Below are 109,530 nucleotides of genomic sequence, written 5' to 3'. Positions count from 1 at the left end.
TTATTTTTGTTACAGATGTTTCTCCTATTTTACCCCATTGACACCCTCCTCCCCATGCCCCCCGCCCCGTCCCCGTCTTTGTTGTCCATGTCCATTGGTTATGGGTACATGCATATAAGTTCTGTGGTTCATCTCTTCCCACCCCCCATCACCCCCTCTTCTGAGGGTTGTCAGTCTGTACCCTACTTCTGTGTTTCTGGGTCTACCCTATTCTTCATACTGTTATATTCATTATATTCCATATATAAGTGAGATCATGTGGTATTTGTATTTTTCTGCTTGGCTTGTTTCACTTAGGATAATACTTTCCAGGTCCCTCCATGTCGTTTCAAAGGATAAGAGGTCTTTCTTACAGTTGCATAGTACTCCATTGTGTATGTGTACCACCGCTTTATTTATCCATTCGTCTTCTGATGGACATTTGGGCTGTTTCCAGATCTTAGCTATTGTAAATAGTGCTGCTATGAACATGGGGGTACATATATTCTTTCTGATTGGTGTTTCAGGCTTCTTAGGGTATATTCCTAGAAGCGGGATCACTGGGTCAAATGGAAGTTCAATTTTTAATTTTTTGAGGTAACACCATAGTGTTTTCCATAGTGGCTGCACCAGTCTGCATTCCCATCAGCAGTGCACTAGAGTCCCCTTTTCCAACACTTGTTTGATGATTTGTTGATGGCGGCCATTCTGACAGGTGTGAGGTGACACCTCATTGTTGTTTTAATTTGCATCTCTCTGATGATTAGTGATGTTGAACATTTCTTCATATGCCTCTTGGCCATTTGTATGTCCTGTTTGGAGAGGTGTCTATTCAGCTCCTCTGCCCATTTTTTAATTGGGTTCTTTGTTTTCCTTTTTTGAGTTGTATGAGTGCTCTATATATTTTGGAAATTAACCCCTTATCTGATGTATCATTGGCAATGATGTTCTTTCATACAGTGGGTTGCCTTTCCATTTTGATTGTTGTTTCTTTTGCTGTGCAGAAGCTTTTTAGTTTGATGTAGTCCCATGTGTTCATTTTTTCCTCTGTTTCTATTGCCTTAGGTGATTATCAGTGAAAATTCTGCTGTGTGTGATGTGCAAAATTTTGTTGCCTACATTTTCTTCTAGAATTTTTATGGATTCATGGGTCACATTTAAGTCTTTTATCCATTTTGAGTTTATTTTTGTGTGTGGTGTAAGTTGATGGTTTTGAGTTTATTTTTGTGTATGGTGTAAGTTGATGGTCTAGTTTCATTTTTTTGCATGTAGCTGTCCAATTTTTCCAACACCATTTATTGAAGAGGCTGTCTTTACTCCACTGTATGCTCTTGCCACCTTTGTCAAATATTATTTGAGCATATTGCTTTGGGTCCATTTCTGGGTTCTCTATTCTGTTCTATATGCCTGGTCTGTATGCCTGTTCTTGTGCTAGTACCAGGTTGTTTTGATCAGAACCAAGTTTTAAATTATAGTCTTAAATTTATTGACAGAAATTTCTTGGCATGTCTACCCATTTTGAAAGAGAAATTAATTTGACTTGAGTCAGGACTGTTGATGGTCCAACTTGCCACCTGTTCTCAAACCCCTGCCCTTTACCTGCCTCCATGAGCCCTCCCAGCTTCTCTTGCAGCTCGGGGGCCTTGGGATACAGCTTTGGCTATGGGATGCCTGGGAAGACGTCTGCTTTCCTGATTAACGTGATTGACACAGCCACGGCACCTCTCCCCCTCTTTCTGCCACAACACCAAGGCCAGTGGCTGGAGCAGCAGTAGTCTCTTCAACCAGGAGGTCAGAAATGGCCAGGAGATGCCACCACATGTGGTCAGTTGAGCTGCTGAACCAGCACCAGCCCCTGCCTAGCTCCAGACAGCTTATTATGAAATAAAAAGTTTTGTGTATATTTCTGTCCACTTAACAGCAATTGAAAGCTATTTTGCCAAATAGATTTTTTCAAAGCTTTAGTTTTGCATCTACCCCGACCATTTGATATACAAATAGGTGTAGTTTTTCTTTTCTGGTATGTGCCCCTAGCAGGAACTGAACCTGGGACTCTCTGGTCTACAGGCCAACGCTCCAACCGCTGAGCCAAACCGGCCAGGGCAGTGAAGTTTTCCTTAAATGGAGTTTGCAGCTTGTATATATTTTGTATACTTAATGCTCTGTCCCTGGGTTTGCCTCACAGAAGGCTGAGGCATGCGCTGAGTTCTAAGTTTTTTTGTTTTTTTTTTTATCCTCACCCGAGGACATTTTTCCATTTTTTGTACAGACAGAGTGGGAGGGAGAGAGAGGAAGGGAGAGAGAGGGAAACATCGATGTGAAAGGGACACATCGAGTGGCCGCCACCCGCACGACCAACCAGGGCCGGGGACAAACTGCAACCGAGGCACGCGCCCTTAGCGGGAACCGAACCCGGGTCTCTCTGGACCACAGGCGGACGCTCTAACCGCTGAGCCAAACCGGCCAGGGCTAAGTTTTTTTTTTAATCCTCACTTGAGGATATTTTTACATTTAGCTTCGGATAGAGTGGGAGGGAGGGAGAAAGAGAGAGAGAGGAGAGAGAGAGAGAGAGAGAGAGAGAGAAACATCGATGTGAGAGAGACACATCGACTGGCTGCCCTCCACACCACCCTGACCAGGGCTGGGATGAACTGCAACTGAGGTACATGTCCTTTGGCTGGAATTGAACCTGCAACTCTTTGGTCCGAGGACTGATGCTCCAACCACTGAGCCAAACCGGCCAGGGTGAGCTCAAACTTTTTAACAGGCCTCAACTGTTCATCAGATTGGTAATTTTGAGAATTCGTTTTTGGCAAATTGGATTTTAACAAGTTTTCTTTTAAATTTTGGAAATGGTTTTCTTTCCATTTAGAGTCAAAGAAACACACAACCTGGTTTTGGAGGCCCTCCAGAAAATACTTCCAAAAGTGCTTAGTATTTACTAGTTGCTGGCACTCAGGTTGGCACTGTGCTGGGTATTCCTTCTGGAGTAAGACTTGGTTAGAGGGATGGGCTGGGAGTGGGAGGGACACAGGGGCCTGTGCATCTCAGCAGAGAGCTGCCGGCACCCTGGGTGCCCACCCTGAAGGAACGAGCAGGCCCGAAGGAGTGCAGCAGGAGTGGCGAGACCGTGTGGGCAGGGTGCAGGTAGAGGCAGATGACATTCACAGCACTGACTACACAGGATGAGAATCTGGTGACCTCCTCAGACCTCCCTGCTGCGCCCTCCTATTGCCAGGTCTGTGGCCACCACACAGCCAGGTTGGACTCTGGTTTCTGACTCCCCAGCCACTTCCAGATTGGGGGAAATACTCTATAGACCAGGGGATCTGCCATCCTGAGAGGCCACCGGAGGGGCCAGCTGATGCGCATGCTGCCTTTAGCAGAGCTCAACTGCCAAAACTCGTTCCGTCCTGGTACATTATTTCAATAAAAACACACTGCTATGTACAAATACACATATTTCAATAAAAACACACAAATACACGAATCTCAAAAACATAGACTGTAATAATGTATTATTAGTTTTCTTCCTTGAGACAAAACTGTCAGATTTAGACATTGGATTACTGACACTGACCAGAAGTACAGATGTTCTAACCTGATTAGTAAATTCCTTTTAACATTGGTAAAAGTATTAGCAAAAAAGAAAACATCAGGTTAGATGGTCCTACCTACATCATCTAATGTGAGAGACACATAAGAACTATAAGAAACTAGTTAAGTGTTACAGGTATAGGTAATATAGATTTCTTAAATGTTAAAAATTAATATATAGCCCTAGCCAGTTTGGTTTAGTGGTTGAGCGTCGACCTGTGGACCAGAGAGTCCCAGGTTCGGTTCCCGCTAGGGACACGTGCCACACACACAAAAAAATTAAAATATACTTGATATAAATGTCTTTAAATGTAAAACTGTTCAGTGTGTATATTCATTTCACAGTGACAGTTTTTCAGTGCATTAATCTGATAAATATCTTGAACTGCAATCATCTATAAAGAAATAATGATAGCCCTGGCCAGTTTGGCTCAGCGGTTGAGCGTTGGCCTGCGGACCAGAGAGTCCCGGGTTTGGTTCCTGCTAGGGGCACGTACCACACACACACACACACACACACACACACACAAATTCAATAAAAAAATAAATGTCACCTGAATAAACTACTTTAAAAAAAGAAATAATGATAAATCCTTAAAAGAAACTATTAGTCCCAAATCAAATTATGTTTAAAAGTTAAAGATCTATAGAAAACAAAATGTGAGCAGAAAACAGCTACATGTCCACTTTTATTTGTAAAAGTAATTCCTACATAAACAATAGTATTCTTTTTTTTTTAACAATAGTATTCTTAAGTAAATCAAAATTTAAAAATTGTAGCATTGCCCTGGCTGGTTTGGCTCAGCGGTTAGAGCGTCGGCCTACGGTCCTGAGAGACCCGGGTTCGGTTCCCGCTAAGGGCACGTACCTCGGTTGCAGTTTGTCCCCGGCCCTGGTCAGTCGTGCAGGTGGCAGCCACTCGATGTGTTCCTTTCACATCGATGTTTCTCTCTCTTTCTCTCTGTTCCTCTCTCTCCCTCCCACTCTACCTGAACAAAAAAATGGGAAAATGTCCTCGGGTGAGGATAAAAAAAAAAAAAAAAAAAATTGTAGCATTAATCCCGCAAGTCCAGAATCACTGAACTTGAAAAGTAAAAGCCAATCTTGTCAACTGCACATTAAATTGATAAAATTCATCCAACAAAAACTGATTACTTTCAATATTTATATAAAAACAGCTGTTCTACAGCTTCATCTGTTTAAGAAAGTTGTATGTCAGGCTATCAAGGGAAACCCAACCGTTTCGTAAAATTGCAAGGCAGCCTAGAGTTAGTTACTCACCCCCAATTGATTACATAACCTAGGATAACAGCCCATAAAAATTCCACCAAGGGCACCATAAGCCTTCCACAAATGCGCCATCTGGCAATCTGATGCCATCAGGTCCAGTTAGGAAAACAAACTTTACTACCTATTTAAGGAGATAAAAAAGGTAATGTGGGAAATTGGTTAAAAGGGATTTTTTTTTCCCTTTTCATTTATTTTACAGAGAGAAACATCGATGAGAGAGAACATCGATTGGCTGTCTCCTCCCACTGAGTATCGGGCCCACAACCTGGGCATATGTCCCGACCAGGAATCGAATCAGCGACCTCTTGGTACATGGTGTGCTGACATGTTCATAACCCCATAATTGGTGATTGGTAAATTATTGTGCTGACTTGTTTATAGCTCCATAATTGATGATTGGGAAAGTCACTGTGTACCCTCTAGCTGAACCTGTTTTGTAAAGACCCCCTAAACCAAGAAATTGTTGGGCGCCGGCTACGTGTCTGACAGAGTCCACGGAGCCTGGAGGTTTTGACCCAGAGACTTGACCTCCCCCACAGTCTCAAGAAATTAGGCTTCCATTGTATTTATTTATTTTTATCTTCACCCAAGGACATATTTCCTTTTGTTTGTTTGTTTGTTCAGATAGAATGGGAGGGAGAGAGAGAGAAACATCGATGTGAAAGGGACACATCGAGTGGCTGCTCCCCGCATGACCAGGGGACAAACTGCAACCGAGGTACATGCTTTTAGCAGGAACCGAACCCTGGTCTCTCTGGACTGCAGGCCGATGCTCTCAGGGCTAAGTGTGACCCAATATACCTTGAAATACCTGAGATAACAGACTGGGTGTTCCTGAGTGGGCCAGGGTGTTCCTGTTGTCGCAAGGCAAACTAATTCTATACAGCATTGTTGTAGCCCTGGGCATTTCATCAAGAAGATCCTATTTTCTTACATCATTAAACTTTTGCTGTAAGGTATAAAAGGCATGTAATAAAGCATATCGAGGCTGATCTCCGAAGAGTCTGTCACAGGGGTGTTTGGAAATCAGACGCCGGCCAGCCAATAGAGGGCTCTTATTTGGACTTCAGTTCCCTAGTGGTTTTTCTTTGTCTCTGTCGAGCCACAACAATGGGTTGACGCTCAACCACTGAGCCAGCCACACTGGCCGGGCTGCACCTCATTTTATATATTACAATCAAAAGAGAAGATGCAAGTGAAATCCGCTGGTGCTAGATTAGAGAAGTGGGAGAAAGCAAAGAGAAGGAAACCTTTGGGATTGGATTAAAAGTAAGATGATAGACATATACAGCTTTTACAAAAGTGGGTACAGATAGTTAACAGTTGACAATATGATAACAATTACAATGAGAGGATTTATGGTCTAAACCCTGGTGTACTGGTTGTGCCCTGAGGAGTCTGGAAAAAAAAGTGTTACCCTGACATTCCAAAGGAATGTTGCCCTGAGGAGTCTGGAAAAAGAAGTGTTACCCTGACATTCCAAAGGAATGTTGTAGTAGATACAAAAGACAATATAGACGGGCTCAGTTAAGGTAAAGATTGACCTTTGTCAGGGAAAATTCTAGCCCAGGACATGACCACCTGCCATAAACTGCTTTTAGTTAAAAAGTTTTCATTTCAGCCCAACCTGTGTGGCTCAGTGGTTGAGCATTGACCCTGCACCAAGAGGTTGCCAGTTCGTTTCCTGGTTGGGGCACATGCCCAGAGAGTGGGCCTGATCCCCAGTGGAGGGCATGCAGGAAGCAGCCTATCAATGTTCTCTCATGGATGTTTCCATCCCTTTCCCTCTCTCCCTCCCTCTCTCTAAAGTCAATAAAGAAAAAACGTTTTCATTTCAGACCATCCTTTGTAGTTACCATGCAGACCTTCCGTGAGCTTACCAGGTTAGCATGTGGCCCCTTTCCTTCACATTGCTATCTCACCCTCCTGTGGAGGATGGGGGCTGGAAATCTTATTCCAGTGGTACCCCAAGAATCCCACTTCCACGAGCAACCTGGGGAGACAAGCCCCTTTCCTGTAACACCTGGGTGGAGGGAAGAAAGGGAGGAAGGAAAAGGGGTAAACAGTAATTTGGAGGAGGCCCTGAGGCCAGGGGCTCAGTTCAGGCCCTTGAAGACAAGGCAGTGCCCAGCTGTCACTGGTCCCCTGGAACTCAACAAGTACTGTGGAGTCTGGGTGCAGACCTCTGAGGAGGGGCCTGGCAGCCAGGACATAGAGGTTGACTGGCTGCCTCTGGCTGCGCAGGGGGCGGGCGCAGTGAGGCTGGTTCAATTGTTCAAAGGGCAAGAGACTGAAACCCACTGCTGCCTAATCAGGTTGCAGCTAACGGGGCAAAGGCGCTGGACCGAGTGGGGCTGCGGCCAATGTCTCCCAGCGCTTGCGCAGGAGCTAGTGAATAAAGGGGTCTTCCGCGCCAGTGCCGTGCGGTTGCGTACAAAGGGGTGAGTGTGGCCACCAGAGGCCATAACCAGCAACAGGTGCCTGTTTCTCTAGTGATTCTCAGACCCAAAATCACGAACTACAAGATGCGTAGGTTTCAGATAGACGGCCACATTACCCTCTTTTCTAAAACTGCATGTCACAATACGAAAGGGATCTTTTGGAAGGAATATTGCCTCAAGCACTAGATCTCAAATTTTAACAAGGCCTGGTAATCTTGCTTAAAATGCAGAATCTTATTTAGTAGTTGCGAGTGGGCCTGGCAGCCCGCGTGTCTAACGAACGCCCAGATGATGCTGACGATCGCATTTCAAAAGCTCTACCCCTTTCCACCTGCCCCAGCCTCTGCCGCGTTCGCCACCTTGAGCGAACCCGCCTCCCCACTGAGACCGGAGCCAATCCGGCCTCGGGCGACCGAGGGAGGGGAGGTTCCGCGTGATGGCCCAGGCCTGGCTTCCTATTGGGCAGGGATGGCGTCAGTCAGAGAGGCGTGGCTGTCATTGTGACGCGGCCGGCGTGTAATCTGGGACGCGGCGGGAGGCGGGAGCAGAAGTAGGGTTGCAGGAAGACGGGGTGGGTGGCGGAAAGGGAGGGGCGGGGGACGTTGTGCCGTGGGACCACTTCCGTTGACAGGGCCGGAAGTTGTGGCCCGGCCCCGTCAACCCGGGCGCTGCGGACTGAGTGCGGCTGAGACGAGACCATGGGCGGGAAGAACAAGCAGAGGACCAAGGGGAACCTGAGGGTGAGAGCGGGGGCCGGGCGGGGCGGGCACGCGAGCCGCGAGCGTGGAGCGTGCCCTCCCGTGTGCGTCCTCCCCGGCGGTGGGTCAGCAGGCGGCGGCGCTGGGCGAGGGAAGGGGTTCCGCGCGGGCTGCGCCCCGCACACGCTGTCAGGAGCGCGCGCCTCGGTGCCGGTTGGGAAGGGTCACCTGCCGGGGGAGCCGGCGGCCGCGGACACGGCGTGGGTGGGAGGCAAGCCGCCCGCGGAGCCTGCGGACCAGGGGTCGCGGGCGGGTCCCCGAGCTCCCCGCCCCGGCAGCCCCGCGCTCGGGTCCAGGCCGCAGCCCTCCCGCCGCCGCCTCGTCCTTTCTGCAGCCACACGGACCTTTTTACTTTAAAAATGTTCTCAGTGTTTTGTACTTGAAGTGTTCCAAATGAAAGGAAAATAATATTAGGGGATAATATGCACGACTGTATTTCAGCGACAACCCAAATATTCTGTGGTTAATAGTCGGTCACATTTGCTTTCTAAGTATATGTGTTCTGGTGAACCGTCTGAGAATTACTTGCAGAAATTATGACAACTCCGAAATATTTTATATATGTTCTATAAGTGCCATTCTTCTACATAACCACGAACAGTTGTAAGATGCAGAAAATTTTACTTGAGTATATTACTGTTAGCTAGTAATATACAGCGGCATTGTATTCAGATTTCTGTAGTCATCTCAAGAATGTTCTCTCTAATTTTATTTTCAGATATAGCATTTAAAAGTCATCCAAGATCCAGCCAGGGATCACTCGTTCCCTTTAGTTATTTATATCTTGACAGTTTTCCAGCTTATTTTTTTTTTTGGGGGGGGGTTCTCTTACAGTTTTGAAGAGTCTAGGTTGTTTTAGCTTAAGCAATTAATTTTTTGGTGCGTGCCCCTAGCGGGAACCGAACCCGAGGGTCTGTAGGAGCCTGGTCTGTAGGCTGAGACTCTAACCGCTGAGCCAAACTGGCCAGGGCCGTTTTAGCTTAATTCAGATTTGTCAGATTGTTCCTATGATTAGATTCAGGTTGAACCGAGTGACAGGTATGCTTCCTAGATGAAGCACCGACTTCCTTCCTGCCTCCCAGCAGGGACATTGATGCCTGTTTGTCCCATTACTGGTGGTATTTGTTTCATCACCTGAAGAGAGATTTTTCCCATTAGCTTTTAGAAAATATGTTAATTGGTAGTTTGAGACTGGGAATATTCTCTCTCTGCAAACTGTCATCTAATAAGTTTAGCATTCTTTGATGGTAATTGCTGGAATCAGTTATTCCTATTGTGGTTTATAAACTTAAGTTTAGTCTTGACAACAACCCAAATAATGATTTAGCTACAGTTCTCTCATTTTACAGATGATGGGACCGAGGCTTAAGAAATTAACTTACAGCCCTGGCCAGTTTGGCTCAGCAGTTAGAGCGTCGGCCTGCGGTCCGGAGAGACCCGGGTTCGGTTCCCGCTAAGGGCATGTACTTCGGTTGCAGTTTGTCCCCGGCCCTGGTTGGTCGTGGGGGTGGCAGCCACTCGATGTGTCCCTTCACGTCGATGTTTCTCTCTCTCTCTCTCCCTCCCACTCTATCTGTACAAAAAATGGAAAAATATCCTCGGGTGAGGATAAAAAAAAAAAAAAAAAAAAGAAATTAACTTGCATAAGCTCATTTAACCAGGAAGTTGCACTGTTGGGGTTTGAATGGCAGTTATTGATTCAGCAGAAGACTTTGAATCCTGAATGTCATTTATTCAGAGGTGATAAATAAATGTCCCCTTTTCTTGACGATAGAGACAGATAAGTGTACACATAATTATAATATTAGAGAATTATGACAGTGGTATGAATAGAAAAGAAGTGGGAGAACAGAAAAGAATGTGGATTGATCTGAGGGAGGCAAATATTGAAAACATGACTGTGTTTTGAAGGATGAGTAGGAGTTTGTCAGACAATGAAAAGGATGAAGAGTCTGGCTGGTGTGGCTCAGTGGTTGAGTGTCGACTTCTCCCCTGCACCAAGAGGTCGCGGGTTCTATTCCGGGTCAGGACACATGCCCAGGTTGTGGGCTTGATCCCCAGTGGGGGGCGTGCAGGAGGCAGCCAATCAATGTTTTCTCTCATTGATGTTTCTATCTCTCTCCCTCTCACTTTCTCTAAAATCAGTAAAGGAAAAAAATTTAGAAAAAGGAAGGAGAGGTTTTCAGGTGGGGAGAAAAGATTATGCAAAGACTGAATTGTGGAAGAGCATAGCATATTCAGGGATCCTTGAATTCAGTTTAGGACTGGAACATAAATCGTGGCAGCTCAATTGAGGCAAAGGAAGAAAAAAGTAGCAGAAGAACAGACGGGAAATGGTTGAGGCCAGCTGGTGAACGATTTGTTCTGAGTTTGATATTTAAACTGTAAACACAGCTTGCCACCTCAGAAACCTCTGGAAGACAGGCACAAAAGAATGAAGTAGGTGTAGTATAAGAACATAAACTGCCCGAAATAGAAGCAAGGTTCTTGATTTTTGAACTGTGGGTATAAACATTTAACATGTAGTAGAGTAGATAATAATAAACAGTAACTATATTTTAAACTCAAAGTAGACATTGAATAAAAGGTACTATCAGTACATTTAAAAAATATTTTGTTACTTTTAAATTGGAAACTGGAAATTGGATACTTTTTCTTCTCCCAGTTATCGCTGTCCAGCTGTGATAATTCAGGTCAGTTCAGAATTCAGCCTTGACTCCTTTAGCTTTTAGCAGTAACTAGATTTTTTTATACTACTTCATAATTCTGTTTCATCATAAAGCTGTTCACAAATGGGACTATAGATAAAATTGTGATTTCCTAAGGTCATCACAGTTTTCAGAATTGTAGTTCACTTGGTTTCTTTGTAGCTCTTTGCTCATGTATCAACATTGAGAAAGGCAAATCGAATAATGTTCATTTTAATAAAGTTTTAAGACAGAGAACCTTTTTTGCAATTAGTTTTAAATGCTACTGTTTGGAAAAATGTAATTCAGGCCATCATTTTATTTCTGGTCACTCATTTTAGTGTAGAAAGTAGTCCAGATTATTCTTTGACAAAGAAGTTTTCCATACACAATTTTCCTAGGAATGCGCAAATTAAATCACAGATTTGGATAATGCTTTTTGAGTATTCTTATAGAGAAATAAGAAACAGATAAGTTTAGATGGGTTGTAAGGTCAGCCTGGACTTGAAGTGAGGCATTTTCCTATTAGATGACAGTATGTTAATTTCTTTAAACAGTTCAAATATTTTCTTTCTCTGTCACAAAACAAAGTGATGTATCTTGTGACTATTGTATTGCTTTTTTAAAAAAAAATTTTTTTTTCTTCAGTGATTTTTGGAGAGAGAGGAAGGGAGAGGGAGAGAGAGAGAGAGAAACATCGATGAGAAAGAACATCGATTGGCCACCTCCTGCATGCCCCTCAGTGGGGATCAGGCCCATAACCTGGGCATGTGCCCTGACCGACGACTTCTTGTTTTGTTTTGTTTTTATCCTCACCCGAGGACATTTTTCCAATTTTTGTACAGAGAGAGTGGGAGGGGGAGAGGAAGAGAGAGAGAGAGAGAAACATCGACGTGAAAGGGACACATCGAGTGGCTGCCACCCGCATGACCAACCAGGGCCGGGGACAAACTGCAACTGAAGTACGTGCCCTTAGCGGGAACCGAACCCGGGTCTCTCCGGACCGCAGGCCGACGCTCTAACCGCTAAGCCAAACCGGCCAGGGCCCGACGACTTCTTGATGCAGGGTTGACACTCAACCACTGAGCTAGACCAGCCGAGCCATTGTATTGCTTTTTATATCCGTGATAATGCAATTTGTAACCATTTTAACCCAAAAAGGTTAGGCTGGGCTTTGAGTATATGTCAGTGAAAGTGTCTTCCCTCAAGGAACTCCTAGTCTAGAAGCAGCCATCCTTATACTTGTTCCATGGTGGTTGCTTAGTAAATTATTTGATGAATGAAAAGACGTAATCTATTTATGAGTTAATTTTACATCTTTGCACAGTACACATATGTATATACATACTACTTATACACAGGTTGGAAGTAAAATGTATTATAAAATAGTACTTAGGCTTACCATATGTGATGCATTCACTGATTTTAAATATTTTATTCTATGTCTTTAGTATGCTGTCATGACTCATTAACTTGATATCATGAACTACTAATGGATTGTACCCATTTAAAAAGAAAAACATTTTTCTGATGTTTAAGAAACCAGGAAATGGCTCCTAGGATCATTATTGATAACTTCTTGGTGACGGAAGCATTCATTCACCTTTGGGGAATAATGAAATATTAGGCTAAGAAAAAAAAATGTTCTCAAATAAAAGCTTGTTCATGGGAATTACCAAGGAATTACTCTAAAGGACTAAAAGTTAAAATTTGAACTCTTTCTGGACTCTGATGTTTTCTCTCTCTACGTTCCTGTTAGCCTTCGAACAGTGGCCGAGCTGCAGAACTTCTCGCTAAAGAACAGGGGACCGTGCCTGGATTTATTGGTTTTGGAACATTTCAGAGCGACCTAGGCTATGTTCCTGCTGTTCAAGGAGCCGAAGAAATAGACAGCCTCGTAGATTCTGATTTCCGAATGGTTCTGCGGAAACTGTCCAAGAAAGATGTCACAACAAAGTTAAAAGCAAGTTTTATAGTTTTCATGAAAATGATTAAGATAATCCTTTTATTAAAATACCAGTGGGCTATTTTCTGTAAAGAAAAATGAGTCATTACTACTACTTTTACAGCAATACTTTTTTCTGACACGTGGACTTAGCTTAGCTTGTACTCGCCTTCTAGGTTATAAACTAGTTGTTGCTCTGCACTGTTTTGTACCACTCTGGCTGTATTGTATTTTTCCCATTCGAGAATGTAATTTGATCCTTTGTGTTTTATTTATTTATTTACTTACTTACTTACTTAGTTACTTATTTAATCCTCACCTGAGGACAATCTTCCACCTTTTGTTGAGATAGAGTGGGAGGGAGAGAGAGAGAGGAGGAGAGAGAGAGAGTGAGAAACATCGACGTGAAAGGGACACATCGAGTGGCTGCCACCCGCATGACCAACCAGGTTGGGGACAAACTGCAACAGAGGCACGAGCCCCGCAGCAGTAACCAAACCCGGGTCTCTCTGCACCGCAGGTCGACGCTCCAACCGCTGAGCCAGACCGGCCAGGGCTGTATTTTATTTTTTTTATTATTAAAACTTTTTTGTTAATCTTCATTAATTTCCCACTAATTTTTAGATAGAGTGGAAGGGGAGGGAAGGGGAGAGGAGAGAGAGAGAGAAACATCGATGTGAGAGACAAATCAATCAGCTGCCTCCTCCACACCCCTGACCAGGGCCAGGGATCTAATCTGCAACCCTTGACTGAGAATCGCACCTGAGACCCTTCAGTTGTTGGGCTGGCACTCTGACTGCTGAGCCAAACCAGCCAGGGCTGTATTTTACTTATTTATTTATCCTCACCTGAGGACATTTTTTTCCATTTTTTGTTCAGACAGAGTGGGAAGGGGAGGGAGAGAAACATCGACGTGAAAGGGACACATCAAGTGGCTGCCACCCACACGACCCAACCAGGGCCAGGAACAAACTGTAACCGAGGTACATGCCCTTAGCGGAAACCGAACCCGGGTCTCTCTGGACCGCAGGCTGATGCTCTAACCACTGACAAAAACCGGACAGGGCTGTATTTCATTTTTTTAAAACAACTGAAAAGTTTTTACCATACTAGTCTGTAAAGGACTAGTCCCATATGGCATAAACAGAAACCAGGTATTCTCCTCTAACATAAAGTAGATGAAGCTTCTAGAACAGAATACATATGATCAATAGCCAGTGTTATGGCTCCTGATTCTTAACAATGTTAATTACTTTTAGGCTATGCAAGAATTTGGAACCATGTGTACAGAGAGAGACACAGAAATTGTAAAAGGAGTTCTTCCATACTGGCCAAGAATTTTTTGCAAAATTTCACTTGTAAGTATTAAGACTTACTAGCTTATTTCTGTTGTATTTTTAAAAGTTGATTTCTAGAGAGAGAGAGAGAGGAAGGGGAAAAGAGACAGATGGAGACAGACATTAGTTTCCACTTATTCATGCATTCACTGGTTGATACTTGTGTGTGCTCTGACCGGGGATTGAACCCACAACCATGATGTATCAGGACAATGCTCTAACCAACTCAACTGTCTGGCCAGGGCTGTTGTATATTTTTTACTGACGTTGTGGAGACCGTTCAATTCACGTGACCTTTTGGTGAGGATTATGAAATGCTTCGTCAATCTTGCTCCTCAGATAGATCCTGTTGGGTGTGTGAGGTGTACAGGGAGTCCATGTTTTCAAAAATTAGGTTAGAATTTCCCAGATGCTTTCCAGTCACAATAAATTTAGGCAGTTCAGTTTCTTTGTATATTTGCTACAGAAGAATGAGAATCAATTGCTTAATTGTTTAAGACCTAGCCTTGACGTTATCTTTAATGTACAATTGTTCTTATCTCATTGAGAAAAAGAAAAATAATCAATTACTTTACATAGTTATTGACTTTAGTTTAGCTTCGTATATAGTTGAATTCTTATTAATGGGTCATCATAGTATGTCCAGAATTATCTATATTTGTTTTAATGGGATATAGAGCTAATTTAAACCATATTATACTTTCTATAGGACCATGACCGCCGGGTTCGCGAAGCCACACAGCAAGCTTTTGAAAAACTTATTCTTAAAGTTAAGAAACACTTGGCTCCTTATTTAAAAAGTTTGATGGGCTATTGGCTCATTGCCCAGTGTGACACGTACCCGCCAGCTGCCTCCGCGGCCAAGGACGCCTTTGAGGCGGCTTTCCCCCCCAGCAAGCAGCCTGAAGCCATAGCCTTTTGTAAGGACGAGATCACAGGTGTAAGTGCTTGGAACTGTTCTGTTTTTTCCTTAAGTAGCTAAGGGACAGCAGGCATGTTACAGTGACAGCTCTTTACCTGGCATCATGTGGAGGGAGTGTGAAGTGTTTCCAGTGGGAGGTTGCCTTTTAAAATAGTATTTAACATAACTGTTCATGTTTTATTTTTTTTCTTTACTGATTTTTAGAGATAGAGGAACAGAGAGGGAGAGAGAGACAGAAGCATCAGCGAGAGAGAACATCAATTGGTTGCTTCCAGCATGCCCCCCACTGGGGATTTGGCCCACAACCTGGGCATGTGCCCTGACTGGGAATTGAACCCTTGACCTCTTGGTGCAGGGTCGACACCCAACCACTGAGCTACTCCGGCCGGGCTCTACTTCACTCTTTTTGCTGGCTCTCTGGCATTCCTATGTATGGATATACGGCTGCTTAGTTATCATTTTAAATAAACATTTGTAGTTCTACCCCATTTTTTTAAATGTAGCACATGCCGCTTCCGTGAACATTCTTGAATGGATGTCTTATACCTGTGGGAGTGATAGTGACCAGCACTTTTATCGTCATGTATTGAGTCAAAGGATATGAACATTTAAAATATTTACAGATATTGATAAATTAATTTCCTTTCAAATGGCCATACAGAGCTATGCTCCCAGGGACACATACAAAAGTTTCTTCAACTCTTGGCCAACAGTTTTGCCAAACTGGTGTCAGCTATAACTTTTGTGGCTTTCAGTTTGTCTGCATCTAGTACTGGTTTCTTCATTTTTCCCCTACTTCTTGGTATTCCTGAGATAATGCCTGGAAAACCAGATGACTAAGTTTCTTAATGTTACATGAAATAAAAATAGATGGACTGTGAGTGAGGAGGGAGGTGAGGATTATAAATGGGCACATCCATTCCCTTAGGCAGCACTCCTGGGTTTCCGTCGCCCTGTGTCTGCCCTCACTCCTGTGCTTCCTCTTTCCAGTTAGTCAGCCTTCCCTTGGCTTCCTGTTACCTGGTTATCGTGGACTCCTGGGCTCTTCGTGACCTGGTCCTTTCCCCTCACTCCCCACACGTAGGAGTCTCCTTCCCCATTTAAGTTCTCTGTTCTTTTGTTCTTCATTTCTTAGGTGTGCCAGGCTTGTCTTGCTAGGAACATGATTTGTACCTTTAATCATTTTCTCCAAGGAAATTCTCTAACCCAACTACAGGTTAAGAATCTGGTTTATTTATTTTTTTATTATTATTTATTCTCACCCGAGGACATTTTTCCATTTTTGTTCAGGAAGAGTGGGAGGGAGAGAGGCGAAGAAAGAGAGAGAGAAACATCGACGTGAAAGGGATATATCGAGTGGCTGCCACCCTCATGACCAACTAGGGCCAGGGACAAACTGCAACTGAGGTACATGCCCCTAGCGGGAACTGAACCTGGGTCTCTCCGGACCACAGGCCAACGCTCTAACTGCTGAGCCAAACTGGCAGGGCAAGAATCAGGTTTATTTAAATATAAAGTGGTAACTTATGAAAGTGAAGTGTCAAGAGTTTGGACGTGAAGGGTTTTAGAAAATGTGTTTTGAGACCATTAATTTGCCTGTTCACACAGTTTGTGTTTGATTTTTTTTGTTACTGGCTTTGTTATGGATGGATAACTGGTCACTGAATATGTGGATTATTTCCTCCTTGTTATTTTCCCTTCAGTTGTCTGTGTCACAGTTCATTGCAGATACTGAGTTTGAACTTTTCCAAGTACAAAACCAACTTATAAGACAGGAGTTAGGCAAATGAAGATCAAAATGTCAGACTTACAGAGAGTATATTACATGCATTCTAGTTCCCCATTTAGGTTCTTGGTTGTACTGTCAGTAAGAATATGGGCACATGGGCTCTGGGTGATACCATCGAGTTCCAGGGCCCCTCTGCCATCACTTAGGTGTGTGACCTTGGACATGTTTCTGCACCTCCGTCTCCTCATCTGTTACAGTGGGAACTGACTTGTACTTCACTGCATAGCTGTGAGGATTGAGTTAGGTAAAGCATGAGGTATGCTCAGAGCATTATGTGGGGTGTGCAAACACTCAATAGATGTCAGCTCTTGTTATCGCTGGTAAAGTCAGTACTGGAACAGGATTCTTGCTCGTGCTGTACCCCAGAAGTAGGCGACTGCCCCAGAACTTCAGATGGAGTGCAGGCACTGGTTAGGTGATGGGACAGAGCCCGGCTGTGTTCTTCTCAGTGAGCGAGGGGTGATCACAGAGGGAATAGGGAAGGGGCCTGATTCCTGTTCCAGACTCGCACGACAGTGGGCAAGGCAGGTAGAGAGGCCAGGGGCCAGGAGTGTTTAGGGGACGACTCCTCCTGGTGGAAACTGCAGGTGTTTGGAGTGCCCTATTCTCAACCCCAATAGCAGCCAGTCTTGGGGATGGCAGGGAAAGAAAAATAGGTAAAGTTCAAACCTTTAGTTTTGCTACTTAATTTAGCTTCTTTTATGGGTCAGAGTAAAATTTAGGTAAGGTGAGGTTTATGCTCTATCTGGTCACCGTTGCAATTCAGTAAAATCTCAAGGTCGGATTGTCCCTCTGCAGGTGCTGCAGGACCATCTGATAAAGGAAACACCTGACTCGCTCAGTGACCCACAGTAAGTTGTGTCTCTGAAACTCACTCTGAGGATTTGTTTCACTCCTGGGTCATAAGGTGATCATTGTAATGTGACTTTTTTGTTGTTGTTAATCCTCATCAGATGGTATTTTTTCATTGATTTTTAGAGAGAGTGAAAGGGCGGGAGGGAGAGAGAGAGAGAGAAACATTGATTCAAGAGAGACACATCAATCGGTTTTCTCCCACATGACCCTGACCAGGGCCAGGGATCGAACCTATGACCCTTTGGTTCACAGACCGACATTGAGCCAAACCAGCCAGGGCTTAATGTGACATTTTTAAAGGGTGGGCTAAATGTAGAGATGAAAATATGTAATATAGTGCTGTATGCCAAGTGCTGTTTTTTATTTATTTATTTATTTTTCCATTTATTGATTTTAGAGAGGAAGGGAGAGGGAGAAAGAGATAGAAACATCGATGAGAGAGAACATTGATTGGCCACCTCCTGCATGCCCCCCACTGGGGATCGGGCCCACTACCTGGGCATGTGCCCTGACTGGGAATTGAACTGGCGGTGCAGGGTCGGTGCTCAGCCACTGAGCACACTGCCCAAGTGCTGCTTAGCGCTGCCCCTTGCAGCTGCCTTGCTGTGTGGGCGGGTCATCTGGGAGCACGTGTCTGCTCACTTGCAGAGAGAGGCTTACGCTCTCCCACACTCACCTTCTGCATTCAGGGCAGGGACCATTCTAAGGGCTGGTTGACATGACAGTAGCTGAAGAACTGAGAAGTTCTGCTGAAAGAGTGGTGAAATGTTTCCTTAACTTTTATTATGTTCCAGTCATACGGTTAAGAGTGTGTCAGGGCCCTGGCCAGTTTGGCTCAGCGATTGAGCATTGGCCTGCGGACCAGAGAGTCCCAGGTTCGGTTCTCGCTAGGGGCATGTACCACAAAAAAAAAAAGAGTGCGTCGGGAAAGTAATCTTAGATGCACTGATGCCCGTTCCCGAGGCTCACCCTGCTAACTGCCCTGAGAGCAGGAACGCGCACACTTGCCTCGGGCTGTGGCTTTCCGTGTACTCGCACCTGGTGTCATGTGGAAAATACGTGGTTAGACTTCTGTGAATGTTTGTACAGTATTTTGAGGAAGGGTCAGCACAGGAAGAATTGAATATAGAAATAAAGCGACTTTGGTAGGTATTTAATGATACAATGTTTAAAATAGAAGTGCCAGGTATGTAGTTTGGCTTATACTCAATCTTTATACATATTTGTTTTCTTTTTACAATAAGAACTGTTCCAGAGGAAGAGAGAGAAGCTAAATTCTATCGGGTTGTAACTTGTTCGTTATTGGCATTAAAGAAATTGCTTTGCCTCTTACCTGATAATGAGCTTGATTCTCTGGAGGAGAAATTTAAGTCTCTTCTGTCACAGAACAAATTTTGGAAGTATGGAAAACACAGTATACCTCAGGTATCTCAATCTTTTTATTTTAAGATATTTCTCTGATTTCTTTTTTTGCTCGATCTCGTTAGTTCATGTTTAAAACTCTACAAACACATCTTTGCGGTAGGACTGAGCTACCTCTCTGCCTGGGTGTCTCAGCGTCTTCGCCATGTGGGTGAATGTTCAGACCTCAGACTCAGACTCCTTGTCACGCCTCCATCCCTGGCAGCTTGAAATCATTTCATGTCTTTATTTTTTCCCTTTGCTTCTGTCTCTCCATTCTCCACCTTCACCAGCTGACCATTCTAAGTGTGCTGAGCATATATCTGTATAGTGGATTTGTGTTATTTGTGATAATTATGGTCTATGGAGTCCTCACAAACACTGAATTCGTGATCCTGGAGCATTACTCTTAGGGGAGGGGGAAATGTGGGATTAAGTTCTTGTGAGTCTCTGGGTCTCGCAGCATTTTTGTGTGTTGGTTAATACATAACCTTGTTTTTTATGTCTGTTTAAAGACATCTTTTTTAATATATTGTTGATTCATTAACATGGAACTCTGCCCTGGCTGGTTTGGCTCAGCGGTTAGAGCGTCAGCCCTCGGACCAAAGAATCATGGGTGCAGTTCCAGTCAAGGACATGTATCTCTGTTGTGGTTCAATCCCCAGCCCTGGTTGGGGTCTTGTGGGAGGCAACCAGTCGATGTGTCTGTCTCACATGGATGTTTCTTTGTCACATGGATGTTTCTCTCTCTCTCTCTCTCTTCCCACTCTATCTGAAAATCAAGCAAAAATATCCTTGGGTTGAGGATAAAAAAAAACAAACCAAAATGTAAACTCACTGGATGTCATGCCTGAATAGAGCTTATCTAACACAAATTTTCCCTCTTAGGCATGTTGCAGCCGTCTTTCGTGTTTTTAATTCACATGAGCGGCATTGTGTTATATTACATTCCATTTACTGCTTTTTGCTTAGTGTTTTTTTTTTAAAGTACTATGTTTTAAATTCGTCATGTTTCTATATGTGTATGTGGTCCATGGCTCTAACTGCTGTGTCATATTCAGAAATGTGCCTCCATTCCATCTACCTGCCCATTCCCCCAGGACAAGCACCTGATTTCTCCACTTCCTCACCCTCACCGTTGATGCGGCAGCTGGTGTCTTTGCTCACGTGTCCTCAGATCTGCAAGAATTCCTTTTTCCGAAAATCTCTCAATTGCTGAGTCAAGAGTAAATAAATGCACACGTAATAGATTTTCTGAAGTAGTGCTGGATTGCTCACCTGCATGGCTGGTACTCTAGACCATCAACACATGATGGTCGTGTACAGTCTTACATACTAGCCATGACTAGGCATCATTCAGTGTCCTAATTTTTATCAGTCTAATAGGAATTCAAATGGTATCTAACTTTAGTTATTGTGCTGAGTGACTTAGCATCGCTTTATAAGCTTTTTAGATTTTTTTTCTTTAATCTGTTTATATCTTTTCTTGCTTGTGATGTGATGGATTTTTTGAATCTGTAGATGGTGTATTTCATCAGTTCTTACCAAGTGCTCAGTTCTCTCTTCAAAGATGTTAATTTTCTCATTCCGTCTCCTCTCTCCCTTTGGGATTCTGACGACGTGTGTTAATTTCTCTTTGTCTATGTCTCTCATACTGTCGGTTGTTTTCGTCTTTTTGTGTTTTCATGCTACTTGGTGGACATTTTTTTTAATTGAACTTATTTTTTATTTTTATTTTTTAATATATATTTAAATTTGTTTTTATTGACTTTTTAGAGAGAGAGGAAGGGAGAGAGAGAAACATTTTTTTTCTTTTATTGATTTTAGAGAAAGGGAGGGAGAGGGAGAGAGAGAAAAACATCGATGAGAGAGACCATCAATTGGCCGTCTCCTGCATGCCCCCCACTGGGGATCAGGCCCACAACCTGGGCTTCGAACAGGATACTTCTTGGTGCAGGGTCGATGCTCAACCACTGATGCTCAACACCAACTTGGCTACTTAATTATTTACTTTTAGATTAGGAATTGTTCTTGCTTTTTTTGTTTATTTTTTATTTTTTTTGTTAATCCTTACCTGATGATATATTTTCCATTGATTTTTAAAAGGAGTTGAAAGGGAGGAGGGGAGAAAGAGATAGAAACATTGATGTGAGAAAGACACATTGGTTGCTTGCCTCCCACACTTGCTGTGACCAGGGCCGGGGATTGAATCTGCAACCTAGGTACATGCCCTTGACCGGAGATCGAACCTGTGACCCTTCGGTGTGCGGGCCAATGCTCTGACCTCTGTGCCACACTGGCCAGGGTTGTGCTTGCTTCTTTTCTAGATTTGCTGTGCCTTTTCCAAGATTCTTTTCTCTTAGGTTTCTTTAAACTTTTGTTAAATATAATAAGCATTGTTGATACGGAATTTGTAACTGTTAATTCCAAGTTTTAAAGGCTCAGATTTCTGTTATCTTTGGTTTTTAATAGTGACCACAGTATCTTATAATCCAAGACCCCAAGCAAAGGGTTCTGTACTAGAGAATCTGTGTTTTCTTCAGTTAAAGACACGAGAAGTTGAGTTCTTGCTGTCTTCACTTGTTGCTTGGTGATTCCTAATGTCTTCTTAGTCATTCAGTACTCTTAAAAACATTCTTTAAAGTATTTCTGTAGCTGTTTTTTAGTTATACCAATGGGAGGGTTAGTATGAATAACCTATCTGCCCTTAGCATAAATTAGAGCTTATTATAGTTTTACTTGGCTTTAATTTAATTTGGCTTTTTCCTTTAGATCCGCTCAGCTTATTTTGAGTTAGTTTCTGCTTTGTGCCAGCGTATTCCACAGCTGATGAAAGATGAAGCATCTAAAGTGAGTGCGTCTGTTCTACTCAGCATTGACGACAGTGACCCCGTGGTGTGCCCTGCTCTCTGGGAAGCTGTGCTGTGTACACTTGCAACTGTTGAGGTGTGTGGGAGAGGGATGTTTAGTCCATCCGAGGACACGTGCCTCGGAGCGAGCCTGTTAGGTCATTATATGTAAAATTTACTGGAAGAGTGCTTTCTTGGAAATGAAGTACTTTACCCAGAACTCGGTGTAAATCTAAAATGGACTGGAGTGCAGGGTGTACTTGCTCTCGGCTCGCCCCCGTGCTGTGTGCCTGTGGGAGCGAGCGCACCCGAGCGTGTGGTTGAGGCCGAGTGCTGCTGTCCCTTTCAGGGAGCAGCTGTTGTGCAGATAATTTAATCTGAGTAATTATTCCTGATGGATGTCATCTTGGAAGCATGTGGGATGCATGATTACTGTATGTAATACATTTCTTGTAATTTTAGCGTTTTAGGTTTTAATGGCAGTGAGAGATGTCAGCCTCTTTAGACTTGATTTTTATTTTTGAGACCTATGTACCTTCTCTCTCAATTGGGAAAAGTATGTTTATGATCTGTTATTATAATCTTTTCTTTGGTTAGGACTGTTGGCTTCATGTAAATGCAAAAAAGAGTGTGTTTCCCAAGCTGTCGGCTGTGGTCCGTGAAGGTGGCCGGGGTCTGGCTACTGTCATAGGTCCTTGCCTTCTGCCGCTCATCAGCCGGCTGCCTCAGTCCGTCACAGACCCGAAGCTGGACTTCTTCAGAAACTTCCTCGCCTCTCTAGTTGCAGGGTAAGGAATTTAAATTCTTTTTTAAAATTTATTTATTTTTTTTAAACCCTCACCTAAGGATATTTTTTCCATTGATTTTTTTTAGAGGGAATGGCTGGGGGCAGGGAGAGAGAGAAACATCTCTGTGAAAGAGACACATTGATGGGTTGCCTCCCCCACCCCCCCTGACCGGGGCCAGGGGGTCAGACCTGCAATCTGGGCACATGCCCTTGACTGGGAACCAGACTCACGACCCTCTGTACACAAGCGAACACTCTGACCACTGAGTCACCGGCCAGGGAAAATTCTTGATCTTTTTAAAGCAAGAGGTTTTTATTGTTTTCACAGTTGAATAGAATATCATTCATACACACACACACACACACACACACACACATATACACACACACACACACACACACATATATAATCTTTTTTTTTAAAACTCCTCACCCAAGGTTATTTTTCTACTTATAATCAGATAGAGTGGGAGGGAGAGAGAGAGAGAGACAAAGAGAGACAGAGAAACATCGATGTGATAGAGCCACATTGACTGGTTGCCTCCTGCATGACCCTACCAGGGCCAGGGATGAACCGCAACCAAGGTATGTGTCCTTGACCGGAATCAAACCCGCAACTCGTTGGTCCATGGGCCCATGCTAACAGCTGCGCCAAACCGGCCAGGGCTGTTATTGTCTTTCTTATTTAAATTTCCTCCACATTGTTTAGCTGTTCATGAAACACTTTTCAGTTTTCAGGTACTTAAACTGGAACATTTTCGGGGGGTACTTTCAAGGCTACAGTGGCAGCATACAGCAGAAAATGAGATACATGTGGTAAGACCCTTAGGTGGCAGCAGGCCATTTTTCAAATGAGCCATTGTTTATGTGTTGATAAATACAAATGCCCAAATGCAAAAAATGGACCCGTAAAGTTTCTAAAACTCCATAAACTTATGGAAGTTTAAAGACTCACTTAAAAAATTATTTCAATGGATTTGTTGAACTTAATAAATAAAAGATGCCCAATTTTATTAGTGATAAAGCATTTTTTTTCACACTTTTAAAAAATTGATAATTTGAGAGAAAGGAAGAGAGGGAGAGAGAGAGAATCATCAATGAGAGAGAACATCAATTGGCCACCTCCTGCATGCCCCCCACTGGGGATCAGGGCCATGATCTGGGCATGTGTCCTGACTAGGAATTGAACTGGTGACCTCTTGGGCTGTTCTTATTTTTTTAGTTTAAGAATTTTATTTTTAAAAATTGTCATCTTTTGGTATGATGCCTTTTCCATGATTTTATTTTGGTGTTTCTGAGTTGCATATGTTACTTTTGATGAAGAAGTAAGCCATAGTTATTTATTTTTTCTCAGGCTATCAACAGAGAAAATCAAAACCAGCTTCTCAGAGTGCTCAGCAGTGATATCTGCTTTTTTTGAATGCTTACGTTTTATAATGCAACAAAGCTTAGGCGAGGAAGAGATTGAGGAGATGCTCATCAATGATCAGGTATTTATCAAGCTTATTGTGTCTTGATTGCCATTTTATTAATTAGCCTTCCTTGTAAAGACTTCATATTTGCTTTATATGATAGCATTGTATTGTAGTGCCTGAGGACTAGTGTCTGGTTGTACAAACCCTGACTGTTCTATAGAGTTGATATGCAAAACATAATTTAGAAGGTGATATTTATGATTTTTTGCATTAAGTTTAAATAATGCAGCATTATTACTTCTAAAATACTCAAGCACATGTATGTGTTTGTGAGTAGTTGCGCTTGTTTCGTAGCCAGTGAGGAGAGCGGGTTCTGGGACACGGCTCCTGTTGTAGGGAATTAATGGATGTAATGTAAGTCCAGATCGTAGTTGTTGTTTCAGATAGTTAACTTCTCTTATCTTCATAATTTAATAAAAAGGGTTCTGAATTCTGTGGGTCCTCTGTGTCTTGCATTATTGGCTTAGAAAAAAGGCGAAAAACTTGAATAACTTCGTAAGATGCAGAGAAAACGATATTATTTGTTAATGACCAATAATCTTGGTCAATTGTATCAAAAACAAAGTAATTCAGGGAGAATACAGTAAAATCATTTAGTTCTTTATATGATATGAAAATGATTTACAAGGTAACTTTTCACAGTTCTGTGGGGAATCCATGTTTTTCATTTATTAAAAATGAAATTTATAATGTTTTACAAATTCTTTTATTTCTTCTGAAAACTGAACTTTTCTATTTCACCTTCTTTTTCAGTTAATTCCTGTGATTGACACAGTTCTCAAAGACCCAAGATTGCAAGATGGGCAACTGTTGGACTATTTAGCAGAAACTTTAAGTTCTTGGGAAGCCAAAGCAGATATGGAGAAAGATGATAAAATAGCTCAAAACTTGGAGAAAGTGCTACAGAATTTCTGGGAAAGACTGTCAGAGATTTGTGTTGAGAAAATCAGTGAGCCAGAAGCTGATGTTAAGTCTGTTTTTGGTGTATCTAACCTATTACAGGTCCTTCAGAAGCCGCCGAAAAGCTCACTGAAGTCAAACAAAAGAAAAGTTGGTAAGGTTAGATTTGCGGATGAGACATCTGCTAGTGCCGGAGAGAGCGAGGCATGGGTCTCCTCAGGAGGAGAGAGCAGTGAGGGCCGTGCATCAGTGGCTGAACCTCCTGCCCCCCCTGACTGCTCAGACCTGTCTCCACTAAGGAAGAAGCCTCTGGGAGACCTGGTCTGCAGACTGGCGGAGATGAGTATTAATCACGTCAATGACCAGAAGTCAGAGCAACATCTGAGGTTTCTTTCCACTCTGCTCAACTCCTTCTCCTCAACCCAAGTATTTAAGATGCTACTAGGTGATGAAAAGCACAGGATCATCAAGTCCAAGCCTCTGAAAATAGCTAAACTTGTACAAAAAAATCCCGCAGTGCAGTTTTTATACCAGAAACTAATTGGTTGGCTAAACGAAGACCAAAGGAGGGACACTGGATTCTTGGTGGACATTTTGTACAGTGCCCTTCGTTGCTGTGATGACGATCAGGAAAGAAAAGATGTCCTAGACGATCTAACCGAGGTATTACTGTTGTTCCTCTTTTCACTCCAGTGGTTTACACTGGCACACTGATTGCAGAGAAGCAGAGAGGCCTATGCAGTGATATTTATATTGTTTCTAAAACTAAGCAGTATGCTGACTGATTTGGGGAGTGTGAGACTTCTGGGCAGGTGTTCAGTATCTGTGTGAGCCTGGCAGAGCTTGGAGATGGGAGGGTGAGCACTTCCAGCCCACACAGTGAGGTCGGACGAGCTAAGAAAGTGCTCTTTTTGCAGTGATTACGTGATTGACTTCCTTGTAAATGCTGGCTGTTTCTTCCAGAGATTGTTTCTGACTCTTCTTTTTTTTTCAGGTGGATCTGAAATGGAATTCGGTTCTTCGGGTCATTGAAAAGGTATCTTAGAGATTCTTCTCTTCTTCTTTTCGTATTTATGGGTCTAGAAAAATTAATACCACAGTCATAGTCACACACTAGGTGGCCAGGAGTCTGTGTTAGAGGATGTTCTCATTATCATAACGTCCCACAATCTGAGAAGATATTTGGCGCCTGCCTTCCTGTAGTGTTTGTCCGGGAGGAGTGAGCAAGCTCGGGGGTCCCATGTTTCTTTCCTGCAGGGACCAGAGCCAGGGCTAAACATTTTATTCCTTAAACGAAGGCTTCAGGGTTCTACTCTTATCCATTACTTTGCCTTCTATATAAATGGATTGAGTGGTTCTAGCTTTGGCTAGAACACATCAGGAAATTGTTGGCCCAACTTCCAGCCTTTGATGGCCACCTGACCTAATAAGAAAATTAGTGATGAGAATAATGAAAATAAATCAGTTTGGAAAGTTAAAAAAATAGCTTAAGTAGTCTTTCCTAATGAAGGTGTAATTTCAACCAGGTGTTATAATTAGCTACCTAAAATTTTTTTAGCATTTTTGAATTATTGTAAGTTTCATACAGATAACTCTTTAATTTACAAGTTTTTTTTACTATCGTTTGAAATTATGACATAGCCCTGGCTGGGTAGCTTAGTTGGTTAGAGCATTGTCCTTATGCACCAAGGTTGCAGGTTTGATCCCTGATCAGGGCACATGCAAGGATCTACCAATGAGGACATGAATAAGTGGAACAACACGTCTGTATTTCTCCCTCTTTCTCCGCTCCTCCCTCCCTCTCTCTCTCTCTCTCTCTCTCTCTCTCTCTCAAATCAATAAGAAAACGATAATAAAGTGATGGTATAAACACAAGTAAGATCGACCCTCGCTCGTTTCTGAGTGTGCGTTCCGCAGGGCTGCTCTCACTGCTGTGCGGCCAGGTCCCAGAGCCCTTCCGTCCTGCAAAACGGGACCCTGCGAGTCAACAGCAACTCCTCATATCCCCCAAGAGTTTTTTTTTTTAATCCTCACCCGAGGATATTTTTTATTTATCTTCAGACAGAGTGGGAGTGACGGAGGGAGGGAGGGAGAAGAGAGAGAAGGAAGAGAGACACATCGACTGGTTGCCTCCCGCACAACCCTGGCCAGGGCCAGGGCCAGGGCCAGAACTTCAACTGAGGTACATGCCCCCAACCAGAATTGAACCCGTGACTCTTTGGTCCATGGACTGACCCTCTAACTGCTGAGCCGAATCGACCAGGGCCCAATAGTTTATTTTTACAAAAGAAATACAGACTGTGACTGTTTTTCGATGAGAAATGTAACTTACCAGGCACATCATCTGCATTAGCTTAACCAGTATCTTCTCTCTCTATAGGCAGACTGCATGGAAAGCCAAAGTAACAAAGCTGCTTGATAAGTCTAGAGCCAGAGTAAGGGAGTTAAAGATTTGATAAGAGAAGGATACATTCATTTCGAGCTTAGGAATGTACCGCGTGGAGCTCAGACACACGTCTGGGCAGTGTCTGCCTCCCACGTGTCCACAAGGAACCAGCTGACCATCTTCTCAAAGCTGGTCACATTCCTTCTGCAGCTGTGTGAGAACATTGGGAAGCTGAACGGCATGTCTCACTAACCTGAGACATACTCTTCAGAAGATTATTTTCTGGATTCTGTAGGATTCTATAAAACAGATTGGTTTTGTTTGGTAAACTATATTAGGAAAGCCAGTCTTGTCATTTATAAGCAGAGTCCTAAAGGCACTTTCTTTAAAAACAAACCTGAAGTTTGTATCCAGAAAAAGGACCTTAGAGATTGTCTAGTTTAATCTTCATTTTTAAAATTAGGAAATAGGCCCAGGTTGATTAAGAAATTTGTCCAGTCCTGGCTGGTTTGGCTCAGCTGTTGGAGCATTGGCCTGCAGACCGAAGGGTCTCGGATTCAATCCCTGCTCAAGGGCACATACCTGGGTTGCAGATTCAATCCCAGCCCCAGTCAGGGTCGTGTAGGAGTCAACCAATCCCTGTCTCAAACATCGATGTTTTTCTCTCTCTCTTCCTCCCTCCCTTCCATTCTATCTAAAAATCAATGGAAGAATAGCCTCGGGTGAAGACAACAACAGCCCAAAAAGGTTAAAAAAAATGGTCTGTCCAGTGCCCTGACCTGGTTAGCTCAGTTGTTTGGGAGTGTCTTCCTGATGCACCAGGGATGCACCAGGGCTGTGGGGATGGGTCAGGGCACACACAAGAACCCACCGACGAGTGTATGGATGGGTGGAGCAGCAAGTTGATGTTTCTCTCTCTCTCTCCCCGCCCTTCCTCCCTTTTTTTGGTTCTAAAATCAATTAAAAAAAAAAAAAACCTGGCAGGGTGGCTCCATTGGTTGTAGCACCGTCCCATACATCAAAAGATTTCAAGTTTGATTCCCCATCAAGACACATATCTAGGTTGTGGGTTCAATCCCAGGTCCGGGCATGTACAAGAGGCCACCAGTCAGTGTTTCTCAATGTTTCTCTCCTTTCCTTCCTCTCTCTGAAAAACAAACACACATATCCTCCAACGAGGATTAAACAAGAAATTTGTCCAAGAAAGGTGGTAGAGCTTGGGCTAAAATAAAAGCTCTGGTTACCTACAGTCTTTTAAATAAAAGGATAAGCGGTTTCCAGGCACCGCCTGACCCACACTTGGATTCTTGTTTTCTAGATGGCTTTGAAATGAACCAAGTTGCAAATTCCTTTCTTCTCAGCACTTAAAGCAAAAGAAGCTATGGGAACATGGATCAGCATGCTCTGGGGGTTGATTCACATTTTTTTCTTGCTTCTCCACATCATGAAAATAAACCAGTTGCTGTGAGCTGTCTGTCCCTAGTAACTGTTACAAAGAATTTGTGAAAATAATAAGTCCTATTATTCGTATTGAAGTAATTTACCACTATATATTAATTGCTCTTTAATTTCATAAAATTAATGAACAAAAATTGAGTATCTATAGAGCATTTTTAGAAAGTCTGTCTTCAAAGTTCAGCAGTCGTTACTGAGCATGTCTGTAGTGTTGATGGCAGGTGTCGTGAGGTTAAAGACAGTCTCTTCCCTCAAGGGACTGACAGTCTCATTGGAAACAAGACACACAGAGTAAACTATAAAAAATAACACAACCCAGTAAGTGCTTTAGAAAATCAGAGAAAGCTAGTGATGAATGGCATGGAGAGGATGGGGGAGTTCATAAAGCAGGTGGGGTTATGAGTGGAGAAGGGGGTGCTTGTGGCCGGGGAGATGGATGCGGAGCGCGTGGAGCGTGGGGAGCCAAGCCCGGCACTGAGGAGGCGCAGTGGCGTGGTGCCGTGCGGCCTGCCGGAGGCACCTGATGCGGCGAGTGGTCCATTGGGCAGATCCACTTTTTGATCTTGTTTCTAATCTTTGCTCTACTTGTATGATTTTAGGCATGTTCTAGTTCAGGTAAACATGCTTTAGTAGTTTCTTGGCTGAAAGGAGATGTCCTTGGAGAGAAGTTGGTAACCTTGGCAGATCATCTTTGCAATGAGGACTTGGAATCCACAGTGACTTCTGAACCTTACTTCTCAGAAAGATGGACTCTTTTAAGCTTGGTATTGTCCCAACATATTGAAAATGGTAGGCAAAAATACAGCTTTTGTTTCCAGTGGGGATGATCCTGTCACTTTGGGGGATTGCATGCTGCTAAGTCTAGTTTGCATGTTACTGGCTAAGAACATGATTCACTAGAATGTCTTAATTTTGTAAGCAGCCTAAATGTTCATTAGTCTTTGTGGTATGGCTTGGATGACATTTAATATTTCTGTTTTTTGGATTTTGCAAAGCTGTCTGCCCTAATTTTGTAGAGCATTGCTGTTTAAATTTAATTTAGAGCTGCCTTTTCTGCGTGAGGGCTCTTATGTGTGAGATCAGATTCACTTGATATGATGTTCTTTTGTCTAATACAGAAGCACCTTTTATAACACATAGAAAGATTCAAGTGGTAGTAACCCAAAGTATGGATTCAAAATTATACTGTTAATATTTGTTATTTTTTGTGTTTGATTTTTTCCTCTAGATTATTTGATTGGAGAAGTATATGTTGAACGAGTTCTTGTTAAACTTAATGAAACTTTATCCAAAGTAAAGAAATTGTCAGAAGCTGAAAATAATGATTCTTCAGTGTCTCTTATCTGCAATGTAGCCTATGACTGTTTCAGCTCGGCGACAGGATGCCTGCCAGTGCCGTCCTCTGAAGACTTACTGTTAACTCTCTTTCAGCTTTGTGCTCAGAGCAAAGAAGAAACACATCTGCCAGGTAATAATAGCCCACTGCTCAGTGTTTTGCTGGAATCTCCGGCTCTAACCCTCATAGTGCAAGTGTCCAGGCTTTATTAACTGAATCACAATGTGTTTGAAAGTTGAAATCATTTTGAGTAACGGTCTACAAACCTTAAACACTTTCAGTGTTAAAAATCAAATTAAAGCCCTGGCCGCTTTGGCTCAGCAGTTAGAGCATCAGCCTGCAGACCAGAGAGACCGGGTTCGGTTCATGCTAAGGGCACGTACCTCGGTTACAGTTTGTCCCTGGCCCTGGTTGGGGTCGTGTGGGTGGCAACCACTCGATGTGTCTCTCACATCGATGTTTCGCTCTCTCTTCCTTCCTCTCTCCCTCCTGCTCTATCTGAAGGTAAATGCAAAAATGTCCTCAGGTGAGGATAAAAACAAAAGTCTTACCATTTATACCTTATGTGGCATGAACTAGCTTGTATTGTATTATTGCATGTTTATGACATAATTATTTTGTTTGACATTGAATGGTAATTTTAGTTTTGTTTTATAAATTGTATTTTAACAATCTGAGACCTGCAGTGAGTTCTTTCAGAAATTTTCTAATGATTAGTTACTTCAGTGGGATTACAAGTTACTGTTGACATCTTGGTTTCAGACTTCCTCGTCTGTAAGCTGAAAAAAACGTGGCTGTCTGGCGTGGATCTGCTGGTCCGTCAGGCTGGCCGCGCAGGTCGGCAGAGCGCTTTTCTGCGTTTGTCGGCGCTGTGGCTGAAGGACCAGGTTCAGTCGTCCTCCCTGGACATCAAAAGGTGACCATTTCTGTGTTCAGTTGTACATCATCTCTTCATACTTGATCACTGTCCTTAAATCAGACCACATAATTCGTGTGAGTGTTCATGAAAAATGACTTGTTATATAAGAAATCGATAGGACTCCTAAGAGGATTTTCCCAAAAGTCTTGTTTTAACGGCCATCTGAACTGAAGAGTGGCTGTCAGGGCAGGCCTGCCGCACTCCGTCGTGCTCGGTGACGGGCTGCTGGTGTCGCTCTGCAGCTCTGGTGTGGGCTGTAGCCGCAGCCCCTCCTGGCCCGCTCACTTGATTGTTCATGCTGGTTGTCTTGTTGTGTCTGACAGCCACTGTTCTAAGGTGTTTGGATTGCAGTGTATTTCACATCTCATACCTAAATCCACATGTAAAAGTGAAAACTGAGGAAATGTATCCAGAGGTTTTTGGGGTTGAGTCAAATATTTTTTGTGGAATAGGTAGCTGTATGTCAGGAATATCTGATCAGGTCCCCTTCCTGCTGAGATGGAAGTAGCAGTCAATTCCAAATCATAGATGTGGGGTTACATCCCCAGTTTGACTGTGTGTTGGGAAGGGTGGTATAGAAAGGCCGCCTGCATTATTTTTGTTTTGTCTTTTTTGTTTGGATAAGCTGTTATCTGCCATGGGGTACCGACTGTACCAGGGTGTTCAAATCAGTCACCGCATAACTATAGCAGTTACGTTCTTTGCATTATTTTCAGTCTTCAAGGACTCCTGTCTGCTGTTGATGATTTGCTGAGTAAGCTTTTAGAGAGTGAAGATGCCTCCCTCCTGGGAGTTTATATTGGAAGTGTGATGCCGGACAACAGTGAATGGGAAAAGATGAGGCAGGCTCTTCCTATGCAGGTATGTTTGAAGTTGGAGAGTGCATTTCTCATCCTGAAGTTTGGATGCAAGCTTAAATATTTTTATTTATTTCTTGTGAAGAAAAATAAGTAAATGAAATGAGTGTCTAACTTAGCTCCCATGCCTCTGAGTGCTCGTGTCCCGCACGTCGTGTCTGCAAGAGCCTAGGTGGTGCGCTGGTGCTGGTGCAAGGTGAGTGGGCCCTGGTGACGTCCTCGGGATGCTGCAAGAAATATGCACGTGCGGATTTCCTGTAGCGGGACCAAGCGTTAGGCTTCTGTGGTTCTACTAGTAAACTAATGCCAACTTCATTTTTGAAGTTATTTTATTAACAATTTGAAGATGTTCTAATAACTGTATTTTTGTTCCCTGTCTTAGTTGTATAGTTGGTGGTAAAAAGAATATCTAATGTGTATGATTTATCTTTTTACAGTGGTTGCATAGACCTCTTTTAGAAGGAAGACTGAGTTTGAATTATGAATATTTCAAAACAGATTTTAAAGAACAAGATACAAAGAAACTTCCTAGCCATTTGTGCACCTCAGCATTGTTGAGCAAAATGATATTAGTAGCACTGAAGAAGGAAATAGTCCTAGAAAATAATGAGCTTGAGAAAATAAGTAAGTATATGTGAGCATTCAGGCATAACATAAATATGAATTCTAAAAGAATTGTGAAATAATTTTGATTACACTGCAATTTAAATCTTTAAAGACTCAAGAATCTTCAGCTCCTGTGAACTAGTTAGTGATGGAAACTTGAGGAAGGTTTAAGTGATGAATGTTAAATTGCAGATCAGATGGAATCTGCAGTCTTGGCTGTAGTCTTGCTAGGTGTGAGTGGGTCCTGTGTCATGTGCCCATGGAGAGCACGGTTAAGGACGCTGGTGTTCCATCAGAGTTCCTGAATTCTCAGTTAGGGTTCGGACCACTGTGCCTCTGTCTTCGCTGGGCTGTGATTCTTTCCTGCAAGTGGAAGCTCATATGGTGCAGAACTGCAGGTGGTGGTGCGGCCTGCACAGGACAGTGTTGGAAGTGGAGGTTGTGCACGGTCCCTGTGTCAGAGCCCTGGCTGCCCGTTGCAGGGGAGGAGACTGCCGTGCAGGGTAGAGCACGCTCACTGCTGGCTCCTCATGCTGCTCAGGGCAGGGCAGCCCCGAGTCGTCGCTCCCACAGGGAAACGTTCCATAGCGGAGCTGGGATTAGGGTGTCAGTTCTGTAATTTACTTCTGTTAATTTTGTTACTAATTCCAAACTAAACAGTGTATGTATAATCTTCTCATCAATCCTGTAAGTTAGATAGTATTGTTTTTCTTATCTTGCTTAGAATTACTTAGCTTGTACAGGAGATAGATTTTAAACCAGGTCTCAAGTCTTCTGACTTAAAAATCCAAACCATACATGGATTTCTGAAAGACAGTTTTGACTAGATGTATATTAAGTGGGTCAGTGGTTGAGCATCGACCCATGTACCAAGAGGTCACCAGTTCGATTCCCAGTCAGGGCACGTGCCCAGGTTGTGGGCCTGATCCCCAGTGAGGGGCATGCAGGAGGCGGCCAGTCTATGTTCTCTCTCATCAGTGTTTCTATCTCCCTCTCCCTTTCCCTTCCTCTCTCTCTCAAATCAATAAAGAAAAAATTTTTTTAATAATAAAAAAAATTAAAAGTCTAACCCAGGCCAATTTGGCTCAGTGGTAGAGCATCGGCCTGCGAACCAATGAGTTGCAGGTTTGATCTGGCCAAGGGCACGTACCTTGGTTGCAGTTCATCCCCGGCCCTGGTTGGGGTCGTGTGGAAGGCATCCAGTCAATGTGTCCCTCTCACCTGGATGTTTCTCTCTTTCCCCCTTTCTCTCTCTGTCTCTCCTCCCACTCTATCTGAAGATAAATAGAAAAATATCCTCAGGTGAGAATTAAAAAAAAAAAAAGTCTACACATGCCCTGGTCGGTGTGCTCAGTGGTTAGTGCAGGAGCCTGCACACTGAGGGCCATGTGTTCAGTTCCTGATCAAGAGCATGTGCCTGGGTTACAGGTTCATCCCTGGCCCTGCTTGGATTGTAGCTCCTAGTTGGTAACCTGGTGGATAGCTCATTGGAAGACAGACCCCTGTCACCGAGGCCCCACCCCATGCCCGGTACCTGCTGTCTCCTGATCTTAACACATTGGCTGGAACTTCTCATTTCAGGCCTTGGATCCCTTGGTCATTTGTCCTGCGTGTCCCACATTGCTGGTGATTAAGGTCCCTGTCACATTTCTTAACTAATCAGAAAGGGACCAAGTAAGCTTTGGAGAGGATTGGTTATTTTAGTAAACACATGCTCTCAGTGTTCATTATCTTGAAAAGCCCAAAGCAGATCTTAAATCAGTGCAGAGGTTTTGGAGATGGGCGAATGGAGCGTGCTAGAAAGCGGGGCAGAGACGCGGTGGCGAGCCTGACGCGCGCTCTCTCAGCTGCAGAGCTGCTGTACTCGCTGCAGTGGTGTGAGGAGCTGGACAGCCCGCCGGCCTTCCTGACGGGGTTTTGTGCGATGCTGGAAAAGATGGAGATAACGTTTGATAATTTACGTGGACTTGGTGATACTTCTGGCCTTTTGCACCTGCTATTTAACAGGTAAAAATTGCTTTCAATTTCTGTTTTTTAAATGACCATTTTACTGCTTTATGGCTTTATTTCTGTAAAACATAAGCCCTGTTCATGTTAATTTTTTATATGTTTTTTTTTAGGGAGAGAGGGATAGAAACATCGATTGGCTGCCTCTTGCACGCCCCCCACTGGGGATCAAGCCTACAACCCGGGCCTGTGCCCTGACCGGGAATTGAACCAGGACCCCTCATGGGACGATGCCCAATCCACTGAGCCACACCAGCCGGGCATCTTTGTGCTAATTTTTAAATCAGAGGTTGATCTAAATTAATCTGATTTTTTTTTTTTTATCCTCGCCTAAGGATACTTTTCCATTTTTGTTCAGATAGAGTGAGGGAGACAGAGGAAGAGAGAGAGAGGAACATTGATGGGAAAGGGGCATATTGAGTGGCTGCCTCTCACACGACCCCAACCAGGGTCAGGGACGAATCGCAATCGAGGTACGTGCCCTTGGCTGGAATCAAATCTACGACTCATTGGTCTGTGGGCCAGTGCTCTAACCACTGAGCAACCGGCCAGGGCTAATTTGAACTATTAATGATAAATACTTTGTGCATACTAAGTACTTGATTTATTTTTCTGGGGAGATACTTGGACTTCATCGTTTGCCTTGTTATTAAATTTATAAATACGTTCAAGGGACACTGATGAGACAGAGCCGGTAGACCTGCTGTGACTCAGCGTCCGCGCCTTGTTCTCCCGCTGCCAGGAAACAGCCTGCGCCCTGCGAGCTGCTGCAGGCGCGTCTGGGTGTCAGAGCCGCAGCCCCTGCGAGCGCAGGTGTGGAGCAGGGTGTCGGGCTCCAGCTACCTGGGCACAGAGGTCCGGTCGCCTCACTGCTCTCTGAGGCTGCCCGCGGCATTCTGAAAGTCCTTCCCGTGTCCAGGCCCCAGCTGGACGGTCTTCCTCTGCAGCCCGCTGCACACACGGCCACTCAGCTCGCCTCAGCAGGTCCCGACCTCCACGGTCCCTCAGCTCCCGCCAGCCTGGGTATCCTCTGGGTATTGCATTTGCCCGGTGTGGCCTCTCGGGACCTCGGGCTCCATGTGCATCTCCCTGCGGCCCAGGGCTTGGGACTGCCCGTGTCGCGGACGATCCCACTCCTTTGGCGCAGAGCTGTTTGGGTGCAGAAGGTGACTCCTTTCATTCTGTAACAGGAATCTAGGTACACGGTGTTTAAAAATCTTAAGTACAGTTTTAAGTGGGTTTTTTCCTCCTCCTTTAGATCCATGGAACATGGCACCCTGTGGTCTCTTATCATTGCTAAACTGATCCTTTCCGAGAGCATTTCGTCAGAGGAAGTGAAGCAGCACTATAGGAGAAAAGAAGGGTACGTTACTTAAGTCTTTACTTTGTAATTTGTTATATTCGATCACCGTGGCAACCTCCAGCTAACCAGTAGTCTCTAATGCATCAGGAAAACAGGTCTAAGAGATGAAGAAATTGAAAGGAAATGAGGATCACAAACAAAACAGTTTTGATTGCTTTGGGTTTGGGACACACCTTTCTGTGCTACGTGTTTTTTACCTTACATTTTTTTGTGGAATTTCATACTTGTTTTAAACAAGTAGCATTTCATAACTTTGTTCTCTTTTCCCCAAAAATCTCTCTGGTAGATACCTGTCATTGTCCTTTCTCTCACGTCCTCCACCACTTTATGTGCTGTATGGAAAGTTCCTCGTTTTTCTCTTCATGGGGGTCTCCTGTTGAAGTGTATTCTAGAAATCTGTTCCTAAGACAAAAAATAAAACTGTGGTTGGATGTACGAGACATCTCTCAGCGTTGCTCATGCTAGAGAAGCATGAGTGTTCACAGTACACACTGCTGGAATTCACCAAGAGGCAGTTTGACTTCTTTGATTTACCAACAAGTATGTAAGGAGGACGTGTATATTCTGGCACAGTAGAATTGTGAACTAAATTTTCTTTTTTTTAATTTTTATATTTTTAAATTGATTTTAGCGAGAGAGGAAGATAGAGATAGAAACATCAGCTGCTTCCTGCACGCCCCCACTGGGGATCAAGCCTGTAACCCAGGCATGTGCTCTGACTGTGAATCAAACTGGCAACCCCTTGGTCCGTGGGTCGACGTTCAACCCACTGAGCCACACCTGCCAGGCTGACCTAAATTTCAATTTTTAAAATCTTATTTTAAAATTTAAAAAACGGCCCTGGCTGGTTTGGCTCATTGGTTAGAGCGTCGGCCTGCAGTCCAGAGACCCGGGTTCCCACTAGGGGTGTGTACCTCAGTTGCAGTTTGTCCCCGGCCCCGGTTGGAGTCGTGTAGGTGGCAACCACTCGATGTGTCTCTCTCACATCGATGTTTCTCTCTCTTCCTTCCTCTCTCCCTCCCACTCTATCTGAAGATAAATGCAAAAATGTCCTCCGATGAGGATAAAAAATAAAGAAGCATGTATTCTCTACCATGTTGCCAGGAATTTAAGATTCGTTAAGTGTACAGCAAAACAGTCATGTGTGCGTTTCTGGTGAAAATGTAGGTGGATTTCACCTTTTATGGAAAGCAGTGTGAAATTACCAGAACACAGCACATCCAGATCCTTTGACCCGCCAGTTCCGGCTCCTGGAACCTGGCCTGCAGACGTATCTGCGCGTATGCTCAAGGACATTTGTGGCATGTTCTTTACAAGGGCAAAAATTTGGGGAGTAACACCTAACGTCCACTAACAGAGAAGTAGTTCAGTTATGAAACATCCATAGTATGGAATATTTTTGTTTTTAATTTAGTTATGTATTTTTATTTTTATTTATTTATTTTTTTTAATTGTTGTTATTTTATTTTTATTTATTTATTTTTTTATCCTCACCCGAGGACATTTTTCCATTTTTTGTACAGATAGAGTGGGAGGGAGAGAGAGGAAGAGACAGAGAAAGAAACATCGACGTGAAAGGGACACATCGAGTGGCTGCCACCGCACGACCAACCAGGGTCGGGGACAAACTGCAGCCGAAGAACATGCCCTTAGTGGGAACCGAACCCGGGTCTCTCCGGACCGCAGGCCGATGCTCTAACCGCTGAGCCAAACCGGCCAGGGCTAGTTATGTATTTTTAAAATAGAATAATTTATACCTCTATATTCTGACATACAAAAATCTACAAGGTATATAAGTGACATATAGCAACTTACATACTTTGTATTCAAGTTTGAAGTGGCATGTAAGAGCCTGGCTGGTGTGGCTTTGTGGATGGAGCACTGTCCCATGGACTGAGAGGTCCCAGTTTGATTCCCGGTCAGGGCACATGCCCAGGTTGTAGGCTCAGTCCCCAGTGGGGGGCGTGCAGGAGACAGCCAATCAGTGTTTCTCTCTCACATCAGTGTTTCTTTCCCATCCTCTCTAAAAAAATCAATAAAAACATGTTTTAAAAACAAGTGGCAAATAAAATGTTCAGTGTGACTACATAGGTAAATTCCAGTTCATAGAAAGGGCACAGGAAGTAGCCCTGTGTAAATGGACTCCATGGACTCTGACAGAGAGCTTAGCTTCATGTTGTGTGTATAGTTCAAAACGAGCATCCATGGTGGGAAAGTTACATATGCTCGTTTTAAAACTGAGAAACCTGTTAGAGGAAGGAGCAGCACAATGTAATTATTTTCAGTCTCATGATCCAGAGTCAGCAATTGCCAATCTCTGTTCAGTGTTTCCTTTTGTTTTAATCCTCACCTGAGAATATTTTCCCATTTATTTTCAGATAGAGTGGGAGGGAGAGAGGGAGAGAGAATCATCGATGTGAGAGAGACACATTGATTGATTGCCTCCCACACGACCCCAACCAGAGCTAGGGAGGAACTGAAACTGAGGTACGTGCCCTTGACCAGAATCGAACCCACAGCTCTTTGGTCCACAGGCCTATGCTCTAACCACTGGGCAAAACTGGCCAGGGCTCTTTTATTTATTTATTTATTTCCTTTATTGATTTTAGAGAGAGAGGAAGTGAGAGGGGGAGAGAGAGAGACATCAGTGAGAAAGAACATTGACTGGCTGCCTCCTGCAGGCCCCCCACTGGGGATCAGGCCCACAACCTGGGCATGTGCCCTGACCAGGAATCAGACTGGCGACCTCTTGGTGCAGGGTCAGTGCTCAACCACTGAGCCACCGGCCCATTCATTCATTCATTCATTCATTTATTTATTTTTTCACCCAAGGACCTTTTTACATTAATCTTCAGATAGAGCTGGAGGGAGAGAGGGAGGAAGAAAGAGAGAGAGAGAAGTGTTGGTTGATTGCCACCCGCACCACCCCAGCTGGGGCCGGGGACGAACCATAACCAAGGCACATGCCCTTGGCTGGAATCGAACCCAGGACTCCTTGGTACACAGGCAATGCTCTTACCGCTGAGCCACACTGGCCAGGGCCTTCATTTATTTTTTTATTTTTTTATCCTCACCCGAGGATATTTTTCCATTTTTTGTACAGATAGAGTGGGAGGGAGAGAGAGGAAGGGAGAGAGAGAGAGAAACATCGACGTGAAGGGACACATCGAGTGGCTGCCACCCGCACGACCAACCAGGGCCGGGGACAAACTGCAACTGAGGTATGTGCCCTTAGCGGGAACCGAACCCGGGTCTCTCTGGACCGCAGGCTGACGCTCTAACCGCTGAGCCAAACTAGCCAGGGCATTATACAATTATTTTATGTAGTAGAATTACTAGTGCTTTTGAATAGTCTGAGTAAGGAATTTTCTGAAATAACTGCATAATTAGGATAAATATAATTCACACTTTTTCTTTTCTTTAAACAGATTTTTCCCACTAACAGAAGGTAGTATGCATACCATTCAAAGTCTCTGTCCGTTTCTGTCCAAAGAAGACAAGAAAGAATTCATTGCTCAATGTATACCTGCCCTTTTGGGCTGGACCAAGGAAGATCTTTGCAGTACAAACGGTTAGTTTCTTGATAATAAAAAATTAATTTAATTATTGTTTGAGATGAAATAAGTGTCTTTTAATATTTGAACCCAAATCTAGTAGAGATAAATGATAGCTGATTTATTCCTAGTTTATACTTTTGCTCATAACAAATTGATAGTCAGTAGGATTAGTGTCTTTGGAGAGTGTCTGTTATCATTTTGTGGGACAGAAACACTTGGTCCTCCGGGAAAATTTACCACCACAAACCCTCTCATCATGTCTGTTTTCATGTGTGGCTGTTTAAGCTTCGTCTGATCTTTTCTCATTGCCCGTGACTGAGTACAGACAGATGAAGGAAGAGCTCTTGTTGTATTTTAAACTTTTTCTGTCTATATATTTGATAAACACCCTTAAACACAGGCTGAGCGTCAGTCCCTTTGTGGAGAAGGCAGACGAAACTGCCGTCTGCCTGGTGACCCCTGTGTGTGGAGGGGCAGGGAGGGAGCTCTCCACCCTGCTTGAGCGTCAGTGCCCTTCACAAAAGAGGGGTCTTCCAGCCGAGTGGGGAAGGGCCCCTTCCATACAGCACAGGGCGCACGTGCGCAGGACAGGGAAGCATGCCGATAGCTCGGTACATGTACCTGGCGTTTCAGGTAGAGGGTTAGGGTGCCCCTAACACCCCTCAACTTCTTAAGAAAGTTTTGCTCTATCTCAAAGTAGACTTTATTTTATAATAGCAGTACAATTTAAACATTTTTAATTTTCATTTTGAATTTTACTTTAGGGGGTTTTGGACATCTTGCCATTTTCAATTCTTGTCTGCAAACTAGGAGCATAGATGATGGAGAGCTATTGCACGGGGTACTGAAGATTCTGATGTGCTGGAAGAGAGACCATGAAGACATCTTTCTTTTCAGTTGGTAGGTGAGACTTTATACTGTGTTCTCCTCCATCTGTGCAGCCTGGACCCAGAACATGTGTTTTATAGACACGACTTTGTAGAGTGATAGGATGGTAGACATTTAAGTCACTCTTTTGTAAGTATGTAAGATTTAAAGTGGAATATTGTGTATGTAATTCTGTAATGCTTTTTTGTTTTGCTTTGCTTTTGTCCTCATCACAGTAACCTATCAGAAGTGAGCCCAGAGATCCTGGGAGTCAACATAGAGATCATGCGCTTCCTCTCCCTGTTCCTGAGCTGCTGCTCTTCTCCGCTGGCCGAGAGCGAGTGGGACTTCATCATGTGCTCCATGCTGGCCTGGCTGGAGGTACGCTCACCTTTGTGCCTGTCTGTGTGCCGGACCTAGCGGCTGGCCGTGCTGTCTGAGTCATGACGGCAGTGTGCGCCTCGGTGGGTGTGGACGGGTTCCTGCCAGCTGCCCTTTCCCAGGACGGTGCAGTGATAGAGGCTGACACCTGCCGGAATCATCAGTGACTACGTCTCTTGGCTGCTACCAAAACGTTTTCCCCACTAGTTCTTTTTTAAAAAAATAATCCTCACCCCAGGATATATTTCCGTTTATCTTCAGATAGAGTAGGAAAAAGGGGGGAGAGAGAGAGAGAGAAACATTGACGTGAGAGAGACTGGTTTCCTCCTGCATGACCCCAGCCAGGGCTGAGGACGAACAGCAACCGAGGTACCTGCCCTTGACCAAAATCAAACCCGCGACTCTTTGGTCCACAGGCCAATGCTCTAACCACTGAGCAAAACAAGCCAGGGCCCCATTAGCTCATTTTAATATAATGTCTGCCCCCCAACCCTTTCTGGTTTTATCTTTCCGTGACAAGAATTTTGGACTTCCTGGTTCTAATTAAATTACTTTTCAAACACACTGAGTCCGTGCTGCTCTGTGCCCCGGTGACCGGGTCCGACAGGCTCTGGTGCAGCGGGCCGGTTAGGGTGGCTGCCCAGTCTCTGCTCGGCCTGCTGTGGCCGTGTGCTGGTGGCTTTGGATTGTCCACTTGACCTCGTTGAGCTTCAGTTTCTTTATTTTAAAATAATTTAATGATGCCCAATTAGTAGGATTCTGGAGAAGATAATTAATGTGTCTTTAATGTACTTCACTTTGTAAATGTTAATTGATACTGTTTTATAGTTTGTTTTTTAAAAAAAGAGCATGTCAGAATAAATGGTTGATTCTAATTTCTAATATTTAATTTTGAAAAATAAATTTTGTTTTTCTTTGTGGATTTGAGAGAGAGAGGAAGGGAGAGGGAGAGAAATAGAAACATCGACGAGAAAGAACATCGATTGGCCAGCTCCTGCGTGCCCCTCACTGGGGATCGGGCCCACAACCTGGGCATGTGCCCTGACCTGGATCGAACCAGTGACCTCTTGATGCATGGGTTGTTGCTCAACCAGTGAGCCACACCGGCTGGGCAAAAAAAATTATTTTGATGTAAACTCTATAAATATCTCCTGAGACTATATATTTCAACTGCTTTTTATTTTAAAATATAGAGAAATGAAAAGGACTTCTCTGCATGGCCTTGCTTTTTCTGGTCGAGGTCTGCTTACCTGTTCCGTCTTTGTTTCTCAGACGACGTGTGAGAACCATGCGCTGTGTTCTGTGCCCCTGGTGCAGCTGTTCGCCTGTGTCAGCTGTGATTTGGCCTGTGAGCTCAGTGCTTTTTTCGATTCCACAACTCTGGACACTGTTGGCAACCTTTCTGCAAATCTGATCAGTGAATGGAAAGAATTTTTTTCCCAAGGCATCCACAGTTTGCTTTTACCTCTTTTGGTGACTGTTACAGGCAAGTAAAAAAGGGTAATGGTGAGATTAAAAATGATTTGTCAGGAATTTAAAAGAACATCTTTGATGTTCAAGCCCAGTGGTACAGAAGACCAGAGGTGGGGAGGAGTCTGGGCGCCCCAGTGCATCGTGTGCTCAGTTAGGCTGAGGGTTGACTGAGACACGGCGGCAGGTCTGACCCCTGTTAACTGCAGTGACGTGATTCAGGTAGATGGTTCTTAGCTCAGACTTGCCTTTGTATCTTGAGAATGAGATAATAGAAGTCATTGAACAGCTGCAGTTATTTGATACTATATATATTCAGTTAATGTTTGTAGTTGCAGTTGGTCTAATGTTTGTCAAGTTTTTATTTCACTTTTTAAAAAATGTTTTTTTATTGATTGGGGGTGGGCATCAGTCAGTTGCCTCCTGCACATCCCCTACTGGGGACTGCGCCCAAGACCTGAGTGTGTGCCAAGATCAGGAATGAATCGGCGACCTCTTGGTGCCGGGATGGCGCCCAACCCACTGAGCTGCACTGGCCAGGCTCATTTTCTTTAATAACATTTGATTATCTGTGAATCAGTCAAGCTGTATTTCTCATTTTGTTTTGGGATATGCATGTTTTTTCCTTCTTTTCGTCAGGAGAAAGCAGAGATACATCTGAAACGTCCTTTCAGAATGCAATGCTGAAGCCCATGTGTGAAACATTAACGTACATCCCAAAGGATCAGCTGTTGGGTCACAGACTCCCTTCAAGGTTGGTTGCTGGCCAGAGGACCAACTTGCCGGAACATCTTCAGACCTTGCTGAACACGCTGGCCCCCTTGCTGCTCTTCAGAGCCCGGCCCGTGCAGATCGCTGTTTATCACATGCTCTACAAGTAAGAGTCCGAGCAGATGTGGTGCTCAGAAAAGTAGGATATATGTTTAGTTTTAACTCTTAGTCATTGAAAATGTCAGAATTAAAAAGAAAACCAGAAAAACAAAGCAAACCTGAGCATGTATTTTTCATGACGGGTTGGCAAGCTTTTATCTTTTGGTTCATGTGTCCTCCATGCAGGGTTTACGTGGAGGTAGTCCTGGCCACAGGCATTCACCTCAGAAAACATTTGAAAATATATTCATTACAAAACAAATACTGGCCTTGCTGCTCTGAAGCATGATCTTTAACAGCGGACACTTTAAAATAAAATAACTTAGAACAATGTTCTGATTTCCAGGCTGATGCCGGAGCTGCCACAGTACGATCAGGACAATCTGAAGTCAGATGGAGACGAAGAGGAGGAGCCGGCCCTGTAAGAGTCCAGTCCCTGGTTCTGTCCACTGCTCCCTCGCCTGTGACGGCCTTGGGAGGCGAGGCCGCACTCGGGGAGCTCTGGCTGCTGCCCGCGCGGCAGGCCTCTCATGTCTGCGAGGTGTGACTGTATCCCGGGCTCACCCAGAGATCGTTTCTCCCTCATCTGAATTGCTCCCTAATCACACTTTTGTTTGCTGCTATTTAGTAAGGTCTCTTTGGGTCAGGTTTTGTGGCCGAATATCAGCTGAGCATCCATTTTGCGCCGAGTGTTAGGTACGTGCTGGGGCACGGTGCTTAGTGGATGCTCTTTCCTTACGGAGCTCGCGGTCTCCAGCGCAGACGGCGTTTCCTGTAGCAGAGGCCAGTGTGTGACAGGAGCTGAGAGAAGGACAGGTGGCATGTTCTGGGGCCACCTGCTGTACACCAGGAAGGGAAGACTTCCTCCTGGGAAAGGGACATTTTTGCCAGACCTTCAGGTTAGGCAGTGTGCTGGCAGGGTCCGGAGGCCACGTCATTGGGGGAACACCGTGCAGAAAGGCCTGGGAGCGTGAGTGTTCAGGGTGTTCTTGGGAATGGTGAGTAGTCGGCACCACTTGACATGGTTTTTTTTTTTTTTTATCCTCACCCAAGGACATTTTTGCATTTATCTTCAGATAGAGCAAAAGGGAGAGAGGGAGGAAGAGAGAGAGAGACATTGATGTGATAGACACATCGAGTGGTTGCCAACCGGGACTGGGTTCAAACTGCAGCCGAGGTACATGCCCTTAGCAGGAACTGAGCCTGGGACTCTCTGGTCCGCAGGCCGACGCTCTAACCACTGAGCCAAAGTGGCCAGGGCTCAACATGTTATTGTCTGTATCTTCCACTGGCTTGTAAGCTGTGAGGCAGGGGCTTTGTCTCTTCTCATCAGTTATATTCGTTGCATCCAGAATGGTTCCTGACCTAAAGCAGACTCACGAGCAGTGCTCATGTGTTGAAGGGAAGAATAAATGAACAAGTGTGTGGAGTTGGGGTGGGGGCTGGGGTGGAGTGGGGTGGGATGGTGTGTGGTGGAAGACGAAGCTGGAAGGGCACTTATAGGTGACATTTTTAGGATTTGGGCATTATGTGGCAGAAGATGGGGTACCCCTAGCTGATTCTGGCGATAGTATGAAGCATGAACTGGACACATGCAAGCAGGAGAGACCATTCCAGAAGCGTAACGTGTAGAGGTGGTGTGGAAAGAGTTGAGCTGGAACGTGGGAACTCTAGTGACCGCTGCGTGGAACAGAGACAGGCCGGGTGTGAGGCCTGGTGCTGGAGGAAGATGCAGGCAGAAGTTTGGAGACCTCCGTGTGGTCTGGGGAAGGGAGCCACAGGGAAGGCGCTCGGGTGCAGGGAGACAGCAAGTCCCGCAGGGTTCACTCCGGGCTCACCTGGAAGTGCTCCTCGGTGCGCAGGGGTCAGGGAAGAACACATCCGGCCAGCGCTGCCAGGATCACTGTGGTGCTGCATTTCCGGAGAGGACACACAGTGTGGTCTCTGCATCCACACCTGGGTGGTGAAGGGCCTGGTAGGACCCGGCCCCCTCGTTGTTCTCCAGTAGCTGAAGGACTTGAGTCATTTTAGCTCTTCTCGGTGTGTGATTTATTTATTTTTCATTTATAAAACAAGGTTGAAGTAGACATTTTCTAAAATATATATTTTAATGTTTAAGTCATACATATTTATGTAGTATATTTTGTCCTTTATTTCCTAAAAATGCATTATTTGAAATTAGGAGTTAAAATTGAATTGATCAAGGAGACTTTTTAAATCTTTTTTTTTTTTTTAAATAAAGACTTTTATAAAATGTTTGAAGTTGATACACACTGTCAGTTTGTTTGGGAACGGGCTGTGAAGAAGGTGTGCTCCGTTCTTCTAGGTCCCCACCAGCAGCACTGATGTCTCTCCTCCGCTCTCAAGAGGACCTGCTCGAGAGCATCCTGGGGTGCGTCCCCGTCGGGCAGATAGTGACGATCAAGCCCCTGAGTGAAGACTTCTGTTGTGTTCTGGGCTACCTCCTCACTTGGAAGTTGATTCTCACTTTCTTCAAAGCCTCTTCATCTCAGGTCAGTGACCATGTGACAGTCTTGGGCAGCTCTGTCCTGAGAAATCTACCTCATTTAACAGTCAGTGTCTGGAGGAAGGTCTGAAACATCACCTGGGTGACTCAAGCTGTTCTCTCTGACGGGAAAAATATCTCACAATAATAATTTTGCCCAAATTACTGTGCAGGCACCAGATGATGTTCCTGTTGCTTCATATTTAGAGTGGTAGTTAGGAAAATATACTCCAGTTTCTTTATTTTTTTAAAAGTTCTTTCAGGCAGATGCCAACTTTGAAAATTTCTATCAAACTTTGATTTAATCATCTTAATAAAGTATGTGGCTGCTTTGACAGGTCAATAGTAAGACTTAGTTTATCCCTTCATATTGAAAATATGTGGTACTCATTTCCCATGTGACTTTTCAGAATGCTTACATCACAGTTACATTGTTTCAGGTGACTCATATCTTGACACACAGATGTCAACATGTGCATCTGTGCATTTGAACCCGTGGGGCAAAGTCAGGTCGAGGGGGCAGCACTGATCTAGACATTGAGTCACTGTCTCTTCTTCAGGCCTCCACTGACATGACCTGAGCTTTCATTTGCTGATGAGAAACCTCAAGAGCTAATTGTTGGGCTTTTACATTTGTTTATCTTTTTGTTAATGCTCACCAAGGATATTACCCGAGGATATTCTTCCATTGATTTTTTAGATCGAGTGGGAGGGAGGGAGGATGTGTCCACATCCATTGGCCGCCTCTCACATGACCCTGACCAGGGCCAGGGATTGAACCTGCAACCCAGGTACGTGCCCTTGACCAGGAATTGAACCCGAGGCCCTTTGGTCTGCAGATTGACACTCTAACCTCTGAGCCCAACTGGTCAGGGCTACCTTTGTTTTTTAAAATATTGTTAATCTTAAATTTTTTCACCAATTGAGGCCTGTATGTGTAGGAATTTTGGTCTTATCATATATTCAAAAATGTGGAAAATGGCCATGTACCATATTTTTCATTAAACCAAAGTGTGGGAGGTGCCTAAGAATTACTGAGCCTGGAACTTGAGCTGTGAGCAGGTCAACCAGAATAACCCACTAACTAACATTAAGTAGCTGAATCCTGTAACAGAATTTAAAAAATAAATAAACCTTAATTGGTTCTAAATCTGTATTCTTTCTAACTTTCTTCTCAAAAACCTCCCAGTGACCCTGGCTAGTTTGGATCAGTGGTTAGAGCATTGGCCCACGGACCTAAGGGTCTCAGGTTCGATCCCTGACCCCTGTTGGGGTCATGTAGGAGGCAACCTATCGACACATCTCTCACATCGCAGTCTCTCTCTCTCCCTCCTTCTCTGCCTTCCACTCTGTCTAAAATTCAATGGGGAAAAAAACTAGAGTGAGGATTAAAAAGAAAAAAACACAAAAAACAAAAACGAGTGAATCAGGTTGGATTCAAACCAAAGCCGTGTGTGTGCGTGTGCTTCACTGAGGGACGCCTCCCGTACCATCGCGTGCTGTTCGAAGTGCGTGGTTTGGTGTTTCTGGTACATTCACAGAATCGTGTTATTTTAGAGCACGTCTGACACTTAAGAAAGAAACCTCCCCCATTTGTGGTCACTTCCCGTCTCCTCAGACCCTCCAGCCCTGCAGCCGCCAGTCTGCTGTCTGTGCCAGCTGCGGACATTTCGTGTGCACAGTGCTGCAGCATGTACCAGGGCTGATCCTCTGTGTGGCTGAGTCATACTTCATTGCAGGAATGCACCGCATTTTGTTTATATACCAAAGTGTGACTAGACCACATTTATCCGTTGATGAACATTTAGGTTGTTTCCACTTTAAGGTATTGTGAATGAAGCCACCATGAACATCCATGTATACATTTTTGTGTGGACGTGTCTTCGTTTCTTTTGTTTTGTGTACCTAGGAGTGGATTGTTAGGTAATATAAATGTGTTTTTAAAAGCCCAATGATATGTATGATTACTTTTAGAAATTTTCCTTTCTACTTTATATTTTGAAAATGTTCAAAGTTACAGAGAAGTAGAAAGAAGAATTCGTGGAGTCGTGTGCCCGTTTGCTGCGATCACAGATGTTTGGCATGTTGCTACGTTTGCACACTTGCTCTGTGTTTACTTTCTTCCTGCTGATCTATTAGAAAATCATTTGCAGACATCATGATGCGTTACCGAAAGTATTTAAACATGTCTCCTAAGAAGAAGACACGTTTATACACAAGTGTAATATAATTATTACATTTATTGGATGCAGTAACACTATCTAATTTGTATTTTTTTCTCAGTAAATGTTCTTTGTGGTTTTAGCTCCTTCTCTGTTGAGAATTTAATCAAGGGTTGTGTTTGCATTTGTTTGTCACATTGAACTATAATTCCCCACCTTTCTTCTCTTCCTGGCCACTCACCAGATCAGTTACTTTGTAGACTGTCTGACAGCTTGGCTGTGTCTGGCTGTTTCCTCGTGACTCGATGCTGGTTCATTTCCAGCAGGAGTGCTTACTGCCCGGCGGTGAGGTGTCCTCACCGGTCCCTTCGGGATGCGCAGCGCGCCTCTGTCCATCTGTCGGTGACATTGCGTTTGGTATTTGGTGAAGGTAGTGTCCGCCAGGGTTCTCCGTTGTAAAAGCACTTAAAGCACTTTAAGGATCTTTAAGGATCCTCTGTTGTAAAAGTACTTTAAGGATCAGTTCCATATCCTGCAGCCTGATCCCTGTGTCCGAGCACGCAGTGTTCAGAAAGGGGTGTCTGTGCTGTGAGGTTCAGTGGAGGAAATTATTTAAACGAGATAGGAAGAGCTGCAGCAGCCGTGTGGACAAAGGAGCCACTGTGTCGTCGAGGGACAGGGAGCGAAGGCGTGGGCCTCGTGGGCGCCCGCAGCGCACTAGTGAGGCAGGTTCTCCTCGGAGGAGACACCAGAGCCCATGTTGTCAAATGAAATTCCTTGGTTTATGGAGCGAGACATTCTAGACTAGTGGCTTGTGGTCTGTGTCCTGAGGGGATGCTGGGATGTCTACATAGGGTGGGGTCAGCCAGTGGAATTTGTTTTAAGCAAGAATTTGAAAGATTAAGGACTGTGTGTGGAGGGAAGTTTGAAGACTTGGGAAGAGAGAGGAGGGGTCGTCTGTGGGGAGTGGCGAGTAGACTCACGGCGCTGAGGCTCCAGGTGGAGCTGAACTGTTAACGGAGATTGTTGGGGGAAGATGGTAGAGCATGTGCCGCATAATGAGGGGCAGTGACAGCGTCTGGTAGTTTCTGCAGAAAGGGGCCATCAGACAGCACGAGGGGGTGAGAACGTGGCATCTTTTGTGGGGTACTGCGCAGTTCTGAGTGCTCAAATTAATGATTTTTTTTATTGTGTTCTTTTGCAATCTTTTACTTTGATATGTTCTTGTCTATTCATGGTCCTGGTTTAACTGGGTTTACTAACACATTTTTGTTTTCCACCAGCTTCGGGCTCTGTATTCAATGTACCTCCGGAAAACAAAAAGTTTAAGTAAACTGCTCTATCACCTGTTCAGGCTCATGCCGGAAAACCCGACCTGTGCGGGCATGGCTCCTGAGCTCGCCAACAAGGAGCCCAAGACCTTCTTCACAGAAGAGCTTCAGCTGAGCATCAGAGGTGAGAGGGTGTGTGTGTGTGTGTACGCGCACGTGGCTCTCCTGGAGACAGGTTCACACCTGAGAGTGGAGCACTGCCCAGACCTGGCCTGAGCGCAAAGTTCCCCATGTTTCTCTAAGTAGGACAGTCAGTGAGATTTGTGGATAAGGTGGTTATGGGTCGATGCCCTGGTTAGTGTGGTTCAGCAGTTGGAACGTCATCTCACACACTGAAGGGTGGCGGGTTCCCTTACAGTCTAGGGCACATACCTGGGTTGCAGGTTCGATCCCCAGCCCTAGTCGGGGCACACACAGGAGGCAACTAATCCATGTGTCTCTCTCACATCAGTGTTTCTCTCCCCCCCCCCCTTCTTTCCTTCCACTCGCTCTAAAAATCAATGGAAAAAATATCTTTGGGTGAGGATTAACAACAACAAAAAGAATTTAATAGATTTTTGAAGCCTTGTTTGTTGAGAGTTGTCTTTTACTCCGTAGACATGTATTTGTTCTGTGATAGTGTTTCGTAGACCTGTACATAAGTCTGCAGTCAGGGAAACAAAGATGAGTAACATTGAAACACTGATTTCTTTCACGGTAGGGGCTCAGATTTTAGCTAAGAGGACAGACTGTAGTACGGTATATGATTGATTCCTAAGTAGACACCTTAGAGCTCTGAGGGCAAGACTGAGGTGAGGCGGGAGTTCTGGGCTTTGCGTGAACACATCAGTGATTCTGGGAGCACAGGAGGCAGACGCCTTCCGTCTTTCATCTTCCCTCCTTTTAAAAATCTGTTTCATATTATTTGTGACTTTTCATGTGAAATATAGAATGATATTTCTAGGCAGATTTTTTAGTGTCAGTTGGGATCTTCTTTTTACTTCGTTTTGCCATTGTAATGGTTCATTTTAAATAGGTAGGAAAAATCTAGTACTGTAGAATTCCAGTTTCTTTGATATGTCTGTTTCAGTAGTTCTGGCACTCATGTTGAAGAATTAAGATTTTCTAAGGAAAATACCACTATTAGTCTGTTAATCTGTGCACGGAATACATATCGCTAACTAAGAAGTTGTGTTTTCCTCAGAAATGACCACTCTTCCGTACCATATCCCGCACTTGGCTTGTTCAGTCTATCACATGACGCTGAAGGACCTGCCTGCGATGGTCCGGCTGTGGTGGAACAGCAGTGAGAAGCGTGTGTTCAATATTGTAGATCGATTCACAAGCAAGTACGTCAGCAGTGTTCTTTCTTTTCAAGAAATATCTTCTGTGCAAACAAGTACACAACTATTTAATGGCATGACGGTTAGTATAACCTTGAACTTTTTTCAAGAAAAGTGGTTTAAATATTGATTGTGTCTGACATCTGTAGTGATGTCACCACAACTGTGACTGTTGGTTCAGAATTTACAGAAATCGCCTACTTCATTTTCTAATTCTCGTGCCTCAGATCGTGATGCTAACGTACAGGCTGAAACAACGGTGCACTTGCACCAGCCTCCGCCGGGTAGCTCCCGAGCTCTCGGCAGCTCGTGTGGGGCGCGTCCGAGCACCTGCAGGTGCTGGGCCTCTGCGGGCACATCCAGGCAGGCGCGGTCTCTGCCTGCAGCATGTGCGTCCGCTACAGGGAAGGAGAGACCAGGGTCTGCATTGGAAACTGGAAAGTGGGCACAGAGAGGGAGTCTGGGAGCACGGGGAGGGCCGTCGGCCGGCAGACTGGGCCTTCAGGAGGGAGGACGCTTTGAGGTGGACGCGTGCGGAAGGCATTGCTGCGGGAAGACAGTGCGCCTGGAGCAGAAGGCGCGGCGGTGTCTGGTTGCCCCGTTGGTGGGGGGGCTTCCGAAGGGGCATCAGAGTGCAGGCGGCTTCTGTGATTAAGACCATATCAGGAAAGGTCTCCAATAATTGTCTGAAATATTTGGTCCTGTTTAGCCACTGACAATTTTCCTTTGAGTCCGTGACGGGTTGGAGTCATCACCCCCAGTGTGGCTGCACTGGCTGTGCTATAGAAGCCTGGGCTGTTGGGTGGCACTTGGGTCATGGTGTAGGTGGGTGGGCTGCTCCTGCAGATGCTGCGAGCAGGAGCCGGCCCAAGGGAAGTGGTGCCGGCGGGAATGTCAGTGGTGTGTGTGTGCAGTTTTGTAGAGGTTCATTCAGACTTGCAACTGGTGAATAGCTGACATGAGGCAGAAGGAGAGATTTAACATGATAGGTTTTTGGCCCGGAGAAGAGGAAAGTCAGAAGAGTAAATTTGTGAAGGACAGTCAGTGTCATTTTATGTTCAGCTTGCTATACTAGAGGAAAACCAGAACCCAGGTGTAAGACTTCTGGCTATAAAATTTAGAATTCTGCAGTAGAGAAAGACTTGGGAGACATCTGAATACATGTGATATTTTATATCTGGAAAGACAAGGAATGATTACTAACCCATTCTGTCATTGGTCTATGCAAAAACTACTTGTATTATGTGTTAAAGCTAATATAATAAAATACACTGTTTTAAGCAGTGTATTTCTTCTAAAACAAACCTTGAATATAATAAATGCCACTATTAAAATATAGTTGGCTCTCCTTATCTGTGGGTTCTCCATCCACGGATTCGACCAACCTTGGATTGAAAATCAGAGCTGGTTTCCAGGGACGTGGACCTACAGACAGGGACTTGTGCCTCTGCAGACGTTCCCGTGATGACGGAGACACCTGTGTGTCAGGTATTATAGCACGTCACATAAATGAATGTGTTGATCTGCGTTTCCTTTGAATGAAAACTTCGGCTACTAATTCTCCAACTATCAAAATGCTTTTTGAATGAAAGAAAGAAACGAAATTTGACCAAACAAATATCACCGTTCATGTTTTGCAGGTTAAAGCTCGAGCTGCTACTCGAGAAGTGATGGCTACTTACACCATCGAAGACATAGTCATCGAGCTGGTGATCCAGCTGCCTCCCAATTACCCGCTGGGCTGCATCGCAGTGGAGAGTGGGCGGCGAGTAGGGGTGGCCGTGCAGCAGTGGCGGAACTGGATGCTGCAGCTGAGCACCTACCTGACCCACCAGGTGAGCACCTGCCTCACCCACCAGGTGGGTTTCTGCACATACTTGGCCTCCAGACCAAGAGACCGCTCAAGCTACTACTGGAGATGGCGATAAAACTTAAAAGTATATCTCTTCTGCTTTAGTTGGAAATGAATATTCTAGTCCCTTGGATGAGCACAGATGTGTGCCTAAATGACTTGGACCTGGCAAGGTTTAATTTTTAAAGCTCTACAGTTTTCTTTTTTGGTGTTTGAGAGGAATTCGTTTGACTTGATTGACATTATGGATGATACAGAACAATATGTGATATGAAGGGAATTCAAGGGAATTTTTTTGTGAGATGCCAGGCAGATGAATGTCCTCTGAGCTACGCTTAGTCTAATGTGTCAGCTTTCCTTCTGTGGCTACAGAAATCCTGGTACCTTTAGAGGCCTTTGACTTTTAAATAACCTGTAAGTCCTCCAGTTTTGTTTGCACATTGTGAACATTGAACCATACAGGAAAATTATTTCAAAGGGAATAAATATACTCACCAGTTTGTAGAGCTGGAACAAATCAGCTGCTGAGACAGTGAGGTGATAAATTATATTCGTTAAAAATTAGGAGGATGCCCACTTTCGCCACTCTTATTTAACATAATACTGGAAGTCTTAGCCACAGCAATCAGATAGGAAGAAAAAATAAAAGGGATCCAAATTGTAAAGGAGGAAGTAAAACTGTCATTATTCGCAGAAGACATGATACTATATGTAGAAAACCCCAAAGACTCCATCAAAAATTTACTAGACTTAATAAATGAATTTGGCAAAGTAGCAGAATACAAAATTAACATCAAGAAATTGATAACATTCTTAAACAACAATGATGAACTCACAGAAAGAGAAACTAAGAAAACAATCCCATTTACCATCAGAGCAAAAAAAAATAAGATACCTAGCAATATACTTAACCAAAGAAATAAAAAACCTATTCATAGAAAACTACAGGTCATTGAAAAAAGAAATAGAGAAAGATATAAAAAAGTGGAAGCACATACCTTGTTCATAGATTGGAAGAATTAACATCATTAAAATGTCCATACTACCCAAAGCAATCTATAGATTCAATGAAATCCCCATCAAAATACCAATGACATACTTCACAGAACTAGAACAAATACTTCAAAAGTTCACATGGAACCAAAAAAGAACTCGAATAGCCACAACAACCTTGAAATAGAAGAACAAAGTAGGAGGGGTCACATTACCAGATTTCAGGTTATACTACAAAGCCACTGTAATCAAAACAGCCTGGTACTGGCACAAGAACAGGCATATAGACCAGTGGAACAGAACAGAGAACCCAGAAATGGACCCACGGCAATATGCTCAATTAATATTTGACCAAGGTGGCAAGAGCATACAGTGGAGTAAAGACAGCCTCTTTAATAAATGGTGTTGGGAATATTGGACAGCTACATGCAAAAAAAATGAAACTAGACCATCAACTTACACCACACACAAGAATAAACTCAAAATGGATAAAAGACTTAAATGTGACTCATGAATCCATAAAAATCATGGAAGAAACTGTAGGCAACAAAATTTCAGACATCATACGGAGCAGAATTTTCACTGACATATCACCTAAGGCAACAGAAACAAAGGAGAAAATGAACACACGGGACTACATCAAACTCAAAAGCTTCTGCACAGCAAAAGAAACAACCATCAAAATTGAAAAGCAACCCACTGTATGGGAGAGCATAATTACCAATGATATATCAGATAAGGGGTTAATTTCCAATATATAGAGAGAGCTCATACAACTCAACAAAAGGAAGACAAAGAACCCAATTTAAAAATGGGCAGAGGAACTAAATAGACACCTCTCCAAACAGGACATAAAAATGGCTAAGAGACATATAAAGAAATGCTCAACATCACTAATCTTCTGAGAGATGCAAATCATCTGAGAGATGCAAATTAAAACAACAATGAGGTATCACCTTACACCTGTCAGAATGGCCGCCATCAACAAATCATCAAACAGCAAGTGTTGGTGAGGGTGTGGAGAAAAGGGGACTCTAGTACACTGCTGGTGGGAATGCAGACTGGTGTAGCCACTATGGAAAACAATATGGTGTTACCTCAAAAAAATTAAAAATTGAACTTCCATTTGACGCAGTGATCCCGCTTCTAGGAATATACCCTTAGAAGCCTGAAACACCAGTCCGAAAGAATATATGTACCCCCATGTTCATAGCAGCACTATTTACAATAGCTAAGATCTGGAAACAGCCTAAATGTCCATCAGTAGACGTATGGATAAAAAAGCAGTGGTACATATACACAGTGGAGTACTATGCAGCTGTAAGAAAGAAAGATCTCTTATCCTTTGAGACGACATGGAGGGACCTGGAAAATGTCATCCTAAGGAAAACAAGCCAAATGGAGAAAGACAAGTATCATCTCTTATTTATTTGTGGAATATAATGAACATAACAGTCTGAGGAATGGGGTAGTTCCAGAGACGTGGAAGTGGGGTACAGACTGACAATCCCCAGAAGAGGGGGTCGTGGGGGAGAGATAAATCACAGAACTTATATAGATGTATGCATGAACAATGGACACGGACAACAAGGCTGGGGAGAGGGCAGGTGGGGGGGGGAGGGGGAGGGGGAATCAGTGGAGAAAAAAGAAATATCTGTAACAAAAATATATTAAATAAAAAGAAATTAGGAAATCTAAAGGTTTAAATTATTGAGAAAGTTTCATCAAGCAACAAGCTGAGACTAAACCTTAAAGTATTGGTGCAAAAGCCTTTTTTTCAAGTCTCTCTGGGTGGTCATTTAAAAAACCAACACTCGTGAAACTTAAAGATGTGAATATAGCAGAACAGATTCTCTTCTATCCAAATTGCAAGTCGACTTCAAAATCGTGAAGTTTTTTTAAAAAAATGTTTTTAATTGATTTTTTAGAGAGCGATTTTAATAAAAATAACTAGTTGGTTGTCTTCAGTGTATGTTCACTCTGTTTTTTTCTTGCTGACAGAATGGAAGCATCATGGAAGGCCTCGCGCTGTGGAAGAACAATGTGGACAAGCGCTTTGAGGGAGTTGAGGACTGCATGATCTGCTTTTCCGTCATCCATGGCTTCAACTACTCTCTTCCCAAAAAAGCATGTCGAACATGCAAGAAGAAGTTCCATTCAGCCTGCTTGGTGAGTCTGAGAAGACATGAACGCCTTCATTATTTTGTATACATCGCATGTGTGTCTGTCTAACTTTGGAGAAGAAAACAGTGAAAGAAAATCTTAACTGTAGTTCACGGGAGACATACCAAGATGAGTTTTCAAAATCTGTAAAAGATAATCAGTGAATTACTAAGAATGGCAGCGTCAAAGCATGTTAATGAGTGGGTGTTTCTAACACAGCTCTCAGACTCAAAAACCAGTAGTCTTATAAGGTCTGGACCCTGAAGTTGACTGAACCATTTGTAAGAGGGCCACCGGGCATCAGAGCTCTAGGCTCTTTTTATCTATTTATTTTTCTAAGTTTTCTTTTTTTAAAAAAATTGATTTTAGAAAGAGGAAGGGAGAGAGAGAGAAACATTGATGAGAGAGAACATCGATGGGCCACCTCCTGCACACCCCCCCACTGGGGATCGGGCCCACCATCTGGGCATGTGCCCTGACTGGGAATCGAACCGGCAACCTCCTGGTGCAGGGTCGACGCTCAGCCACTGAGTCTTGGACCTTTTTAAATGCCACAATGATGTCTAGTTGCTTTGAGGGGTCTTCTGTGCCTGTCTCTGGTTGTGCACGAGAATCACGCTGTAGTCTTGAGAAGTTACACTGAGTTGTGTTGACTTTGAGATCAATGGAAGGAACAAAATTTCAGTATTTTCTCTTTTTTTTTTAATCCTCACCCGAGGACATTTTTCTATTTCTTTGTTCAGATAGAGTGGGAGGGAGAGAGAGAGAGAGAAACATCAACGTGAAAGGGACACATTGAGTGGCTGCCACCCGCATGACCAACCAGGGCTGGGAACAAACTGCAACCGAAGCATGTGCCCTTAGTGGGAACCGAACCCAGGCCTCTCTGGACTGCAGGCCGGCGCTCTAACCCCTGAGCCAAACTGGCCAGGGCGGTTTTTTTCCCTTTTTTTACTCTGTCATTCAAGGTCACTTTAGATGAATATGTAAAATGACAACTTTAAAAAAGTTCTTTTAACATTTAAAACCTTTTCTTTTTCAGTACAAATGGTTTACATCCAGCAACAAATCCACCTGTCCACTCTGCCGTGAGACCTTCTTCTAAGACTTTTCCCCACTGGAAGTGACCACTGAAGTACAGCAAAGGCAGTGGGCTTGGATCCACCTCTGAGTGTCGTTGCGAGGAGCCCAGTGGGCATCACTTCAAGTAGGACCTGCTCTGGGAAGGTACTTGGTTAGTGCAAGGGTCCTGGTGAGTCTGCTCAGCCTTGTGAATGTCCGGAAGTCTTTCCTTTGACATAGGAGTAGTACATCATCGAGAAAAAAGATTTATATTAATAGTGTAGTATCTTTGTATAGTTAAAAATAAAAATGGAAACCTCTAAATTACAGATTTTGAATTTGTGAAAGCATTGCATTGATCTGTGTTGTAGAGCAGGCCAATGAGGGAGATGAATTGAGAGGGGTGATGTATACCTATCAATTTTTTAAGACTCATTTATTAGTTATGACAACAAAATTAATTAGTATTCTGATATTTGTAGATTATTTTAATGATAAAAATGATGAAGCTGTTCCTCTAGCTTCTCTTGAGCTCTGAAGCCCTACATGCAGGAGTGTCCACTGCACTTCACATGCTCCGTCCGTGAGGGTGACATTCAGAGAACTGAACCGATGAACTGACTCTGCATGTGCTGCTGAAATCTGAACGCAGACTTGTCAGTGAATTTATTCCTCAGTTGAGTGAGTCTCCAGAGTGAGAATTGAGAGAACAGGAGTTAGATGATTTCATTCTTGAAGCGGAGTGGCAGTTACCCTCTATAGAGAGGAAGGAAATAAATAGTTCTTAAATTTAAGATTGGGGGGAAAAACACCAAAAAAAATTTTAATGCTGTAGACAGCTTTCCATTTTATAAGTGAATTTTGCTGTTATTAACTGGCCAAAATTACATGAAATTAAACTTAGGAAGCCGATTTTTACAGCCAAGGTAAGGGTTTTAGTACCAAGTGAAATGGAATGTAACAGTGCAGTGGAGTAGGGGAGCCTGCCTTTGGCCACAGCACTGTTACCCTGAAAAACTGTGCCCGGAATATGGAGTGTGGACGTCTGGAACTTGTGCAAATATTTAATTGGCAATTCATGTTAAATAAAACTGCTTACCATCAAATGGGTAGAATGGTGATCACTGAAGTATGAGTGTGGTCAGAACGCTGCGGTCAAGACGAGTGTCCCAGCAGTGAGCTCCAGGGCTCCGGAGTCTCAGCTGTCAGTGCGGGTCCCACCCCCTTCTGCCTGCCTCCGGTTTCTTCTGCAGCGTTTGTCTCACAGCCTCGAGCTCAGAGAGTCCCGTAAGTACAGATAGCAAAATTCTCTACCTCTTACCCCTTTCTTAAACCAGCCTCTCTTCCTGTGTCTCTGACAGCAGTCCCAAAGGATGGTGTTACTTCTCTGTGAAAGTTACACCCTTTGTCCTTAAACATTGTTTTCTAATGAGAGTTTTGTTTATAACTTCTCTAGTGTTGGTGCTTTGGCTTCTGATCCAGACCCCAGGCAGGAAAGGGAAGGGGTGAGGAGCAGTGTTTCCACAGTAAGAGTCCAGTTTCAGGCTCCTGTGAGCCCCGTGACTGAGTGGGTGCCACTCCTCACACGCAGGGATCTTAGCACATTTCTCTGAGTTGTAATATAAACGTAAAGCTTGTTACTGTTTATATGCTAAAGAGAAAGCTTTCCAAAATAAGGCTGAAATCCAGAATCCACAGTAATTAAAATTTTATTTATATACCTTTGACAACTCTAGAGAGCACCCCTTAAAGTTCTAGTATAAGGATGTTTTAAAGTTGCATGAGTTCAAAGCCCATTAGCAAAATTATTAACTTAAAACCCTAATGTAAATGGCAAATTTTAGAATTTATTTTTAACTATTTATCACATGCTATAATGTATGTACATAAGTTTCTGTGACTTAATTAATGTTATAACTAAGTTTTTGTGCTGTGAATAGTTATTATTTGTTATACCATATGTGCCCATTAAAATTCTTTTTAATTACAAAATATGTCAGATATACAGAATAACACTAATATAAATGCCCTTGTATTCTTCACAAACTATTTTGCCATATTTGCTTCTGATTTTTGAAGAAATAAAATGTTACTCTCTTACACTCCTAGGCTAATCTACTAATCTGCATTTGGGAGACTCCTTCCTGTTAAGAGTTTATACTTTACCACGTGTTTGTTTCCATAAATAATAATAGTGCATGTAAAAAATTTTATATTTGTGATACCCTTTGTTTTTTTTTTTTATCCTCACCCGAAGACATTTTTGCATTTATCTTCAGATACAGCAGGAGGGAGAGAGGGAGGAAGACAGAAACATCAATGTGAGGGAGGCAAACTGCAACCGAGGTGCGTGCCCTTAGTGGGAACCGAACTCAGGTCTCTAGTCCGCGGACTGATGCTGGAACTGCTGAGCCAAACTGGCCAGGGCTGTGATATGATATCCTTCTCTATCATCTTTAGGACCTTCCCCTTTCACTCAGCCTCACTGCTGTGTGGGATCATGTTCATGGGCTCACTCACCAGCTCCCCCACTATTGGTCATTCCAATTATTTTTTGACATTTTGAACAGGCCTGCACATGTGCGTTCTTGATGTTTTCTCATGCAGATGTACTCAATACTCTGGATAAATGCCCAGCCTGGAATGGCAGGGAACAGACATCTGTGTTCTGTGGCTTGAGATGTTGTCACACTGCTCACCCCGTGGCTCGGAGAGGAGGTCTGCTTTTCCCTCCTCGTCACCCACTCAGTCCCACCAGACACTGGTTTTCCGTCAGAGCTGTGAGGTGGTAGAGCTTTGTTTTCATTTGTGTTTACTTGGCTACCAATAATCTTAGCCTCATTTCATAGATTTGTTGGTCGTTATTTTGTGAATTTATTATCTGTATGGAGTACTTATAGTCTTTTTTTTTTTTTTTTTAATCCTCACCCGAGGACATTTTCCCATTTTTTTGTTCAGGTAGAGTGGGAGGGAGAGAGAGGAACAGAGAGAGAGAGAGAAACATCGATGTGAAAGGAACACATCGAGTGGCTGCCACCCGCACGACCGACCAGGGCCGGGGACAAACTGCAACTGAGGTACGTGCCCTTAGCGGGAACCGAACCCGGGTCTCTCAGGACCGCAGGCCGACGCTCTAACCGCTGAGCCAAACCGGCCAGGGCGAGTACTTATAGTCTTATGGATCATAATGCTTTATCTGTTACAGGGCTGCTTCTAGCACAGGGCCTGACCCTTTTTTTAGATTTTTAATTGATTTTTAGTGAGAGGGAGAGAGAAACACTGATATGAGAGAAACATCAATCTTCTGTGTCCTGCACACACCCTACTGCGGGTTGAGCCCCAGACCTGGGCACGTACTCTGACCTGGAACTGGACCGGTAACCTTCAGTGCCCGGGCTGACGCACAGCCAACCGAGCCACACTGGCCAGGGCGACAGGCTTGGCTCTAGGTCTGTGCTGTGATTGTGCAGAACCCGCCAGTTAAATTTAGTCAAGTTTGTCATTCTTTTCTTTAAAATTTTGTTCATTCCCTGAGGTTTCAAAAAACACTGTGCCTAATTCACCTGCAGTAAAAATTCTGTGCCTGGTGTGAGGCAGGGTCTGAGGCCGTGCTGATCCAGTTGTCACAGCGCCGTGTTGAGTGGCGCTCTGCTCGTGTCAGCAAATCCCTCTGTCAGTCCAGGGATCTGTGTGTCTGCATTAGCTCTGCACGTCGTTTTGTTTTGTTTCCTCTAGAGAAAGCTTTGTAATTAACCTTGCACAGCAGGTGAAGAGTCCTCTGCCCCTGTTCTTCAGACTTTCCTTGGATAGGCATTTCCTCAACATAGGTGTGGTGAGTTTATTTACACACAGTTCTCCTTCTAAGAAAAATCTATAGTAATTTGCAATGTATATGCAAGAAAACAAGTAAGTGACAGAGGATAAGAGGTAGGAAAACCTCACCAGGGAGAAGAGGAAAGCAGAGGGTTCTCACACTAGAAGGAAGATGATGCCAGTGAAGTAAATTTTTAAAAATTTTAATAAGAAACAATTTGAAATTGTATGTCATTTTTGTGCGATGCTACCACAAGAGAGGAAATTCCTCCATTCCCACCAGGTATCTTCTGAGATTTTCTTTCTTTCTTTGCCTCCTGCACGGCGCAGACCAGGGCCCGGGACGATCCGCAACAGAGGTACCTGCCCCTGACTGCGACCAAACCTGTGACTCGGTCCGCAGGCCGACACTACCGCTGAGCCAAACCAGCCAGGGCTGAGATTTTCTTATATACACAGACAAACCTACCCTCTCTGTGGGTTTTTAAGAAATACCCACGTAGGGCAATACTGCTGTGTAACCTGCCTCTTCTTCCCCCGTAGCACAGCCCCCCTTCTGTCTGAGGCAGGATGGCGTGTGCTCAGCCCTTTTCGTGACGGGCAGATAGGCTGCCTTCTTGTTCTGCGATTACAGGTGGTGATCTTTTATGTATGAATACAAATTACGTAAAACGCATGCGTTTCCTTACATGTAAGCAAATATTTCTGTAGGCTTGACTCCGAGGTGAAAGCTAATGCCCTACCCTCCCACCTTCCTCTGACAAATTTAAGACAATTTTACTTAACAAAGAAATTACTTCAGTTTCAAAATATGGTGACTACATTCAGCTTCAACATATGTGTTTATATATATATATATAAACCCATATATGTCCAATATAATATGTATTCATACACGTAGTCAACATCATATACATTGTGCAACATAACAGCAGACTCGCGGTCAGGACTTGGCGAACCTCAGGACAGAGAGGTGCTCTTGGCCTGCACGCCTGGAAAGTGCGGTCGTGCCCCGTAGGCCTTTTGTCTCCATCGTTTCCAGAATTTCTTCTAGAATGAAAATTAAAACAGGATAAAATCCAGTTGAATCATTTGGTGAACTGAGTATAATCACTAAACAGTTTAATAACAGACTAAGTAATATTCATCTGAGAAAACAGTGTCTACCTAGCAAATGTCTATGACAGTGAACTTGGACTTCACAGGGACGGGAGCACGTTGTGATTTCCAGGTGTTGCTGACACTTCAGTGAGACTGAGTGGCCTGCGGTGCAGTGGGGTCTGCTCTGGGCTCAGCAGAAACAGTAATTATTCTTGCTGTTACAGCAGTAATGAGTTTTTTAGTTACTGAGCTCCAATCTCTGCCTGTATCCTTCCCTTTGGATAAAAAATGCAAATGAAGGTTTGGGCACAGTGGTAGTAAATAAAGTAGCTTATTTCTTTTAGGCATATTGAAAAAAGCAAAACCTTCCCTTTTACAAACAACACCTGAGACTGAACTAAGAGTGGAGTTTAAAGAAAAACTACCCTAGCAATCATGATGTGATTTGAGGGGTTGCTGATACAGGTACAACGTATAAGATGAAGCCGAGGCTTAAGAAAAAGAGAACAGAGATTATAGTCAATCAGTTACGAAGTACTCTGAAAGCTGAGGTGTGAAAGTCCACACTGTGAGACAGCTGTCATGACAGGCCTCAGATGAGCTGAAGGTCACAGCAGCTACCAAGGGCGTGGAGAGGGAAGGAGGAGAGAACATGCGCAGTATTGAAGGTGGGTGGGGTGTTAGAAGAAGAATTTACAGACTTCGTACTTGAATATTAGTTTAGGGATCAGGGGGAAACTGCCCCGCCCTCCTCAAGACAATGCATTTGAAAACCCCCAAATCAACCTCTTACAAATCCCTCTTTCAACACGTGTTTGAATTATCTGTTGTCGGTGATTACAACATAGCACTCCCTATTACCTTACACATTATAGTCTTACACATTATAGCTTTCACGTTATGAACTTGTGATTCCAGCAAAGTCCGTCGTGGGAAGATGAACTGGTCTGTATTACCTGGGTTGTTTTCCTTAATGGTAACTAAATAGAAAAACCCTCTTGGCGAAAGGAGATCTGGAACCAGTGGAAAGAATCTGTCCATGACTTGGCGACCATTTCTGCCACCAGCCCACGCTGCCTCTATTCCGTGACTTCCTACCTGTGACCAATTAGAAAAATTGTTTTGTTGTGACTCCAGTAAAGTTACTTTTAGAACCACAAACTTAACCTTTTGACAGGTAACATCACCAAACAAGTATACATTTTGTATTTTACAGCTCTCTCGGAGGCTGTCAAGTCTAAGCTGAGCCCCACCATTTCTTAGCCTTGTGACCTTGTGCAAATTTGTAATCTTTGTGAATTAGTTTCCTCCCTTATCTGTAAAATTAGAAAAACAATAGTCTCCAACTGTAAAGTTAGAAAAAAAGATAAATTATTTCTGTCCCATGTTAGGGAAAATGAGGGAATTTGAAAACAGTGCCCTGTACACATTAAGGCTTAATAATAGTTGTTACTATTAATACAGTGCTTCTATTGAGACATAGGTAATTTTTCAACTTAACACGGAACATTTGGAAGAAACTAGAAGGGAGAGCTTGTATTTTAAGAGATTCACTTTGCAGAAACAACGTTTCAAAATGTCCCACCGCATCTGGTTCTCTTCTGGATTATTATTCATGCAGACCTTTCTAGGAGCACATTTATCACATTATTTTCCCCTAACAATCTAATTCCATTGTAGAAACAACACCTATGAGAGTTTACACAGTATTAAACTTTAAATCCTTACCATTGCATAATGTTTTCAAACCTAAAGAATATTTTAAAAATCATGCAAAGACTAACCACAACACAAGTATTTTCTATTTTCTTCAATGGTTTTTCTCCATATTTTAAATTGTTTACACACAAACATGACTTCCACTTTTATTCATTTAACATGGCATGTTTCCCATTAGAAATACCCTTAACCACATAAATTTTACAAATGAGATGTTCATATATTTCTTTAATTTTTAATTTTTTTATTTATCTTTGTTACAGATATTTCTCCTATTTCCCCCATTGACACCCACCCCCAAACCTGTCCCTAGCATTGTTGTCTATGTCCATGGTTATAAGTTCTGTGTACATGCATGTAAGTTCTGTGGTTTCTCTCTTCCATCTCCCTCTCCTGAGGATTGTCAGTCTATACTCTACTTCTATGTCTCTGGGTCTATTTTGTTCATCAGTTTGTTTTGTTCATTATATTCCACAAATAAGTGAGATCATGTGATATTTGTCTTTCTCTGATGGGCTCGTTTTGTTTAGGATAATACTCTCCAGGTCCCTCCACTGTCGTCTCAAAGGACAAGAGATCTTTCTTACAGCTGCATAGTACTCCATTGTGTACATGTACCACAGCTGTTTTATCCACTCATCTACTGATAGACACTTGGGCTGTTTCCAGGTCTTAGCTATTGTAAATAGTGCTGCTACAGACATGGGGGTACATAGAGTCTTTCTGATTGGTGTTTCAGGCTTCTTAAGGTATATTCCTAGAAGTGGGATCACTGGGTCGCATGGCAATTCAATTTTTAACTTTTTGAGGTAACACCATAGTGTTTTCTATAGTGGCTGCACCAGTCTGCATTCCCACCAGCAGTGTACTATAGTGTTTGATGATTTGTTATTGGCGGCCATTCTGACAAGTGTGAGGCGATACCTCATAGTCGTTTTAATTTGCATCTCTGATTAGTGACATTGAGCATTTTTTCATGTCTCTTGGCCATTTGTACATCCTGTTTGGAAAGGTGTCTCTTTAGATCCTCTGCCCATATTTAAATTGGATTCTTTGTCTTTTGTTGAGTTGTATGAGTACTCTATATATGTTTTGGAAATTAACCCCCTATCTGATGTATCATTGGCAATTATGCTCTCCCATATAGTGGGTTCCCTTTCCATTTTGATGGTTGTTTGTTTTGTTGTGCAAAAGTTTTTTAGTTTGATGTAGTCCTGTGTGTTCACTTTTTCCATTGTTTCTCTCTTTTTTTTTCATCCTCACCTGAGGACATTTTCCCTTTTATCCTCAGACAGATTGGGGAGGTGGGGGGAGAAACACTGATGAGAGAGACACATCGACTGGTTGCCTCCTGCGTGACCCTGACTGGGGCTGGGGATGAACCGCAACCAAGGTACATGCCTTTGGCCAGAATCAAACCCGGGTCTTATTGGTCCACAGGCTGACACACTAACCGCTGACCCAAACCAGCCAGGGATCCTTTGTTTCTCTCTTGCCTTAGGCATTGCATCAGTGAAAATTCTGCTGCGTGTGATGTCTGAAATTTTATTGCCTACAGTTTCTTCTAGAATTTTTATGGATTCATGAGTCACATTTAAGTCTTTTATCCATTTAGAGTTTATTCTTGTGTATGGTGTAAGTTACTGGTCTAGTTTCATTTTTTTTTTTTTTTTTTGCATGTAGCTGTCCAATTTTCCCAACACCATTTATTAAAGAGGCTGTCTTTACTCCATTGTATGTTCTTGCCACCACTGTCAAATATTGAGCATAACAGTCAATTTCTGGGTTCTCTGTTCTGTTCCACTGGTCTATATGCCTGTTCTTGTGCCAGTACCATTCTGTTTTGATTACAGTAGCTTTGTAGTATAACCTGATATCTGGTATTGTGATCCCACCGACTTTGTCCTTCCTTTTCAAGCTTGCTGTGGCTGTTTCGGGTCTTTTTTGGTTCCGTATGAACTTCTGAAGTATTTGTTGTAGTTCTGTGAAATATGTTGTTGGTATTTTGATGGGGATTTCATTGAATCTATAGATTGCTTTGGGTAGTATGGACATTTTAATGATGTTAATTCTTCCAATCTATGAACAAGGTATTATGCTCCCACTTTTTTATGTAGTCCTCTATTTCTTTTTTCAATGACATTAATTTTGTATCTTGCTACTTTGCCAAATTCATTTATGAAATCCAGTTGATTTTTGATGAGTCTTTAGGGTTTTCTATGTATAGTATCATGTCATATGCGAATAATGACAGTTTCACTTCCTCCTTTCCAATTTGGATTTCTTTTTTGTTCATGTCTGATTGCGGTAACTAAGACTTCCTGTACTGTGTTAAATAAGAGTGGCAAAAATGGGCTTCCCTGTTTTGTTCCTGTTCTTAAGGGAAATGCTTTTAGTTTTGCCCATTGGATATAATGTTGGCTATAGGTCTTTCATATATGGCTTTTATTATGTTGACATGTGATCTCTATATTCCCACATTGCTGATCATTTTTATCAGAAATGGGTGCTGGATTTTGTCAAATGCTTTTCTCAGTGTCTATTGATATGATCATGTGGTTTTCATCTTTCATTTTGTTTATGCGGTGTATCACATTTATTGATTTGCAAATATTGTACCAGCCTTGCATCCCTGGGATGAATCCCACTTGGTCATAGTGAATAATTTTTTTCATGTATTGCTGGATCTGGTTTGCTAGTATTTTGTTAAGGATTCTGGCATCTATGTTCATCAGGGATATTAGCCTGTAGTTTTCTTTCTTTGTAGTGTCTTTTTCTGGTTTTGGAGTTAGAATTATGCTGGCCTCATAAAATGAGTTTGGAAGTTTTCCTTCTTGAATTTTTTGAAATAGTTTGAGCAGAATGGGTGTTAGTTCTTTGAATGTTTGGTAAAACTGCCCCATGAAGCTGTCCGGGCCTGGGCTTTAGTGTGCTGGGAGAGCCTTGATTGAATCAATTTCCTTAGTTGTTATTGGTCTGTTCAAGTTTTCTATCTCTTCCCAGTCCAGTGTTGGGAGACTGTGTACTTCTAGAAATTTGTCCATTTCGCTTAGACTGTCTAATTTGTTGCCATATAATTGTTCATATTTGTTAACGATCCTTTGTATTTCTGTGGTATCAGTTGTTATTTCTCTTCTTTTATTTCTGATTTTGTGTATTTGGGTTCTCTTTGTTTCTTGGTGAGTCTAACTAAGGGTCCATCAATCTTGTTTATGTTTTTGAAAAATCAGCTCTTTTATTGATCCTTTAAATTGTTATTTTGGTCTCTATGTTATTTCTGCTCTGATCTTTACTATTTCCTTCCTTCCACTTGCTCTGGGGTTTTCTTTTTGTTTGCTTTCTAGTTCTTTAAGTTGTGAGGTTAGAGAGTCTATTCAGAAATTTTTCTTGTTTCTTGAGGTAGGCCTGTAGTGCTATGAACTTCCATCCCTCTCAGAACTGCTTTTGCTGCATCCCATTGATTTTGTGTTGTTGTGTGTTCATTGTCATTGGTTTCCTGGAAGTTTTTAATTTCTTCCTTGATCTCCATGGTAACCCATTCATTGTTTAATAACATGCTATTTAGCTTCCATGTGTTCAAATGTTTTTGCATGTTCTTGTTGCATTTGATGTCTAGTTTCCTAGTTTCATGTCATTATAATCTGAAAAAATGCTTGATATAATTTCAATCTTTTTTAACTTGTAGAGACTTAGTTCGTGCACTTGAGAAGAATGTGAATTCTGTAGTTTTGGGGTGTAATTCTCTGTAGATACCTATTAAATCCATTTGGTCTAGTGCTTGTTAATTTTTTTGTGTAGAGGATCTATCCAGTGATGACAGCGGGCTGTTGAAGTCCCCTGCTATGATTGTATTGCTGTCGATTTCTTCTTTGAAGTCTTCCAGAAGATTTTGAAGATATTTTGGTGTTCCTATATTGGGTGCATAAATGTTTACCAAGGCTGTATCTTCCTACTGGATAGATCCTTTCAATATTATGTAGTGGCCTTCTTTTTCTCTAGTATGGCTTACATTTTGAAATCTATTTTATCAGATCTGAGTATTGCTACTCCAGCTTTTTTTCCCGTTCCGTTTGCTTGGAAGATTTTTTTCCATCCCTTCACTTTCAACCTATGTGAGTCTTTTGTTGTGAGGTGAGTCTCTTGTAAACAACATATATGAGTCATGCTTTCTTATCCAATCAGCTACTCTGTGTCTTTTTGTCAGAGCATTCAGTCCATTTACATTTAAGGTGATTATTGATATGTACTTATTTATTGCCATTTTTCTTCAGTGTGCTTGTATTTTTCTTCCTATATGTTCTACTAATTACAGCAGTCCTTTTAACATTTCTTGCAGGGCTACGAGCGGTGCTGGGGAGTGGGTCTTCCGTGGATTGATCTTTTAATATTATGTAGTGACCTTTGTTTCTTATTCTGCCCCTCATTTTGAAGTCTATCTTATCAGATATGAGTAATATCACACCAGCTTTTTTTTTCCTTCGGTTCCATTTTCTTGAAATTTTTTCCCCATCAGTTCACTTTCATCCTGTGTGAGTCTTTTGTTGTGAGGTGGGTCTCTTGTAGACACCGTATATGTGGGTCATGTTTTCTTATCCAATCAGCTACCCTATGTCTTTAGATTGGACCATTTAAGCCATTTACATTTAAGGTTATTATTGATAAATACTTATCAGTTGCCATTTTTATTTTACGCCTCATTGGCAAATATGTATTATTGGCAAATATGATCTCCCCGTAAGTGGGTTCCCTTTCCATTTTGATGCTGGTTTCTTTTGCCTTGCAGAAGCTTTTACATTTGATGATTTCCCATTTGTTAATCTTATCCTTTGTTTCTCTTGCCCTAGGTGATGTATCAGTGAAAATTCCACTACATATGATGTCTGAGATATTTTTGCCTACATTTTCTTGTAGGATTTTTATGGTTTTATGGGTTACATTTAAGTCTTTTATCCATTTTGGATTTATTATTGTGTATGGTGTAAGTCGGTGCTCTAGTATTTTTTTTTTCGCATATAGCTATTTAATTTGTTCATGACCATTTATTAAAGAGACTCTATTTTCCATTGTATGCTCTTGCCTCCTTTGTCAAATATTAATTGTACATGCTGTCTTTTGGGTTGATACATGGATTCTCTGTTCTGATCTGTTGATCATTGTGCCAGTACCTATCTGTTGAAATTATGATGACTTTATAGTATAATTTGATATCAGGTATTCTGATCCCTCCACTTTTTTTTCTTTTTCAGAATTGCTGTGGCTATTTAGAGTCTCTCTGTTTCTTCTTTTTACAACAGTCTCTTTAGCATTTCTTGTAGTGCTGGTTTGGTGGTGGTAAATTCCTTTAGCTTTTTTTTGCCTGTGAAGCTCTTTATTTCTCCTTCAATTTTGAGTGATAGCCTTGCTGAATAGAGTAGTCTTGGATTCAGACCCTTGCCTTTCATTACTTTGTACACTTCATGCCACTCTTTTCTGGCCTGCAGTGTTTCTACTGAGAAATCAGCTTATAGTCTAATGAGAGCTCCCTTGTAGGTAACTTTCTGTCTCTCTCTCACTTCCTTAAGATTTGCCATTTGAATTATGATGTGTGTAGCTGTGGGTCTTTTTGGGTTCATCTTGCTTGGCAAGACTCTGTGTTTCCTGGACTCTTGAGTTTTTCCTTCACCAAATCAGGGAAATTTTCTGTCATTATGTCTTCAAACAGGTTCTCTATTCCTTTCTCTGATTCTTCTCCTTCCGGTATCCCTATAATGCAAATGTTGTTACATTTTGTATTGTCCTAAAGCTCCCTTAAACTCTCCTCCTGCTTTTTAATTTCTTTTCCCATGTGCTTCTCTATTTGGGTGTTTTTTTCCAACCTCATATACCTGCTTTTAAAAAATGCCTTTTCTGTCCTGGCCGGTGTTGCTCAATGGTTAAAGTGTCAGCCCTTGCACTGGAGAGTCATGGGTTGGATTCCTGGTCAAGGCACCTACCTGGGTTGCAGGTTCAGTCCCCAGCCCTGGTCCAGGTCATGCAGGAGGCAACCAATCAATGCATCTCTCTCAAATCGATGTTTCTCTTTCTCTCGGTTCCCATCCCTTGTTCCACTCTCGAAAAATCAATGCAAAAAATATTCTTGGGTGAGTACTTAAAGAAAACTTCTTTTCTCTTTCAATATTTTGCTTCTGTAATCCTCCCCCTTGTTCTACACTCATAAATACAAGTGCTTACAAACATACATGCACAAAATTTTTCTTGTCCATGTTTTACAAAGATAGAATTATCTTCTAGATTTTAAAAAGTTTTTATTGATTTTTGAGAGAAAGAGGGAGAGATATATATAAATATTGATCAGCTGCCTCCTGCATGCCTCCTACTGGGGATGGAGCCTGTAACCTGGGCATGGGCCCTGACTAAACCCAGACTTCTCAGTCATTGGGATGGAGCTCCATCCAGTGAGCTACAACAGCCGGGCTATTCTACATTCTTACATGTACTTTTGTTTTCTTAGGTAATATCTTACAAAAATCTTTCCATGTGATCTAGCAGAGTTCTGATTTGCTTTTAATGACTGCATAATGATATTTTGTGGTGGAAAATATATCTTATTCAGCTTTCAATGAACATTCAATGTGTCCACTTGCTTATTTCTGGGTATCTACTGAAGTTATTCCTATATCTATCATTGGCTTGTAAACATACACCTTTCCATAAGGTAAGTTATATTAGGAAAGTTATCATTTCCTCTTTTTGTCAAGACTTTCCTCCTAGAGACTTCCATTTCTGGCATTCCTGTAATTCCTTCTTTTTCTGAGCTCATGTCTTCCTTTCATTAGTTTACTTGGTGATGTGGTCTGTGGACAGGTGCGTGGGATGGCAGCTTTGGCCGGGACTGTTTCTCGTCATTCCATTCCAGGGTGGACAAGGAGCCCTCTGTGCTGGACCCTGTTCATATGCCTCCCCGGGGATGCTCAGCCAGGCTCTGTGCTTGCACGGGAGAAAGATCAGCTGCACCAACCACAGCCTTATAGCCTGAGAAGGGATGTGCCATCATAACAGAGGAGAGTTGTCTGGGTGACTGCTCTTTGCTGGCTGCCTGAGCCCCAGTGCTGCCCAGGTCATGGGCATACACCCACAGCACACAACCTCGTGTCTAGATACAGCAGTCCAGCCACAGTCTTTTGAATGCACTTCTAATGTATCTTCTGTCTGCTGAAGCTAACCTTTCAGTCTCTTAACTTTTCCCTTCATGGTTTCCTTCTTTTCCTCTTCATGCTCTGTGCGCAGAAATATTTCTTGCACTTGGTTTCCAGACCACTGATTCAGACTTGACAGAGACCACATTGTCTTGTAATTCATGTCCTTATGTGTTACTTTGTAGAACATGTTTCAAGCTCCAGGAAATCTCTGTGGTGCTGCAGTGTGATCCTGTCCATCTCAGCTCTTAGGAGTTAGGACTGCACACAGTCACCTAGAGGCCCTGGCACCTGACTGAGAGGTGCAGGAGAAGCAGGCACACAGTTCAGGACTTGGAATGTGGGCGGAAGGAATCCCATTCATGTCCCTACGTCCCCAGAACATCCTCTCATCCACTAGTCTTCCCAGGAGTCTGTAGTCCTGAGAGTCCACGATTTACTTATCTGTTTCTCTTGTTATGCGTACATTTTCATATTATTTCCCATCGTAAATGCAGATGCAATAAACAATTTTGTGAATTTCAATTTTTATTTCATTGTTGAATGATTTCCTTAAATTAGATCTCAAGGATTAAGATGACTGGATGGCCACATTGTATCATTCTTGGTATTTATTCCCAGTTTGCTTCGTGAAGAGTTCTTTATGTAGCACTTCCCTCAATGGCTGTTCACGTTATGACAGTAACTTCCTTGTATGAGTTTACCTGTTAGCAGAGTAATGGCTTCTGAGCTGCTTAACTGCATCAGTAGTAACAACTAAACTGACCTTCCCCATCTTGGTGCAGATGAATGTTAACACTTGTCAGCCTTGCCAGAGGATGGTCATCCAGGAATGAAACAGGAACCATTATGACTCACTGTTAAATTTTGTCAGCCTTGGGCATTCTCTCTTTAAGTTGGGAAATGGTTACCAGGCACCATCTCTTCATTTTTCAAATCACATATTTCAAGATAAATATTTTTCCACCCCGACCCCCACTTTCTGAGAATAGCGATTGAAGGAGGAAACCTGAGATTTTCACAAAGAATTCCTATGTGATTTAAGGGTGATTAGAAATACTGTTTTGCAGATTTGTTATTCACGATAAAGGGCATTCATGCACACACACACACAAGCACACAAATTTAAATACCATGTCCCTATTCGAATGGGCTTTTTAGGGACAGAGATGGGTCAGTTTGTATTTCCATGAGTTTTAGGTTCCTTTCCTATGTCTACATATAGTACCCAATCATTGAGAATCAGGAGTAAAATCAGAGCAGTTTGTGTTCATCATTAGGTGACAACATATGAAATTCATCTACGTTTACAAAGAAAACAGACAGTATTAACAATTAAATTTTGTTAGAGGTCTTACCTCTTCAGGTGGAGTCACTGCGTAGGGGGGATTAAACACCAGAAGATCAACTTTTTCCTTCAGTCTTGGTAGCAAGCCTTGGACCTAAATGTTCAACAACTGTCAGACTTTTATGCCAGAATATAAATTCAATCATCTTAAAAAATATATATCATGTATTTAGAAACAAAAATGTGTTAGAAGGCCACACTAATAAACAGAAACAGAGTTGAATATTCTTAACATTTTCATTCAGATAAAGATTATATGAGCCCTGGCCTGTTTGGCTCAGCAGTTAAGAGTGTCGGCCTGCGGTCCAGAGAGACCCGGGTTTGGTTCTCTCTGGTACCAAAGGGCACGCTAAGGGCATGTACCTCGGTTGCAGTTTGTCCCGGCCCTGGTTGGTCGTGCGGGTGGCAGCCACTTGATGTGTCCTTTTCACATCAATGTCTCTCTCTCTCTCTCTCTCTCTCTCCCCCTCCCTTCCTCCCTCCCTTCCTCCCACTCTATCTGAACGGAAAATGGAAAAATGTCCTCGGGTGAGGATAAAAAAGAAGAAAAAAAAAGATTATATGAATTTTGCCCTGGCCAGTGTGACTCATTGGTTAGAGCATTGGCCCACACTCCAAAGGGTTGTGGGTTCAATTCCTGATCAAGGCACATAGCTGGGTGGTAGGTTTAATCCCTGGCCCTGGTTGGGGTGCATGCAGGAGGCAATCCAATGCGTGTGCCTTTCTCATCAATGTCTCTCCCCCACCACCCTCCATTCCACTCTCTCAACAACAACAAAAAATCAATGGAAAAAATTTCCTTGGGTGAGGATAAACAAAAACAAAAATAAGAGTATATGAATTTACCTAAAAGTAAGGAAATTAGACTATCAGAATGAAGATGTTCAGGAGTCTTGGCTCTTCAGCAGCTCATATTTACTTGGGTTCACTGTCAGAGATGAAATGAGGAAGGTCTAGTCTTCTACATATGTTCTGTACAGATGTGGACACAACTTAAAAGCTGTAGCCTCTGAGCTAATAATTATTTTCTATAATCAAAAGGAATGTTTTATAAGAGGAGAGAGCACATGACCCAAAGTGATCTAAGCTATGCTCATTCTGGGGCTTTTGCTAGATTAACTGAATGGAAAGGGTTTCTTTCCATGGGAGATTGCTAAGAAATAAGATACAGACATGCAAGTATCTTGCCACCATGAAGGAAGAGTACCTAGGAATAGAGTCACTTGAGAGAAGTTCAGACCTAAGAAAAAGACACCTGTAACAACATTTGAGTTCCTAGATTCAGCTGTGCCTGAAGCTACCCACTCTATTGAAGCTAGTTTGAAGTGGAATGTCTGTCATTTTGACAGACAGATGCCTGATGTATACAAACCAACAGAAATTCCCTGTTAATTGTGGACAGAAATTATTATATCAGTAAAGAATTTATAAACTATGAGGTATACTGCTTGGTGGGTTAAAAATTAATCACTCATTACCATCTTTACCTTATTGGAAAATAAAATTAATTATTATTGGGCAAGGATTAACAGCTCACCAAATCAGTAATCACAGGCTGTACATTAACTCTGTTACAGCGTGCTGTCTCCAGGGTACAAGCTGCTGCCTTAGGGTTGATATCAGTGCACCTACAAACAGAAAAGAAAGAAAACTATACCCTATGTCCATAGGTCAGATTCGAGAAATATTCTAGTCCTTTTACATGGAGATTTAGAAAAAATATATATGTAAGCTTTAATAATGGTAGAAAAAGAACAAAGATTTGTTACATTGATGAAAAAGGCTGTTATAGTGATATGATGTGTAAGAGTAGAAGAATACACATGGCTGCACACACACATAAAGGAATTTATTATGAATCCAATGAAGGAATATTATGCAGCCATCAAAAATGAAATTTAAAAGGAATTTTTGAAAGGAAAATGCTCAAGACACAATGTTCATAGGAAAACATTGGAAATAGAAAAAAAAAGCAAGGAATAGTTTGACCATGTGTGGTAAAATTTATAGGTAATTTTTGTCTTTATAACCTATATTCTCAAAATTTCTCAAAAACAATTCTGATGACTTATTTTTTTTCATATAAATTATTTACCTAAAAAAATTCAAATTTAGAGATGTCCTAAAATTCTTAGGCTGCTGCTATAATTACACAGTTGGATGGAACAGATGTGAACATAGTTATAATCTTTAGGAAGTTAATTTGCAATCTGAGACCTTACTATACTTAGACACCATCAGTCCGGCCGGTGTGGCTCAGTGGATGGAGCATGATCTGAGCATGATCCCGTGGACTGATAGGTCCCGTTTCGATTCCCGGTCAGGGCACATCCCCAGTAGGGGGCTTGCGGGAGACAGCCGATCAATGTTTCTCTCTCACATCTGTTTCTCTCTCTCAAAAAAAGTCAATAAAAACATATTAAAACATAGACACCAAGAGATACAAATTATCTACTTATAAAGATGATTTCATTGAAACAATACATAAGAGTAATTATAGTAAATCTCAGTGGAAGATGTGGATGAATTTGATATTCTTATACGTACATGTACAAAGCTTGAGGACCTATCATGGAGGCTAGGAATGTGGATACCACTCCAGACCCTGACCCTACTTCCAGGCATATTTCCACTCTAAAACAAAACAAAATGATATTAGTCCAGAGCATTAAAACAAATTATAGAAAATAACTCTCAGGATACTTTTAATCTGTTTCTGCCCCATTGTCACTCACCTGCAACTATGTGGAAATATAAAATAAATTTGTAAATAAGTTAATTTCTGACAACTACTTTGTCATCATTTAATATTGCATAGCTCAAAATTGTTAAAATTTTGAGTGTGTGGTTTATTCTAAGTCAATAAACTAGTAATATAACAAATGGCTTTCAATTCATTTCTATAGAAAATTACATTAAAACTATGGAATAGTGTTAATTTAAGGCTGGACAGTTTAATATGAAAGACATCGGTCCTTTCCAGAAGAAGCTTAGTTTAGTATCTCCTAAAATGACAGGGTTAGTAGTATTACAATATTTATTTATGAAAGACATTTCTCTATCATTTAAAAGTATATAACATTCAGCTTTGCCAGTGTGGCTCAGTGGTTGAGCATTGACTCATGCATCAAGAGGTTGCTGGTTCAATTCCCGGTCAGGGCACATGCCCAGGTTTTGGGTCAAATACCCAGTGGGGGGCGTGCAGGAGGCGGCCAGTCCATGTTCTCTCTCATCGATGTTTCTCTCTCTCCCTTCGTCTCTCTCTAAAAATCAATAAGAAAAATAAGTAAAAGTATATACAACATTCATAAATTCATCAGCATATCCTTGGTGGGGGGAGTGGTTCCCCCATTCTACAGATAACAGATTCAGAACAGCAAAGAAACTCCATATTGGTACCACTATACACTGAATTGTATTTGATCTAAGAATATTAATAATAATCTTAAGAATGCTACTTAAGCCCTGGCCAGTTTGGCTCAGTGGTTGGAGCGTTGGCCTGTGGACCAGAGAGTCCCAGGTTCAGTTCCCGCTGGGGGCACGTACCAAAAAAAAAAAAAAAAAAAATGCTACTTAATATCTCCACTGCACTGTGTTTTGTCCTTCAATTAAATTTATTTCCTTGTATATTATATATGTGTGTGTGTGTGTGTGTCAAAAGCACCAATTATCCCCTTATAGAGATAGATTTGATGGGATTTAGATGTCGCATGAATGCCTAACTCCCCAAACAATTACCCAAGAACAAATTCTAGGGGTTTCTAACCTTTGGAACTAGTCCACATATCTGACAAATCTTTATTATGCTGTAGGAAGGTCTACTGAATCTTACCAGCAGCTTCTATTTGGGGGGAAAAAAACCTGTTATGGTCTCATAAGAAATTACAATTCCAAGAGCAGAAATATTCAAGACTTTACAACAAAATGAGCTTCCTTCACAGCATACTCTGGAATGCAATTTGTACTTGTAAATCATTGGTATATCCCGAGTTATAAAACAGTCCTGTTCCATTCTATATTCCAGTAAATCCAAAAGTTCGATCGTTTAAAAAGAAAAAATAGTTTAATAAGAGTTACGCCGTTTTACACATGGAAAAAATCCCAAGTTTAAGAGGAATAAACACAGACCTCTGAAGCCTGACAGCTGTTTCATCCTGAGAAAACCCATTTCAAATATTGATTTTTATATACATCTAAATACCCAAATTTCTTTCATTATAAAAACTTACAGGTATTCATTCTTTTTTGTTATTAACTTAGTTTATAGTGAGCATTTCAACAGCTCAGTTTTATTCTCCGTAAGGTGCTGGGTAGAATTACGCGGGCTGCCTGCTGCACGTTACTCTCCTGATCACAATTCAATGAAAACCTCGGTTCCGCGGTCGCACGAGCGGCTTTGAAAACACCGCCCCCCGCCCCCCGCCCCCCTCCCCCCAGCTCTGCGCCCTCCCGCCGCCAGAGGGCACTGTCCCGCCAACGGCGGCGCCACGGGCTCTGCGTCGTCGCTGCTCCGCTAAGCGCAGCGTCCGGGGCTGCGGGGTTTGAACTGCGCCCTGAGGGCGCTGCTGTTGGGGGACGTGCGCGGGGGGTCACCCCTGCCGGGAGGGAGCCGCCCGGGGCGGTCGGAGCTCCGACGCCGACAGGACCCCGGCGCAGTCGCTGCTGCTCCTGCGGGGAAGTCGTCGGCGACGGCTTCCGGCGTCAACCCGCCGGGGGAGCCTCGCCCCCTGTCTGGGCGGCGGCGACAGTCCTTTCCTGGGCCCTGGGCCGCCGCCTCCGGGACGCCCGACCCCTGTCCCCCGGGCTTCTCGCCTCCTCGCACCGCGTGAGCTCGGCCGCCGCCGCCTCGAGAGCGTCCAGGAGCAGGAACGTGTCCTCCGCGGGCTCGTACACGTCGCTGAAGGCGCCGCGGCCCACGTGCCCGTGCAGCGGCGTGGGGAGGCCGGGCGCCGCCATCTTTCTCCAGCGCGTCCCGCCGGCTGGCGCCAACGCCGCGCATGCGCAGCGTGCGGGGCGCCGGCCGGAAGTGCCCCTCCCTCTGAGCACTGGGGGCAGGTTGAGTCGTCCAGGTGAAGTTGCATAGTCTGCAGTTCCTGACGTTTGCTTTATTCTTTGAACGTTTAAATGTAGTTCAGTTTATATCTCAGCACCTGGCACCTGTCCTCATAGCTATTGACTAAGCGGAATGTTTATTGTACATTTAGAAGTTTTCTACTTCTAGTTAGCGTGGAAATGAAAAATACGTGATAGTTATGAAAATTTACTTTTTCTTTATTTTATGCATCACTAAACTTTAAACTTTGACCTTCAAGATTAAGATTTTTTCTTTTGATGAGCCCAGTTTAATTCTGTTCGTGTGTAATTGATCGATTATCAGTTTTTCAATTGATTTTGTTGTAGACCAACGAGACAGACCAGACTCAGACTCTGAACTGGGTTCAAATTAAGAGCTTTATTAGCCACATGGCGAGTGTCCCATCCTGTGCAGAGGAGAGAGCAGCCTCGAGCTAGGGGTGAGTTGCTTATATAGTTTTCTTAGCCCCTGTTAAGAAATTGGGCTAAGGGTCTGCGAGCAAGCACGTACAGAAGCGGGTATCTGCAGTTAGGCGTTACGTCTGAGGGTTCTATTTGCCCAACGTAGTGGTCAGCTCCGGCTGATGCCCATCTCCCTCCCTCCTGCTTAGTTCCTATAATCCTCTTAGGGTCCAGGGCAAGGTTACCAAGTGGGACATTTAAACTACAAGTTTTCGCAGTACTTTAGCTGTATGTTCTTTTGTTTTATTGCTCTATTGTCTCTCCTTCACATTCCCCACTGGTCTTAGGGCTAATTCAAATCCTTGAATCTAGGTAAGTGTCTTCAGTCTCCTCTGCCGTGGCTGGTCTCTGGTAAGGAGAGCTCAGGACCATTAGCTTAACTGTCTGTAATCTTCCCCTAATAAATTGCATTAAGCGATTAATCAGGTTTGGGCCACAGGTTAACATTAACAGGAGGAGAAGTAAGGGGCCTGAAAGAGCAGTGAGCCATGGGGACCAGCTGAATAAGTCCTCATACCAATTCTTGGGGGCTGAGGCTGACTGAGCTTTTTCTCATTCGCTCATCTGCTTTCTGGCCAGGCTTAAGCTTTCCCTAATAACACCAGAGTGGTTAGCATAAAAGCAACAGGTTTCTCCTAAGGCTAAACAGAGAAGAAATAAACCTGTGGAATGTTAGCAAGAATACATAAGTCTGGTTTCAATGGGAAAGACGCAGGGAGTCAGTCCTGAGGCGCAAGCAAACCAAGGCCAGGTGGTGCAGTTAGGACCCAAGTCTCTTGTGATGGTGGGCTTAATGGGGTTAGGGTGATAGTGTCCCCGCACGTGTCTGCATAAGGGGAGAGCTTAGGCCGTAGTTACTGATGAAGCATGTCCCCTGTCCTTGTAGGTTTCCGAGGGTCAGGTGAGGACCTGTACCTTCATAGCAGTGACCACCCTTGAGTCTATCTAAATTGGGTAGGTGCCTTACCGGTGATCAGAATCAGGAAAGAGACTAGGAGGGAACCCTGGAGAGCTTTACCTTCAGGGGATCTGCTGGAAGGCCCATTGTTCAGGTATTTGTTCACAGTGTGCTTTCTTTACCTGAGTGTGGTGAATCCAAAATTTCCGTCCTGCTACCTTCAGAGCGGTGGACATAGTCAAGATAACAGGAAAAGGGCCAGTCCAGCGAGGCTCGAGGGAAGCAGGCTGATGTTTCTTGACCCAGACCCAGTCACCAGGGACAAAGTCATGTGGTGGTATCTGGGGTGTCCCCAGTTGGGGTCTGGTGTCCTTGATTAGCTGTTGGGTCTGTTCTCTCAGCCTCTGGATTGCCTGCAAAGAGCTGAGGATTTTATGGTTTCCCAGGTTGGCCAAGACCTCGTCCCCGATTTCGGGTAGAATAGGGGGAGGTCGGCCAAACATTTCAAATGGGGTGAAACCCTTACGATAAGGGGTACAACGCACACGAAGAAGGGCAAAAGGAAGGAGCCTTACCCAGTTGTTGCCCGCCTCAAGGTGGAGCTTAAAGTTTCCTTTAATGTCCTATTCATTCTCTCTACCTGTCCTGAACTCTGAGGCCTGTAGACACAATGCAATTTCCAAGTAATTCCTAAAGCTTTAGCTAACAATTTTGTGGTTTGAGCAATGAATGCCGGGCCATTGTCGGACCCCAGAGCTAGAGGGAGGCCAAATCGGGGGACTATCTCAGAGAGGAGTAACCGGGCTACTGTGGTTGCAGTCTTGGTAGGAAAAGCCTCAGTCCAGCCGGAGTAGGTATCTATGAAAACAAGCAGATATTTGTAGCCGTATTGGCCAGGGGCGACCTCAGTAAAGTCAGTTTCCCAGTGGTCACCAGGAGCTGTGCCTCTTCTCGGGTCCCGAGGTCTGTTGTTTCCCGAGGGTGAGAGTTGACTTGGGCACAGGCAGGGCATCTCCTTATTTCAGATTCTATCCATCTGTTGAGGTTTGGGACATAAAAGTCCCGGACTATGAGACTGGAGAGTTTAGTCTTGCCCAGGTGGGTGCCCTGATGCAGCTGAGAGATCAGCTCTTGGCCTGGGGCCTCAGGCAAGACACGTTGACTGGTTGTCTCCTGCAGTATTGGTCTGGGGCCGGGTATTGAACCTGCAACCAAGATTGACCAGAATCAAACCTGTGATCTTTGGTCTGCAGGCCAATGCTCTAACCGCTGATCCAAACTAGCCAGGGCCTTAAAATAGTTTTTAAATATAAGAGCTAAAATATTACAAGTAAAGCAGATGTTCTCTCTGGACTCACCTTCTGTTCCATTTAGTAACCCTCACTCCAGGGTAATTCCTCTTGCAAATTTAGTGTGTGTTGTAACCCAGGAGATTGACCAAACTCAGACGCCGAGATGGGGTTTAATAAAAGGAGTTTATTGAGCTAAGTCCGCAGGCACCTGCAGTATGTCCCACACAGGAGTAACTGCGGCCCCGGAGAGCTAAAATGGCTCCTTTTATAGGATTTTGTAAGGGGGGTGCTACCTGTAAGCAAGCATGTTACAGAAGCGAAATTTAGCAGTTAGTTAATTACCTGTTACTCGGTTTCCCAGACATCTCAAAGGTCAAGATGTTTTCAATAGATTATTCCTGGCGCCAACCCCAGGATTACTCAAGGGTTTGTTATTACCCCAGGGTTAGCGATTACTTAGGGATTAGTTAGTGAAGAATGTTCTTCAGTAAATGAGTAAACTGACAACCCCTTTGGTTGTCGTGAAGGCCTCTGGGAGTTTAGGTCAATGGCACTGAGTTATAATGTGTATCTATGTAACCCATGTTTTTATGTTTTTACATTTATATATTCATAAACAACATCTACTTTATGTGTTTTCAAATTTGTGTAATTGGTACTAGATTGAACATACTGTTTTTCAAACTTTTTTACTCAACATTCTATGAGATTTATGTTTTGCTATATGTAGCTAGTTTAGTTCTTTTAATTGTCTTAGTATTTTATTCTTTGAAAGTATAAAACATTTTTATATCTGGAATGGATAAATAGTGATAAACATTGAGGTTTTTTTCTAGGTTTTCACTATTAGAACCACGGTGTAATTAACTTTTTTATCCTCACCTGAGGACATTTTTGCATTTATCTTCAGATAGAGTGGGAGGGGGGGAGAGGGAGAGAGAGACACATCGAGTGGTTGCGTCCCACATGACCCCCAGCCAGGGTCGGGGACAAACCGCAGTCGAGGTATGTGCCCTTGACTGGAATCGAACCCGTGACTCATTGGTCCTCAGGCCGATCCTCTAACCACTGAGCCAAAACGGCCAGGGTAGCACCCAGCTTCTTAAATGTCTCACTCTCCAGAGGTAACCCTTTTAAACTTTTAGCTATTTCTTTGACCATTTATTTCCATATCTTTGTATACAAGCTTATAATAATAATACTTGATTTCTCAACTTGAGCATTATCCGTTGAGTTCCCAGAGTAGGAGGTAAGGTTCTCATGAGAAAAGGCAAGAATGGAATTCTCTTGGAGCCGTCGGCACCTCTGTGGTCACTGACACCTCTCCGGTCCTTGGGCTGCGCTGCATCCAGACCACAGGGATCGTGACGCTCACTCCTGGAGGCCCCGCGTGGCACCTGTGGCTGGGCCAGGACCAGGCCTCAGGCCACGGTGTGAAGGGCTGCCCCATCTGCACGTCAGGGGACAGGTAGCCTGGGACACGGGAGGTCACCATGTCCCTAGGACCTGCCAGCACCATGGGGAAGGTGTGTTGGCCGCTCACCACCACTGGGTGTGGCCACCAGCGCAATGGCCGTGTTCCAGACTGTGTCAGCACCTGCAGCTGCTGTTCGAGAACACCTGAGTATTTCACCCGGCAGCACCCTGCGGCCTGACTGGCTTCTTGGTCCAGGTGACCTGCTTCACGACTGACTTCTCACTGCGTTCCTGCGTGGCTTGGTGTCATGTAGCCAGGTGGCCTATGGTAGCCCTGGACTTGGGCAATGGCTCCATCTGGGGTGTGCTGGCTGTGTCTCTCTTGGGTCAGTTTGTGGTACAAGATCCTTCAGTCATGACCCCAGGAGGGCCCTCTGGTGCCCAGCTGAGAGCCCCGCCTGGACTTTACTCAAGGCTGCTTCTCTCCCCTTCACCCCGCAGGCCTGCACCCCGAAGAGGACCGAAGCTTTAGCAAGCGGGCACTCCAGCTCGAAGGGCACTTGTCGGGATGCATGTGCACCCCAACATTGCACGTTCTAGTGGTCCACTTGGCTCAGCTCCGGGTGCTGGGACGTGGGGAGGTTTATAACTTGGGGAGCAAGAAGCTGGGAGACATTTTCCCCAAGAAGTTTTTAATGGTTTTGCTTTTTATAATACTTTTGGGAGGACACAATACACAGTCCCTGCCACTCCCACCTTCTGCCCAAAGCTGGGACATCTGAGGTGGGGTCAGTAGGCCTGCGCGGTGTTTCTGGGGTTCAGCTGTTTTGGAATTTCAGAGCTTGAGAGCTGGACCTGGGCCTAATCCTGGCTCTTAAGCACCACGTTCCCCAAGAACAGGACTGGCTGGGGCTAGTGGACAAGGACCTGCTCAGCTGTGCCCCACCCACATTCCCTTGGAAGTTGAACTCTCAGTGATTCTGTCGGGTGTGGATGAGGGTGAAGACTGGAGCTGCCTGAATTTATTTATTTAAGAAAATTTTTTTTCCTTTATTGACTCCTAATGGTGGGGGTAGGGGTGACTCTTCTACCTTGCACAGCTTAGAGATTTGGGGAGGAAAGTGGTTGGTTAAGCCAAATGCAGGAAAAGGTTACAGACTGAGCCCATGGTCCACCCCACCCACTGAGAGGGTCTGAAAATAAACTGTCATGCCCCCAAAAGAATAAAATTCTCCTGCCTCCAATAAACAATTCAACCCACAACACCTGGTAATGACTACTTTTCATTTGCATAGTTTTCTGCATATCACAATTCAGTCTCAAAGTCTTTTCTAAGAGTTTACCTCCTGCCCACCACATACATATATATACGGCTCCTCTGCCTCCACCCAGAAAAGCAACCTTCAGGACAAAGAATCTTTCCAACGTCAAATATATTTAGAATGAAAGGCCCAGAAGGAAAAGAGGTAGGAAAAAAAAGGCCAAAAATGAGAACTTTTTCATAGGAGGTCTGCACCATATAATGTTAAAGAAACATATTCCAGCTGAAGGAAAATTATTCCAGTTAGAAAGATGAATCTCAAGAAACTGAAGTGCCAGCAATGACTTCCTGGCTGGGCCCCATCGCGAAGGTCGAGTCCCGGGCGGGCGATGTTGCGAGAGGACCGAGCAGAGGGGCGGCGGGTCCCGCGGAGCCCAGCGCCCTGGTGTGAAGAGCGGCTCTGGCTCCGGGCTCAGGCCTGGTCCCAGGTGTGGAGCCAGCAGGGGGTGGGGCTTGAGGGAGGCGCGGCCAGGGGTCAGGTGTCAGGTGTGGGCCTGGAGCAGGGTGCGCGGCCTGAGCCAAAAGTGAGGAGAGAGCTGGGGCGCCCTGCGGCGAGGCCTTCCCGGGGACCACGTTGCATGAGCGCATCACCCAGACCCCTCACTGGAATCAGGGTGCACGACTTCCGGTGTCAGTGCACCTGAGCGAGGTGAGGTCCGGCTCCTGAGCTGGTGCCGCGGGGTCTCCTCCTGGGCGCGGTCCCCTCGGCCTGTGCCTGTTTCTGAGCCGAGTGCTGCTCTGCAGGGGGAGGGCCGGCTGTTTGCTCCGCTTCCGCACGTTGATGATGGTGCATTTGCTTCACAGCTGGTTTTGCATTTATTTTTTAATCTAAAACTGAGGATATGTTTCCAGTGATTTTCAGGTGGAGTGGGAGGAAGGAAGGAGGGAGAAAGAGAGACACACACATCGATCGTCTGCTGCTGGGGATCAAACCTGCCACCGAAGTCCGTGCCCTTGGCTCTCTGGTCTGTCTCTCTAACCGCTGAGCCAACCCAGCCAGGGCAGGTTTTGCATTTTTTGAAGCAGTGTATTAATCTATTGGCCTTTTCTCTGTGCATCAGGATTCATGACACACTTGCAAAGGGTGTCCCTACACTGACTGTACAACTTTTAAAATTTTTACTTCTACAATTGTTACCCCCCCAACTTTGGTCGTGTTGGAATGGGTATGTGTGTGTGTGTGTGTGTGTGCGAGTGTGAGAGAGATTGAGTTTTCCTAGATGAATAATTTTTCACTACTACTGATTGAAAAGATTTCTCTTGTAACATTTTGTAGTATTTCTCTTTTGAGAACCAAAGAAAAATAATTCTTAATTTTTTTTTTCTTTTATTGATTTTAGAGAGAGAGGAAGGGAGAGGGAGAGAGAGAGAGACAATGATAAGAGAGAACATTGATTGGCTGCGTCCTGCATGCCCCCCCCTGGGGATCAGGCCCACAACCTGGGCATGTGCCCTGACCGGGAGTCAAACCAGCAACCTCTTGGTGCAGGGTCGATGCTCAACCACTGAGCCACACCAGCCAGACAAAAAAGAATTCTTTATTAAGAAATATGGACACTTTTAAAGGTGGGGAAACACAGAGACACTTGACCCTGAAACCTTAAAGACAGCACCGCGGCCTGCAGGTGCCAGGGCTCGGCAGGTGAGCCCAGGCCTAGGAAGTATTGTGACGGCTCAGCAGGAAGATGAGTTTAAAAAATGCTACCTTAGCCCTGGCCAGTTTGGCTCAGCGGTTAGAGCGTTAGCCTGCGGTCCAGAGAGACCGGGTTCGGTTCCCACTAAGGGCACGTACCTCGGTTGCAGTTTGTCCCCGGCCCTGTTGGGTCATGCGGGTGACAGCCACTGGATGTGTCCCTTTCACGTTGATGTTTTTTTCTCTCTCTCTCTCTTCTCTCTCCCTCCCACTCTATCTGAACAAAAAATGAAAAAATGTCCTCGGGTGAGGATAGAAAAAAAAAAGCCACCTTATTTGTGCTGAACTTTGTAAAGTTTTTCTGCACTTACTTCTGCATTTCCTGCATTGCACATCCGTTCACGGCTGGTAGGTTCCAGTCCCCCCTCCAGCCGGAATGAGCCCCACCCTGGAACATCGGTCACTGGGAGGGCAGCAAAGCTGTCTCTGTGGACGTTCTAGTCAGCTTCTTCTTCTTCTTCTTTTTTTTTTTCATAACTGCCATCTGGCCATCTAGCATTTTGATGGTTTTTGCTTGCTCATCTGGCATATTTAAAGGGATAACCGGTCAAGGTTGCTTGTGTCCTGTGTTTTTCCGATAAGCAGGTGTGTGATGTGGACAGAGATGCAGAGTCCTCTGAGCGGAGCTGCAGGCAGCGCAAGCCACAGCAGAAGGTGATGTGGAACCAACCGCCGGTGGCCCTCTCAGCGACTGTTACAGCTAGTCGGGGCCATGGGCAAGGACGGCCGCTTTGAGATAACAGCTGAGTTGTTCTTTGGTTGTGTAAGGGCAGGACGGACGGTCTAATGGTGCCATTCACTTGCAGGCACCCACTGGGACTCATTTCTGCTCTTGGTGCTTCTTTGGGTGTGAGCTGCTGGGGAGGGGACTGGGCTGGTCGCACTGGTTACGAAGTCATTGCTCAGAACCACAAAATCCTTCTTTGCATTGCTCCTGGCCATGAATCATTTTAAAGGTTAGTATGTTACATTAAAACAGCTTGACTAACCATATACCTTTGGGCAGAAGCCTTAATATGCAGTGAAGGCAAGAGAGTGGAAGGCAGTTATGTAGACACAATTCTCATTCAATCAGTGGCCACATTAACATTTTCCCCAGGTTGCAGAGAACGGCACACAATTTTGAATCTTAATATCTACTTTCTTTATAGTATTGGAAATAGTACTGTGTTGTACATTAAAGGTTAAACTGATTTGCTTTTCCTCAAATGCACCTACATATTAACAGTTAAAATACAGATGGAGAGAGCAGAAATAAAGTTATCAAAGAAAAAGGTAAGCCCTGGCCGGTTTGGCTCAGCGGTTGGAGCGTCGGCCTGCGGTCCGGAGAGACCCGGGTTCGGTTCCCGCTAAGGGCATGTACCTCGGTTGCAGTTTGTCCCCGGCCCTGGGTGGTCGTGAGGGTGGCAGCCACTCGATGTGTCCCTTCACATTGATGTTTCTCTCTCTCTCTCTCTTCCTCTCTCTCCCTCCCGCTCTATCTGAACAAAAAATGGAAAAATGTCCTCGGGTGAGGATAAAAAAAAGAAAAGAAAAGAAAAGAAAAAGTTAACCTGTGTAGATGACCCTTATGATGTCAGACAATCTCCCATCTCCATTTTTAACTCATTTAATATAAATTATGTCTTTCCTAAAAAGTCTTCAACTGAGCTCTTAGACTTATCCTATTTGAGTACTTTAGCCTTTCTAGGACTAGTTCTTCTAGGATGATCCCACATTTGTGGAGGGCGGCTGAGCCAAGGTCTCTTGTTCCTGTGGTGTTTACATGGACATGGACTTACATGGAGGCTTTAGTCCCTGGCCCCCTGTTGACCCTGCGTGCTGGAAATTCTCACGCAGAAGCATCCTGCCCAAGGTCTGGTTGATCCTGTGTGCTGGCAAAACCCAGTCAGGAGCCTAATGAGCTGAGGGCAAGGATGTATCAACAGTCTCGATTTGAGCTCAGAGGCCAATTAGAAACATCTGGGGTTTGAAGACAATAAAACTTTTAGGCCCCCCCGCCCCCCCCCCCCCGCCCGCTTCAACTGGCTGTGTAATAAACTTGCAGAGCTAGCTCGGGGTCACTGTTTCTTCGTCAGAGAGCAGTGGCCCCAGCTTTTCTCTCTGTTGTGTCTCTGTGACTTTCTTAGTCTCTCGTCGTCCCTACTCAGGTCTGCTTCGGCTACCGCGCAGGTTGCGGTGACACTTGGACAAGAAGTGGTGCGCCCCTAAATGTGTGATCCAGTCTCGAGGATGTTGTGAGAAGAGGTGGTCCTAAAGTAATTGTTCAGTTAAACAGGCACCTGAGAATTGTACCCCACACACAGTCTAATTTTATTTATTTTTTCATGTAACTGTACAATTTTTCCAACACCATTTATTAAAGAGGCTGTCTTTCCTCCATTGTATGCTCTTGCCACCTTTGTCAAATAGTAATTGAGCATAGTGTTTTTTAAATTTATTTATTTATTTTTGTTACAGATGTTTCTCCCCCACCCCCTCACCACCCTGTCGCCAGCTTTGTTGTTCATGTCCATTGTTCATGCATACATGCATATAAGTTCTGTGGTTTATCTCTCCCCCACTACCCCTCCTCTGTGGGTTGTCAGTCTGTACCCCACCTCCACGTTGCTGGGACTAACCCAGTCCTCAGACTGTTATGTTCATTATTCCACAAATATAATGAGATCATATGATACTTGTCTTTCTCTGTTTGGCTAGTTTCACTTAGGATAATACTTTCCAGGTCCCTCCATGTCATCACAAAGGATGAGAGAGCTTTCTTTCTTACAGCTGCATAGTACTCCATTGTGTATATGTACCACAGCTTTTTTTATCCATTCGTCTACTGATGGACATCTGGGCTGTTTGCAGATCTTAGCTATTGTAAATAGTGCTGCTATGAACATGGGGGTACATATATTCTTTCTGATTGGTGTTTCAGGCTTCTTAGGGTATATTCCTAGAAGTGAGCCAAATGGCAGTTCAATTTCTAATTTTCTAATAACAACGTATTGTTTTCCATAGTGGCTGCACCAGTCTGCATTCCCACCAGCAGTGCACTAGAGTCCCCTTTTCTCCACACCCTCACCAACACTTGCTGTTTGATGATGTGTTGATGGCGGCCATTCTGACAGGTGTGAGGTGATACCTCATTGTTGTTTTAATTTGCATCTCTCTGATGCTTAGTGATGTTGAGCATTTCTTCGTATGTCTCTTAGCCATTTGTATGTCCTGTTTGGAGAGGTGTCTATTTAGTTCCTCTGCCCATTTTTAAATTAGGTTCTTTGTCTTCCTTTTGTTGAGTTGTATGAGCACTCTTTATATATATTGAAAATTAACCCCTTATCTGATATAGCATAGGCAATTATGCTCTCCCATACAGTGGGCTGCCTTTCCATTTTGATGATTGTATGTAAGTTGATGGTCTAGTTTCATTTTTTTGCATGTCGTTGTCCAATTTTCTCAACACCATTTATTGAAGAGGCTGTCTTTACTCCACTGTATGTTCTTGCCACCTTGGTCAAATATTAATTGAGTATATTGCCTTGGGTCCATTTCTGGGTTCTCCATTCTGTTTCACTGGTCTGTGTACCTGTTCCTGTGCCAATACCAGGCTGTTTTGATTACAGTGGCTTTGTAGTATAACCTGAAATCTGGTAATGTGATTCCTTCTACTTTGTTCTTCTTTTTCAAAATTGCTGTGGCTATTTGAAGTCTTTTTTGGTTCTAGATGAACTTTTGAAGTATTTGTTCTAGTTCTGTGAAGTCTGCCATTGGTATTTTGATGGGGATTGCATTGAATATATAGATTGGTTTGGGTAATATGGACATTTTAATGATGTTAATTCTTCCAATCCATGAACAAGGTATGTGCTTCCACTTTTTTTTATATCTTCCTCTATTCTTTTTTCAATGACTTGTAGTTTTCTGTGAATAGGTCCTTTATTTCTTTGGTTAAGTATATTCCTAGGTATCTTAATTTTTTTTTGCTCTGATGATAAATGGGATTGTTTTCTTAGTTTCTCTTTCTGTGACTTCATCATTAATGTATAAGAATGCCATTGATTTATTGACATTAATTTTGTATTCTGCTACTTTGCCAAATTCATTTATTAAGTCTAGTAAATTTTTGATGGAGTCTTTGGGGTTTTCTACGTATAGTATCATGTCATCTGCAAATAATGGCAGTTTCACTCCCTCCTTTCCAATTTGGATCCCTTTTATTTTTTCTTCCTGTCTGATTGCTGTGGCTAAGACTTCCAGTACTATGTTAAATAAGAGTGGCAAAAGTGGGCATCCTTGTCTTGTTTCTGTTTTTAAGAGAAATGCCTTTTGTTTTGCCCATTGAGTATAATGTTGGCTTTAGGTGTTTCATATATGGCCTTTATTATGTGGAGATATGATCTCTCTATTCCCACATTGCTGAGCTATTTTTATCAGAAATGGGTGCTTGATTTTCTCAAAAACTTTTTCAGTGTCCATTGATCATGTGGTTTTCATATTTAATTTTGTTTTTGTGGTGTATCACATTTATTGATCTGCAAATATTGTATCAGCCTTGCATCCCTGGGATAAATTTCAGTTGGTCATGGTGAAAAACTTTTTTGATGTATAGCTGGATTCGATTTGTTCAGTATTTTGGCATCTATGTTCATCAGGAATATTGGCCTGTAGTTTTCTTTCTTTGTAGTGTCTTTTTCAGGTTTTGGAGTTAGAATTATGCTGCCTCATGAAATGAGTTTTGAAGTCTCCCTTCCCCTTGGGATTTTAAAAATAGTTTGAGGAACCCTGGCTGGTTTGGCTCAGTGGCTAGAGCATCGGCCTGTGGTCCAGAGAAACCTGGGTTTGGTTCCTGCTAAGGGCATGTACCTCGGTTGCAGTTTGTCCCCGGCCCTTGTTGGTCATGCAGGTGGCAGCCACTTGATGTGTCCCTTTCATGTCAATGTTTCTCTCTCTCTTCCCCTCTCTCCCTCCCACTCTATCTGAACAAAAAATGGAAAAATGTCCTCGGGTGAGGATAAAAAAAAATAGTTTGAGGAGAATGGTGTTCTTCTTTGAATGTTTGGTAAAACTCCCCCATGAAGCCATCAGGGCCTGGGCTTTTGTGTGCTGTGAGAGTCTTGATTGAATCAATTTCCTTAATTGTTATTGGTCTGTTCAAGTTTTCTATCTCTTCCTGGTCCAATTTTGGGATACTATGTGGTTCTAGAAATTTGTCCATTTCGCTTAAATTGTTAAATTTGTTGCCATATAATTGTTCATATTTGTTAATGATCCTTTGTATTTCTGTGGTGTCAGTTGTTACGTCTCCTCTTTCATTTCTGATTTTTGTGTATTTGGGTTTTCTCTTTTTGTTTCTTGGTGAGTCTAACTAAGAGTCCATCAATCTTGTTTATCTTTTTGAAAAATGAGCTCTTTGTTTCATTGATCCTTTGAATTTTTTTTTTTTTTTGTCTCTATGTCATTTATTTCTCCTCTGATCTTTAATATTTTTTTTCTTCTACATGCTCTGGTTTTTGTTGTTGTTGTTGTTTGCATTGTAGTTTTTTATGTTGTGAGGTTAGAGAGTCTATTAGAAATTTTTCTTGTTTCTTCTTCTTTTTAAAAAAATCTTTATTGTTGAATGTATTATGGATGTTCCTCATTTTTCCCCCATTGACCCCCTCCTCCCCACTCCCCCCCCCCCCCGCCTTTTCCACACTATTGTCTGTGTCCATTGGTTATGCATATAAGTTCTTTGGTTTATTTCTTCCCACCCTCCAAGCCCTTTCCCTTTGAGGTTTGTCAGTCTAGCAATGAATTTGTGCTTCTTAATCCCTTCACCTTTTTCACCCATTCCCCACAACCCCCCTCCCATCTGGCAACCAACAAAATGTTCTCTGTATCTATGAGAATGTTTCTGTTTTCTCTGTTCATTTTTTTTTTTTTTTAGATTCCATTGTCGATAGATATGTATTCATTGTCATTTTGTTTGTTCATATATTTTATCTTTTTCTTCAGAAAGGCCTTCATCATTTCATATAATAATGGTTTGGTGGTGATGAACTCCTTTAACATTTTCTTGTCTGGGAAACTCTTTATATGGCCATCGATTCTAAATGACAGCTTTGCAGGATAGAGTAATCTTGGTTGTAGGTTCTTACTTTTCATTACTCTGAATATTTCTTGCCACTCCCTTCTGGCCTGCAAATTTTCTGAGAAATCAGCTGACAGCCTTATAGGAACTCCCTTGTAGGTAACTAACTGTTTTTCTCTTGTTGCTTTTAAGATTCTCTCTTTGTCTTGAACCTTTTGCATTTTGATGATGATGTGTCTTGGTGTGGGCCTCTTGGGGTTCATCTTGTTTGGGATTCTCTGTGCTTCCTGGACTTGTATGTCTGTTTCCTTCACCAAGTTAGGAAAGTTTTCTGCCATTATTGTTTCAAACAAGTTTTCAATTTCTTGTTCTCTCTCTTCTCCTTCTGGCACCCCCAAGATGCAAATGTTGGCATGGCACCCCCAAGATGCAAATGTTGGCACGCTTGAAGTTGTCCCAGAGGCTCCTTACACTCTCCTCATATTTTTGGATTCTTTTTTGTTTTTGCTGTTCTGATTGCGTGTTTTTTGCTTCCTTATATTCCAAATCGATGGTTTGCTTCTTGGATTTACGTACTCTACAATTGAATCTGTGTAAATTATTCTTTATTTTAGTTAGTGCCTCCTTTATTTCTGACTGTGCATCCATCGTTTCTGACTGGTCTTTTTTTATGCTCTTGAGGCCCTCGCTAGGTTCACTGAGCATCCTTATAAGCAGTATTTTGAACTTAGCATCTGTTAGGTTGCTTATCTCCATTTTGCTTAGTTCTTTTCCTGGGGTTTTGTTCTGTTCTTTCATTTGGGACCTGTTTCTTTGTCTCCTCATTTTGGCTGCCTCCCTGTGTTTGTTTCTATGTATTACTTAACAAGAGTAATACCAGATGCTAGCTCAAACCAGATGCTGCTTGTTTGAAAGAATTTAGGAAAACCTGAAGCAGGATCCAATACAGGCCAATCCTATGGTGAAGCAACTGGCAACAGCTTGGGTGGGCCTGAAAGTTGGGTGGGGCTGGGAGGGGCCTCAGGGAATCACCAGGGCGGGGCAACCAGTGTGAGCCAGGTTGCTGGAGTCCCAGATATGGGGGCTGTCTGCCGCCCCAGGGAAGGGCTCACCAAAGGAACAAAGGCCTCTGACAGCACGTTTGTCCTGGAGAAAGCCCCCTCTCCAGTCCTCACTCCAGTGCCAAACAGCTCAGGTCTTCCCTGTATGTCTCTGGTGCCCCTTGAGCTGCCTCCCCTCCAAGCTTAGAGGGAGTGAATCCAATAAGTCCATGCGCAGACCCTTTAAGGAGCTGCCTGGGGCTCCAGCCACCTCAGCTTCCCTGAGTCTCAGCTCCCTCTGGTTTTTCCAGCCAGAAGTGATGGGGATTCTCTTCCTGGCACTGGGACCCTGAGCGGGGTGTCTGGGTGTGGGACGGGGACCCCTCAGTCCTCAGGGAGGACCTTCCCAGCCGAGGTGTCCTCCTGATTTTCATCCGCCACACATGGATGTGGGACCAGCCCGTCTCCTCTGCCCTCCTACCAGTCTTGATGTGGCTGCTGCTTTAATTTTGTAGTTGTAGGACTTCCAGGTCAGCTTGGTTTCAGGTGGTTTTGAATGATGGTTGTTCTGAAGTTTAGTTGTAATTTTGATGTGGTTGTGGGAGGACACGATACCGCGTCTACCTACCCGCCATCTTGACCGGAAGTCCCCTTGTTTCTTGAGGTAGGCCTGTAGTTCTATGAACTTCCCTCTCAGAACTGCTCTCGCTGTATCCTATAGATTTTGTGTTGTTGTGTGTTTATTTTTATTTGTTTCCCAGAAGTTTTTAATTTCTTTCTTGATCTCCACTGTAACCCATTCATTGTTTAATAACATGCTATTTAGCCTCCATGTGTTCAAATGCCTTTGCATTGTGATCTGAGAAGGTGCTTGATAAGATTTCAATCTTCTTGAACTTGTAGAGACTTAGTTTGAGCTCTAACATGTGGTCTATCTTTGAAAATGTCCCATGTGCACTTGAGAAGAAAGTGAATTCTGTGGTTTTGGAATTCTGTAATTCTCTGTAGATATCTATTAAATCCATTTGGCCTAGTGCTTCATTTAGAGTCTCTGTTTCCTTGTTAATTTTTTGTTTAGATTATCTATCCAGTGATGTCCAGTGAAGTTCCCTGCTGTGGTTGTATTGCTGTTGATATCTCCTTTGAGGTCCTACAGAATATTTTAAATATATTTTTGTGCTCATATATTGGGTGCATATATGTATATTATGTAGTGGCCTTCTTTGTATCTAATTATGGTCTTCATTTTGAAATTTACTTTATCAGATATGAGTATTGCTACCCCAGCTTATTTTTTGTTTTCCTTTCTGTTTGCTTGAAATATTTTTTTCCATCTCTTTACTTTTAACCTATGTGAGTCTATTGTTGTGAGGTGGGTCTCTTGTAAACAACATATATATGAGTCATGCTTTCTTATCCAGTCAGCTACTCTGTCTTTTTTGAAGCATTCAGTCCATTTACATTTAAGGTGATTATTGATATGTACTTATTTATTGCCATTTTTGTTTAGTGTGGTTATATTTTTCTTTCTGTTTCTTCTACTAATTACAGCAGTCCTTTTAACATTTCTTGCAGTGCTGGTTTGGTGCTAATATATTCCCTTAGCCTTTTTTTTTGTCTAGGAAGCTCTTTATTTGACCTTTTATTTTGAATAGTAGCCTTGCTGGCTAGAGTAGTCTTGGATTCAGATCCTTGTTTATCATGACTTTGATTACTTTATACCATTTTCTTCTGGCCTGTAGTGTTTCTATTGAGAAGTCAGGTGATAGCCTAATGTTTTTTTTTTTTTTGTAGGTAACCTGTTGCTTACCTCTTGCTGTCCTTAGCTTTTTGCATTTTAATTACTATGTGTCTTGGTTTGGGTCTGTTTGGGTTCTTCTTAGTTGGGGCTCTCTGTGCTTCTTGAACTTGAATGCCTTCTTCCTTCACCATATTAGAAAAGTTTTTTGTCACTATTTCTTCAAATATATTTTCTAACCCTTGCTCATTCTCTTGTTCTTCAGGGACTCCTATGATGAAAATATTATTATGTTTCCAGTTGTCCCACAGTTCTCTTAAGCTATCTTCCTGTTTTTTAATTGTTTATTCCTTCTATTTTTCTGATTCGTTGATTTTGGTTTTTTTACCCTGTCTTCTAATTCACTGATCTGGTCCTCAGCTTCCTCTACTCTGCTGTTTAGTCCTTCCAATGTGTTCTTTATTTCTGCTATGTCATTTTTCATTTCTTCTTGGTGATTTTTCATTTCCAATTGGTTGATTTTTAATGTTTCTTTATCTTTCCTCATGGTGTTGATGTCCTTACTCATGCTGTTGAGCTTCCACAAGATCATGGCTCTGAATTCTACTTTTGATAACTTGCTTCACTGCATTTCATTTATGTCATCTTTGGTAGGGGTCTCTTGTTCTTTCATTTGAGATTTGTTTTTTTGTTTCACCATTTTGGCTATCTCAGTTGTTTATGGAGCCTGCAAAATTTTCCCTGTGGGTGTTGCTGTTCTGCTGTTTGTGGCTCCCTCTGCTGGGTTTAGATGAGTGTGGGAGGACCCACATTACACACCACCACCAAGTCTTACTTTCCTGGGTAGATTTGCAAGCCCAAGAATGGCTCAGTTATCCTCTAGCATTTTGCCTGGAGGTTATTAGTCTCAGATACTTAAAGAGCCTTGGGATCTCAGTTGAATGAAAAACTCCCTCAGGTGTTCATCGTAAGAGGATTTCCCGAGAGCAACAAGCAGATGCTGGTTGTTATTGAGCTTCAATTTGCATTTCTTTGGCCCAGCTAGATGGAGGTGAATCTCTGAGAAAGGGGCTGCTGCTTCTCCCCAGGGCTCTGGGAAGGAGCAAGATGGCCAATGTCCTGCATGGCCACAACCAGCAAAAACTCTGAGCGCCCTCCAAATCCCAAGTGTCCCCACAGAGTTTTAGTCCAGTTTGCCCTTCCTTTGACAGAGCCTATCATGAGTGACTGTAGCTAATTTAGTGCTCTGTTCCAGCTCTGTGCGCTGTGAAACCGGCTTAGATTTTGAACCCCAAAGGCGCTGCTCACAGCTAAGACTGCTAGGCACACAGTCCCCATCTCGTGCCTTTGCAGATCTACCAGGCTCAATTCAATGTCCCTGATTATATAGTCCTCTCAAGCTGCTTTTCTGTTGCTTTTTCCAGACGATATGTCTTTATTTAACTTGTAATTTCAGTTTGTTTCTGGGAGATTGTCTGTGTAGCTTCCATTCACTCTGCCACCATTTTTGAATTCCATATATTCTTTCTGATTGGTGTTTCAGGCTTCTTAGGGTATATTCTTAGAAGTGGATCACTGGGTCAAATGGAAGTTCAATTTTTAATTTTTTGAGGTAACACCATAGTGTTTTCCATAGTGACTGCACCAGTCTGCATTCCCACCAGCAGTGTACCTAGAGTCCCCTTTTCTCCACACCCTCACTAGCACTTGTTTTTGGATAATTTGTTGATGGCGGCCATTCTGACAGGTGTGAGGTGATACCTCATCGTCGTTTTAATCTGCATCTCTCTGATGATTAGTGCCATTTGTATGTCCTGTTTGAAGAGATGTCTCTTTAGGTCTTCTGCCCATTTATAAATTGGGTTCTTTGTCTTCCTTTTGTTGAGTTGTATGAGTACTTTATATATTTTGGAAATTAACCCCTTATCTGATGTATCATTGGCAGTTATGGTCTCCCATATAGTGGGTTCCCTTTGCATTTTGATGGTTGTTTCCTTTGCTGTGCAGAAGCTTTTTAGTTTGATGTAGTCCCATGTGTTCATATTTTCTTTTATTTCTCTTGCCTTAGGTGATGTATCAGTAAAAATTCTGCTTCGTATGATGTTTGAAATTTTGTTGCCTACATTTTCTTCTAGAATTTTTATGGATTCATGAGTCACATTTAAGTCTTTTATCCATTTAGAGTTTATTCTTGTGTATGGTGTAAGTTTGTGGTCTAGGTTCATTTTTTTTTTTTTTTTACATGTAGCTGTCCAATTTTCTCAACACCATTTATTGAAGAGTCTTGACTCCATTGTATGCTTTTATTACCTTTGTCAAATATTAATGGAGCATATTGTCTTAGGTCCATTTCTGGGTTCTCTGTTCTGTTCCATTGATCTATATGCCTGTTTTTGTGCCAGAACCAGACTGTTTTGATTACAGTGGCTTTGTAGTATAACCTAATATCTGATACTGTAATCCCTCCTACTTTGTTCTTCTTTGGTTCCTTATAAATTTTTGGAGTGTTTGTTCTAGTTCTGTGAAGTATATCATTGGTATTTTGATTGGGATTACATTGAATCTATAGATTGCTTTGGGTAGTATGGACATTTTAATGATGTTAAATCTTTCAATCCATGAACATCATATATGCTTCCTTTTTAAAATATTTTCCTCTATTTTTTTTTTTTCAATGACCTATAGTTTTCTGTGAAGAGGCCCTTGATTAAGTTTATTCCTAGGTATCTTAATTATTTTGCCGCAATGATAAATGGCATATTTTTTTTAGTTTCTCTTTCTGTGAGCTTATTGTTGGTGTATAAGAATGCCGTCGATTGCTTGACATTAATTTTGTATCCTGCGACTTCGCCAAATTCATTTATTAAGTCTAGTAGATTTTTTATTGAGGCTTTAGGGTTTTCTATGTACAATATCATGTCATCTGCAAATAATGACAGTTTCACTTCCTCCTTTCCAATTTGGATCCCTTTTATTTATTCTTCATGTCTAATTGCTGTGGCTAAGGCTTCCAGTACTATGTTAAATAAGAGTGTTGAAAGTGGGTATGCCTGTCTTGTTTCTATTTTTAAAGAAAATGCTTTCAGTTTTTGCCCATTGAGTATGATGTTGGCTGTAGGTTTTTCATATATGGCTTTTATTATGTTGAGATATGATTCCTCTATTTTCACATTGCTGAGTGTTTTTATCAGAAATAGGTGCTGGATCTTGTCAAATGCTTTTTTAGTATCTGTTGATAAGATTATATGGTTTTAATTTTTTATTTTGTTTATGTTGTGTATCACATTTATTGATTTGAGAATATTGTACCATCCTTGCATCCCTGAGATGAATCCCAGTTGGTCATGATGAATAATTTTTTTGATGTATTGCTGGATCTGATTTGCTAATATTTTGTTAAGAATTTTGGCATCTGGCCCTGGTCGGTTTTGCTCAGCGGTTAGAGTGTCAGCCTGTGGTCCAGAGAGACCAGGGTTCAGTTCCTGCTAAGGGCACATATCTTGGTTGCCATTTGTCCCCAGCCCTGGTTCAGTTGTGTGGGGGGCAGCCACTCGATGTGTCCCTTTCACATCGATGTTTTTCTTTCTCTCTCTCCTTCCCACTCTATATGAACAAAAAATAGAAAAATGTCATAGAGTGAGGATTAAAAAAATAATTTTGGTATCTGTGTTCATCAGGAATATTGGTTCCTTTCTTTGTAGTGCCTTTATCTGATTTTGGAATTAGGATCATGCTGGTCTCATATGAGTTTGGAAGTCTTCCTTCTTTTTGGATTTTTTGGAATAGTTTGAGGAGAATGTGTATTAGATCTTCTTTGAATGTTTGGTAAAATTCTCCCATGAAGCCATCCAGGCCTGTGCTTTTGTTTGCTGGAAGTTTCTTAGTTACATTGTCAATTTTTTGTTGTTATTGGTCTGTTTATTTTCTATCTTTCCCTGTTTCAGTTTTGGGAGATGTGTGTTTCTAGAAAATTTCCCATTTTGCCTAGATTGTCCAATTTGTTGGCGTAAAATTGTTCATAGTATGTTTTGATGATCCTTTGTATTTCTGTGGTGTCAGTTGTTACTTCTGTTTTATTTCTGATTTTGTTTATTTGGGCCCTCTGTTTTTGTTTCTTGGTGAGTCTGGTTAAAGGTCCATCAATTTTGTTTATATTTTCAAAGAAGCAGCTCTTTTTTTCATTGATCTTTTGATTTTTTTTTTTTTTTTTGGTTTCCATGTTGTTTTTTCTGCTCTGACCTCTACTATTTCTTTTCTTGTACTTGCTCTGTGTTTTTCTTTCTGTTTACTTTCTTTTTCTGCTCTGACCTCTACTATTTCTTTTCTTGTACTTGCTCTGTGTTTTTCTTTCTGTTTACTTTCTAGTTCTTTAAGTTGTAGGGTTAGAAAGTAAATTAGAAATTTTTTCTGTTTTTTGAGGTAGGCCTGTAGTGCTATAACCTTCCCTCTCAGGGCTGCTTTTGCTGCATCACATGAATTTTTTGGTTGTTTGTGTTCATTGTTTTCCAGGAAGTTTAAAATTTTTCCCTGATCTTGTTGGTAATCCATTTGTTGTTTAATAATATGTTATTTAGCCTCCAAGTGTTTGAATGTTTTTGTTTAAAATATGTTTTGTTGGTCCCATATTTGGTGCGTATATGTTTACCAGGGTTATGTCCTCTTGTTAGATTGATTCTTTTAATATTATGTAGTGACTTTCTTTGTCTTTATATATTTGAGTGGTCACCACCCACACAACCCAATCAGGGCCGGGGACAAACTGCAACTGAGGTACGCGCCCTAGCTAACTGCTGAGCCAAACTGGCCAGGGCAAGAAATCTTTCTTTCTTACAGCTGCATAGTACTCCATTGTGTACATGTACCACAGCTTTTTTATTCATTCGTCTACTGATGAACACTTGGGCTGTTTCCAGATCTTAGCTATTGTAAATAGTGTTGCTATAAACATGGAGATACGTCTATCCTTTCTGATTGGTGTTTCAGGCTTCTTAGGGTATATTCCTAGAAGTTGGATTACTGGATCAAATAGCAATTAAATTTTTAATTTTTTGAGGCAACCTCATAGTGTTTTCCATAGTGGCTGCACCAGTCTGCATTCCCACCAGCAGTGTACCTAGTCCCCTTTTCTCCACACCCTCACCAGCATTTGTTGTTTGATGATTTGTTGTTGGTGGCCATTCTGACAGGTGTGAGGTGACACCTCATTGTTGTTTTAATTTGCATCTCTCTGATGATTAGTGATGTTGAGCATTTCTTCCGTTGGCAATTATGCTCTCCCCTACAGTGGGTTCTCTTTCCATTTTGATGGTTGTTTCTTTTGCTGTGCAGAAGCGTTTGAGTTTGATGTAGTCCCATATGTTCATTTTTTTGTTTGTTTCCATTGCCCTTGGTGATGTGTCAGTGAAAATTCTGCTGTGTATGATATCTGAAATTTTGTTGCCTACATTTTCTTCTAGGATCTTTATGCATTCTTGAGTCACATTTAAGTCTGTTATCCATTTAGAGCTTATTCTTGTGTATGGTGTAATTTGACGGTCTGGTTTCATTTTTATGCATGTAGTTGTCCAATTTTTTCAAGACCATTTAATAAAAAGGCCGTCTTTACTCCATTGTATGCTCTTGCCACCTTTGTCAAATATTAATTGAGCATGATGTCTTGGGTCAATTTCCGGGTTCTCTATTCTGTTCCACTGGTCTATATGCCTGTTCTTGTGTCAGGACCAGGCTGTTTTGATTAGAATAGCTTTGTGGTATAACCTGATATCCGGTATTGTGATCCCACCTACTTTGTCCTTCTTTTTCAAGATTGCAGTGGCTATTCGGGGTCCTTTGGTTCCACATGAAATTTTGAAGTATTTGTTCTAGTTCTGTGAAATATGTCATTGGTATTTTGATGGGGATTGCATTGAATCTATAGATTACTTTGGGTAGTATGGACATTTTAGTGATGTTAATTCTTCCAATCCATGAACAAAGTAAGTGCTTCCACTTTTTTGTATCTTCCTCTATTTTTTTTTTTTTCTTTCTTCAGTGACCTGTAGTTTTCTGCGAATAGGTCCTTTATTTCTTTGGTTAAGTATATTCCTAGATATCTTAATTTTTTTGCCACGATGGTAAATGAGATTTTTTCTTTTAGTATTTCTTTCTGTGATTTCGTCATTGGTGTATGAGAATGCTGTCGATTTTTTTATGTTAATTTTGTATTCTGCTACTTTGCCAAGTTCATTTATTAACTCTAGTAGATTTTTGATAGTCTTTAGGGTTTTCTATGTATAATATCATGTCATCTGCAAATAATGACAGTTTCACTTCCTCCTTTCCAATTTGGATCTCTTTTATTTTTTCTTCATTTCTGATTGCTTTGGCTGTGGCTTACAGTACTATGTTAAATAAGAGTGGTGAAAGTGGGCATCTCTGTCTTTTTTCTGTTCTTAAGGAAAATGCTTTTAGTTTTTGCCCACTGAGTATGATGTTGGCTGTAGGTCTTTCATATATGGCTTTTATTATGTCAAGATATGATGTCTCTTTTCCCACATCGGTGAGCGTTTTTATCAGAAATAAATGCTGGATTTTGTCGAATGGTTTTTCAGCATCTATTGATATGATCATGTGGTTTTTATTCTTCATTTTATTGATGTCGTTTATCACATTTATTGATTTGAGAATATTGTACCAGCCTTGCATCACTGGGATAAATCCCACTTGGTCAGGGTGAGTAATTTTTTTTGATGTATTGCTGGATCTAATTTGCTAGTATTTTGTTCAGGATTTTGGTTTTTATATTCATCAGGGATATTGGCCTGTAATTTTCTTTCTTTGTATGTCTTTCTCTGATTTTGCGATTAGAATTATGCCGGCCTCACAAAACGAGTGTAGAAGTCTTCCTTCTTCTTCCATTTTCTGAAATAGTTTAAGGAGAATTTGAATGTTTGGTAAACTCCCCCATGAAGCCATCTGGGCCAGGGCTTTTGTTTGCTGGGAGAGTCTTGATTAAATCTTTAATTTTTTTTAGTTGTTATTGGTCTCTTCAACTTTTCTATGTTTTCCTGGTTCAGTTTTGGGAGACTATGTGTTTCTAGCAATTTGTTTATTTTGTTTAGATTGTCGAATTTATTGCCATATAATTGTTCATAGTAGTTGTTAACAATTTTTTTGTATTTTTGTGGTGTCAGTTGTTACTTCGCTTTCATTTCTGATTTTGTGCATTTGGGTTCTCTCTCTTTGTTTCTTGGTGAGTCTAGCTAAGGGTCCATCAATCTTGTTTATCTTTTCGAAAAACTAGCTCTTTGTTTTATTGATTATTTGAAAATTTTTTTTTTTTTTTGGTCTCTATGTCATTTATTTCTGTTCTGATTTTTACTATTTTTTTCCTTCTACTTGCTCTGGGTTTTCTGTTACTTTGCTTTCTAGTTCTTTAAGTTGTGAGGTTAGATAGCCGATTAGAAATTTTTCTTGTTTCTTGAGGTAGGCCTGTAGTGCTATGAACTTCCCTCTCAGAACTTCTTCTGCTGTATCCCATAGATTTTGTGCTGTTGTGTGTTCATTTTTATTGGTTTCCAGGAAGTTTTAAATTTCTTCCTTGATCTTCTTGGTAACCCATTCATTGTTTAATAACATGCTATGTAGCTTCCATGTGTTCAAATGTCTTTGTATGTTCTTCTTACAATTGATTTCTAGTTTTATGCCATTGTGATCTGAGAAGATACTTGATATGATTTCAATCTTCTTGAACTTGTAGAGATTTAGTTTGTGTCCTAACATGTGGTCTATCTTTGAGAATGTCCATGTTGGTAACCCATTCATTGTTTAATAACATGCTATGTAGCTTCCATGTGTTCAAATGTCTTTGTATGTTCTTCTTACAATTGATTTCTAGTTTTATGCCATTGTGATCTGAGAAGATGCTTGATATGATTTCAATCTTCTTGAACTTGTAGAGATTTAGTTTGTGTCCTAACATGTGGTCTATCTTTGAGAATGTCCATGTGCGCGAATGTGAATTCTGTAGTTTTGGGGTGTAATTCTCTGTAGATATCTATTAAATCCATTTGGTCTAGTGCTTTATTTAGAGTCTCTGTTTCCTTGCTAATTTTTTTTCATAGATGATCTATCCAGTAATGTCAGTGGGGTGTTTAAGTCCCCTGCTATGATTGTATTGCAATCAATATCTCCTTTGAAGTCCTCCAGAAGACTTTTAATATATTTTGGTGCTCATATATTGGGCACATATATGTTTATCAAGGTTATAGCTTCCTGTTGGATAGATCCTTTCAATATTATGTAGTGGCCTTTTTTGTCTCTAGTTATGGCCTTCATTTTGAAATTTATTTTATCAGATATGAATATTGCTACCCCAGCATTTTTTCCCTTTCCGTTTGTTTGGAAGATTTTTTTTTATTCCTTCACTTTCAAACTATGTGAATCTTTTGTTGTGAATTGGGTCTCTTGTAAACAACATATATGTGAGTCATGCTTTCTTATCCAGTCAGCTACTCTGTGTCTTTTTATCAAAGCATTCATTCCATTTACATTTAAGATTATTATTGATATGTACTTATTTATTGCCATTTTTGTTTAGTTTGGCTTTATTTTTCTTCCTATTTCTTTTACTAATTACAGCAGTTTTTAATTTCTTGTAGTGCTGGTTTGGTGCTAATGTATTCCCTTAGCCATTTTTTGTCTGGGAAGCTCTTTATTTGACCTTCTATTTTGAATGACAGCCTTGCTGGCTAGAGTAGTCTTGGATTCAGATCCTTGTTTTTCATGACCTTGATTAATTCATGTCATTGCCTTCTGGTCTGTAGTGTTTCTGTTGAGAAGTCAGCTGAGAGCCTTATGGAGGTTCCTTTTTAGGTAACCTGTTGCTTATCTCTTGCTGCTTTTAGGATTCTCTCTTTGTCTTTAATTTTTGGCACTTTAATTGCTATGTGTCTTGGTGTGGGCCTGTTTGGGTTCTTCTTACTTGGGGCTCTCTGTGCTTCTTGAACTTGAATGCCTTGTTCCTTCACCAAATTAGGGAAGTTTTCTGTCACTATTTCTTCAAATATATTCTGTAACTCTTGCTCATTTTCGTCTTCTTTGGGGACTGCTATGATGCAAATATTATTACGTTTCCAGTTGTCCCACAGTTCTCTTAAGCTATCTTCCTGTTTTTTAATAGTTTTTTCCTTTTGTTTTTCTGATTGGTTGATTTTTTCTACCCTGTCTTCTAATTCACTGATCCGGTCCTCAGCTTCCTCTACTCTGCTGTAGAGACCTTCCAATGTGCTTTATTTCTGATGTCCCTTGTTCCTTCACCAAATTAGGGAAGTTTTCTGTCACTATTTCTTCAAATATATTCTGTAACTCTTGCTCATTTTCGTCTTCTTTGGGGACTGCTATGATGCAAATATTATTACGTTTCCAGTTGTCCCACAGTTCTCTTAAGGTATCTTCCTGTTTTTTAATAGTTTTTTCCTTTTGTTTTTCTGATTGGTTGATTTTTTCTACCCTGTCTTCTAATTCACTGATCCGGTCCTCAGCTTCCTCTACTCTGCTGTTTATACCTTCCAATGTGCTTTATTTCTGATGTCATTCTTGATTTCTTCTTGGTGGTTTTTAATTTCCAAATGGTTGATTTTCAACATTTCTATGTCTTTACTCATGGTGTTGATGTCGTTACTCATGCTGTTGAGCTTCCTCAAAATCAGGGCTCTGAATTCTATATGTGTTAATTTGTTTAACTGCTCCACTTTTATGTCATCTTCTGCTTTATCTTCTCTTCTGATTCTCTTCATTTTCTTCTTCTCTCCCTTCTCTCCAGATTCTTTTTTTTGCATTCTGTCCTCTTTCTCCTGATTTTCTCCATATTCTGTGTTCTCTCCTCTTTCTCCAGGTTCTCTTTGTTTTCTGCGTTCTCAGTTTTATTTCCTGATTTTCTGCATTTTCTGCACTGTCTACTCTCTTTCTTGATTCTCTCTGTTTTCTGCGATTAGTCCTCTGTGTCCTTTCTGGGTTCTTTCCTGTCTCTTTAGATACTCTTCATTTTCCCTGTTCTCACTTCTGTCTCCTGAGTTTTTTGCGTTTCTGCATTGTCTGCTCTCTGCCCCCCTCTTTCATTCTGTCCTCTCTTGATTTTTTCCCCTTTTCTGCATTCTCTCCTCTCTCTCCAGATTTTCTCCATTTTCTGCATTCTCTCCTCTCTCTCCTGAATCTCTCAGATTTGTGCGTTTACTGTTTTTTCCTCTTTCTCACGATTCTCTTCATTTTCTGCATTCTCTCCACTATTTCCTGATTTTAATTTCTCCTTTTTCTACTGATTGTCACTGTTTTCTACGTTCTCTCTTCTGATTCTCTGATTTCTGCATTTTTTTTTCTTTCTCTTGATTCTATCTGTTTTCTGCATTCTCTGCTCTCTCTCTTTGTTCTCTCTGTTTACTGGGTTTTCTGTTCTTTCTCCTGATTTGTACCATTTTCTATGTTCTCTCCTCTTTCTTCTGAATTTGTCCATTTTTTTGGGTTCTCTCCTCTATTTCTTGATTCTCTTGTTTTTTTTTTTTTTGTTTGTTTTTTGTTTGCTCTCTTCTATCTGTTGAATTGCTTTGATTTCTGCATTCTCTTCTCTCTCTCCAGAATCTCTTTGTATTCTGCGTTTTCTAGTCTCCCTTTTTATTACTTCGTTTTCTGTGTTTTCCTGTGTCTCTTGATTCTCTTCGTTTTCTGCTCTCTCTCCTGAATCTCTATGTTTTCTGCGTTCTCTGCTTTCTCTCCCGATTCCCTCCATTTTCTGTGTTGTCACCATTCTTTCCTCAATTTCTCCGTATTCTGTTCTCTCTCCCAATTCTTTCCGGTGTTTTTGTTGTTGTTTGTCTGCATTCTTTCTTCTCTCCTGATCGTCTCTGTTTTCTATATTCTTTCCTCTATCTCTTGATTTTCTTCATTTTCTGCTTTCTCTCTATTCTCTCCAGATTCTCTTAATTTTCTGTGATCTCTCCACTTTCTCCCAAATCTCTGTTTTCTGCGTTCTCTTTTCTATCTCTGGATTCTCAATGTTGTTTTCATTTTTTCCTGTTTCTCTAGATTCTTTTCCTCTATTCTCAGTCCTATGTTCAGACTTTCTGCATTTTCTGCATTCACTGCTTTCTCTTCTTATTCCTTCCGTTTTCTGTGTTCTCTTCTCTCTTCTGATTCTCTCTGTTTTCTGCATTCTCTGCTCTCTCTCTGCTGATTTTCTCTGTTTTCTATGTTCTCTCCTCTCCAGATTCTCTTCATTTTCTGCGTCCTCTGTTCTTCCTATTGATTCTCGCCATTTTTGGCATTCTCTCCTCTTACTTATGATTCACTGTTTTCTGCATTCTCTCTTTTCTCCCCTGATTCTCTCCGTTTTCTGTGTTACCTCCTCTATTCATTTTTTTGTGTGTTCTGTGTTTTCCCTTTTATCTCCTGATATTGTCTGTTTTCTGCGTTCTTTTCTCTCTCTCCTGATTATCTGATTTTTCTGCCTTCTCTATTTCTGTTTTCCACATTCTCTCCTTATTCTCACGATTCTCTGCATTTTCTGCCTTCTCTACTCTTTCTCCTGATTTTCTTTATTTTCTGTGTTCCCTTTTCTCTCTCCTCATTTGTTCCATTTTCTGTGTTCTCTCCTCTCTATCCCAATTCTCTCCATTTTATGCTTTTCTCCACTATCTCATAATTTTCTCCATTTTTTGTTTTCTCTCCTGATTTTATTTGTGTTCTGCATTCTTTACTTCTCTGATTCTCTTCTTCTTTTTTTTTTTTGCATTTCCTCCTCTCTCTCCTGATTTTCTTTGTTTTCTGAGTTCTTTCCTCTCTCTCCTGATTCTTTTTTTTTTATCTGCTCTCTCTCCTCTGTCTTCTGATTCTCTCTGTTTTCTGCATTCTATCTCCTCTTTGCTGATTCTTTTCATTTTCTGTGTTCTTTCTCTCTCCTGATTCATTGTGTTTTCTTTGTTTTTTTTCCATTCTCTCCTGATCTGAGTTCTCTCCTCTGTCTCCTGATTCTCTTTGTATTCTGTGTTCTCTCCTGTGAGACCTACATCGCAGCGTGTTAGCCAGCTGACTCCAGGTGCCCTCCAACAGGGCCACTGGGAATCACATTGGAACACATTTGTGTGCATCTCCCCAGAATGACAGACACTAATTTCTGATCCCCCTGGAATAGCTATTATTGTGTCACTGTAGCTCTTGTTGCTGTGGTTATGAGTCCCACCTGCTGTCAGGGTGTCTGACTGGCCAGGATGCAGTCTGGTGGGTTTGTCTTGTTAATCACTTGAGAGTGTTCCCTACTCTCCCCCACATGGCAGGTGTCTTGTCAGACCCTCGCTTCCCATCTGAGTGTTTCTTTTAAATATGTCCAGTTTAAACATACTCACATAATTAATGAGTTACTTACAGTTCATTTCACTCATCTTAGGGGCCTGTACTTTCAAGTTATTTCATAATTCCTGTGTCTGTGAGTTTGTAGATTATATGAAGAAATAATTGTTTAAATTTAACCTATGGGCCCTTTAGCTTGAGAAACCAAGAAGGTCCTGGCCATCTTCTTCGTGCCTCTGTTCCAGCCACATCACTTATAGTCAGGGAAGTCGAGACTCATCCAGTTACATGAGTATGGGGACCCTGACTTTGCTGCTCAGGTCTTTTAATGTCTTAAAAAGCATTTTCAACCTTTAAAAATTTATAATCCACCCAGCTGGTGTGGCTCAGTGGATTGAGTGACGTACCACAGAATGAGAGGTCTGGGTTTGACTCCTAGTCAGGGCACATGCCTAGGTTGCAGGCTTGATCCCCAGTAGAAGGCATGCAGGAGGCAGCCGATTGATGGTTCTCTCTCTCATTGAAGTTATTAATCTCATCGCTCTCTCTCCCCCTTCCTCTTTCTCTAAAAATTCAATAAAATTATTTTTAAGAAATTAACCTACAATGTGCTGGAAATGAATTTTAATTTAGCCTTGAGAATTGCAAGTCTTCATTTAAAATAAAACCATTCAGCATGCACCATACTTTCTAATAATATAGAAAATTACAAACAAAAAAATTAGAAACAAAAGTCACCTTAATCTCACAACCGGAAGAAAATATATGTTATTGAATTCCTTCTGGATTTTATGTTAATGTACAAGAGGGGTCATTTATGAAACAGTGACCATATTCTAGGTCTCTAAGTGCAGGTCATGTGAGGCTGACATGGTCATTGAAACATGATGAACTGTGATCATGAGCATCTGTGGAAAGTAGAAGGGGCTTCGAGGCATCAAGTTTGTAGAGGGTGAGATGTTCCAGAGGAATTCCCAGAGGAGAGAAGAGAGGGAGCGAGGATCTGAGCTGGGACTGTGGTGTGCGGACTTCCAGGTGCTCAGAGGAGCGTGTGGGAGACCCTCACAGGGGAGGAGAGAGGGTGGGAATCACAGCCTTAGGAAATGCTGCTGGGTTGGGCGGGGGGCAGCCAGCGAGGGACTCAGGCTGCCGGGAGCAGGCTCCTCCCCACGCGGCCCCTGTGCAGGGGGAGGTCTGGTAGCCTGTGCAGGACTCCTTCCAGCTGCCTTAGGAGCAGCAGCGTGTGGAGTAGCAGGATGAGCCCTGGAGCCCTTCCTGCAGGAGGAGGACAGTGAGCAGACAGAAGAGTTGGTGCTGACAATGTAGAGAAGGTTACAGAGAGCTTGAGATCACTGGACCAGTGGGCATTTGCTGAGATTCTGCACAGGCCTCTCCAATTTGGGAAATAAATGTTACAGTGTGAGAGCGCCCTACTGTGGGTTGTGGTTTTTGGAGTACTTAGGTACTGGAGGGGAAAAGAGATGCTGATGCCGAGTTTAATGAATTGAAACACTCAACCCTGTACTTCCTTGCCCTGTGAGAGAATCCCTCACGTCCTCGTGTGCAGGGCCTGCATTAAACAGAGTTGTAGTCGCCAGGTTTTACTTCTCTCGGGTGTGCTGTGAAGTTTTGTTCTTTACGATGCTGTGACCCACTTTACTTTCACAGAAAGGAAACATCCATCCTGTAAAGCAGGTTGGAAACAGTGAAGTGTAAAGCAGGTTGGAAACAGTGAAGTGGCCAGGGGGGTGCTGGGTGTGCTGGACGGAAGGGCTGTGCGTGGACACAGGGCCAGGTGACGACGGGAGAAGAGGAGCCAGGCTGTGGCTGCCGAGTCACCAGCAGCAGGGAGTTTACTTTCCTTGTCAGAGCTCAGGGTGATGTGCTTAGAGAGCCTTCCGCAATGAGCTGCCGTTCTGGACTGTGCTGTCACGATGCAGTTTTCAGTTGCTGAGACCTGTGCTGTCACAGACACTGACCACTGTCCTTCACCCCACAGCCCCCTGGCCGTCTGCAGCCTCCAGGACTTGGCTGCATCGCCTTCCGGGGCCCCATGAAGAAGGTCATTCACCAGGAAGCAGGGAGCAGAAATGGGACGGACTGAAGACCACTCCCGGGCTCAAGGGAAGGAGAGTTCGCCCCGTCGAATGGAAACCATCCTCTGTTTGGACAGAGAGGTCTTTGCCAGTCGGATTTCCAACCCGTCGGAGGACAACAGCTGTGAAGGTTTAGAAGAGGAGCAGCAGGAAGAGGAGGGGCAGAGCCCGGCTGAGACACAGCCAGAGCCCCCCTTGAACTTCCTGAGGGAGAAGGTCCTGCGTCTGCCCCTGCCTGACCCCTGAGGTACCACCTGCTCTGCTGCAGGGACACGTGAGGGCGCGCGGCGCAGCCTGCGGCCAGCAGAGGGCGCCCGTCCACACGGTTCTTCTTCCAGTTTGATCTCGATGATCTGGTAGAATCTTCATTAAATGGAAGATTTCTTTAAATATAATCTGACAAATGTAAGTGCATGGGAGATTGTTTTCTCGAAAGAGAGAGTGTCCCAGAGAAGGGTTTACTGCCAGTTCCTGTGACACAGGTAGAGGTGTCTGTGTAGCAGTGACCCGGCCTGGCCGGGGCCGGGCTGCGGATGGGACGTGAGAGGGAAGCACAAGGTCATGAACCTGCGAGTTGTTTCTGGGTGTGACACCCCCATGTCCAAGTTCGAACGTTATGTGATTAACCTCTTAATTCCTGGCCCCGACTTTCACTAGAGCTTGTAGTTTTAAAGAGGGGACTTGTCTTGAAAAGCCTCCCTAATTGTAAGTAATGGAAGTCACTCTTATGGGACTTGTCAGTGTAGGTTTTTTCCCCTGATGCCTTTTATTACATCTAAAAGAACTAACGTCACCCTGTATGAGTAGCAGTGTTGGCTGGAATGTTGGCCTGAAACACCAAGGTTTGGGATTCAATCTCTGGTCAGGGCACATATGAGAATCGACCAATGAATGCATGAATAAGTGGAACAACAAATCATTATCTCTCTCTCTCTCCCTTCCTCTTTCCAAAATCAATAAAAAATAAAAGAACCAATGTCTAGTAATCCTTGGAATAATATCCTGAAGAAGGAAATGAGTGTTGTGTGCAGGTAATAAACCAGGTAAGTTCTACCCAATGACGGGGATCACTGTGGGCCCTCGTTGGGACTGTGGGTGTCCGAGGACTGACCTGTTGGTCCTCAGCAGGCGGGGGAGGGACTCAGGCTGGGCTGGACTCAGGGCTCTTGGAGGCAGCTTGTGCTTTTCGTCTTAACTTCAGTTGTTATTTTCTGTAATCACATTAGAGCACTGATTCATAGATTTTATCTTGTAATTCTGCAGAGGATTCGTTACTTTTGTACATTTTCTCAAGAACAAATGCATGTGTTTTGCTGGCTGCACTGTGACAGCAGTTTCAGCCTCAGGGAGCCGTCTGGGCTCCTGTGGCAGGAGCTTCCTGTCCCATCGGTGTCTGGTCCAGAAGGGAAGGGGCTTGGTGGTGGCGGAAATGTTTTGAAGTTACATCTGTTATTTTAAAACATTGGTTTTCAGTGTCTGTGGTTTCAACCTGTTAATTGATGACAGCCGGTTATTTTGTTACCTTGTTGCTGTTTGTAGGCACTGAATCATCTTTGTCACCGGTGCTGTGTGCATGTGTAGCGGGGAAAACATATCTCATCCTCAATTTGTAACTTCAAGCTGTTGTGAAGAGGGTCGTCCTGGTTGTGGGTACTTCCTCTAATGAGGCAGGCGGCATCCTGCAGAGAGAGGAGCGTGGTGCGTGCTACACTGCACGCTGGGCGTTATTCTAATGGATCTGTAGCGGCCTCTGCGATCTGTGGACATCTCCGCACATACTACTGAACAAAGGACATCTGTCCATCTGTTGTATTATGTTCCTGACTAAATTTGTTCCCCTATGATTGTCAATGGATTTCATTTATTTTAAACCATATTTGTCTTATAACAAGACAATGCATAAGACATGTTTTTCCCATATATGTGTTAAACCTTGCCTAACAGTTTGAATTTACCTGTTCTCAGTTGTCATTTTTAAACCAGAATTTGGTTTAAAATAGGAAGATGTGACACATGTGAACTAGTTTGGTGTCTCTCTTGTCAGCGGAAGGAGCACTGTGAGGAGGTGTCCTGGCCCCGTGTCACAGGGTCAGTGTGACTGTGGTGTTTCCAAACAGGTGTGTCCAGCACAGTCTGTCTTGGAGCTACAGTCTGGACAGCCATAGTTTCTGTGTTCAGATTCATCTGTATATATATTTTTTTATACTTTTTTTCTTATATCCTCACCCAAGGACATTTTTCCATTTTTTGTTCAGAGCGGGAGGGAGAGAGAGAGGGAAACATCGATGTGAAAGGGACACATCGAGTGGCTGCCACCCGCATGACCAACCAGGGCCGGGGACAAACTGCAACCGAGGTACATGCCCTTAGCGGGAACCGAACCCGGGTCTCTCTGGACTGCAGGCCGACGCTCTAAGTGCTGAGCCAAACCGGCCAGGGCTCATCTGTATTTTTATATGTGACTCTTGTCCTGAAAGTAGTAAAGCCATAGA

At 42.8% G+C, this 109,530-nt stretch overlaps 2 protein-coding genes and 1 pseudogene across 7 annotated transcripts; 2 read left to right on the top strand and 1 right to left on the bottom strand.

Annotated features, from left to right (window-relative positions):
* The first annotated feature begins 7,922 nt into the window (after window positions 1–7,922).
* LTN1 (listerin E3 ubiquitin protein ligase 1) lies at window positions 7,923–58,103 on the top strand. 6 transcript variants are annotated; one of them, XM_036242597.1, is made up of 30 exons: window positions 7,923–8,047; window positions 12,512–12,715; window positions 13,957–14,055; window positions 14,744–14,974; window positions 17,544–17,596; window positions 18,845–19,025; window positions 21,774–21,947; window positions 22,448–22,638; window positions 23,992–24,127; window positions 24,866–25,675; window positions 26,007–26,048; window positions 29,453–29,642; window positions 30,082–30,321; window positions 30,952–31,105; window positions 31,825–31,969; window positions 32,403–32,589; window positions 34,419–34,578; window positions 35,837–35,941; window positions 39,370–39,512; window positions 40,263–40,398; window positions 40,602–40,746; window positions 42,019–42,232; window positions 42,856–43,093; window positions 43,433–43,507; window positions 45,413–45,599; window positions 49,038–49,209; window positions 50,269–50,489; window positions 52,048–52,242; window positions 55,254–55,421; window positions 56,458–58,099. In XM_036242597.1, the coding sequence occupies exons 1-30, from the start codon at window positions 8,006–8,008 to the stop codon at window positions 56,518–56,520; spliced, it is 5,301 nt and encodes a 1,766-aa protein (XP_036098490.1). In that variant the 5' UTR covers window positions 7,923–8,005; the 3' UTR covers window positions 56,521–58,099. The 6 variants fall into 6 exon arrangements, 5 of the variants coding, with proteins under 5 accessions (XP_036098490.1, XP_036098491.1, XP_036098492.1 ...); XM_036242598.1 differs by lacking the exon at window positions 29,453–29,642 and having other exon boundaries at window positions 30,285–30,321; XM_036242599.1 differs by lacking the exons at window positions 22,448–22,638; window positions 23,992–24,127 and having other exon boundaries at window positions 7,940–8,047; window positions 21,774–21,851; window positions 25,115–25,675; window positions 56,458–58,101.
* A 2,926-nt stretch (window positions 58,104–61,029) lies between these two features.
* Window positions 61,030–76,589, bottom strand: N6AMT1 (N-6 adenine-specific DNA methyltransferase 1). The gene is made up of 6 exons (XM_036243911.1): window positions 76,456–76,589; window positions 74,181–74,267; window positions 73,171–73,261; window positions 71,644–71,727; window positions 62,348–62,489; window positions 61,030–61,340 (listed from the first exon to the last, which is right to left on the bottom strand). Exons 1-6 carry the CDS (start codon window positions 76,587–76,589, stop codon window positions 61,234–61,236), a joined length of 645 nt encoding a protein of 214 aa, XP_036099804.1. The 3' UTR covers window positions 61,030–61,233.
* A 28,535-nt stretch (window positions 76,590–105,124) lies between these two features.
* LOC118617586 lies at window positions 105,125–107,284 on the top strand (annotated as a pseudogene).
* The last annotated feature ends 2,246 nt before the right edge of the window (window positions 107,285–109,530 follow it).

Source organism: Molossus molossus, unplaced genomic scaffold, assembly GCF_014108415.1.
Source record: "Molossus molossus isolate mMolMol1 unplaced genomic scaffold, mMolMol1.p scaffold_m16_p_5, whole genome shotgun sequence".
NCBI classification, from domain to species: domain Eukaryota; kingdom Metazoa; phylum Chordata; class Mammalia; order Chiroptera; family Molossidae; genus Molossus; species Molossus molossus.
Note: the sequence above shows the minus strand (reverse complement) of the source record. Positions and strands in the feature narration are given on the sequence as shown.

What these genes read in the sequence shown, in the direction of transcription:
- LTN1 (XM_036242597.1), top strand. Translation starts at nt 8,006, where the DNA reads ATGGGCGGGAAGAACAAGCAGAGGACCAAGGGGAACCTGAGG. An exon ending in GTCCCAACATATTGAAAATG is followed by an intron (nt 29,643 to 30,081) that starts GTAGGCAAAAAT and finishes TTTTTCCTCTAG; the next exon opens with ATTATTTGATTGGAGAAGTA. An exon ending in CCATGCTGGCCTGGCTGGAG is followed by an intron (nt 40,747 to 42,018) that starts GTACGCTCACCT and finishes TTTGTTTCTCAG; the next exon opens with ACGACGTGTGAGAACCATGC.
- N6AMT1 (XM_036243911.1), bottom strand. Translation starts at nt 76,589, where the DNA reads ATGGCGGCGCCCGGCCTCCCCACGCCGCTGCACGGGCACGTGGGCCGC. An exon ending in AGCCTGTGATTACTGATTTG is followed by an intron (nt 71,728 to 73,170) that starts GTGAGCTGTTAA and finishes TTGAACATTTAG; the next exon opens with GTCCAAGGCTTGCTACCAAG. An exon ending in CAGTGACTCCACCTGAAGAG is followed by an intron (nt 62,490 to 71,643) that starts GTAAGACCTCTA and finishes AATTGGTCACAG; the next exon opens with GTAGGAAGTCACGGAATAGA.